The 119,853-nt window shown below is 40.0% G+C and overlaps 5 protein-coding genes across 11 annotated transcripts; 3 read left to right on the top strand and 2 right to left on the bottom strand.

The window, feature by feature from the left end:
• Positions 1–4,331: 4,331 nt before the first annotated feature.
• ZNF45 (zinc finger protein 45) lies at positions 4,332–22,496 on the bottom strand. Of its 4 annotated transcripts, none has more exons than XM_079907630.1 (8): positions 22,141–22,496; positions 18,767–18,848; positions 14,660–14,822; positions 14,501–14,573; positions 13,033–13,079; positions 10,289–10,460; positions 9,649–9,744; positions 4,332–7,518 (listed from the first exon to the last, which is right to left on the bottom strand). In XM_079907630.1, exons 5-8 carry the CDS (start codon positions 13,045–13,047, stop codon positions 5,690–5,692), a joined length of 2,112 nt encoding a protein of 703 aa, XP_079763756.1. In that variant the 5' UTR covers positions 13,048–13,079; positions 14,501–14,573; positions 14,660–14,822; positions 18,767–18,848; positions 22,141–22,496; the 3' UTR covers positions 4,332–5,689. The 4 variants fall into 4 exon arrangements, with proteins under 4 accessions (XP_079763756.1, XP_079763759.1, XP_079763757.1 ...); XM_079907633.1 differs by having other exon boundaries at positions 10,334–10,460; XM_079907631.1 differs by having other exon boundaries at positions 14,672–14,822.
• An 11,649-nt stretch (positions 22,497–34,145) lies between these two features.
• On the top strand, positions 34,146–58,132 carry ZNF404 (zinc finger protein 404). Of its 4 annotated transcripts, XM_079906321.1 has the most exons (6): positions 34,146–34,561; positions 35,431–35,501; positions 48,812–48,871; positions 49,814–49,940; positions 53,259–53,344; positions 54,088–58,132. In XM_079906321.1, the coding sequence occupies exon 6, from the start codon at positions 54,168–54,170 to the stop codon at positions 55,608–55,610; it is 1,443 nt and encodes a 480-aa protein (XP_079762447.1). In that variant the 5' UTR covers positions 34,146–34,561; positions 35,431–35,501; positions 48,812–48,871; positions 49,814–49,940; positions 53,259–53,344; positions 54,088–54,167; the 3' UTR covers positions 55,611–58,132. The 4 variants fall into 4 exon arrangements, with proteins under 4 accessions (XP_079762447.1, XP_079762444.1, XP_079762446.1 ...); XM_079906318.1 differs by lacking the exon at positions 53,259–53,344; XM_079906320.1 differs by lacking the exon at positions 53,259–53,344 and having other exon boundaries at positions 34,519–34,561; positions 35,426–35,501.
• Positions 58,133–76,321: 18,189 nt separating this feature from the next.
• On the bottom strand, positions 76,322–95,755 carry ZNF283 (zinc finger protein 283). The gene is made up of 5 exons (XM_079906317.1): positions 95,510–95,755; positions 92,369–92,435; positions 91,972–92,059; positions 89,700–89,826; positions 76,322–79,316 (listed from the first exon to the last, which is right to left on the bottom strand). The coding sequence occupies exons 2-5, from the start codon at positions 92,398–92,400 to the stop codon at positions 77,614–77,616; spliced, it is 1,950 nt and encodes a 649-aa protein (XP_079762443.1). The 5' UTR covers positions 92,401–92,435; positions 95,510–95,755; the 3' UTR covers positions 76,322–77,613.
• A 2,139-nt stretch (positions 95,756–97,894) lies between these two features.
• Positions 97,895–98,570, top strand: LOC307178779 (proteasome maturation protein-like; the record flags this gene model as incomplete). The annotated part of the gene is made up of 2 exons (XM_079907301.1): positions 97,895–98,273; positions 98,491–98,570. Exons 1-2 carry the CDS (start codon positions 97,928–97,930, stop codon positions 98,568–98,570), a joined length of 426 nt encoding a protein of 141 aa, XP_079763427.1. The 5' UTR covers positions 97,895–97,927.
• Positions 98,571–115,479: 16,909 nt separating this feature from the next.
• Positions 115,480–119,211, top strand: LYPD5 (LY6/PLAUR domain containing 5; the record flags this gene model as incomplete). The annotated part of the gene is given in 7 exon segments (XM_079907300.1): positions 115,480–115,561; positions 117,256–117,384; positions 117,928–118,040; positions 118,044–118,104; positions 118,333–118,373; positions 118,377–118,479; positions 118,727–119,211. Coding segments are annotated over 7 exon segments (723 nt in total). The 3' UTR covers positions 118,921–119,211.
• Positions 119,212–119,853: the final 642 nt, after the last annotated feature.

The raw sequence follows: 119,853 nt of genomic DNA, 5'->3' as shown, positions 1-119,853 counted from the left end.
TGGCACCTCATGGTTCCCCAAGGTGGGTGTAATCTCTCACCGCAATGAATAAACCCGATTTATCAAACCACTGCTGTGTTCCTGGATGAATTAAATAAGCATTTTGGCACAATCCCTGATGAGTACTAGATTTGCCATTATATAGGAAGCTGCAATGAACACGGTTTTATGTTGTTCTGGGAAAGATACTCAGGTAGAGGAGAGATGCAGGAAGATGCCACAGGAAGGGAGTTATTTATCCTTATCTTTGAGATGGATAGTCTTTACCTCAATGGTTAAAGCAGATGTGCTGTGTGTGTTTGACAGGCCATGAGTCAGGCTGCTTTGGCTCACACAAAGTTCAGGCCGAACCATGTATAAGCTAAAATGACTGCCCCATACCTCGATATGTGAACATTTTCTCCATCAAGACTTTTATTCATACCATCCCATTTAATTCTCAAACCACCGTATTAGGAAGGTAGTGTTAAAAAAGAAAGAACAGGCCCGGTACTTCCCTGGTGGTCCAGTGATTAAGACTCCGTGCTTCCAGTGCAGGGGGCAAGGGTTTGATGTCTGGTGGGGGGAACTAAGATCCCGCATGCCCGGAGGCGGCTAAAAAAAAAAAAAAAGGCCCAAAATGGAGTCATTTGCTACACCCCGCCCCATGACAGCAAACCAAGACTTAACTGCAGTTTCCACCTTACATAGAAATATAATGTTAATCAACCAGGCTGGTATTTTCTGGCCAGCACTAACGAGGTAATCTATTACAAAGCCCATTTCCATCCCCCAGAGAAGAGGCAATCTTCACGATAAAGCCCTTGCCATTCCATTCCCCACAAAAAGAGATCTTGACCTAAAAATAATCCTTTCTTTTCTTTTACTAATAATTCCTTTGCCCTACTTTTCTGCCTAAAACAAAACAAAAAAAACTTTCCATTTTGTACAACCTTCTATTTACTAGATGGGATGCTGCTCAATTCACCAACTGTTGCATAAAGCCAATTAGATCTTCAAATTTATACAGCTGAATTTTGTTTGATTTTGCCTTTTTTGTTTTGTTTTTGGCCCCGCCATGTGGCTTGTGGGATCTTACCTCGCCCACCAGGGATTGAACCCGGCCCTCGGCAGTGAAAGCTCGGAGTCCTAACCACTGGACCTTCGGAATATTCCCTGAATTTTGTTTTTTAAGAGTAGTAATGTCATCCCAATTTTACAAGAAACCATCAGAGACAGAAATTTAAGTAATTCATCCAATGTTCTACTGCGGGAAATGACAGAGCAGGGTATTAGGTGCACGGCCTAGGGGATGGGTCCTCAAGGCGAGAGCCCTAGTGCTCCTCCAACCAGGCCAGGAACGATCCCATCGGCCGCACCAAACGCAGAGGACTCCGCCCAAAGGAACAACCGCCCACGCCCCAGCCCTCAAACCATTGCTCTCTGAAGCTGCTCTTTCCCGCAAATTGATGGCTGGGTTGGACAGGTTCCCAGGGAAATTCCCACGGGTCGCAAAACGAGGAAGCAACTCACCAGCGCGAGGGAAGAGAGGGAGACTACCTGACCGCCCAGAGCGGCAGGGCCTGAAACCCCGCCCCCAGGCTGCGCTGGGGATACACTTCCCACAATTCCCCTGTCCCAGCGGCGCCTGTGCGGAAGCGTCTGAGTCTCTACGGAACTTGTAAACTACACTTCCCAGAAAGCCAGAGGAGAACACAGCCCGAGTTCCCACCCTCTTCCGCCAGAAGTACTTGAGCCACTTCGGAGCTGTTGGACTACAGTTCACACAAATCCCTTGGGGACAAAGTTCATATTGCCGACTTCCTGGGCAGTAAGGTGGTTTCCTACTGGGGCTAGTGTTACCTTAACCTGAATCCGTGAGCGAAAACTATCGTATATTGTTTAAACTGCTGTTCGTTTTGTCTCTGTTAGAACAGCAAACCTAGATAATATCATTGGAAAGTTTAGTTCAAACTCCATTGGTGAACTTCAGATCCTCTGAAGAATGCACAAGATGAAGGCTCAAAAAGCTGCGCATTTGGAGATCTACATAGCAGAACTGTTGATAAAATATTTTAATTTAAAACTGTATTACAAGGAGTTCCTTGGTGGGCTAGTGGTTAGAATTCTGTCCTTTCACTGCTGTGGCTGGGGTTCAATCCCTGGTCGAGGAACAGAGATCCCGCAAGCCATGCGGCGTGGCAAAAACAAAACAAAACAGAAAAACTGTATTACAACCTTCACGGGCCCAAGAGAGGTAGAGTAATTTGATTGATTCTTTATTGTGTCTCCTACATGAGTCTGAGTCACCCAAAATCAGTGAGCTCCATTCTGGCAGTGCACTGTCAGGGCATGGCCTGCAACATTTGGTTGCAACAATTCATTTACAATAGTCTTTTTCAAATCTATTGACAAAAGTCACGGAAAAAATCATTTCAATTTGAATGGGGGCCACCCCAACAGCAGGCCCATGTAAAAAGACCATCCAACAAGCGATGCCACATCTGCCTGGTGACCCCTTGGTGGGATGGTGGAAGTCCTAGCAACTGTCTTGTGCCCCTTGGAGTCTTTGGACCACACATGATAGCCAACAACTCCCCATGTGTTTCGGATACAAACTACCCTCAGCGGCTGAGGTAGATTTCTCTTAAAAGACAAATCTTAGTGCTGATTGGGCCCTACTTGAGAAAAAAGCCATCATAGGCCCTGAGCCCATGACCCTTAAGTGCAACTGCCTATTTTACCATAGGTTATGGAAACAACACCCCACAGACTTGGAACAGGCAGTGAAGCCTCCTTATTAAAAGGAAATGGTATCTACAGGATACGGCTTGAACCCTCAGGCATATCCAAACTACAGGCGAATGAGGCTTTTCCCACCCTCTGTCCTTTGCCCAAGTCCACAAATCCAGGAGGGATTGGCCCCTCCTGGCCCCATTGGCCATCCGTGGGGCCTCTTGGGATAAACCAAGTCCCAGTGGAAAGGGAGTCCATTTATTTCAGTCAGCAGCACCACATCGTTCGTGATGGAGCCCAATGGAGAGATACCACTTTCCATCCCACGACTGGGACATCCCGAATAAAGGATGAGAAAATTCACAGAGCTAATTGTAGTCACTTTGACACTGGAGGACACCATCAAAAAATTATGTCATTTTTTTCATATTTTTACAGACTCCTAGACTGATTCAGTTGATGGGCTCGAAATAGATTTCACATTCAGGCTTATCCCCTATGACAGGGCCTTCCACATTGGCAATATATTACCTCTCAGACCTCATGTATTACAATGAAAATTTCCCATCTCAGCTCCTACCCTGACTCCCAGAGGTGGCTCATTTAAATGTCGTATCTGTCCCATTTACTCCCATATCTCAAATAAGCTCAAGTATTACCCTCATCTTGGGCCCCAGATGCTTATATTTGGGGCCAAAATTCATGGCATCTCCATGTCACTGGCCCTAACCCAAACCCTACCCTCCCAACATGATTATTGGTGGCACAGCCCATGAAGGTCTATACCAAAGGGTGAATGACCCTTCTCTCACCATCAAATTGATTTTATTGGGCCATTGTGCCAATGTGCTGACACAAACCATTTTGTCCTCACAATGACTGATACATAAACAGGACTACTCTTGGCTTATCCTTTCCAGGGTGCTAACCTCACCACTATAGCCCTCATTAGAACTTGGTTTCCTCTGGGCCCCCAGATATCATGGACTCTGATCAGGATACACACTTTAGTGCTCATTCAGTTCAGGCACAGACCTTACAAGAAAGCAACACTTGCAACTTTCATTTGTCTTATCATCTACAGATAAACAATGATCTACTGAAGGATGCCCTATTAAAATTACAAAATGGATAGTGGCTTCCAAATGGCTCTTTTACACACTGCCTTATTTACCCTGAACTTTCAACCTGTAGGTCCCAAGACAGTCTGTCAAAATGCAATTAAGGGACCCATCCCCTCCTCTTTCTAGTCTCTCTAAAATACCCAGACAGAACTCCCTTTCCCAATTAATGACACCTCTCCACTCACCTAATCTAAGAGGAGAACTGAAAAGATTCTGGCACAGTGTGTGCCAGATTGACACTCAGTTCTAAGGCAGGTAATAGAATAAGACCCATTGAGAAGTGAGGACCCATGACCCCCACAAAAGGCTATTCTATAGGCTACAATAAAGCTCTCTGCCAAACCTTCTATCCTTCCCCAACAGAGTTTTTTAAAATTATTTATTTATTTATTTGGTTGTGTCGGGTCTTAGTTGCAGCTCGCAGGCTCCTTAGTGGCAGCTCGCTGGCTTCATAGTTGTGGCATGTGGGCTCCTTAGTTGCTGCTTGAGTGCTCCTTAGTTGTAGCTCGCCAGCTCCTTAGTTGTGGCATGCGAACTCTTAGAGCCTACGAGCCACAACTAGTGAGCCCGCAAGCCACAGCTACCGAAGCCCACGCCACTAGAACCTATGCTCCGCAACAAGAGACACCACTGCAATGAGAAGCCCGTGCAACGCAATGAAGACCCAATACAATGAAAAATAAATAAATAAAATAAAGTTATGAAAAAAAAAAAGAGTAGAAAGCTGGGGCTGGTGGAACTGTTAAATGTCTTGATTGTGATGATATAATATGATAGTAAGCATTTGCCAAAACACAGAATGATCCACCAGTCGATTTTACTGTATATAAATTATTCCTTAATAATAAAAGAACATGAGCATATAGGATCTTCATAGATGCCTTTTACCTCACTGAAGAATTTTTATCATGGATACTGAGTTCTGTCAATTGCCTTCTGTGAACCTAGGATGATCATATACTTGATGAAAAGAATCCAGACATAAAGGGTACATACCAAACACACAGGAAGCTCAGGAACAGACAGGCCTAATTAATACATGGTATAAAAATCATAATACTTGTTGCCCCTGGAGGTGGGAATGACAAGAATAGTACACAAGGCAACACTCTGATTTAATAGAAATATGGTATATATTGATCTTGGTGATGATTACACAAATAGATACATTTGTCAAAATTCATGAAGATGTAAACTTATTTATGCATGTGGCTGCATGCGAATCACATCTCCAAAAAGAACTGTTAGCATAGAAAAGTGCTGGCCACAACCTGGTGAACTGACTTCTGGACCCACTAATGGGTTACAACCTTGAGCTTGATAAGCACTAGTTCACAGGACCTGCAGGGTTGGGGAAATGAGCCCAAGTGTCTTATTTAATCCTCCAAGCCTTGGAGAATTCCTCCTTCTACAATTTTATAGAAATTTTTAGAGAGAACTGAAAGAAAATTTCAAAAGTGATTATTCTCCCTTTTACTCATTTAACATTACTGGACACCTGCAGTGTGTTCGGCGCTGAAGAGGCAGAGTGGACTTGGCCGTCAACAAAGTCCCAGCCCTCCGAGAGCTTCTATTCTGGTGGAAGAGATTTGGGCATTTCCATCTTAGTACTTTTGGTTACCTTCAGCTCAGACTCATCCCTCTTAAGCTTCTCTTCTCTGTCATATCTGCTAAATGTCAAGGCTCTGAAGTTCTTATGTCTCCACGCTTATGAGGCTTCTCTGCCGTGTGGTCGCCCAACCACACAGACATGTCGAGCTCTGGCAGAAATACTCTTTTATCAAACAGATGTTTTGTCTTCTACGGCAGGACTATTTCAGCACCCATTTGAGGTATTAAACTATGTAATTTTATAGAGCTTCTTTGCTGTACGTATTCTCTGATGAGGGACAGTCCTTGTCACCCTCATCCCCAGCATGGACTCGCTGATGAATTATAAGACTTGAGCTCCAACTGAAGCCTTTCCCACACTCCTCACATTTGTATGGTTTTTCCCCTGTGTGGACTCTCTGATGGGCTTGAAGGTATGAGCTCCAACTGAAGACCTTACCACATTCCTCACACTTATATGGTTTCTCTCCAGTGTGGACCCTCTGGTGGGCTTGAAGGTATGATCTCTGTCTGAAGCGCTTACTGCACACATCGCATCGGTATGGTTTCTCTCCTGTGTGGACTCCACGGTGAGCCAGAAAATTTGAGGCCCGACAGAAGCCCTTCCCACACTCCTCACACTGGTAGGGTTTCTCTCCAGTGTGACACCTCTGATGGGCCTGAAGCTGTGAGCCCACACTGAAGCCTTTCCCACACTCTGCACACTGGTATGGTTTCTCTCCGGTATGGACTCTTTGATGCACTTGAAGGCTTGAGAACTGACTGAAGGCCTTCCCGCACTTCTCACATTTATAGGGTTTCTCTCCCGTGTGGATTCGACGATGAACGTTAAGATCTGAACTCCGGCTGAAGCCCTTCCCACATGTACCACATTTGTATGGTTTTTCTCCAGTGTGGCCTCTTTGATGGGCCAGAAGATTTGAGGCCTGACTGAAACCTTTCCCACACTCCTCGCACTTATAGGGTTTTTCTCCTGTATGGACTCTAAAATGAATGTTAAAATCTGAGCTACGACTAAAGCCCTTTCCACATGCATCGCACTGATATGGTTTCTCACCACTATGGCCTCTCTGATGGTCCAGAAGGTTTGAGGCCCGACAGAAGCCCTTGCCACACTCCTCACATTTGTATGGTTTCTCTCCCGTGTGGCTTATCTGATGGGCTTGGAGGTGGGAACCCACACTGAAGCCTTTCCCACACTCCTCACACTTAAAGGGTTTCTCGCCTGTGTGGATTCTACAGTGGATGTTCAGGTGTGAGCTGTAACTAAAGCCCTTGCCACATGCCTCACATTTGTAGGGTTTCTCCCCAGTGTGGATTCGCTGATGAGCCTGTAGGCGTGAACGCCAACTGAAGCCCTTCCCACACTCTTCACATTTATAAGGTTTCTTTCCTGTGTGGGCTCTCTGATGGATGTGAAGATAGGAGCGCTGACTGAAGCCCAGTCCACACTCCTCACATTTATAGGGTTTCTCCAATGTGTGGGCTATGGGAGGAGCTTGACAATGTGAGCTTTTCCCGACGTTCCTCCCACACTCCTCAAATCTGTGTGGATCCTCTCCAGTGGGGACCCTCTGATGATGATGAAGATATGACCTCTGACTGAAACTCTTACACGACATATCATATTTGTTCAATCTTGTTCTACTGTGGACTCTCTGATGGGCTTGAAGACTTGAAAGCCGACGGAAGGTGTTTTCACATTTTTCACACTTGTAGGGCTTCTCTCCTACGTGGGCTGTCTGGTTCATTTGAAGGTGAGAGTCCCGTATGAAACCTTTCTCACACTCCACCCCTTTGTAGGGTTTTTCTCCAGCGTGGTCTCTGTGGTGAACTTGAAGATGTGAAGTCTGATTGAAGTCTTTACCAAACTCCTCATCTTTACTGAGTGTGCCACCTTGTTTTTCCATCTGAGAGCCAGTTCCTTGAATATTTCCCATGGAATCTTGACACCTGGTTAATTCCTTTGTAACCTGTTGCCATATTTGTGAGCAGAAAAGCTCTTCATGTGGCAGATACCTTAATCCAACTTCCCGAACAGTCTCCATGCCATTTAGATTCTTGTCTCCTAAATGGATAAACAGAATTTAGAGATGGGGCATGTGAATGCTTTGCTCAGAGATGTCAAGGTTATAAACTTAGGCCCACACCATAAGGCTTTACTGAACCTCGAAAAGCTTCTGCTTTTCTTTAACATCATGTATCATGTTCTCTGATTTACATGCCTCCAGACACCAAGAGGTGGCCCACCAGGCTGTCATTCACTACACATTAGTGGAATCCATTTAGAATCATAGTAAGTTTCATAGGTGAGATATAAATTAGAAATGTGATGGCTACAGAGCAAGAAAAATACCTCCTAGGGAATGTTTACAAAGACAAAGCTGTACCTTACTCAAAGCTTTATCTTCTTTGCTGTAGCAGGTGGCTAATAACAGCTTCCACATAATTCTGCCTACTGCATGCACATCTGACCAAAATGCTCAAAATGTCTAGTAAGACCCTTAGACAGATTATCAGAGGATGTCCCCAGGCAATGTTGAAAAACCTCTGCTTTATTTTAATGGAAGTTTACTCCAATGGAAGGAGACTTTGAGGCAATAAATAAGTTGGAAAGATACATGTCTGGGAGAAATACCTTATCACCTAAGGCCCTAAAGTTCAGAGTATAAGCAGAGAGTGGTTCTTTGCCTCCTCCTGGGAAATATCCTTACAAATGGGCTGTAAACTTTACTTTCCCTGGCCACAGAGCCAGTTCTTCACAACACTGAAAGGGTTAGCTGGAAAAAAAATCAAAGCCAAGTTTTGGAATTAGTATGTTACTGTAATAACATACATTATTCTAAAACCTCATAACAGTAAAGTTCCTACAACCACCAGGGGTAAAAAAAAAAGTGAAAAATTAGAAGTTTATCTTTTACAATAGAGCAAGAACTTGCGAGGAGGAAATAAATAGGGCATAATACAGAGTCTCGAAATCAACATTGGACCAGAAGAGTTACGTTCTCCTTGGAACTCTATTCCACCGATCAGCCATATAGCTTGCTACTAATTTCTTTTCAGGTGTCTTTTCAAATAACACCTTATCTGCGAGGCCTCTTTTTTTTTTTTTTTTTTTTTTTGTGATACGCAGGCCTCTCACTGTTGTGGCCTCTCCCGTCGTGGAGCACAGGCTCCGGATGCGCAGGCTCAGCGGCCGTGGCTCACGGGCCCAGCTGCTCTGCGGCATGTGGGATCTTCCCGGACCAGGGCACGAACCTGTGTCCCCTGCATCGGCAGGCGGACTCTCAACCACTGTGCCACCAGGGAAGCCCCTGTGAGGCATCTTTTACCATACAATATCATATAGTAAATTCTCCCTATCCATTCTACGCACCTGGCAATCTCCATTTGCCTTACCCTGTTTTGTTTTTACACAGCACATATTCCTATCTGACATACTACATACATCCTTGATCTTTTTCATTTATGTCATCTCCCACTTCAATGCAATACCCATGAGGACAAGCATTTTGTATTATTCACTGGTTTATCACCACTCCCAGAACCCTGTCTGATAGAGTCAGTGTTCAATAAGTACATGTTGAATGGATAAATAAATCCCAGTTTGACACCTCTGTGAGAGTTAGAGCCATGTTACAAAAGTAAAAGAGGTTTTTCAAGTAAGTTACCCATAACAGGAAAGAAAGTGGAAACAGCCATGTTGTTGGGAAGCTGAAAGTCTTCACTAGATGCAGGGCTAACCTATGTGGATGTTGCTGATGAGAAATCGTGATGATCAAAAGATCAAGGAATTCCCTGGCGGTCCAGTGGTTATGACACCACACTCTCACTGCCAAGGGCCCAGGCTCGAGCCCTGATCAGGGAACTAAGATCTCACAAGCCACATGGTTTGGCCAAAAAAAAAAAAATCATGGCAAAAACTGGTGGGCATATGGGATATCATAAGCCACTTTCAATGATGGGATTTTATTCTGAATCAGTAAGAAGCTACAAGAGGTTCTGAGCAGAGAAATGACAAGATTTGAATTTAAAAGAGTCACTCTGAGTGGAGAATTAACTGTGAATGAGCAAAGCAGAAGAGAGAGCATTACAAAGACTGAGGCAGTAATCCACAGTCTAGGTGCTGACTTGGACCAGAGTCACAGCTGTGGAGGCAACAAGAAGCAGGACAGACTCAGGGTTACACGGCTCTCACCCAAGGAGTGACGGCTCTGGGTTGCTATCTTTATCATCCAAAGCTTTTCTTCTCTCTTTAACTGGGATATTACATCTGGTGTGAATGATTGATGCCCTGCAAAAAAGGCAAGGAAAAACATTTAAAATCAATATGTTAGATGCCCAAATTAAGAGAAATTGTGGCTCCCACTGCACTGTCTTCAGGACATCAAAATCAGTGTTTTCCAAACTTTTAATTATGACCCATGGGAGGAAATACATTTTATGAAAAAACCGAGGATAGGTAGACATAAGCATAAATTATGGGAAAACATTATTTTCATCGCACCCTTTTCACCATTTCTCACACTATTCTTGGCAATGGGCCACAGTTTTTACTGCAACATGCAGTTATTGCCAAGGGCTCTGGTATCTTCTATCCTATTTTATTTCGATTCCCTAAAGAGTGTCATGACCTACTAATTGGAGACGACCACAATTTGAAAAGCCAGAAAACATACAGCAGTCACGTGGTCAATTAACAGTTCATTTACAAACACACTTTGGCCTGGGGAGAAAGACTAGAAAACGCCATCTCTGAGTCTCATGCTGATTAGAAAACCGGAAACCAGTTCAAGAGCTCCAAAGCCCTGCCCATTCAAGGACACGTAAATAAATACCACAGGGGCTGATGCGATGTTCAGTCCCAGAGTGCCCTTCCTCACCCACTGAGACCAGGTTCTGGAAGTTCTCCAGCATCACTTCCTGGTACAGCTTCTTCTGGGCAGAGTCCAGCAGCCCCAGCTCCTCCTCCGTGAAGACCACGGCCACGTCCTTGAAGGTCACCGCCTCCTAAGACATCAAACACACTCCATCTGAACCTTGCAATGCAGGTCCCCTGGTGAAAGGTCAGCACTGAGGAAAGTGGGGACGATGTGTACAAAGTGGTTCCAGATTCTGAGAGACCAGAGTCAATTTTGCCATAACATAAACATTCCCCATAACTCATTTATGTTTTAGATTTTCTTCCTTTCACAATAAATGTGGAGAAGAATAAATTTTTACATAGATTTTTGCTTCCCATCCAATTATTTTCTTAGGATAAGTTCCAAAGAGTGAAAACTGCAATGTCAAAGAATAGGCAGCTTCAAAATAATTATGTACAACAGCAGATTTTCTTTTCAACTTTTCCCCTATTTTATCCTCCTCCAAGAGTATTTAAGTATCCCTGATTCTCTAAACCATATACATTGAATATAACCATATTTTTAAATCCTAGGCAATTTTATCAGTAAAAAACAACTTATTTGGATTATCTGTACTTATTTCATAATTAATAAGCTCATCATATTTTCACATATTTACTAGCTATCTTCATTTTTTTCTTCAGAACCTTGCCTGTTAATGTTCTTTGCTCATACTCCAATTGGGGTTTTATCTTAGGATTCTGTAAAATCCCTATTAGAGATTTTAAGCTTTTTTTTTTTAGGGTGTGTATTATAAATATTTTTACCCACATTCTTCTATTGTCCTTGTACAGCTTTGGGTACAGCATGCTTTCTCATCCTTGGCACTCCTGACATTTGAGGACAGATGACTCTTTGTTGGGGGTGGGGCAGGGGGCTGCTGAGTTCACTGTAGGATGTTTAGCAGCATCCCTGGCTTCTACACACTAGATATCAGCAGCACTCCAAAGCTGTGACACTAAAAATGTTTCCAGATGTTACCTGAGGGTAATTAAGAATCACTCGTATACAGCATTGTTTTAATTTTTCATACAAAGACTGTGTTCAGTGCCAGAGCCCTGCACATCCGGTGCCTTATATGAGCAACAGAGGTCATGGAGAAGAAGGGGCCACCAAGAATGATCTATGGTAGGGACAGTATCATCTATGGAGTCTTCCACCCACCAGGACAACTAGGCACCCCACAGAATAGGCTAAGTCCCAGGTGGAGAATTCTTTTCCCTTGTCTCACTCTCTTTATCCAAGTAAAAATCCTAGGAGTCTTTTTTGAATCAGTTGGATCTTTGGTTTCCTATGTGAACTTGAGCAGTTTTCTGAAATTCTACAATCCTGTTTCTTTGTCATTAAAATGCAGAGGAGACCAAGTTCGGCCTCATAAGGCTGGTCTGAGACTAAATGCAGTTAAGAAATGAAAAGTCTCTGTACAGGTCTTTCTGTACTTTTAAAATTAAGTACATTAGTACTTTGAAAAAATTCATTAATATGTGAATAAAAAGTATAAATCAATAAATAAAACATGCACATGATATGATTCAGACATGGGTAAGAAACAATCTAGCTTTCTTACATGAAAATATCTAATAATATTTTCTCTGTGTGAAGCGTTAGTTAGATCCTGGTGCACTCTGCCATTCTGGAATATTCTACATACAAAATACCCGAGGTACTGCATAGCAAACGTACTTTGTCAATTTAGAGTACCTAGAACATTAAGACCAAAGAATAGCAAATTCTTCCAAATTCCCTTTCGAGGAAATTGGTTGTATTAGGAAAACTGTTATTACAGTGTTTTGTTTTTAAAATTTATTTTTATTTATTTATTTTTGGCTGTGTTGGGTCTTCTTTGCTGCGTGCAGGCTTTCTCTAGTTGCGGCGAGCAGGGACTACTCTTTGTTGCGGTGCACGGACTTCTCACTGCGATGGCTTCTTACTGCGGAGCACAGACTCTAGGCACACGGGGTTCAGTAGTTGTGGTATGCAGGCTCAGCAGTTGAGGCTTGCGGGTTCTAGAGCACAGGCTCAGTAGTTGTGGTGCATGGGCTTAGTTGCTCCATGGCATGTGGGATCTTCCCAGACCAGGGATCGAACCTGTGTCCCCTACACTGGCAGGTGGATTCTTTACCACCGTGCCAACAGGGAAGCCCCTTCAGTGTTCTTTAAAATGGTAAAAATTCTAAACTACCTAAATGTCCATGAATGGGGAAAAGTTATGAGACACACACACCCCACCACACACACACAATGCACACAAATTCAAGGGAATATGATGTTGCTATTAAAGATGTGGGATATATAATATCAATTAGAAAAGGTATAATTTGAGAGGTTTATGCTACAGGAATTACAAATATACAGTTATGAACGCATATGAGGAAAAGAACATGGGAAAATGAAGACAGTTGTTTTGTAAGGGAAACAGTAATAACGTGAGAGATTTTTTTAGTTGCAACTGACTTTTTCTGTTCTACTCTTATCTGTGAAATTATAAAAGGTGATAAAACAACAAAAATAAATCAAACAAAAATAAAAAGTAGGGATCATTCGGCCCTCTTCTTGGGAAGAGTTTTCCAAATGCCTACTGTTCTCTTTAATCTTTCCCAAGAAAGAGAAATAGGATGCGTCTTATCACCGAGAAATGAGGTGACAAGTTAACACCTAGAAGGGCAAGCCCAACTCACCTTGAGCTTGGTCATTTTGTCCTCCTCCTTCTGGGGAAGCGCTGAGTCTTGGGCAGGCACAATGGGGGAAGGAGAAAAAAGCCGTCAGAGTCTGGCCAAGGGTGTCACTGACCCATATGGCTGCTTACTGTGAAGCAGCAACAGTGCCGCTTCCTCAGGGTGGCCTGATGAGCAAAGCCTGGGCTGGACTCCAGATGCTACTCACCCCTTCAGCCAAGAGCCCCTGGGCAGTGAACGAGCCACCCAACCACACACAGGCCCTCATACAAGTTCCTGTAGCTCTCAGGGTATGATTCTGATTCTGGGGAGGGCGGAAATTGAGAGTAAAGCACCCAGGTTAAGAGAGTAATTTCTGGGGCCAAATGTCTAGGTTCATGAAACTGTGACATATTAGCTGTGAAATCTTAGACAAATTATTAGTATCTCTGTGCTTCAACTCTTCCATCTGTAAAAATAGAGGGATTATCAACGGCTATCTCATAGGATTGTTGTAAGAATTAAATAAGTAGGCAGAAAGTTCAAAGAACACTTTCAGGGCACCTTATTTCTCAGTAGCAGCAGAAAGCAGGTAATATTCAGTAACACAAAACCTGTCCTCACCAATAGCTTTAATGGAGCCTTAAAAGGCTGTTGCTTTGTTGTATGAAAATCACATTTAACCTCTGCAATATCTGTTATTCTCTCTTGGTTTTTCATATTTAATTTGATGCCTTTGCAGTAATATTTAAGATTACATTGATTTTTTTTTCCCGTGTAAAATACACATCATATAAAATTTTCCATTTCAACCATTTTTTAGGTGTAGAGTTCGTTAGGTGCGTTCATATTGTTGTGAATCATCACCACTAACCATCTCCACATCTTTTTCACCATCCCAAACTGAAACTCTGTACCTATTAAACACTAACTCTCCATTCCCCTTCCTCTCGGTCCCGAGTAACCACTATTCTACTTTCTCTATGAAACTGATATTGTGGATGACAGCTTTTTCAAAGATGTAAGACCTTGACAATTTTTTTTTTTTTTTTTGCGGTACGCGGGTCTCTCACTGTTGTGGCCTCTCCCGTTGCGGAGCACAGGCTCCGTACGCGCAGGCTCAGCGGCCATGGCTCACGGGCCCAGCCGCGGATGGGATCTTCCTGGACCGGGGCACGAACCCGTGTCTCCTGCATTGGCAGGTGGACTCTCAACCACTGTGCCACCAGGGTAGCCCCAGACCTTGACAATTTGACTTTGTTAACAGTAGGGCCTTAAAAACACTATTATCATGGAGATGAAGAAAAATGAATAGAATCCTGTGATTTAACAGTAAGTTAGTGAACATGCCACTTAAATGAACAAGCTAATCATAGTAATGATGAAAACAACAAAAACGGCAATGTTTAACATTACGTAAGCACTAAGTACGTGTTAGGGACCTTGAGAAGCACTTGGCACGCATTGTTCCACTAAGGTACCTCCCACATACCTGTGAAGAAGCTAGGGGTGTACTAGCCGTGTGACTCCAGTCTGATCACCTCCACCTCCGTGCCTCTCCTCAACTATAACAAGGAGAGAAAAAAAAAAAGAATGTCAGTCCTAGGGTTACTGTGGTGGATGAACGAGCTAAATGCCCTTGGCATTGTACCTGGCATTTTACCAAGTTCTCAATAAATGATGATGATGATGACTGTTGTTCCCACGTAACAGATGAGGAAGCCGAGGCTTGGTGAGGTCAAGGGGCAGGGGCGGAACCTGAATCCAGCTCTCACAAAGAAGCCAGTCTTCTAGATCTTGTCTCTCTGCTGCTTCTAAAGAAAAAAATAAACAGATGGGAGTCTGAGGTCTCATGCAAAGAGAAATGAGAGCTTGAGAGCTAGGGATAAAAGACTGACATAGAAACAGGGAGAGAACTCTGAAGCCAGATGATCTGCTTGAAGGAGATGAGAACAGGGTTGGGAAGGGTGTAGGCTCTGGAATCAGACCCCCAGTATTTGAATCCTGGCACCTCCAACTTGTTACTACTTAGACCCAAGGTCTGATCTATAAATTAGGGATGGTTATAATAATAACAATAATTATTATAATTATAATACAATATATTATAATTATATATTATATAGATATATAGATAATATATTCATATAATATAATTATGTCTAATACAGTAATATAATTATAATAATACATAGGAAGGTTAGTCAGTCTAAGTGACTCTCCATAAAACATGTGGAACAGTATCTGGCAGCTTAAACATTCACTAGGGCTGCTTTACATGAAATAGTCAAGGAAGCTCTTCCTTGGGGTGGCTGCAACCGCACACGGCTTGATGAGCAGACGTGGGCAGGATTCCAGACGCCACTTACGCCTTCAATCGAGAGCCCTGGTGCAGTGAACGACCTGCCCAACCACACGCAGTGGCCCTAATACAAGTTCTCGTAGCTGTCAGAGTATGATTCTGATTCTGGGGAGTGTGCAAACTGAGAGTAAGATATCCAGCTTAAGAGATCAGTATTAGTTAATTATTGGTTCATTAATTACTTATTAGTTTATTATTATTAGCTAGTCCTACTCCAGATAGAAGAACCCTGTATGGAAAGGGGCAGTGTAAAACTTTCCAATCTTAGAAGAGATATCCTTTCAGGATTTGTAATTCACCTTGTTCTGACTCTATATTTGTCCAGTGACTTCTGCTCAGTAAGAAGTGCTTTACAGGGAGATCTTTCCACCACCTCTGTGGAAAGGGGATAATCAGTAAATCACTGTCTGTTTTGGGATTAATAGTAACTCAGCTTTACATCCCAAGCACCTAAAGCAGTGCCTGTAACAGTGATCACTTAGCAGTCAGTGTCAATGTCAGTGTCCTGACACATGAGCCCCCCCATACAGGTTCATTCCAGCAGAGGCACATAAAAAGACTAGACTAGTTGGTCAAAGGTCTCTTTGAGAGGAAAAATTCTGAGGCTGCTCCCACTTGGGAAGATTGGGAGAGTGGGGGTTTTATTTCCAAGTTTTTCTTCTAGGTCTTCCACAATATTTGCAAGATCAAGGTCATCTTTGGAAGGAAAAGGGCCTCTGGATTTTTAATACTATCTTAGGAAGGTGCTTCTCACCCTTCAAAGTCAATGTCTAAAGAGACTCCTGTTACAAAATCCACAGAGTGTGTCCATCAAAACACTGAGAATGACAACTATTTAATTGCCTGCATGATTAGCACTAGACAGGATAACTTGTTAACTCTTCATTAAAAAATGAGTGTATTAATTCAATGAACACTTATGGAAATCAGACTAAAAGATACGACTACTCAAGTTCACAGTCTAGTGATTAGGAAACCAGCAATCACCCTGCACATTGCTAAGTACCAGAGTAGTGAACTGGGTACTTTAGAAGCACAAGTTATGGGCCTTGGGGTCCACACTTGTTTGGAGCAGGTTCTACGTCAATGTGGCTTGATCTGAGTCCTGGAGGATGACTGAGTTCTATTAGCCAGAGAGAAGCAGAATCTCTGAAAAACCTCAAGAGAACAAATGTTACGACTGTAAGTGAACACAAACAAGAGGCAGAAAAAGCTGGCAGGAAGGCAGGATTCAAACCATAGTGACGGGCGTCCCAGTTTATCGGCAAGTCAGCAGGAAAGCAGCAAAGGAAGGGAGAGTCAGAAGATTCCTTTGGTGTTGGAAACAGATCACTCTCCCAGCAAATGGGAGATCTGAGGGGGAAGGGGCTGGGGCCAGAGAGACTGTTACCAGGGCCACACCAAGAATCACGTCCTTCTTTATTTGAATGTCACCTCCTCAGACAGTTCCTCCCTACAGAGAATTTCAATCTCCTAATGACATCCCAACACTTCTGACCCCCCCCATCCCTGCTTAATTCTTTTCTCTTTAGCACGTATCCCTCTTTAACATCCTACTAGGTATTTTGCTCATTTATATTCATCACATCTGTCCCGCAGGGAGTTTTGTTTCTTGCTGTGTCCCCAACTGTTAGGACACTGCTGCAGGCGCTTGCCAGGAACTCAACAAAGATTCACAGAATGACTGCTGGAACGAAGAACTGAAAGACACACCATGTAGATCAGGGCCTCGTGATTTATCTCCCGAATCATTCATTCAAAACATAATTACTGAGAGCCTGCTCTGTGCCAGCCAAGGAGCCTAGATGTGAGAGATACAGCAGTGAACAAAGCAGGCAAAGACCTTGATCTCATGGAGCTGATAGCATAATGGGGTACCAGGGCAGTAACACACTGATAGTGAGAGATGCTTTTAAGAAGAATAAGGCAGGGTAAAGGTGTAGGAAGAGATGGAAGGAGGGGCTGGTACAGAATAAGTTTTTGTCATGGAAGGCTTCTCTCACCTTTGAGCAGAGACCTGAACTAAGGCAGACAGAACCATGCAGGTATCTGATATCTGAAGGACGAGTAATTTAGCCGGAGGGAAACAGAAAATATTTTTGTTAAAAAGTCCTGAGTCAGTTCTCACTACCAGTGTGTCTCAAATTTTAATGTTCCATGAATCAACCGGGCGGGGACCCTGCCAAGATAGAGGGTCCTCTGTCTCACCCCCAGAAATTCTAAATCAGGAGATCAAGGATGGGGACGAAGAATCTACATTTCTACTAAGATGCCAGGTGATGATACTGTTGGTCCCTGGATCAAAATTTGAGTAGCATCAGTCAAAAACAGCCCTCTTGGGACTTCCCTGGTGGAGCAGAGGTTAAGAATCTGCCTGCCAATACAGGGTACACGGGTTCGAGCCCTGTACCCCGGTCCAGGAAGATCCCACATGCTGAGGAGCAACTAAGCCCGTGTGCCACAACTACTAAGCCTGCACTCTAGAGCCCGTGAGCCACAACTACTGAGCCTGCATGCCTAGAGCTCGTGCTGCACAACACGAGAAGCCACCGCAATGAGAAGCCCACGCACTGCAATGAAGAGTAGCCCCCGCTTGCCAGAACTAGAGAAAGCCCACGCGCAGCAACGAAGACCCAACACAGCCAAAAATAAATAAATTAATTAATAAATAAATAAATTTATTTTTTTAAAAAAGCTCAGACCTTATCTAAAACTAATTAAATCAGAATCTGTGGAGGTGGCTTGCTGATTCCCTGCATATTAAACAAAAAAATTGAACATAAACATCGATTGGAAAACAAACTTATGGTTACCAAAGGGGAAGGGGGGGGAAATTAGGAGTTTGGGATAAATATATTCATGCTACTATGTATAAAATATGTCACCAACAAGGACCTACTGTACAGCTCAGGGGACTATACTCAGTTTCTAGTAATAACCTATAATGGAAAAGAATATGAAAAAGAATATATACATATATGTATAACTGATTAACCTTGCTGTACACCAGAAACTAACACAACATTGTATATCAACTATACTTCAATTAAAAAAAGAAAAAATAAAAGGATGGATTCTTTTTAAATGTATATATACACACATGTATAACTGAATCACTGTGCTGTACACCTGAAACTAACATGACACTGTAAATGGACTATAGTTCAATTTTTTAAAAGAATTCATTTTTTTTCTAGGAAATTTGTTTTAGTGCATGACGATACTAGGCATGATCATACATTAACTTTTGAACGCTCCGAAAAAGTTGGTGGAGTCTACATCTCCCCAGAAGTAAGTGAGGTATCACACAAGCATGTGGTTATACACTGTCGTTCTATTTTTGTTCTCTAATCACAGGCTGTAGCCCTTTTGGGCAGCTGCATGAATCACACTTACTGAACAACTCCTCTCTGCCGACCCCGCGCTGGGCACTCCGAGAAGAATATGACCAGATCCATGAATCAGAGGACCCTGTAGCCTAACAAGAGAGAGAGATGAAACTGAGAGTTACATGCTCTGTGGCAAGTGCAACTCCAAAGGAGCAAAGGAAATTCATCATTTTCCTTCCATAACTGCAACTCTTTCTAACTTTCTCATATAAATATAACATTCTTCTAGTTGCCATGTGTGAAAATCTTAGAGTTGCTGTTAATACCTGTTATGGGCTGAATTGTGACCCACCCCCCCAGCCCCAAACTCATACATTAAACTCCTAATCTCCAGGACCTCAGAATGTAATTGTATTTGGAGATGGGCATTTAAAGAGGTGACTAAGTTAAAATGAGGTCATTAGGGTGGGCCCTAAATCAATCTGACTGGTGTCCTTCTAAGAGGAAATTTGGACACAAACAGGGACAGCAGGGGCACGCACACACACACAAAGGAAAGACCGGGAGAACACAGCAAGAAGGCGACCATCTACAAGCCAAGGAGAGAGGCCTCAGAAGAAACGAAACCTGCTGATACCTTGATCTTGGACTCCCAGCTCCAGAACTGTAAGAAAATTAATTTCTATTGTTTAAGCCACTCAGGCTGTAATATTTTATTCCAGCAGCCTTAGCAAACTAATACAATCTCCCCTCCCTTGGTCTTCGTATATAAACAACTTATAATAATTAATTTTTAAGTCCTACTAACTCAGCATCTGGGTTTGCTTTAAAATACTCAATGGGAAAAATGTGTGCATGGGGAGAGGGAGATGCAGCAAGATTAGTAAGGACTGAAGCAGGGTGACTGTTACACAGGAATTCATTATATTGATATTATACTTTGGGTTGTCTGGAAATTTCCAGAATTAAGAGTTAAGGATATGGGGCTTCCCTGGTGGCACAGTGGTTAAGAATCTGCCTGCCAATGCAGGGGACACGGGTTCAAGCCCTGGTCTGCGAAGATCACACATGTCGCAGAGAAACTAAGCCCATGAGCCACAACTACTGAGTCTGCGCTCTAGAGCCCAAAAGCCACAACTACTGAGCCCGTGCGCCACAACTACTGAAGCCCGTGCACCTAGAGCCCATGCTCCACAATAAGAGAAACCACCACAATGGGAAGCCCGCGAACCACAACTAGAGAAAGCCTGCGCACAGCAAGGAAGACCCAACACAGCCAAAAATAAATAAATAAAATAAATTTACAAAAAAAAAGAGTTAAGGATATGAATAATCTGATAACAATTTTGTATAACATAAATACACACTGAAAAACTGACAAACAGAAATGCACTGAAATGTTAATAATCATCAATATCCTATACGTCTATGTCCTATATATGTCATACATATCCTAAACGTTATAACGTATACATCTATATTGGTAATTCTTTTTTTTTTTTTTTTTTTTTTGGCTGTATGCGGGCCTCTCACTGCTGTGGCCTCTCCCGTTGCGGAGCACAGGCTCCGGACGCGCAGGCTCAGCGGCCATGGCTCACAGGCCCAGCCGCTCCGCGGCATGTGGGATCTTCCCAGACCGGGGCACGAACCCGTGTCCCCTGCGTCGGCAGGCGGACTTTCAACCACTGCGCCACCAGGGAAGCCCTATATTGGTAATTCTTAATGTTTTTCATTACATCATATCTCTACATTTTCTGAATTCTCTACAATGAATGTGCACTTCTTCTATAATTGGAATATAAACTATGAATATTTAAAATAAGATTAAATGAGAATGCTTTCAATTTTTTTTAATGTATTTACTTTTATTATTTATTTTATTTTCGGCTGCGTTGGGTCTTTGTTGCTGCGCGTGGGCTTTCTCTAGTTGCAGCGAGCTGGGGTTACTCTTCATTGCGGTGTGCGGGCTTCTCATTGTGGTGGCTTCTCCTGTTGCACAGCATGGGCTCTAGGCACGTGGGCTCAGTAGTTGTGGCTCGCGGGCTCCAGAGCGCAGGCTCAGTAGTCGTGGCGCATGGGCTTAGTTGCTCCACAGCATGTGGGATCCTCCCGGACCAGGGCTCAAACCCGTGTCCTCTGCATTGGTAGGCGGATTCGTAACCATTGCACCACCAGGGAAGCCCTCAAATTCTTATAAAGACACCCAAACTCACTAACCCTGCTTTCAAATCCTCTACAATAAAATTCCAACCTACCTCCACAACTTGATGCCAAATGCCTCCTCTGCAGCCAGTTTCCTATGGTTGAATATTTCGATAGACTGTTTTTCTATTTTGTTTCCTAATTCCAATTTTGGGATTTTAAACTAGGGGACCAAGGATATCCAAAGATATAAGGAACGCAAGCCCTAGACTCAAATCCCACTGCTCTTAAGTAACTTATGCTCTCTCTATCTCCATTTCCTCATCTGTAAAATAGAGGTAATAAAAGTATTCACTTCATAGGGCCTTGTGAAGGTTAAATGCACTAAGTTTTATAAAGCCCTTAGGATGACACTTAGGACTCAATGTTTAACAATTTTGATTACCACTCATGCCCTGTACACGATCTACATATTTTCATAATTATTTAACAGTAACTGAACGCTTTTGTAGCAGAAATATTTACTAATGAATAAAATACCTTCTACCACTGGAACAGAAAAGGAAGATGCTATAAGTCCTGCCACGGTGGGGCTCTGCTACCAGAAGCCCTGGGCTCACTCCTCTCTTTTCTACAGCCTCCCTTTTCAGATACCAGGGCAGGAGAAGGAAAGGAGGCTGGGAGACACAACGATTTTGTGGTCCTGGGAAAACTACAGCGGGTATCTGTGGGTGACCCACTTTTCCTTTAAAAACGGGTCAGAAGTCGTCCAGGCACAGCCTCCTTTCCGGCAGGGATCAGAAAGAATTGCCAGTGGCACTTCGAGGAGCTTCCACCGAAAGCGATGCTTTTCTGATTATCATATCATTAACAGCCGACACCTTGCCACACGCCTGATCTGTCCCAAACATTTATCTTGTATAAGGCAGGTACTCGTAATATCCCTTTTTACAGAAAAGGAAACCAAGGCACAGAAAGATTAAATTCTCATCCAACCTTATGTCGCTAGGAAGTAACAGAGCGTGTGGAAGGAAGGTACTGGGGGGAGGCGGGTTGGACGGCAAGGAGCCCGGGAGACAAACTGCCGATTTCCGTCCGCCTACAATCCGAGGACTCGCGAACCGCCGCAAACGCAGAGAATCGGGCGAGGGGAAGGCAAGCGGCCGCCCCCGCCCCTCCACCCCGCCCTCTGCCGCAGGTCAAGGCTTTTCTGCCCTGTGACCGAGGACCGAGCCCGGCTGATCCCAGGACCAGATCAGAAAAGTTAAAAGAAATCGCAGGCTCCCAAAGATCACTCACCTCCCAGAGAGAACCGAAGGCCGCAATCGCAACCTCCTGAAGCGGAAATACCTCCGACTACGCGGAGCTCCTGGACTACATTTCCCAGCATCCCCGAGAGGAACAAGAGCCGCTGCCCCGCCCCCCGGGGCGAAAGTGCCGACTCCAACATCGACGGCCTGAATCCAGTTTCCCAGAATCCACGAAAGGGGCGGCTTCGTATTCTCGCCCTCCGGTATCCGAAATGCCTCCAAACATGCACAGCACTGGATTGTACTCTTCTATTTCCCCAGCGGCGCGATTAACACATCCGCGCTTTCCTGGGGCGGAAGTGCCCCAATCGCAGGAAGCGTCGAGACTACACGTCCCAGAATCCTCTGTAGGGCTGAGCTTCCCGCCTGTCTGCAATTTTATTTTGAATCAGCAGGTGGAGTCTTGGGGCGCTTGTAGAACTTGGCTTGCGTTTTCTTTTTCTCATTGTTCCCCGACAGAAATTGGAAATATAAATGGAAAAGTAAATGGAAAATAATTATAAAGGCGTGCTATGCGTGAGGTAAAAATAGAGATCGTAAAAGGGACGGGCTGAGCTATAATGAACAATCTTCTTTACTACCTGGACCTGGAGTCACCTTTGACCAAGAACCCATAAAAAGAGGTGCAACCAATGGGACATGAGAAGCAGCAAAATTCTCCGCTTTTCCTTTGCTTTGGTTTCTTGCATGGTTAGGTAATTGGAGAAAATATTACAGTATTTAATACCACCCTACATAATATTTCGAAAAAGTTATTCTTTGAGTTCCAATTAAGAAATCACACCAAGTAATTCATATTCCTTTTTAACGGAAATATAATTGATATATAACATTGTATAAGTTTAAGGTATACAACATGTTGATTTGATACATTTATTTATTGCAATATGATTACCATCTTAGTGTTAGCTAACACGTCTATCGCCTCACCTAATTTTCATGTCTTTTTTGCGGCCAGAACAGTTAGGGTCTAGTCCCTTAGCAACTTTGAAGTTTATAATACAATAGTATTGACTATAATCACTATGCTGTCCACTAGCTCTCCAGGACTTATCTCCTAGTTCCAAATTTGTACCGTTACACAACGTATCCCATTTCCCCAACCCCTAACGTTTAATATCCATCATTCTACTCTCCGTATTTATGAGTTCGCCTTAAGATTCCACATATAAATGATATCATACAGTATCTCTCTTTGTCTGAGTTAATCTCACTTAGCATAATCCCCTCAAAGTCCACCTACGTTGTTGCAAATATCAGCGTTTCTTTCTTTCTCATGGCTGAATAAATTCCATTGTATATATGCTACAACTTCCTTATCCAGTCATTTGTTGACAAACACTCAGGTTGTTTCCATACTGTGAATAATGCTGAAATAAACATGGGAGTGCATATACCTCTTCAAATTCCTATTTTCATTTACTTTGAATATATACCCAGAAGTAGAACTGTTGTATCATATGGTAATTCTATTTTTAATTTTTCGAGGAAACTCTATATTGTTTTCCATAATGGATACACCAATTTACATTCCCACCAACGGTGTACAAGTGTTCCCTTATCTCCACATCTTCACCAACACTTGTTATCTCTTGCCTTCTTGATGATAGTCATTCTAACAGGTGTGAGGTCATATCTTATTGAGATTTTGATTTGTATTTCCATGCTCATTAGTGATGTTGAGCATCTTTTATGTACCTGTTAGCCATTTGTATTTCTTCTCTGGAAAAATGTCTATTTAATTCTTATGCCCTTTAAAAAAAAATGGACTGTTTGGGTTTTTTGGCTATTGAGTTGTATGAGTTCTTTACATATTCTGGATGTTAACCCCTTATCTGATATATGCTTTGAAAATATTTTCTCCCATTCTTGATGATAGTCATTCTAACAGGTGTGAGGTCATATCTTATTGAGATTTTGATTTGTATTTCCATGCTCATTAGTGATGTTGAGCATCTTTCATGTACCTGTTAGCCATTTGTATTTCTTCTCTGGAAAAATGTCTATTTAATTCTTATGCCCTTTAAAAAAAAATGGACTGTTTGGGTTTTTTGGCTATTGAGTTGTATGAGTTCTTTACGTATTCTGGATGTTAACCCCTTATCTGATATATGCTTTGAAAATATTTTCTCCCATTCCATAAGTTGCCTTTTCATTTTTAAAATTATTTCTTTTCCTGTACAAAAGCTTTTCAGTTTGATGTAGTCCCACTTGTTGATTTTTGCTTTTGTTGCTTGTGCTTTTTGTGTCATATCCAAAAAATAATTGCTTGGTCCAATGTCAAATAATTTTTCCCTGTGTTTTCTTTCAGAAGTTTTATGGCATCAGGTCTTACATTTAAGTCTTTAATCCATTTCAAGATAACTTTTGTGAGCGGTTTAAGATAGAGGTCAAATTTCATTTTTCTGCATGTGGTTATCCATTTTTTGAAGAGGCTATACTTTTCCTACTGAGTGTTCTTGACTCCCTTGTCAAGTATTAGTGGACTATATATGCAGGGTCTTATTTCTGGGCTCTTGATTCTGTTCCATTGGTCTATGTGTCTAATTTTATGTCAGGACCACACTGTTTTACTTACTATATCTTTGTAGTATAGTTTGAAATTAGGAAGTGTGATGATTCTCGCTTTGCTCTTTTTTTCCTCTGATAGCTTTGGCTATTAGGGGTCTTTTGTGGTTCCACAGAAAGTTTTAGAATTCTTTTTTCTATTTCTGTGAAATATACCATGGGAATTTTGATAGGGATTGCACTGAATCTATAGATGGCTTTGGGTAGTAGGAACATTCTAACGATATTAATTCTTCTGGCCCAAGTACACAGGATATTTTTCTGTTTATCTGTGTCTTCAATTTCTTCCATCAAAGTCTTATCATTTTCAGTATACAAGTCTTTCATCTCCTTATTTAAATTTATTCCTAAGTATTTTATTGTTTTGATGATATTGTGAATGTAATTATTTTATTTCTTTTTTAGACACTTTGTTGTTACTGTATAAAAAAGCAACTGATTTTTGCACATTAATTTTGTATTGTTCAACTTTACAGAATTCGTTGATCAGTTCTAACAGTTTTGGGGTGTAGTCTTTAGGATTTTCTATATATAGAAAAGCATATCATCTGCAAACAAAGGCAATTCTATTTCTTCCTCTCTGATTTGGATGCCTTTTAATTTCTTTATATTTTCTGATTGTTCTGCTGAGACTTCCAGTACTATATTGAGTAGGAGTGGTGAGAGAGGGCACCCTTGTTTTGTTCCTGTTCTTAGAGGAAAAGCTTTCAACCTTTCACCATTGAGTATGATGTTAGCTCTGGGAATGATGTATATGGCTTCTATTATGTTGAGATATGTTCCATCTATGCCAATTTGTTGAGAGTTTTTATCATGAAAGGATGTTGTATTGTCAAATGCTTTTTCTGCATCTCTTTAGATGGTCCTATGATTTTTATCTTTCATACTGTTAATGTGATGTAATGTGGTACACATTGCATTTTTTTTAATCCTTAATTTTTTAATAAATTTATTTATTTTATTTATTTTGGGCTGTGTTGGGTCTTTGTTGCTGGGCACGGGCTTTCTCTAGTTGCGGCGAGCAAGGGCTACTCTCCGTTGCGGTGCACAGGTTTCTCATTGCAATGGCTTCTCTTGTTGTGGAGCACAGGCTCTAGGCATGCGGGCTTCAGTAGTTGTGGCACGCAGGCTCTAGAGCGCAGGCTCAGTAGTTGTGGTGCATGGGCTTAGTTGCTCCACGGCATGTGGGATCTTCCCAGACCAGGGCTCAAACCCGTGTCCCCTGCATTGGCAGGCAGGTTCTTAACCACTGCACCACCAAGGAAGCCCCACATTGCATATTTTTAAAATATATTTATTTATTTTGGCTGTGCCGGGTGTTAGTTGTGGCACACGGGATCTTCGTTGTGGTATGCAGACTTCTTACTTGCAGCATGCATGTGGGATCTAGTTCCCTGACCAGAGACTGAACTCAGGCCCCCTGCATTGGGAGCACTACCCACTGGACCACCAGGGAAGTCCCCACATTGTGTATGTTCAACCATCTTTGTATCCCAGGGATAAATCCCACTTGGTCATAGTGTATGATCCTTTTACTATGACATTGAATTCAGTTTGCTGATATTTTGTTGAGAATTTTTGCATCTATGTTCATCAAGGATATTGGCCTGTAGTTTTCTTTTCTTGTAGTGTCCTTATCTGGCTTTGGTATCAGGGCATTTCTAGGCTTGTAAAATGAGTTTGGGAGTGATCCTTCCTTTTTAAGTTTTGGAAGAGTTTGAGAAATACTGGTGTTCATTCTTCATTAATGTTTGGTAGAATTCACTAGTGAAACCATCTTGTCCTGGACTTTTCTGTGTTGGGAGGTTTTTGACTACTGATTCAACCTCCTTACTTGTTAGCAGTCTAATTAGATCTTCTATTCCTTTCTGACTTGGTCTTTGTAGGTTGTATGTTTCTAGAAATCTATCCTTTTCTTCTGGGTTATCCAATTTGTTTGCATGTAATTATTCATACTAGTCATTTATGATTCTATATATTTCTGTGGTATCAGTTGTAAGGTCTCCTCTTTCATTTCTGATTTTATTTGAGTACTTCTTTTTTCTTCATCTAGCAAAAGTTAATCAATTTTATTTATCTTTTAAAAACAGCTCTTAGCTCCATTGATCTTTTCTATTGTTTTTTTTCTAGTCTCTATTTCATTTATTTCTGCTCTATCTTTGTTTTTTCCTTCCTTTTGCTAATTTTGGGCTTAATTTGTTCTTCTTTTTCTAGTTTATCCTGGTGTAAAGTTCAGTTATTTACTTGAGATCTTTTTATTTTCTTAATATAGGTGTTTATTACTAATAACTTCCCTCATAGAATTGCGTTTGCAGCATCCCTTTAGGTTTTGGCATATTGTGTTTCCATTTTCATTCATTTCAAGATATTTTTTGATCTCCTTTTTAATTTCTTCTTTGATCCAGCAGTTGTTCGAAAGTGTGCTGTATTTCTCCTTCATTTCTGAAAGATAACATTGTCAGAGTATCCTTGGTTTGCAGCTTTTTTCTCTCAGCCTTTCACAGAGGTAAAGTGCCTCTTTATCACGTCATATCAAGGATGTACAATCAACAGGATGTATCACTGTTGACGTTGACCTTGACCATCTAGATGAGGTAGGGTTTGTCAGGTTTCTCTAACATAAAATTTCTCTTTTTCCCCCTTTCCATATTGTGCTTTTTGGGAAAAAGTTACTACACATAGCCCACACTGAGGAAATGGGGAGTTATGGTCCACCTCCTTGAGCACAGAGTAGCTACATAAATTATTTAGGAATATTTCATAATTTTAGTACTAGTATAAACAGTGTTTTTTACTTTCAATTTCTGATTGTGTGTTTATTTCTCCTTTCAATTTTTGCTTCATGTATCTTGGAGCTCTGTTGCTAGGTGCATACACATTTAGGACTGATATGTCTTCTAAGTGAATAAGTCCTCTCTAATTGTGTAATATCTCACTTTATCCCTAGTGATTTTCCTTGTTCTAAAGTCTAAGATTGTCTGATATTAATGTAACCACATCAGTTATATTTTTCTTTTAATTGTGATAAAATTTACGTAATATAAAATTTACTATTTTTAAGTGTACCATTCAGTAGTGTTAAGTATATTCACACTGTTGTGTAACCACAACGACTACCCATCTCCAACTTTTTCATCATCCCATACTGAAACTGTACCCATTAAACAATAACTTTCCATTTTCCCTCCCCTAACCTCTGGTAACTGCTGTTCTACTTCTGTATCAATGTATTTGACTATTCTGAGTATGTCGTGTATGTCCACATTCATATTATTAACCAGAATTCAATATTTACTTATAATAATTTTCTTTTGAGGTAAAACTTACATACAACGAAATGCACAAATCTAAAGTAAACATTTACTAATTTCTGACTAATGCATTCATTGGTATAAGCCAAATCTCTATCAGGATATAGAACATTACTACCAGCCCACAAAGTTCCCTTATGCCCTTCTAATCAATCCTCACTCCAACTCCACAGGAAGCAACTACTGCTCTCATTTTCCACCACAGATTACTTCTGCCTGTTTTAGAACATCATAGAAATTGAACCAAAGCACATATACTCTTGATTAATGTATCTTTCACTCAACATATCTTAGATTCATCCATGTTGTTGTATATATACTCGGAGTTCATTCCTTTTTACTGATGAATAGCAGCCCATTGAATGAATAAACCAGTTTGTTTATCCATTCTCTTAGGATGGACAGCTGTGCTGTTTCCAGGTTTGGGCTATTAGAAATAAACCAGTGATTGAGTGATCTTGTAGATCTTTGGGAGAACATATGTTTACTTTTCACTTAAATAAATATTTGACTTGAATTGCTTGGTAAGGGTATGTCTGCATGGTAAATGTTAACAGGGTTAGTTTCATAAGAACATGCCAGACCCTTTTCCAAAATAATTGCAACATTTGACACTCCACCAAAAACATATGAGATTTATAAGTGCTCCAGACAACATTTGGTGTTGTCAGTCTTTATAACTTTAGCCATTCTGGTGGGTGTGTAAGGGTATCTCATTGCAATTTTAATTTGTATTTTTCTGGTGGTTAATGACAACCTTTTATGTGTCTATTAGCCATTTGCATATTATTTGGTGAACTCTCTATTGTAATAACTCCATTTTAAAAATATATTCATTTATTTTATTTATTTTTGGCTGCATCAGGTCTTTGTTGCTGTGTGCAGGCTTTCTCTATTTGAGGCAAGCAGGGCTAATCTTCATCGTGGTGCGTGGGCTTCTCATTGCAGTGGCTTCTCTTATTGTGGAGCACAGGCTCTAGGCGTGCGGGCTTCAGTAGTTGTGGTGCACCAGCTCAGTAGTTGTGACTCACGGGCTCTACAGCACAGGCTCAGTAGTTGTGGCGCACAGGCTTAGTTGCTCCTCGGCATGTGGGATCTTCCCAGACCAGGGCTCGAACCTGTGTCCTCTGCACTGGCAGGCGGAGTCTTAACCACTGCACCACCAGGGAAGTCCCTATCATTCTTGATACTGGTAATTTGTGTCTTCTCCTATTTTTCCTTTTTAGTCTGATGGTAAGTTTGTCAACTGTATTGATCTTATGAAAGAACCAGGTTTTGGTTTCATTGATTCCCTCTGTTTTTCTATTTAATAAATTTCATTTTAAAACAGCTTGATTGTAATATTATTAACATACCATACAATTCACCCATTTAAGGTGTACAATAGTTTTTAATATATTTACAGAACTGTGCATCCATCACCACAATCTAACTTTAGAACATTTTCATCCCCCTCAAAGTCCCAAACTCATTAGCTATCTTCCCACCCCACCCCCAACCACAATTCCTGGCCCAAGCAACCAGTAACCTATGTACTATCTCTATAGATTTACACATTCTAGAGGTTTCATATAAATGGAATCACATAATATGTGCTTTTTCTGTGATTGGCTTCTTTCAATTAGCATAATTTTTTCAAGGTTTGTCCATGTTATAGCATGTATCAATACTTCATTTCTCTTTTGGTATTGAATAATATTCCATTGTGTGGATATATCACATCAGTTGATGCATATTTGGGTTGTCTCCACTTTGGCTATTATGAATATTGCTGAACATTTGTATCCAGAAGCCTGAATATTATACCTAATGGCAGGCAGTATAGCTACTTTATAATAGAGTATTCCCAATTCCTCCTTCTCATCCCTTATAACAATGCTGTCATTCATTTCACTTATTGGTATGCCATAATTACATTCTTGTTATTACTTTGAATAAATATAATTTTTATATATAAATTAGATCAATAATAAGAAAAAATAAAAGATTTTATTTTGTCTTCATTTATTCCTTTACTAGTGATCTTCTTTTCTTCATGTAGATCTGAATTTCTGACCTATATCATTCTATTTCTCTATAAACAACTTCTTTTAACATTTCTTGAAGGCAGATTTACTGGCAACAAAGTCCCTCAGTTTTTGCTTGTCTGAGGAAGTCTTTATTTCTCTTTAACTTTTGAAGGATAATTTCACTGGATATAGGATTCTAGGTTGGTAGTTTTTTTCCTTCAACACCTTATGTTATTTATTTTGGCCACACCATGTGGCCTGTGAGATCTTAGTTCCCTCACCAGAGATTGAACCCAGGCCCCCTGCATTGGGAGTGCAGAGTCTTAACCACTGGACCACCAGGGAAGTTCCTCCTTCAACACTTTAAATACTTCATTTTCTTCTTGCATGTTTTCTGAAGTCAGATTTAATTTTTATCCTTGTATCTCCATAGGTCAGTTGCTATCCCCACCCTCTAGCTTCTTTTCCAAGATTTTATCCTTGTCTTTGGTTTTCTGAAGCTTGAACATGGTATGCTTATGTGTCATTTTTGGTATTTATCCTAAGCTTTCTGGATCTGTGGTTTTGTGTCTATCATTAATTGTGGAAAATTCCTAGGCACTATTAATTCAATATTTTTTCTCCTTTCTCTGTCTCTTCTCCCTGTGTTCTCATTTACATATGTTACACCTTTTATATTTATCCTCATTTTTTTAAAATATTCTGTTCCACTTACCTGTTTTTCATTCTTTTTCTTTACATTCCAGTTTCGAAAGTTACTACTGACTTATCTTGAAGCTCACTGATTCTTTCCCTGGCCATGTCCAGTCTACTGGTGATCCCATCAAAAGCATTCTTCATTTCTGTCACAGTGTTTTTCATTTCAGGCATTTCTGGTTTTATTATTTTTCTAAGTTGTGGTAAAATACACAAAATTTACCATTTTTATTTTCTATTTATTTTTTAAAATAAATTTATTTATTTATTTTTGGCTGTGTTGGGTCTTCATTGCTGCACACGGGCTTTTCTCTAGTTGCAGTGAGTGGGGGCTACTCTTTGTTGTGGTGCACGGGCTTCTTACTGCGGTGGCTCCTCTTGTTGTGGAGCATGGGCTCTAGGCACGCAGGCTCTAGAGCGCAGGCTCAGTAGTTGTGGCGCACAGGCTTAGTTGCTCCACGGCATGGGGGATCTTCCTGGACCAGGGCTTGAACCCATGTCCCCTGCATTGGCAGGCGGATTCTCAACCACCGTGCCACCAGGAAAGCCCTAATTTTACCATTTTTAAGTGTACAGTTCAGTAGTGTTATGTACATTCACACTGTTATGCAACAATCACCACCATCCATCTCCAGAACCCGTTTTATGTTGCAAAACTGAGAATATGTCCATTAAATAATAACTTCTCATTCCTCCTTCTCACAGACCTGGAAACTACCACTCTACTTTGTGTCTCTATATATGTGACTACTCTAGGTACCTCATATAAGTGGAATCATACAGTATTCATCTTTTTGTGATGGGCTTGTTTCACTTAGTATAATGTCCTATAGATTCATCCAAGTTATAGCATGTGTCAGAAATTCATCTTTTTAAGGCTAAATAATATAATCCATCATATGTATATGTCCCATTTTGTTTTCCTGTTCATCCATCAATGAACACTTGGGTTGCTTCCAGTTTTTGGCTACTGTGAATAATGTGGCCATGAACATGAGTGTCTAGCATTTCCTCTGGAATCTTTCCTAGGGTCTCCATTTCTCTGCTTATATTACTTAACTGTTCTTGCAAAGTTCTCCTGTGGGAGGATTCTAAAAAATGTATATAACCTCTGTCCTGGAATTCCATTAGGAGTTTATTTAGAAGTACATATACCCTTATTTTTAGGAGATGCATACTGAAGTATTTAGTATTTTATTAAAAGTGGAAGGAAATATAATTTAAAAAAATCAATGAGGGGCTCCTCTGGTGGCACAGTGGTTAAGAATCAGCCTGCCAATGCAGGAGACACGGGTTCGAGCCCTGATCCAGGAAGATCCCACATGCCACGGAGCAACTAAGCCTGTGTGCCACAACTACTGAGCCTGCACTCTAGAGCCTCCGAGTCACAACTACTGAGCCTGTGTGCCACAACTACTGAAGCCTGTGCACCTAGACCCTGTGCTCCACAACAAGAGAAGCCACCACAATGAGAAGCCTGCACACTGCAATGAAGAGTAGCCCCCACTCGCCGCAACCAGAGAAAAGCCTGTGCGCAGCAACAAAGACCCAACACAGCTAAAAATAAAATAAAATAAATAAATTTATTTTTAAAATAAATAAATAATCAATGTGAAGAATGGGAACACCAAAGATATAACTATTATCACTGACAATGACCACTCTCCCATTCATAGTTGCCATATTTTAACAGCAATAAGGTCTTACATAGGAAATAGTACTATAATTTTGTATTTCATTAGAATATATATATTGATAAAACAATGTATTAATTACCTATAATTTGAAGTTTGGCAAGTAGCTCTCTGGTGGACAAATTGAATGGTCTTAAGTGTGTCTTCTCTGAGTCACAGTTTTCTCTTCAGAAAACGAAGTAACAATGTTGCTTGACATAGAATTCAGGTCATGACTCCCTGGTCCTTCTTCTCTGACTCTCCAAGTGTAAATAATTCGGTTTTTAGTCCAGGGCTTTCCAAACTTATCCACTAAAAATTCCTTCACAGCACAGAAGAATGAAAGCTTACCCCTGGTAGTCTAACATGGACACAAAAGTGGCAACCGTTTGCATATACAGCATAGGACTCTGAATTCTGTCTTATTTGAAAAGATATATTGATTTGGATTCTTCTTAAAAAATCTGTCTGACCGAACATAAAATATCCAAATGATTTGCCAAATAAATAGCAAATCCTTTTACCCAATTCTTAAAGTTATTGCCGCAAAAAGGTGCAACATTTCTCTTTCATTGTTGAGAAGAGTAAGGCGGCCTAGTCACTCACAAACATATACAGTCATAATATCACAGGGTTCTATATTCATATAATCAAAATCCCACATATCCATCTCGGAGTCATGTAGTTTCTCACTCAGTAAGCCTGTTCACATGATCCACATTCACAATATCCACAGAATGCACACGTAAGAAAAGCAAAAAAGTCAAGTAAATTTTAAGTCATACTCACAGATAAAAACATACAATCTCATAACTAAAGTCATAATCTCACAGGCCTCAAATAGTGCATCATATTATATAATTCCACACATAGTCACAAAAGTACTCAAACTTTTTAATGTTTATTTTAGAAGAGTCTGGGAAATAAAGTTTTATTAGGAGATTAAAATACGTTCAAACTTCCTTTCAAGCTGCCCAGAGAGCTGGGAAAAGAAATGTTCCACTCTCCACTGGGGCCATGGAGGGCTCACATGAGGGAAGGTCAGAGTTCACCGCAGTTTCACCTAAGGTCAGCGGGTACAGTGCTGTTTTCACAAGTCCCACTGGGGAGTTGAGAGAGGAAGAAGGCTGGATTGAAATCTGATTTGATTTGGCTAAGGTGCAGGGCTGCATTATGACCTTTGTTGGCCCCTTCTTCCAAAAAAACAGAAAATAAAAATAATAGTATTTTACGATTGTTTAGGTATAGTAATAATAATAAATGGAGTTTATTTGAATTAAACATTTTCTTTGACCAAAAATTAATGTTTACTTCTGATTTTAAAAGACATTTTTGTAGGCCCCTAAAAGTATTGTGGGCCCTAGGCATTTTGCCTTCTGTGTCTAATGGATGAGTCAGCCCTGCTAGTATGTGTCTTCGGCAAAAGTCAGCCAGACTCGGCCTTTTATGGAAAGAAAGGCAAGTTACTGGGCAGGAGGAATTTCGGGGTGGGGATGGAGGAGCGGGGAGGAAGTGTGCTTAACAAGTTTTATAATATCTCAAAATCTGAAACACAAACCATTTTCACATCCCCACTCTACGAAACAAACCAAACAGAAACAATCCCATACATGGTTACAGACACACAATGGGTCCCACAACATCGTACAGCATGAAAACGCGAACACACCTACACACGCCCAGGCGTTCTTTCTTTAAAACAAATGCATACTTAATGCCAGCTGTGCTCCTGGCGCTACTCCAGGTGATGATGCTACCTGGGCGTAAGGTAAAAGACTAAAGTCCTGTCCTCACAACTCACACGTAGGTAACCACCGTACCCAAGAGCCCACCACCGACTCCTCCTCCTCCTGCTGCACGCAGGTTTGAGGCTCTTAAGTCCCCAAGCGCCTGCTCGGACTGCTACAGTCTGGGCTCATATTCCACTCGCCTTTTCCACGTACGCAGGTCTACCTGAAGGCACAGTCCTCCCGAGGTCGGGTCAACCTCCGCCGCGTGCCGCCACACGCCTGCGCCTGCGCACTCGGAACACCGCGCACTCCCGGCGCCAGGACAGTTCCGGGTGGACTGCATTTCCCAGAAGCCACCGGGCTCGCATCAGCCTCGGTCCCTGCGTCCTCTTCCGGTGGCCGAGCAGCTGTGGTCCCTACGTGGTGAGTAGATCGTATCCAAAGATAAGAATGGGCGGAAGCTTCTATAGTCTCTCACTGCAGCTGGACTGGGACCCGCGGTGGGGGTGACAGGCGCTCAAGGCAAGGACGCTCTGGGCGCGGACGCATCTTCTCGGGCCTCGAGTCTCAGGCTCGTGTCTGCGTGAGCAGCAGAGAAAATTTGTATGCCTGTTGAGATATTTTTGTGTGTGTGTGTGTGTGTAGGTGTAGACGTGTCTCCGTGACAATGTGTGCGTTTGTGTGTCATTATTTAACTGGGCGATTGTGCTTATTTAACTGCGTGGCTTATGGATGAGCGAGAGTTGTGTGGCCATGTGGGTTGTCACTGGAACTCTTGGCTCTAGACTTCGCTGATTCCTCAGCCCTCTCCTCTCACAGCCACTTGGGGTCTGGCGCAGATAAAGGAGGGAAGCCAGATTCTGAGCTTTAGAATGGAAGAATGGAGGATCCCAGCAATTGATCATGAGATGAGATTTTCTGAAGCTGGATGCGGCCCCAAGACAGGCTTCTGGGAAGACCTGATAAGGTCCCAGGAGTAGGATACCCTTCTGGGAGGGTCCCCTTAGAAAGTTCCGAGGGGCCAGCTATGTTTCACAACCACAGCATTTCCAAAACTCTGGCCCCAGGAACCTGCTGTGAATTAGACAGATTCCACCCTAGACATCAGTGACGGGGCCTCTCTCACACTGGGAAAGGTCAACGCTGTCCCAGTCTCCTTCCTACTCCCATTTGGTTGTTTGTGGTGGACTGGGTAAAGGGGTATGGTCATGGAGGGAGGGTATTTTGTAAGTGAATGTGCTCTCCAAGAAAATCCTGATGTCTCATGATTGCCTTCTCTGTTCCCAGTGCAGCCTGTCTCGGAAAAAAAAGGATCCTGAGAGAGGAAAGAATTTTTGTTACACAACTAGAAGTTTAAGTTCAGGTGAGTTGGTGTTTCCTCATTATTCATAAAACACACTTTAACTTTAAAGGCATGTAATCCTTCTTTTCCTTCAGCTGAAATGTCCTGCCTGGTACTGACATATCTGTAAATCATATGGCCATGCAGAGGAATCACCCCGTCAGGGTCCCCAAGCCCTTCTCTCCATAATTTATTTAACCTGTGGCCTACTGTTAGCTATTATATTTCTATTTTTGACTAAAAATTAAATTAGTCTATAATGAACATCATTATGCATAGATCTTTATGTTCTATTATAGTCATACCTAAGGATAAATTTCTGGTTTTGAAATTTGAGTCAAATACCAGATATTTATGCTTGTATTCATTGGAACACAATGACAAGAAGATATAGTTGCTATCCTCAAATGACTTGTTATCCAGTAAAAAAATGAAATCAGTGGACCTAGAGACTGTCATACAGAGTGAAGTAAGTCAGAAAGAGGAAAAACAAGTATCATATGTTAATGCATATATGTGGAATCAAGAAAAATGGTACAGATGAACCGGTTTGCAAGGCAGAAATGGAGACACAGATGTAGAGAACAAATGTATGGACATCAAGGGGGGAAAGGGGGGTGGGATGAATTGAGAGATTGGGATTGACATATATACACTAATATGTATAAAACAGATAACTAATAAGAACCTGCTGTATAAAAAATAAATAAAATTAAAAAAAAAAGAAATCAGGATAGGAATAAGTAAGATAGAGGATCTGAAATGCCACTGGAGAAATTCAGGTGACCTGCCTCAGGAGTTGATAGGAAGAGACATCATTTTGTTTATAGCAGCACTGCCAGAACATGATCAAATTATGAGAACTCTGTGAAGAAAAATGGATTTTACACCTTAGCGTTTTTATTCTAGTGATGTTAAATGCATAGTGACAGTAAATGCGACAACTGTATGCAGGACATCTTAGCTAGGAGGACAGGTTCAGAAGCAAAATAAATCTATCAATCAGGAATATATAATAGGAAGCAGCATTGAGACTACCATTAATGTATACAAAACATCATAGCCTCCAGTTTACACAGACATACATTTCTATAGACAAACAAATTAGGGTTGGTTCAAGTACTGGGAACTGATGGAAATGAAGTAAAAATTTTCAGTAAAAACACAGGAACTGTTTTTAGAACAGCATTGGTTCTCAAATGTAAGCTGCATCAGAATCACCTGCAGGGCTTGTTCAAATACAGTTTGCTGGGCCCCAGCCTCAGAATTTCTAATTCAGTGGGTCTGGGATGGAGTTGAGAATCTGCATTTCTGATAAGTTCCCAGAGATAAAATTTTGAGAACCTTTGTTATAGAGGGTACTAGGCTTTATCTTCAGGTTCAGGGATATTAAAGGGGGGAGGAAGAGGTGAGATTTTTTTCCACCTCTCTGGAGAAGAGGTTGCTCCTTTAAAAGATAAAAAACATATCTGTGTGTGTGTGTGTGTGTGTGTGTGTGTGTGTGTGTGTGTGTGTGTGTGAAATTAAGGAATGGCTATTGTTTAAAATTTTCTGAAATATACATTTAGGAAAAGGAAGAAAACCAAGGCTATGACACACAAATAAGCAATGTTAATAAATAGGTACATACATTTATATATTTTTTCTATTTATTGATTTCTGTCACTTTTTCTATATATATTGATAAGTACATATATTTTTATAAATATAATCGTATTTTCTATTTGTATGATTTTGTGCATTCGTAACCTGATTTTTTAACAATGTTATTGAGATGCAATTCACATACCACACCATTCAGCTACTTGAAGTGTACAATTTTATACATTTAATATATTCACAGGCTTGTGAAACCATCACCACAGTCAACTTCAGAACATTTTCATCACCCTAAAGAGAAACCCTATTCCCATCAGCAGTCACTCCCCATTTCCTGCAACTGCCCCAGCCATGGTGAACCACTTACCTACCTTCTGTCTCTATTAATTTGCCCCTCTGGACATTTTGTAGAAATAGAATCACACAATATGTGGTCTTCTGTGACCAGCTTCTTTGAATTACCATAATGTTTTCACTGTGATTCACATAGATTCATCCATGTTGTAGCATGTGTCGGAAGTTTCTTCTTTTTTTTTTTTTTTTTTTTGTGGTACGCTGGCCTCTCACTGTTGTGGCCTCTCCTGTTGCGGGATGCGCCGGCTCAGCAGCCATGGCTCAGGGGCCCAGCCGCTCCGCGGTATGTGGGATCTTCCCGGACCGGGGCACGAACCTGTGTCCCCTGCATCGGCAGGCGAACTCTCAACCACTGCGCCACCAGGGAAGCCCTCTTCTTTTTTAAGGCTGAATAACATTCCATTGTATGGATATACCATGTTTTATTTATCCATTCATCAGTTGATGGACATTTGAGTTGTTTCTGCTTCTTAGCTATTATGAATAATGCTGACAGGAGCATTTGTGTACAGGTTTTTGGGTAGACATATATTTTTGTTTCTCTTAGGTATACATTTAGGAGTGGAATTGCCAGGTCATATGGTAACTCGTTTGAGGAACTGTCAGATTGTTTACCAAAATGTCTGTACCATTTTACATTCCCAACAGCCACATGTGAGGGTTCCAATTTCTCCACATTTTCACCAATGCCTGTTATTATCTTTCCTTTTTATTATAGCCATCCTAGTGGGTATGAAGTGGGTCTTGTGGTTTTGATTTGCATTTCCCTGTTGACTTATGATATTGAGGGTCTTTTCACATACTTACTGGCCATTTGTATGTCTTCTTTGGAGAAACATCAGTTCAGATTCTTTGCCCACTTTTTAATTGAGCTTTTGGTCTTTGTAACCTAATTTTTATACTGACATGATATTTTGAATATTTTCATTCCCTTAACAGTTTCTCAAACTTAGATTTAATGACTTTAATATTTCATTACATGGACACATCAGCTGTTGCTGAGTTTAGAATGCTGAGCACGCCTGCTCTCCATGCTGTACCAATTCTATATCTTGATCAACTTCACTTCTTCCAATTTCTCAGGCCATATGGGAACTTAGGGCTTTGTAACTTCAGGGGTAGTGACGTTTGGGAATGTGGCAACAGTCTCTACTGATAACTGTACTGTCTCAGAAGAACTTGTATAAGGATGTGATACTGAAAAATCATAGAAGCAGAGTCTTTATGATCAAATCTTTAAATTCAAAATGTGATCTCTGGGGCTTTTTTCTTCCCTTAATGTGACCCTCTAGGGAGGTTGAAGTGTTTGAATTTCTGAGGAATTTGAGATTTAAGTGACTGTTCTACTCTATTTTCCTTGAGGCCTCATCACCCTGGTTCCGTGAATGGCTTTCCTTTGGCCTTTCTTATGTGGGACTTCCCTGCCCCTACACCACAGGACTGTGTCTGGATTTGTTGAGAGCTGCAGCATGCCTAAGTTCTATTTCTTTTATGTGCAGGTTTTTCTGTTTCCAAGCCAGGTATAATTCCTGAATTGGAACAAGGAGTCCAGGCCTAGTAGGTGGAGAGTGTAGTGACAAGAGGATTTGTCCAGGTGAGTCAGGGGAATCCAGAAAAGGGAAAACTATGGAATATCAAAGTTCATGACTGATGACACAGAACCTTGATATTCCAGTATGAGACAATCAACTCAGAGACTTTAAGCCCTTGGAGAAAAAAAAGGCCTCATCATCATACCCCAAATATCACCATATTCATCTTTTATTTCACCCTCCAATCTCAAAGAGAGTGATTAGCTCTATTATAATTTTTATTATAGAAGTAATACATTCTCATACAGTAATTCAGAAAGTACAGAAAAGCTCAAAACGAAGAGACTACTGTAAACATTTTACTCCAAATTTTTTTATCCATCCCTCAATGCACATGCATATATTCATACATGTTATTTTACTTGTCATAACAGGGTAACATTTTGAAATATAATGGTTTTACCCATTATCATCAAATAAAGGTCTCTATCATTTTTTCATGGAAATATATATAATAAAGTATACATATCTTAGCTGTGCATATAGCTTAATGAATCTTTACATTTGAAAACACCACCCAAATCAAGAAATAGAGCATTTCTATCCCCTCCTGGAAGATGTGCTTATGTCCTGTCCCAGTTAGAACGAACCCTCCCCCACAAGAAGTAAACATTATACTGACTTCTATCACTCAAGATGAGATTTGCCTGTTCTTGAACTTCATATAAATGGAATCTCTTGTCTCTGCTGCTTTTTGTCCAAAACTGAACTTTTGAGATTCATACGTGTTGTTTTGTGAATCAGTAGGTTACCCCAACCCAAGTGTTGTGTAGTATTCCATTGTATGACCTTACCACAATTTGTTTATTCATTCTTATGATGATGAGTTGTTTCCAATATTTGACAATTATGAATAAACCTTCTATGAAAATTCTTGGACAAGTCTTTTTGTGGACACATGTTCTTGTTTTTCCTGGGAATATACCTGGGGGTGGAAGTGGTTAACTTAATTTACACTCCGACTGCAATGTATGCAAGGTCTAGTTACTTCTCAAACTGGCCAATACTTGATATCGTCAATCATTTTAAATTTAACCATTCTGTTGCATGTGTAGGAGTATCTCATTGTGATTTTAATTTGTATTTTTTTGATAAATAATGTGAGCATCTTTTCATATGATACTGCCCATTTTGACATACTCTGATGAACTGTCTATTCAAATCTTTTGTCCATTTTTTAGCCTGGCTTTTGTTCCTTTTCCTATTGAGTTGTAGGAATTTTAGATATATTTTGAATACAAGTCCTTTGTGTGTGTATATAAACCTGTGTGTATGTGTGTGTGTGTGTGTGTGTGTGTGTGTGTGTATGTGTGTGTGTGTGTAGAGAGAGAGAGAGACAGACAGACAGAGAAAGGGAATATCTCCTATTAGCCTGTAACTTCTTATTCACTTTCTTAATGATATCTTATAATGAAGAGATATTCTTAATTTTAACTGAGCTCATTTAACAATCTTTTTCTTTTATGGCTATCGCATTTTTGTTCTGTTTAAAACATCTTTTCCTGGGGAAGAAGGGACAGATCTTCCTTATGGTAGAATTCCAGTTGTTAAGTGTAGAAGGAAAGAGGGACATGGAAAATGGCCATTAGGCAAACACCACAGTAATCGTTGTTTCAGACGAGATCCACTGGTAGATGCTAAAACTAGAGGGTGAAAGTTTGAAGAGAAAAAGGGTTTGCATAGTGTCAGAGGATTCCCCATCACCCACGATATTTATTAACAACAGAGGGAAAGGTAGTACTTTTCTAGTGGGGAAACCCATCAGAAAGCAGTTTCACCAAGTGATCAAGGTTAACATCATCAGTGATAAAGTACTGACATCATGAGCCCTCTCATGTCATACAGTGAGAAGGACAGAGCATCACTGTGGTACTGCCAAAAATGCAGAGCCTCATTCCAATTGTGAAACATCAGACAAACCAAATGGAGGGACGTTTGATAACTTAAATGATTTGTACTCCTCCGAAGTGAAGAGGTCATGAATTAGGTGTGATAGACAGACTTTAGGGTGACCGCCATGATTCCTGCCTGCTGGTGTCTATGCCATTGTATAATCCCCCTCCATTGGAGTGCAAGCAGGACCTGTGACTTGTTTCTAACCAATAGAAAATTGATGAGGGGATGTCAGTCCTGTGATTAGGTTACTTTATACGGCAAAAGTAAAGGAGTGTCGCTACTATGGTTACATTATGTCACATAAGACTCCATCATAGGGACTTTCCTGGTGGTCCAGTGGTTAAGACTCTGCACTTACACTGCAGGGGACGTGGGTTTGATCCCTGGTCATGGAACTAAGATCCCACGTGCTGCGAGGCACGGCCAAAAAAAACCAAAAACAAAACAAAAAAAGACTCCATCATAGCATACTGGAGCTAGAGACTCTGCTCGTGGGCTTGATGAAGTAAGGCAGTGTTGGACAAGCCCTTGCAAGAAACTGCAGGCAGCCTCTAGGACCTGAGGTCATTCTCCAGCTGACAGCCAGCAAAAAGTTGAGGCCCTCAGTCATCCAGCCGCAAGCGTATGAATTCTGCCAACAATCTGAATGAAATTGAAAGTGGATTCTTCCCCACTTGAGCCTCTGAATGAGAACACAGCCCAGCTGATACCTTGTTTGCAGCTTATAAGACCAGCATGAGGAGACCATCTATCGAAACTGTCCAGACTCCAAGTTCACAGAAACTGTGAGATAATAAATGTGTGTTGTTTTAAGCTAAATTTGTGGTAATTTGTTATGGTAGTAGTTGAAAGCTATTACCATAAGAAAGACTGTGGAGATTGGAAGAGACTGAGGAGAAATAACAGCTCAATGCAGTGTGGGATCATGTATAGAATCCTGGAAAAGAAAAATGACATTAGTGGGAAAAACTGGTGATATTTGAATAAGATATGCCATTTGTAGTACTGTACCAATGTTAATGTCCTGGTTTTGACCATTGTCCTATGTAAGATGTTCAAATTAGTTTGAGCGGTATATAGGAAACTGTACTACTCTTGCAACTTTTCTCTAAGTCTAAAGTAAGTGGAAATAAAAATTAAACCAAAAAAAAGAGAAAATTTTGCCTACCCCAAGATCATGAAGATATTTTCCTGTTTCTTCTTACAGAAAATTTATTGCTTTAGCTTTCACATTTAGGCCTATGATCCATCTTGAATTTACATCTGCATATGTGGTGGGATCAGGGTCAAAACCATTCTTTCCACACAGATTGCCAATTGCTCAGGCATCATTTGTTGAAAAGACTATCTTTTCTGCTCTAAGTCAGACTTTTATTGTTAAAAAAATGTGACTATATATGTACAGGGCTCTTTCTGGACTGTCTATTCTGTTGGTCTGTTTGTCAATCCTGTGTCAGTCCTGCTGTTTTAATTACAGTAGCTTTATATTATGTCTTGATATCTGGTAATGTACATTCGACAACTTTGTTCTTCAAAATTGCCCTGACTGTTCTGGATTCTTAGCATTTCCATATAATTTTAGAATGATTTTCTTAATGTTCTAAAAAAAAGCTGCTGATATTGTTTAGAGATGCATTGAATCAGTAGATCAATTTAGAGAGAAGTGGTCATCTTAAAATAGATTCCTCCAATTCATGAACATGAAATATGTTTCCATTTATTTAATTCTTCTTTAACTTCTTTCCTTAATGTTTTGTTGTTTTCAGTCTAAAAGTCTTGCACCTCTTTTGTTAGATTCATTCCAAAGTGTTTTATATTTTTCATGTTTTTTATGAACTGTTGGGATTTTTAAAATCTCATTTTTCAATAGCTTCGCTTTACTATAATTGTTTGTTTTATACTGTGACCTTTTATTCAACAAACTTTCTAATAAATTCATGTATTCTAATAGTCTGTAGGATTGAAAATTTTTTTCTATGTACAAAATCATGTTATCTGCAAATAAATATGGATTTACCTCCTTCCTTCCAATCTTCATACCTTTCATTTCACTTTTTTCTCTTATGGTATTGGATAGGTCTTCAAATACAAAGTTAAATGGAAGTGGTAAAAGTGGAGATCCTTGCCTTATTCCTGAACTCAAGACATTAGTCCATATTTTACCTCTCAGTTTTATTCTGTAGATCCCCTTTATCAAATTAAAGAAGTTCTATTCCTAGTTGGCTGAGAATTTTTATCATGAACTGATGTTGAATATTATCAAATGGTTTTTCTGCATGTAATGAAATGATTGAATGGTTTTTCTCCTTTATTATTTAAAGTTTGAAGATTATATTGATTGCTTCTTAAAAATAAAGTGACTTTGCATTTTGAGAATAAATCTCTTGGACATATATATCACTGGCCTCTCCTTGCTAATATTTTATTTAATATACTTGCATCTGTGTTCATGATAGAGATATATTGTAGTTTTCTTTTCTTGTAATGTCATTGTCAGGTTTTGATATCACAATTATGAGGGCCTCAAGACATGGTCCATTTTTATTTGTTTTCTAGAAGATATTGAGTTTGACTGGCATTTTTTTTTTTTTTTTTTTTTTGCGGTATGTGGGCCTCTCACTGTTGTGGCCTCTCCCATTGCGGAGCACAGGCTCCGGACGCGCAGGCTCAGCGGCCACGGCTCACTGGCCCAGCCGCTCCGCGGCATGTGGGATCTTCCCGGACCGGGGCACGAACCCGTGTCCCCTGCATCGGCAGGCAAACTCTCAACCACTGCGCCACCAGGGAAGCCCCTGACTGGCATTTTTAATTCCTTAACTGTTTGGAGAATTTGCCACTGAAGCCTCTGGGCCTGACATTTTATGGGAAGGTCCTTAATTAATATAGATTTAATTTCTTTAATAAATATAACAATATTCAGATTTTCCATTTTTTATATCAGTTTCATTGAATTGTTTTCAAGAAATTTTAAAATTTCTTCTACATTTTCAAGTTTATTGTCGTAGAGTTGTTCATAAAATTCTGTTATCAATTTAATAATGTCTATAATATATGTAGTGATATCTCCTTTTATAGTCCTGATATTGGCAATTTTTTCCTTGAACAGTATAGCTAGAGGTTTATTAATCTTATCTCTTCAATGAAATAACTTTTGGCTTTATTGGTTTTTCTCTGTTATAGATCTGGGTTTTTTATGCCACTCATTTTAGTATGTTTTACTTTCTGTAGGCTTAATTTACTTTCCCTTTTCTAGCTTCCAAAGGTAGATCATTGATTTTTAACCATACTACTTTTATAAAACATAAATTTATGTTTGGGTGAAGGGGATCAAAGAGTAATAAGAAAGGAAAATAATAAGTGGGCAATCATTATAAATGCTCATGCTATCTACTGGGAGAAAATAAATTATGGGTTTATTTGGCATTGTAGTAATTTGACAAAGGATTTTCATAATAATTTCACTACTAATTGATTTACTATGTCAATGTCTTTAGTACACCTAGTATTTACCAGTGGTGATTAGATAATGAATGGCATTTATCTGCAGCATTTGTAAAAACAAAACAAAAACAAAAAATATATATTTAAAACTAAAAATATCATTGTAAACATTGGTTTGACTGCATCTCACAAGCTCTGTTATGCCATACTTTTATTATCATTTAGCTCCAAATATGTTCTAGTTTCCATTATGATTTATTCTTTGACCTGTACTTATTTCAAGTGAATTTTTATATTTGGAAACATTTGAGAAATACCTGTTTTTGAGTTCCAAAATATACATTCTTTGATATTAATCCTTTGAAGTTTATAGATACTTATTTTATGGCCCAGGATATTCTGAAAAATATGCAAAGAATGTGTAGTCTGTATTTTGGGAGTATAATGTTCAATTGGGTCATTTTGGTTATTCCTGTTCAACCCGCTATGGCCTTGTTGATTTTTTTTTCTCTTCCTGTTATCAGTTACCAATGGAGGGTATAAAAAATCTCTAAAGTTAATTATAAACTTGTCCTTTAATTCTGTTGACTTTTGCTTTTGAAGCTATCTTATTAGGAGTATAAGGAATGTAGGATAACTGTTATATTCTTGTTGAATTGTAGGAAATATCTCTTTATTACTTATAATACTTCTTGCATTTAAGTCTATTTATCTGTTGTTAATATATCAGTGTGCTTCTAATTACTGTCTAATATACTTTTCCACTCTTACTTTTAACATATCTGTGTCTTTAAAGTATGTTTCTTATAAGCAGTGTAATTGATCCTGTTTTTAATTTAATCTGAAAATCTTAGTTTTTAATTGCAATGTTTAGTCCATTCACATTTTATTACAGTTACTGATATAGTTTGGTTTAAATATGCCATCTTGCTATATGTTTTCTGTTTATCCCATTTATTCTTCATTTCTTTATTCCTCCTTTCCTGCCTTCTTTTGAATTAATCAGGTAGTTTTCATTATTCCATTTAATCTCTATTAGCAATTTTAGTTGTGCATCTCTGTATAATTCTTTTAGTAGTTACCTGAGCTATTATAGGATGCATCTTTTTTTTTAACATCTTTATTGGAATGTAATCGCTTTACAATGTTGTGTTAGTTTCTGCTGTATAACAAAGTGAATCAGCTATATGTATACATATTTCCCCATATAGGGTGCATCTTTAATACAGTCTTCTTTAAAATATGGTTTTTAGGGGACTTCCCTGGCGGTCCAGTGGTTAAGACTCTCCACTCGAAATGCAGGGGGCACGGGTTCGATCCCTGATTAGGGAGCTAAGATCCTGCATGCTGCATGGCACAGCTGAGAAAAAAAAAAAAAAGTAGGGTTTTTTAACCACATATCAAATAACATAAGAACATTTCAATAGTTTAAATCCATTTATGCTGATATTGTCATTCCTTCTTCCAGTAATACAATCTTCACAAAGCATTCTAGTTTTGGTTCCTTTAAACAGTCCATTTGTTTAGTCATATCAGTCATATATTTACTTGTCCACAGCTGTTCATTGCTTTTTGGCACATTCATGCTTCCATCTAGGATTATTTTCCTTTAGCCTGACTGCTGTCCTTTACTATGCTTGTATTGTGGGTCTGTTGATCAGAAATTCTCTCAGCTTCTGTTCAAAAAAATCTTTATTTTACCTTCATTTCTGAAAGATATATTCTCCAGGCATAAGATTCAGAGTTGTCAGGGGTTTTTCTTTCAGCACTTTGAAGATACGATTCCATTTTTCAGGCCGCTAAAGTTTCTGTTGAGATAAGAACTATTTTTGTTGTTGTTTATTTATAACTGATGTCTTTTTTAAACTACATACTTTCAAGATATGTTTTTCAATTTTGTTTTTCAACAATTTGGCTATGATATGCCTGGGTAAGAATTTCCTTATTTTATCTGGTTAGGTTTGCTGAGCTTTTTGATTTATGTATCAAGGTATTTCATGAGATTTGGAATGATTTTGTCCATTATTTCTTCAAATCAATTTTCCGTTCTATTTCTTTTAGGTGTTCAATTCCACATTTTGTCTGTTTCTTGTACTTCTCTTACATTCAGCTCTGTTCTTTCTTTTCCTCTCTGCATAAGATTATTGTTAATTTGACTTTATGTTAATTAATACCATTTTCTGCTGTTAAATCCATCCAATACATTTAAAATTTTTGATATTATATTTTTATAACTATAAAATGTTCATGTGGGTCTCTTTTTTATGATTCTACTAAATCTCTATTGATATACTCCGTTTTGCATTCCATTTTGTCCATCTTTTCCTCTATTTTCTTTAGCATGTTAATCATAATATCTTCAAGTCCTTGTCTACTAGCTCCATTGTCTGGATCATCTTTGGGTTTATTTCTATTGAGATTTTTCTCTTGATTATCAGTAACTTTCCTGTTTCTTTGCATTTTTCGTAAGTTTTATCATATACTGGCATTGTTGATAATATAGAGACTCTGGATTACGTTATCTTCCTTTAATAAGTCTATGTCAGGGTTTCTCAACCTTAGCACTGTTGATATTTTTGACCAGATAATTCTTAGCTGTGGTGGGGGGCTTTCCTATGCCTTGTAGGATGGTCAGCACCATCCCTGATCTCCACCCACTAGTTACAGTAGCACCCCTCCACACATTTTGACAAACAAATATGTCTCCAGACATTGCCAAATGTGCCCTGGGGGGCAGGATCACCCCCTATTGAGAACCAGTGATCTGCGCAATCATTTTCAGTATCTATTTCATTTTCCATTATATGAATGAATACACTTTATTGAATTAACTACCCATCTAAGTACATTTAGATTTTTCTCCAGCGTTTTTTTTTTTTCATTTTAACTAGTGTCTATCATCATATTCCTTTATACATCTCTAGGCACATCTTACAGTTATTTCCTTTAGGTGAAGTCTCAGAAACGGCCTTTCATCGTTAAATTCTTCTTATGCACAATTTTTCGTACATGTCTCAATTGCACTAGGTTTTCACAGGTTTATAGGACAGCATGAGAACGCTCTTTTCCCTACAGCCTTACTAATATGTGGTGTATCATCAACTTTTAAAATCTGACAGTTGAATACCTGTAAAATTGTACTATCTTTGTTGCTTTAAAACATCTCTTTAGTATATCTTTTGACAGGTGCTGTCTTAATTATTTATGTTCAGGTTTCATATAATGAAACAAAAAATCTGGGTGTCAGAGACAACAGTTCAAAAAAAAGTTGACTTTATAATTATAGAAATGTGATTGAAAACACCACTTCTACTTATAGTTTGTGATATGGGAAAATACCTTTACTTCTTTGAGCTTTTATTTCCTCATCTGTTGAATTGAGTTAATAAGTACATTTCAGGATTAAATGTTAATGTGTATAGCGCAGCTATCACATAGAAGGTTACAAATATCTATGTATTACTGTATGGCTTTAGTGAGTATGAATTCACATCTCCCTGTGAGTACTGGGTGGCAGTGATTCATGCCAGCAAGCAAAGTGGATCCTGATAGGGAAATCCAGGTTGGTCAGCCCAGAGGACCTTGGAGCCAAGTTCTGGCTTCACGTGGGCAGACAGTTTTATGGTGGTCAAGTTTTCCAAGTTGGTCCCTACTCTTTTCTGCCTTTTTAAAAAATTTATTTCTTTTTATTTTTGGCTGCATTGGGTCTTCTTTGCTGCGTGCAGGCTTTCTCTAGTTGCACCGAGTGGGGGCTACTCTTCATTGCGGTGGCTTCTCTTGTTGTAGAGCACGGGCTTTAGGCACATGGGCTTCAGTAGTCGTGGCACGTGGGCTCAGTAGTTGTGGCTCGAGGGCTCTAGAACACAGGCTCAGTAGTTGTGGCTCACGGGCTTAGTTACTCCACGGCATGTGGGATCTTCCCAAACCAGGGCTCGAATCCATGTCCCCTGCACTGGCAGGTGGATTCTTAACCACTGCGCCACCAGGGAAGTCCCTGTTTTCTGCCTTTTGTCTGGCAGAGTCCAGGTCCACCTTGAGGACATGAAGGTTGTTGAAGTTTGTGTTGTATGGCCTGGTCTCAACCCTGGAAGGTAGGGCTGAATTGGGGAGGATCCGCTTAGTGTGACTGGACAACCCAAGCTGGGTACATCTGGCATGATCAGAATGAGAAATAGGCCAGAGGGGCGTGTCTGGATCTGGCTTTGGTTCAAGAGAGCCTCTGCTCTGTATCCACGCTTGTGAGGCTTGTTTCCCAGACACAGGAAAGGGTTTGAGTTTGTCTGGACTCTGTCTCATATCCCCTGACATGTGTTTATGTGTTTGGGAGGGCAGAGAGTGGGCAAGGATGGCGAGAAACAGGAATAAAGAAGAAAAAAGAGAGGCTCTCTTACCTTAATTTTGGGAGTTCTGAGCTACATTGGGTTTCAAGGCTTCTTTTTCCTCCCTCAGCTCTGGCTTCTCTGGACTCAGCTTCTGAGGATGATTGGCAGTTCTAAAACCATGGGCCAGGTAAGTGGATGTCTCTCCTTCCTGAAATATTACAATTTTAATTCAGATAATATTTCCATTCTTTATCCCAAAACCTCCTTCCTAGGAAAGCTGTATCTCAGCCTGTTTCACAGTTGCTGCCTTTACAGAGAAGGATGGTGTCCTCCCTATTTGCTCCCTTTTTTCAAACTGATTTTTCAGTTTTTCATCAAATGAGTTATTCCTCTTCTATATGTTCAGTCTTCTCTCGAGAGCAGTGTTGGAGCAGTAAAGGGGTGAAGTACCTTGAAGGAAGTATTTTAGCTTCCCTTGTTAGGTTTGTAGTTTCATTGTATAGAAATGGTGGTCCTCTTTGACCAGAAGAGGGAGAACTTTCTCCATAGTTTTCCAGGTAGATAAGGGAGAATTTGGTTTCGAATGGTCTCAGTCTCAGTGTTAGATGAGATCTCAGCTTTGAAAAGCTTTTAGGTTTGGGTTGAAATGGGATTGGTGCCTGCCTACAGAGAGGAGGGGTTCTGGCTAAGGAATCACTGAGAAGTGAATAGGGTTCTGAGGCCCATTTTGTAGGGGAAGAGAGATTGCTTGGCTTGAGTCACTCAGTGTTGTTCTGGATCATTCTACATTAGTGTGTTCTAACTCAAGAACCAGAAGTTCAGTAAGGGATTGTAGAAAGGGAAGATGAGAACCACATCTGGTGGATAATACTGAACTGTGGGGAAGAGGTTAAAGAAAATTTTGAAAATTAAAATTAAATGTTTTGTGCTCCAACAGGATTCTTCAAGATTGGGTAGGGAATCTACTTCAGATATGCTAATTTATTTATTATTTATTCTGATCTACCCATGTCATGATCTTTAACTTCAGCCTACTTGTTTTTATATATCACCCCCTACTGCAACTCAATATTCCATCTTGAAATTCTTTTTCTACTTTTACAAATAATACATGAATTTATCATTTCAGGTGCCACTGACATTCAGTGATGTTGCCATAGACTTCTCTCAGGAAGAGTGGGAATGCCTAAACTCAAATCAGAGGAACTTGTACAGAGATGTGATGTTGGAGAATTATACTAACTTGATATCACTGGGTAAGGACATCTGCCTGAAGTAATGTAGAATCTGCTATCTGGAATATCCACTTTTTCTACTGTGTATTTTATGCTCTGTGCTAAGAAACTAGCGAAATTTCCATATTCTCAAAGGACTATTTTGGGCTTTGTTAGATTGAAATAAGCACCTTCATTCAGCACCTAAATCTTTTTTAAAATTTTATTTATTTATTTATGGCTGCATTGGGTCTTCGTTGCTGCATGTGGGCTTTTTCTAGTTGTGGCGAGCAGGGGCTACTCTTCGTTGCAGTACGCAGGCTTCTCATTGTGGTGGCTTCTCTTGTGGAGCATGAGCTCTAGGTGCACGGGCTTCAGTAGTTTTGGCACGCGGGCTCAGTAGTTGTGGCTCACAGGCTCTAGAGTGCAGGCTCAGTAGTTGTGGCGCATGGGCTTAGTTGCTTCGCAGCATGACAGCACCTAAATCTTCTCTGTCCTTCATTTACCTTCCTACCTCCTTCTGATCCATCCTGCAGTTGCTTTTTCTAAATGACCAAAGGATTGAATTCTGGGAATTTTCTGCATAACTACTGGCAAAGAAAACAAATGTCAAATTGTGTGTATTTTCATAATGTCAATAAATATTCTATTTTAATTGCCAATCCACCTACATGGAGAACAGGTAACATAGAGTCCTGGTTTTCTCTTTATTACAGATGAGACTTTGTAATTTTTACAGTGGTAGAATGAGTCAAGATCATTATCTTTTTGAGTATTTTCTGTTATAGCAGTGAGAATGTTGGCTTTCAGTAATTTGATAGATTCTACTCAGAAGTGTCTTTGTTCAGTTTTTGGACAATACTTGACCGTTCTCTCCAGTTATACCTACGTTAGATCTTTTGAGAACTTCTCTCTCTAGAAATTCACTTTGATTGTCTTTTATAACTTCCAGTTTCCTGTTGCAATTCTTTTATTTACTGTTTTTTTATTACTATTTTTTATGTTTTAATTATTTATTCTTATTTATTTATTTTTGCCTGTGTCAGGTCTTAGTTTCAGCATGTGGGATCTTTCATTGCAGCATGCGGGCTCTTCATTGAGGCGAGCAGGCTTCACCCTAGTTGTGGTGTGTGGGCTCCAGAGAGAGCAGGCTCAGTAGTTGCAGCATGTGGGCTTAGTTGCCCCTCGGCATGTGGGATCTTAGATCCCTGACCAGGGATCAAACCCATGTCCTCTGCATTGGAAGGCAGATTCTTAACCACTGGACCACCAGAGAAGTCCCTGTTTTTTTTTAAATTTAATTTATTTTATTTTTCTTATGTTGGCTGCATCGGGTCTTAGTTGCGTGCAGGCTCTTCGTTGTGGCGTGCGGGCTTCTCTCTAGTTGTGGTGTGCAAGTTTTCTCTTCTCTAGTTGTGTCACATGGGCTCCAGGGCGCATGGGCTCTGTAGTTTGCGGCACCTGGGCTCTCTCTTTGAGGCATGTGAGCTCAGTAGTTGTGGTGTGCAGGATTAGTTGCCCCGCGGCATGTGGGGTCTTAGTTCCGCAACCAGGTATCGAATCCACATCCTCTGCATTGGAAGGTGGATTCTTTACCATTGGACCATCAGGGAAGTCTCTCATCTGTTTTTTAAACTCTTCCATCAGTAGTTATTTTGGAATTCTTGTATGCCTTCATTGTTTGGTATCATCTGTGGGTCTACTTCTATTGTTTCTGTTTTTTCCTCTTGTTATTTGTCATATGGTAATGCCTCTCCAAGTTACTAGTAATAGTGATCGTGTGCTGGACATTGTGTACAAAAGAACTGAAGAGATTCTAGATAGTGGTATCTTCCGCCAGAGAGAACTTAACATTTTCCTCTCTGGGTCTGATAGAATAGCAGATATTAAGCTGGGTCAGTGCTGGTTTTCAGTTTGGTAATACTCAACTACCTCTTTTTTATCACTGTGCTCAGATTCAGTGAGTTTCTCTAGGGGAAAAGCGGTGGTAGATCTTCAGGGCTAATTCACCACTCCTTTAATGGCTCTTATCTGTTTGGATTTTAAATTTACTCTCCCAATGGATCTTTTATTTCCAGAAGAAATGCTGACAATTAATAAGCTAACCATCCATTTGGTAAGTTAGGAAGAGCACAACAGACTTAAAGAAAGTGGAAGAAAGGAAATAATAAAGGAAAGAACAGAAATTAATGAAATAAAAACTGAACATATAAAAGAGCAAGTCAAAACTATAAATTTGGTTATTTCAAAGAATTAATAAAATTGGTGCAACTCTCTCAACGTGAATCTATGTAAGAAAAAAGGGGGCCTCATTACAAATCCTGAAACCTTGAAAATATGATGCTAATTTTGATAAACATTATGCCAAAAACTGAAAAATCGAATGAAATAAATTATTAGAAAATTTTAATCTACAAAACAAACACTCAAGAAAAAAATTGAAAATATGAAAACTCTCACAGGCACTAAAGAAACTGCATCAGTCATCAAGAGCCTTTCCACAAATTGGAAGATTCAGGCCTGGATGGTTTGTCATTAAAGTGCAAAAGTTTGAACATGTAAGAATTTGGGGGAAATTTTCCCCATGACCTCTTATATGTGGATTCTGACAAAGGATAAAGCTACAGAAAAGTAAGAGATGACTAGAAAATAGCTACTTGAAAATACAGAGTATATTTATAATAGCTCTCTAAATATCCTTGTCTACTAATTCTATTATCTGTGTCACTCCTTGCTCTGTTTCTTTTTCTTGATTTTTCTCCTAGGAAGGGTTATATTTTCCTACTATTTTGCATGCCTGATAATTTTTGTATTAGGTGCCAGACATTGCAACGTTTACTGTGTTGGAATGCTGGATTGGGGGACTTTGTTCTGGGATTCAGTAAATGGGACTTGTTGATCCTTTCATGGTTTGCTTTTAAGCTCTATTAAGCTGGGTCCAGAACAGCTTTTAGTCTAGGGCTAATTTGGCCCCGCTACTGAGGCAATAAAGTGTGAGAGATTAGAGTCAGAGAGAGATAGTTGGTAACTGTTGCATAATTTTCAGAAACTAGATCATTATTTTACTCAGTTGCCTTCTCCACTGACCTTGATTTTTATCCTTACTTACCTTGATTTTCATCCAAGTTACCTTTTTTAATTCACTATTTTATTCTACAGTTCATTATTTAATACTTACCTTGTGGTAGAACTTGTTTTTCAGTGGTAGTTGAAAGAAGTTTTGAATTCATACTTGAGCTTTAGAATAAGAAAATAAATAGTAAGACAAATGAGACAATAAATATGTACGAGAGAAAAGCATCATGAAGACAAAGAATTAGATGTTGGAATATAGAATAAAGGATATGAATTTACTTACAGTTAGCAGAGCCAGCCTTTCTGAGGAAGTGATTTGTAACACCTGAAGACAATCATTTAGAGAAGCCACCTAAGAGGATTCCTGCAAGGTAAAGCATCCGTGTGAAGCCACAGGCAATGGGAAAAGTTGCAGTATGTTCTAGTAGCTGAAAAGATGCAGTGTGGTCAGATATAGGGGAAAAGATGTCAAGGGCTTGAAATGAATTTGTAGAAGTAAGACAGAGTCTTCTTATTTATGGTTATGTGCTTGGGTTTCACTCTAAGATAAAGACAGACCATTGAAAAAATTACATAGAGAGCCATCTGGTAGAGAATATTAAAAATGTAGATGACCAGGACCTACTCACAGATTCTGATTCACTCAGTCTCAGTGGATATCTAAAGGGTAGTATATACATACATCACGCCCTCTTTGAACCATTATTATAAAACTTCTCACTACACCCCTCCAGGTTGGCACACACAGTTTTGAGGACATTAGCCTGCTGTTGCCCCCTGTGCCTGGCAAAGCAAATAAAGCTATTCTTTTCTGCTTCAACTCTCTCAAAAGAGAAGGGTTGTATATGTAAGAAATTCCTGTGGAAATACTGATCCACAACTAAATATGAGAACTACTGATTTTTCTCTTTGCCTATTCACAAACTTTACATTCTCATGTTAGCTTTAATAATTTTCTGAGCCCTTCTTGCCTTTAAAAAATTTCATCACATTTTTTAGAATTTTATGACCCTTTTACTTCTAATGGATATACTTGTCAATTTATTCTTCTTCTTACTATATTTCCCCTTGTACAAGAAAAATAGCATTTGTTTGTTCTCTCATTTTCTTTCAGACATTGATTTCACAAGTGAGAGCAACAAATTATCTTCAGAAAAAAGCAGTTATGAAGTAAATTCATACCATCAGGAGACAATGAATAGAAGTAAAACCTTCAACGTTATGGCGTTTATTTTCAGAAATGACTCACAGAACAGAACTAAATTTGAAAGACAACAGAAACCTAAAATGGGATATTTTAATCACATGATATTCAGGAAACATATATCCCTTCCTCTACATCAAAGACTTCACACTAAAGAGAAGTCATATGAATGTAAGGAATGTAGAAAGGGCTTTAGGAAATATTCACACCTTATTGAACATCTGAGAGACCATAGTGGTGTAAGACCCTATGAATGTAAGGAATGTGGAAAGGTCTTTATAGTTCTCCAGCATTTTATTAGACATAAAAAAAGTCACACTGATTTGAAACCCTTTGAATGTAATGGATGTGAGAAGGCCTTTAGGTTTTATTCCCAGCTTATTCAACATCAAATAATTCACACTGGTGTGAAACCCTATGAATGTAAGCAATGTGGGAAGGCCTTTAGACGTCATTCTCACCTTACTGAACATCAGAAAATTCATATTGGTTTGAAACCCTACAAATGTAAGGAATGTGGGGAAACTTTTAGGTTGTACCGACATATGTGTCTCCATCAGAAAATTCATCATGGTGTGAAACCCTATATTTGTAAGGAATGTGGAAGGGCCTTTGGTCATCGTTCAAGTCTCTATCAGCATAAGAAAATTCATTCTGGTGAGAAACCATATAAATGTAAACAATGTGGAAAGGCCTTTGTTCGCAGTTATCTACTTATTGAACATCAGAGAAGTCATACTGGTGAGAAGCCTCATGAATGTAAGGAATGTGGAAAAGCCTTTAGTAGGGGCTCAAGCCTTCTTAAACATAAGAGAATTCATAGTAGCGAGAAACTCTATGATTGTAAGGAATGTGGAAAGGCCTTCTGTAGAGGCTCTCAACTTACACAGCATCAGAGAATTCATACTGGCGAGAAGCCCCATGAATGCAAAGAATGTGGGAAGACTTTTAAGCTCCACTCTTACCTTATTCAACATCAGATCATTCACAGTGATTTGAAACCATATGAATGTAAACAATGTGGGAAAGCCTTCAGTCGTGTTGGAGACCTTAAAACACATCAGTCAATTCATGCCGGGGAGAAACCTTATGAATGTAAGGAATGTGGAAAAACCTTTAGACTTAATTCTCAACTAATTTATCATCAGACAATCCATACTGGTTTGAAACCATATATATGTAAAGAATGTAAGAAGGCCTTCCGTTCTATCTCAGGTCTTTCTCAACATAAGAGAATTCATACTGGTGAAAAACCTTATGAATGTAAAGAATGTGGTAAGGCCTTTAATCGCAGCGATCGACTTGCTCAACATCAGAGAATTCATACTGGTGTGAAGCCACATAAATGTAAGGAATGTGGGAAAGCCTTTACTCGTTGCTATCAACTAACTCAACATCAAAGATTTCACATTGGCGAGAAAGTCTTAATGTAATGAGAGTCAGAAAGCCTTTAGCCATGACACATCCTTTAACATTTATCACTATTCTACCACCTAACGATATGGTAAAGATTAAATTATTTAACATAAAATATGATTGTTTGGAAGGGCATCTGGCACAGAGTATTTGCTTACTAAATCTTGTATCATTCTTTAATGATAATTACTAGTATTACTATAAATAAATTCATGTGGAAGGAAGACCCTGTGAGCATATTTTAAAAATCTATCACCACTCATCCATATTTCATTTCAGATAATTAATTCTGGACAAAATCCCATAGAATGTTTTAAACAAGAAACTTTTTTATTCAAAGCTCATCCCCCTGAAGATTAATAATGGTAAGAAACCCTATGCTTTTGAATATTCAGAATATAGCTGTTGAAAAATTGGAAAGTGGTTTGAAGAAATTTTTTTATAATAATTTCTATAATACAGATAACATACAATCCACATTCCCTACAACTCATGGAAATTAGAGATTAACAATGGGTAGCCAAAAGACAGATGTTGACTTGGAGAAGGTTTCCTCAAGTATTTGAAAAATGTTAAATTTACATAAAAGGTACAACAATGGTACAATGAAGGTTTATTTACCCTCCACCTATATTTAGTATCTCTCTCTCATGAAAATGTATATATACAGATTCACATATATTATAGATTTTATATATATATAATTTTGCTGTGCCTTCTGAGTGAATGTTTTAGGTATCACTTCACCTCTAAAAAAAATCAACATACAACTCAAAAATACAACTGCTAGATTTAAAGATTATCTTCTACATGACCACTAAGCCACTGTCACCTAAAAAACAACAGTAGACCTATAATATTCTGTAATATTCATCCCCTTTACAGAATTCTCCAATTTTTTAAAGAATGTCTTTTGAAAGTGCTGGCTTTTTTTTTTTTTAAGCCTAAAACCAAACTAAGGTCACATATTTTATATGATTATGGCTATTGAGTCTCTTTTGGTCAAACACTTATCCTCTACCTGTTTTGTGACAAACTTTTTGAAGACTCAGGAGAAGTAACCATATAATGTTGCACATTCTGTATTTGTACTAATTTTTCTCTGAGTGGGCTTAAGTTGTTTCTCTATCCCTCGCATTTATTCTGAACTGGATGTTATGTCTAGAGGCTTGATTAGGTTTCAGATTAAACATTTTTGACATGATAACTTCATAGATAATATTGTGTACTCAATATTGTAAAATAACAGGTGGCACATAGTGAAGCTATGTTTGATCTCTTGATTCATGTATTGACCACCAGCTCTCTCCATTGTATCAGTACTAGTTTTTTGGGGATTTTTTTGTTTTTTGCAATTAAGAAGTAGCCCACAGAAAGTCACATCACCATTCCACTTGGAAATTTAAACAGTCTTGAGTATTTTTAAAGAAATTAAGACCAAAAAAAACACCATCATCTTTCATATTTACCCACATATTTACCTTTTCACATGATCTTCATTCCTTCCCAATGATCTAAATTTCTATCTGGTATCATTTCCCTTCAGCTTGAAGAACTTAATTTAGCACTTCTTGGAGTATATGTCTGCTGGTGGTGAATTTTCATTGTTTCTTTTACTGAAATGCTTTGTTCCTGAAGGATTTTTTTTTCTTGCTATAGAATCCTGGGTTTTGTTTTATATATTTTTTAAAAAGATATTATATCACTGACTGCTGGCCTCTATAGGTTATGAGAAGTCATTTGAATTATTTTTCCTCTGTGTGTAATGTGTCATTTCCCTCTTTGTGCTTTCAAGATTTTCTTATTACCTTTAGTTTTCAGCTGTTTGAGCATGATGTCCCTTGGTATAGTTTTCTTTGTGTTAATCCTTTTTGGGGTTCTCTGAGCCTCTGAAATCTGTACACTCATGCCTTTCACTAAATTTCAGAAAACTTTGGCCATTATATCTTCAGATATTTTTTCTGCCCTTACTTCTCCTTCTGGGGTTCCAAGTAGTCATATGTTAAATCTTTTAATATTGTCCTACAGGTCACTGGCTCTGTTATTTATCTTCAGCCTTTTTTTTTTTTCAGTTTTTCAGATTGGATAATTTCTATTGCTCACTTACTCTTTTTTCTGTCCTCTCAATTCTGCTGTTAAGCTTATCTATCAAATGTTTATTTTCAGATATTGCATTTTTCAATTCTAGAATTTTTCTTTAGTACTTTTTTATAGTTTCTGTTTCTTTACTAAGATTTCCTACTTCTTCATTGCAAGCATATTTTTACTTTTGATTACAGTGAATTTTTTCTATGTTGATTCATCTAGAAAATATGTAAAATTATTTTCATTAACTTATTAAAAGTTTCAGTTTCAACAAATGTTCCTACCCTTTTAGCTAGGTCACAAGAAACGCTTTTCCTTTCCTTGGAGTTTCAGGTTTTGTTTGTTCATATGCAGCATGATATGGTAAGAAAACATAAATCACATTGTCATTTGGGGAGATTTTGATTATGAAATACTTGGCAAGTATTTCTCTTAAGTCTCAAAGTTCAAAGTATGGTAAATCTTTGTAAAACTCTGTCATCATTCAACCAATGCGCATTGGCAAAAAACATAAATAAATTCATTGTTTCCTCTTTCAACAGTTCCATAAAGTAATAATGATTCATAATATTTATGTGTATATTCTAAACCATTACTTTTCATACTGTGAAGAAAGCAATTAGGAAGACATTAGTCTCTTGCCTTAAAATTCCAAGGAATCCACATTTTTAGTGTAACATTGTCGGAGCACTATCCATTGTGATAGAAATTATTTTTTTTCATACCTAGTGGGAACTGTTTTTTGACATATATAAAAAATTCAAAAATATCTGTGCTATGAATCTGATTTTTTAGGCTGCAAATTCACAAAATTTCCTTTTGATTTGGAAGCCTTTTGTGATACAATGTACCCAGAGTATTAAATGGGCAGTATCTCATATTGTACAACTCATCTGAAACTAAAGAAGAATATGTGTAGCTTTACAAATTTTAAGTTAATTGATTTTTGATATTGTTAGAAAGAACTTGTATTCTAAGGGCAGTTGTTGGGTGGCTTAATTGAAGATTCTTTTCACTTTTTATAAAATATAATTTTTAGTCTTTGCTCATAAAATCATAATAAAATTTCCACAATTAAACTAATCATGTATCTTGCTATCTCTCCATCTAAAAGTTGATTCCTTTTTTTGGGCAAGACCCAAAGCCATTTTATAGCTAGACAGAGTTATAAGCTCAGATTATGTTTAAAATTTATTTAAAGTTTTCATTGCACACTTAATTCAGATTTTAGGCAACTAATTTCATCTATTCCTATTTGCTTATCAAGAGGAAATTTCTCATCAAATTTACTAGTATTTGCTGAAAATGTCTCACAATATTTTCCACTTCATTAACTTAAATGTTCTTTTTTTCCATAATCAAACAGCTTTTTTGATTTGCTCTGTCACAGCAAATTGCAATTGTCATTCATCATGAAATTCACAGTATATCTTCTTCCAGTCTCTTATTTTTAACTGTTCTGGCCATAGTACTTAATCCACTTGATTCTGCATCAGTAGTATGCTTTCATTTAAAATTTTTTAAATGTACACACTTATTTTTTAAAACTAGAATGCTAATTTAAATTAAAGTAAGTTACCAATTATTTCCTTCATATCAGTGTAACTCATGTTGTCTTCATAAAATATTCAAATAAATACATCAATTTCTTGACACCAACTAGATCAGTGATGTGTTTATGTGTGATGTTAGACACAACATATACATACAACATGCACAGTATAATACAAAAATCTATGCAGTGCAGTGACTAAAGTGAAATGCAGTCTTACCAAAACAAAGTTGTCAGTGATGGGAAAATATCTGGCACTGCTTCCGTTTTTAAATTTAGATAAAATTTAAAGGTCAGTTCTTCAGTCACACTAACCTTGTGTCTTACAAAGTTCAATCTGGTGGTAATACAGAATATATTAGACATAGTGTGGGAACGAGAGAAAAATACTGAATGCAAGGTGTCTGCAGTATTATTAGTTATTGCAATAATCCAGATTGGACATAAGGAAGATCCACTACAGCTGTGATGGTAGGAAAATGTCAAATATTTTTCATATGTTAAGTAGAATCAGCAGGACATAGTGATCAATAGGATGGGAGAGACCAAAAATTCCAGAAAGATCTTAAACACTGTAAGGTATACCTGTAAGCCCACATTTCAGTTATCTAATTCCAGCCTGCTAGATATTTTGTACCAGTACTGGTGTCCAGGAAGTTGGGTTCCATCATTGGTATTTTAATTAGGGGCCAAGTCTGCTAATTATTCCCAATATTCATCTCCCTTTCTTCCAATAATAATAGAACCATCTCTTTTTTATTTGCTCATTTGGAGCCACTTAGGATCATGATTGTTTTTCTCCAATTTATTGGTCCATGGATTTTCAATTATGGCCAATTGGAGATAACTGGAATTGTGTGGCAGTTTGGGGAACTTTCCTTAAATGTGCCTGGTTCATCCCCTTTGCTTTCTTCCTCCATGCCTCCATCCTGCTTGAATAAGATGCACTGGAGGGCTTTGGAGCAGACCCATAAAGCCAGGGTTAAACTTCCAACCTCCAGAATTTTATGTGACATAGAAAATTTTTCCTGGTTGAACCACTGTCCTTCTGGGTCTATCTGTCTTACTCACAGCCAAACATAATCTTTGCTTATACACCCAGGTTGCTATACACTAAAATAGTCATCAAATCCCCCTATCTCATCTCAATCAAAAGCAGAGCAAAGATTTCCCGTGAATGTACCCTAAGTACTCATCCCCACCTCATCAAAAATTCAGAGTACCTGCAAGAGGGAGATACTTATATTTTCCTTCTAGGACATGTTTTTCTGGTAGGATGAGAAAAATGCTAAATGACATTTTGAAAGGTAGCATGAACTTTAGAAAAAAAGGTATTGGGGATGCTATTTGAGATTATCCCTGGGGGAAGAAGAGCAGCCAAGTTAATTTACAGAACATTGTAAGATAAGAGCCTTAGTAAGATAAACGCTCCTAAGCTTGAGAAACATAAACAATGAGCATTGGCAGAAGTCGAATTATCAAACCACACTATCCTTGGCTTTTAAAACTGAAGTGACTGATTGTTTCCCCATGCCTGTCTTTGGGAAACTGAAATAGAGCAGTGCTTTAAGGCAGGTAGAGAAAGGGGAGTTACATCCATCAGTGAACAGTCTTGTTTTGTATCTCCTAACTGACCAATTTACAATAATTCCATTCTGAAATTTGGACTTATTAAGTTTGGACTCCTACCTCCAATCTTGGGAACTCTAGGTTCTTTCAAAAATGAAGATAGAACTCTAGCCTATTAGATGCCATATTCTGATCCATTCAGTTCACAGCTTTTCTTACAAAAGGTAGAATTGAAACTAGACTGACAGAGAAGTCTGAGGATTGAGGTCTAGCCTAAGATGTCCACCCTTGACCTGTTTTGAGCTGAATTCCTGACATAAAAACCAGATATAAGACTTATATCCCTGGCACTGTAAGGATGAAGGCTTCTGCTCTAAGGCCTGGGATAAATACTCCTGTGAACTTCCAGACCCAAATTAACCCCTGTAGACATATGATTGGCCCTTCTTCCACCCAGCCCAGAAATAAATACTTCAATTCCTTCCTCCACCAGCCTACCATCTACTAAATTTGCACAAGTTCCAATCACACCCTCTGACACTGTGATTTCACTTCCTATCAGCATGTGGGGACCAAGGACCTTCTTTTATCCTACAGATAGCCCTTCTCTGGGGTCACACAGACAAATCTGAAATGTATTTACCTTCAAAGATCTGCCTGTTGGTTCAGAAATGTAGACCAATAAAAAGATACTCATAACATATTGCAACTAAGAGCTAATGAAAGGGGGCCGAGGCAGGTAGGCACCAAAACAGAGTCTAGCAGGACTTCATGAAATAATATGGAGGCTTCTATTTGGGGCAAACTAGGTAACCTGAAAAATCTTACAAAATACTTAGAAATGCTCACTCAGTAAAATAGAGAAATTATTATTTCAAATGCTGATAGTCTATCAAATGCTTAGATAGCTGAGTATCTAAGAATATTAAAGAAATGTGCACTGGGGAAAACTGAAAAAGGAAACTGAAAAGTCAGCTCTGATGAGATGTTACAAAATGAATGGCCCTGGAGAGGAAAATGAGGCCAGAAGCACAAGGAGAGACAAATTTATACACATAGTGGACGATTTAACATATCTCTCAGTAAGTGATAACCCAGGCAGACAAAAATTGCAAGCTAAACATATTGATCTAATGAGCATATTGTAAAAGCCATGCACTTAACACGCACTGAATACAAGCTGAAACTCATGTGGGTTTTTTTTTTTTAATGGACAAAGTTTGAAACATCCTGACTTCAAAACTTATACTGCAAAGGTATCGTAATCAAAACTGTGTTACTGACATAAAGACAGACATACAGGTCAATGGAATAGAATTGAGAGCCCGTAAATAAACTCATACATTTATTGTCAATTGATTTTGACAAGGGGCTAAGACCATTCAATGGGGAAAGAAGAGTCTCTTCAACTAATAGTGCTGGGAAAACTGGTTATCTATATGCAAAAGAATGAAGTTGGACCCTTACCTCAGACCATATTCAAAAATTAACTCAAAATGGATCAAAGACCTAAAAGTAAGAGTTAATACTGTAACACTCTTAGAAGAAAACACAAGGGGAAAGCTTCATGACATTGGATTAGGCAATGATTTCTTGGACATGACACCAAAAGCATAGGAAACAAAAGACAAAAATAGATCAACTGGACTTCAAAATTAAATACCTTTGTGCATCAAAGCTAACTATAAGTATAGTAAAAAGGCAACCCTCAAAAAGGGAGAAAATTTTCAAATTATTTATCAGGCAAGAGATTAACATCCAAAATATAAAAACAATTTCTACACTTCAACAATGACAAAAAACCTAATTTTAAAATGATCAAATGAATAGACATTTCTTCCACGAAGATACACAAGTGGCCAATAAGAACATGAAAAGATGATCAACATCATTAATCACTGGGGAAATGCAAATCAAAATCACAATTAGATACCACTTCACGCCCATTATGATGACTATAATTAAAAAATAAATGAGAAAATAACAAGCACTGGTGAGGATGTGGAGAAATTAGAACTCTTGTGCATTGCTGATAGGAATGTAAAATGGTGCAGCTGCTGTGGAAAACAATATGGTGATTCCTCAAAACTTTAAATTACCAGGTAATCCAACAATTACACTTTTAGGTATATACCCAAAACAACTGAAAGCAGGGACTTGAACAGATGTTTGTACTCCAATGTTCATAGCAACATTATATCACAATAGCCAAAGGTGGAAAAAACCCAAATGTATACAATAGATGAGTGCATAAACAAACTGTGGTTTATACATATTATGAAATATTATTTAGCCCTAAAAAAGAAGTAACATTTTGATACATGCTAAAACATGGAAACCTTGAAAGCATTAGGCTAAGTGAAATAAACCAGACACAAAATGTCAAATATTGTATGATTCCACTTACATGAGGTACATAGACCAGTCAAATTCAGAGACAGAAAGTAGAATAGTGGTTACCAGAGGTTTGGGGGAACAGAAGCTGGAGTGATGGGGAGTTATAGTTTAATAGGTACAGAGTTTCCGTTTGGGATGATGCAAAAGTTCTGGGGGTGGATAGTGGTAGTGTGAATGTGCTTAGTGCTACTGAGTTGTACACTTAAAAATGGTTAAAATGGTAAACATTATGATACATATTTTACCACAATGAGAAAACAATGAAAGAAACATAGACTACCAATATATTTATAAAATATAAATGAAAGCTTTCAGAATCCTGGGTGTGGCTGCATAACATCCAAGTAGAAAACATAAAGTAAATAATAAACAAACTTATCTACAAAAATAGTAAAGCTCCTGTTTTAATATCCCCTTGAGCAAAGTTAAAGCAAATTAAGTGGAAAATTTTTGTTCCAAATATGAGAAACAAACTATTGGACTGAATAATGTTTTTATATAACAATATACAGATGAATACACCAATGTGAAGAAGAATGAGCCAAGGATAGAAATGGAGATTTAATAAAAGAGGAATTAAAAATGTACATGAAAACATATGTAACTTATGAAAACTAAATACAAACGTTATAAGATATGCCATATTGGCCTTAAAACTAGCAAGTTTTTATAAAAATAATGTTCACTGTACCTTAATTTTGATGTACTATTAGTTCCTAATTCATTTTGGTGGTAAATAATTCATATACAACTTTTCTAGAGAGTACTTTATATCCTTATTTAAAATAAGCATGTTTTTTGAATTTTATTTATTTTTTATACAGCAAATTCTTATTAGTTATCTATTTTATACATATAAGTGTATATATGTCAATCCCAATCTCCCAATTCATCACACCACCACCACCACCCCTGCCACTTTTCCCCCTTGGTGTCTGTACGTTTGTTCTCTACGTCTGTGTCTCTATTTCTGCCCTGCAAACCGGTTCATCTCTACCATTTTTCTAGGTTCCACATATATGCGTTATATATATATGATATTTGTTTTTCTCTTTCTGACTTACTGCACTCTGTATGACAGTCTCTAGATCCATCCACGTCTCTACAAATGACCCAATTTTGTTCCTTTTTATGGCTGAGTAATATTCCATTGTATATATGTACCACATCTTCTTTATCCATTTGTCTGTCGATGGGCATTTAGGTTGCTTCAATATCCTGGCTATTGTAAATAGTGCTGCAATGAACATTGGGGTGCATATGTCTTTTCGAATTATGGTTTTCTCTGGGTATACGCCGAGTGGTGGGATTTCTGGGTCATATGGTAATTCTATTTTTAGTTTAAGGAACCTCCATACTGTTCTCCATAGTGGCTGCATCAATTTACATTCCCACCAACAGTGCAAGAGGGTTCCCTTTTCTCCACACCCTCTCCAGTATTTGCTGTTTGTAGATTTTCTGATGATGCCCATTCTAACTGGTGTGAGGTGATACCTCATTGTAGTTTTGATTTGCATTTCTCTAATAATTAGTGATGTTGAGCAGCTTTTCATGTGCTTCTTGGCCACCTGTATGTCTTCTTTGGAGAAATGTCTATTTAGGTCTTCTGCCCATTTTTTTCATTAGGTTGTTTTTTTAATATTGAGCTGCATGAGCTGTTTATATATTTTGGAGATTAATCCTTTGTCCGTTGATTCGTTTGCAGAAATTTTCTCCCATTCTGAGGGTTATTTTTTCTTCTTGATTGTACTTTGCTTTGCAAAAGCTTTTAAGTTTCATTAGATCCCATTTGTTTGTTTTTATTTCCATTACTCTAGGAGGTGGATCAAAAAAGATCTTGCTGTGATTTATATAAAAGAGTGTTCTTCCTATGTTTTCCTCTCAGAGTTTTATAGTGTCCGATCTTACATTTAGGTCTCTAATCCATTTTGAGTTTATTTTTGTGTATGGTGTTAGGGAGTGTTCTAATTTCATTCTTTTACATGTAGCTGTCCAGTTTTCACAGCACCACTTATTGAAGAGACTGTCTTTTCTCCATTGTATATCCTTGCCTTTGTCATAGATTAGTTGACCATAGGTGTGTGGGTTTATCTCTGGGGTTTCTATACTGTTCCATTGATCTATATTTCTGTTTTTGTGCCAGTACCACATTGTCTTTTTTTTTTGCAGTACGCGGGCCTCTCACTGTTGTGGCCTCTCCCGTTGCGGAGCACAGGCTCCGGACGCGCAGGCTCAGAGGCCATGGCTCACGGGCCTAGCCACTCTGTGGCATGTGGGATCTTCCCGGACCGGGGCACGAACCCGTGTCCCCTGCATTGGCAGGCGGACTCTCAACCACTGCACCACCAGGGAAGCCCTTCACATTGTCTTGAAACTGTAGCTTTGTAGTATAGTCTGAAGTCAGGGAGTCTAATTCCTCCAGCTCCATTCTTTTCCCTCAAGACTGCTTTGGCTATTTGGGGTCTTTTGTGTCTCCATACAAATTTTAAGATTTTTTGTTCTAGTTCTGTCAAAAATACCACTGGTAATTTGATAGGGATTGCAATGAATCTGTAGATTGCTTTGGGCAGTTTAGTCATTTTCACAATATTGATTCTTCCAATCCAAGAACATGGTATATCTCTCCATCTGTTTGTGTCATCTTTGCTTTCTTTCATCAGTGTCTCATAGTTTTCTGCGTACAGGTCTTTTACCTCCTTAGGTAGGTTTATTCCTGGGTATTTTATTCTTTTTGTTAAAAGTAAGCATGTTTTTAAATCCAGCAATCCATCTATAGGAATGTATCTCATGGTAATCGTTAAACTTAAGAGAGAAAATAGTATATTTCTATGGGATTATTTATATTAACAAAGTTTGGAAATGATCAACAATCACAATTATGTATAGGCAGATAAAGTATTGTGTTTCAAAAAATGGAAAACTTGGTAGGCATTAATAATTATGTACAGATATAATGACTGATAGTCACAAGATTTTTTTAATTGATTTTTTATTGAATGGTTCTTTAAATTCTATAGTGCTTTACAATTTTCAAAAGTTTCACAGACATAATTTCATGCAATCCCATAATAACCCTTTTTTCCCCTACCCCTATATTGCCCCTCCCCCCTTCCCTCTCCTCACTTATAACCACTAGTTTGTTCTCCTTTTCTGTGAGTCTGCTTCATTTTTGTTTTGCTCACTAGTTTGCTGTATTTTTTAGATTCCCCATATAAGTGACATCATACAGTATTTGCTTTCTCTGTATGACTATTTCACTTAGCATAATGCCCTCCAAGTCCATCCATATTGCTGCAAATGGCAAAATTTCATTCTTTTCTATGGCTGAGTCATATTCCATTATATATGTGTGTGTGTGTGTGTGTGTGTGTGTGTATATATATGTGTATATATATATATATATATATATATCACATCTTCTTTAACAATTCATCTGTTTATGGACACTTAGGTTGCTTCCATACCTTGGCAATTGTAAATAACGCTGCTACGAACTTTGAGGTGCATGTATCTTTCCGAATTAGTGTTTTTGTTGTTTTTTGTTTTGGATATATACCCAGGAATGAAATTGCTGGGTCATATGGTAGTCCTATTTTTAGATTTTTGAGAAATTTCCATACTGTTTTCCACAGTGGCTGCACCAATTTATATTTCCACCAACAGTGTATGAGGGTTCCCTTTTCTCCACATCCTCACCATCATGTGGTTTTTTTTGATGATAGCCATTCTGACCAGTGTGAGGTAGTATATCATTGTGGTTTTCATTTGCATTTTCCCAATGATTAGTGATGATGAGCGTCTTCTCATGTGCCAGCTTGCCATCTATATTTTCTGTTTGGAAAAAATGTCTATTCACTTCTTCTGCCTAGTTTTTAATCATTTTTTTAATGATGAGTTATATGAGCTGTTACATATATGTTACATATTAACCCTTTATTGGTCATATCATTTGCAAATATGACCCATTCAGTAGGTTGTCTTTTCTTTTTATCAATGGTTTCCTTTGCTGTGCAAAAGCTTTTAAGTTTAATTAGGTCCCATTTGTTTATTTTTGCTTCCATTTCCTTTGCTTTAGGAGACGGATCCAAAAAAAGATTATGCAGCAATTTATGTCAAAGAGTGTTCTGCCTCTGTTTTCCTCTAGGAGTTTTATAGTACCCAGTCTTGCATTTTGGTCTTTAATCCATTTTGAGTTAGTTTTTGTAGCTGGTGTTAGATAATGTTTTGATTTCATTCTTTTACATGTAGCTGTCCAATTTTCCCAGCACCAATATTGAAGAGACTGTCTTTTCTCCTGATATTCACAAGATTTTGAGAAAATAAACAGATTACATACAAAAATGCAATGTCTCTGCAATTTTGTAAAAATTATAGATATGCCCTAAAATACCAATGTCTAATATAAACACAGTATTTGTAAAGGTACATTTGATATTAGACACTAATTCTGACTGGTTTATAAAACCTTTGAAATTCAGGCATCTTTGCTCTTAAGTAGATAATAATTTCTTCTTCAATATTTATATAATACAGAGTAATTAAGCCCTGAAGGCACTGAAACACAACCTTCTCAGACCAAATCCATGTCATCCTACTTAGAAGGTGGGGAATCTTGGACAAGTTGTTTCACTTGCATAAGCTTTAGTTTTCTTTATTGGTATAGTGGCAATATTACTTACTACCACACACATAGGGTTTTGTTTCTAGATTTAAATTAGATAATTTTACGAATCTTTTAGTTCTGTGCCTCACACATGAAAAGCATAAACATAATATTTTCAGTCGCCCTCCTTGGCATGTTTTCGCTGGAGTAAAACAGGCAGGGATTGTTGGGTGGGACACCAACAGAAGGTTCTGCTCTAGCTCCTATTATATGAAAGCTGTGATGGGTAATTTTATGGGTCAACTTGACTGGGCCATGGGTGCCCAGATATTTGGTTAAACTCTATCTCGTATGTCTCTGAGGGTGTTTTGGATGAGATTAACATTTGAAATCAGTGGACTGAGTAAAGCAGATTGTCCTCCCTGATGTGGGTTTCACCCAATCCGTTGAAGGCCTGAAGAGAATAAAAAGACTGAGCGAAGAGAATTCTTCCTCTCTGTCTTTGAGCTGCAACATCAGTCTTCTGCTGCTTTCACACTCACACTCCAACTGGAACATACACCATCGGCTCTCCTGGTCTTCAGGCCTTCAAACTTAGACTGGGACTATGCTATCCTGGGTCTCCAGTTTGTCAGCTGCAGAACTTGGGACTTTTTGGCCTCCATAACTTATAACATTGGGTTGGCCACAATGTTCATTCAGGTGTAAGGAAAAAGTGAACAAACTTTTTGGACAACCCAATAACTATCTATCTATATATCTATCTATATGGTTATATATGGTCTATATATAGGTAGATATATGTATGTATATATTATCTATATCACCTATTGGTTCTGTTTCTCTGCAGAACCCAGCCTAATGAAGAGCAAAAGAAAGAAATCTCAGCTATGCTGGGGCTCAGACATCCACTGTATGTGACCTACAGAAGTTGTCTGAGGGAACTCTTAAGGGAGGGGACCCAGGCAAATGACATTTAAATCAGAACTAAGCTTTAAGGGAAGGGGAGATGAAGTGCACAACCAGGAATGATGCTTCTGCACCTCTGACCCTCTTCCAGTTCCTCTTAAAGTCTCCAAGCACTTTCCCTTCTTGGTGTTGGTTTGAAAACTCAGAGAAGTCCCCAGGTTAAATTCAAAACTGGCCCCCATACATGGAGGGCAAGGAGAGACCAATAGAAGAAGCAGAACACTCCGGATTGGTAGGTGGCAGTGTTAATAAGCAAGGGCACTTACATAGGAGGCTTGTCTTGAGCTGCTTTAAGTGAGTAAATCTCTACACCCACCTGCCAGAATCTTAGAAGTTTATATAGTGGCTGTATCTGGGTTCAGTCACATATACTGTCCAGATGGTCTCAACAACACATTAGCACCTCAAGGATGCATGCTTGGAATGACTCCTAGTGTGAGAACATTGGGCAGAATGTACATTCCAAGGAAGGGAGTAGGGAGGAGTCTCCAATTGCCAGGATCCAGTTTGCAGGTCAACCAGCGGTCACTTCCTCCTGATGACCTCTTCCAACAGCCTCCATCTTTTAAAAGGTTGTTGGTGGGATTCTGTACGGCCTTTTGTTAGAGCATCTCCCCGTCCAGCATTGTGGTCCAGATAATAGTCATTCAAAGGTGTTCCCTGTTTCGAGACAACCCCACGAAGTAAGAATACCCATTTGCCTGCCCATACCTTTTATTTCTTTGTCAAATTGTGCTCACATGGTGGGGGTCACATATTCAGGAAGTCTGTATGAAGAAGAAATCTCCTTAACTTGGGATATTAAAAAGCATCTTAATGTAGAGTTCTGTCACATTTTCTCCTTTTTCTCCTGTAATTTTCTCCACAATTATTCATAAACTGACATACTGTTGACTTTAATCATTCTGCCACGTCATCATAAGACTCACTTTAAACCATAGTAATATAGAATAATTTGCTGAATTTTTCACTATTTTTAAAAGAAATAAATATAAATTTATAAATTCGTATAGCAACTATAAGCATGGTTATAGGAAAGGTTTATATTTTTCTATTGACTGATGTCATGGAGGTAAATTATCATCTTTGAAATTATTAACTACTGCTCAGTTACCCTGTAATGGTTGTGCTGATGCACAGGGATGCCAGCTATGTTGTTAAGAGTCTGGTAGCTTATAGCGGTTTTCCACAATTCTTCCTTTACTAGGTGCCCTTGTCATGGCTCACCCCTGCTGTTAATATTGGACTCGTCCATTTGACTTGTCTAATCAACAGAATGTGGGCTGATCAGGATGGGTGTATAGACTTTAAAGATGCTTTGGCTCAGCCTTTTGTGCTTCTGCCGTGCACCATGAAAAGAACATACCTAAGAACCTGCTGGCCAAAATGAGACATCAGAAACAGAAGGGGAGAATAACCTTTTTAACCGCATGAGTTATTTCAAAAAGCACCCCTTCTAAGAAAGCAACTGGAAGTTTTCCACCAGGTGAAAGAGTAGAAAACTAGAAATTCAATATAGGAGAGAAGTGAAAAGAATCTCTGTAGTGATGGTGGTGGAGGAGATTACAGTATCTCTTGTGCACCAGGCACAGAGGGCAACCAGCCCAGAGTGGATCATATTTTAAAATTGTGGCCAAAGACGATGCAGACCTTTTCCTCCACAGGAAACACTCAGGTATACCGAAAGTAAATTGAATTAAAAATCTGACTGGTGAAATCCGTAGTAATGGTATATGACTGACACTGAATTATGAGGTATTAAAGAAATATTTTCAAATCTTGAATGTCTACTCTGAGGCAATATAGTCTGCTATTTATATAGAATATCTCCCCAAGAATACAGAAGCTGAAAAATGAGGTTGTCTCTAAAGAGCATCATTGTGTAGCTTGGGGAAAGGGGAAAGAATAAGACTTTTGTTTCTTTTGAATTTAGCACTGTGTGTGTGTTATAAAAATGAACTGGGTAAATATATCCCCCAAATTCCAGTTACACCTTTGTTTTATTTCCACATTATAAAATTTGGCCTTCTTTAGTTTTGAAGCTAACAGAATTCCAGGAGTTAAATTTGAAAGAGTAGCCTCCTCTGACTCTGGGAGAAAAAATACCTTACAAAGATGGACCAATAATATTTCCCCTGTCCCCAACAGCTACAAAAAATCAGATAATAAAAAGCTCCTAGTAAATGTTCTCACTAATAAAATAGACTTTAATACTTCAGATTTTTTGTTGTCTTTTTGAAATAAACATTAACCTCTCAAGAGTCTGTAATTATGTTTGGTGGTCTTAATCATACATACATTTAATTTAAATTGTCATGTTTTATGAAATGTACACATGTGTAAAATTTTTGTTAAAATAAAGGATCTGGTTTATTCTGGTGTTTCTTTCATTATATATACATGCATGAAAAGTTAATGAAATGCATGGGTCTGCTAGATTTCTTATTTAAATAAAACATTCAAGAGTCTGTGACCAATTTAAAGTAACATTAGTGATTATGTCAGAAACTACCCATGACCCATTTTAGCAATTAAGAGCAGACGTACACTGTTGGCTAATGGGAAATGTTTCCTTGCTCCTAAGAGAGAGAACAGAAAATGATCTCTCCTATTTTTACCTCTGGATGTTGTCATGGCTGTGTAGAATGTCCCCAAACCTGTCAGCCGTCATGGTAGCAGCCAACACTGGGGAATACAAAGTGGAAAACGAAAGAGAATCTGAGTCTCTGAATATTTCATTTTCCTAATGAATCAAAAATCTCTGGAGCTGGTTCTCCCTTTTAAAGCCTGTTATATGACTCAACATACTTTCTCATTTCTTCAGCCAGGTTGGTATTTTAATTTCTGATTAGTATATCCTAACTGTAACAAACAACTAAAGGACATGGTTCATACTGGGAGCTGGAGATGCAGAGACAAAGCTGATTCCATCACAGCCATCAACCAGCTGTCTGGTGGGGGATGAACACACACACAGAATGGCCTAGGTTTAAATGCTGTCCTACAAATTGTACAGATACTTTGTGAAACTAGACAAACCTAATGCATCCAATGATGTATGAGCAAGGAGAGATACTGCAAAAATATTCAAATAGCCAATAAACAATAAGAAAATTGGAAATGTGAACCACAATCGTCACAATCAGATGCCACTATATACCTACCAGAGTAGCAGAAAATATATATATATCTTAAACTGACGATGCCAAGTATTGTCAAGGATACAAACACACACTGCTGGTGGGAGTGCCAGTTGGTTTATCTGTTTGGAAATCTATTTAGGAGAACTAAACTTACTAAAGCTGAACACAGGCATACTCATAACCAAACCGAAGCAATTTCACTTCCAGTATATAGAGAAAGAAATGTGTACATGTATGCTCTGAAAGACATGGAGAAGTTTGGTCATAACAGTCCTATAAGGAGCTCTGACTTCCCAACACAGCATACCCAAGAACATATAATGAAGGATTTTCAATGAGAGGCAGTGTTGGAATGATGCTTTTATGTGGATCTCGGCTATGAAGGTTCTTTAGAGGAACTGTGCTGGGCACTCAGAGAAATTGTTGTGTCCTAAGTAGAAATTTGAAAACAAGCAAATCAACAGATGAAACTAGAAGAGCGATTAAGGGTTTCCAATTCAAAACAAAACAAGCCAATACAGTCCCGCAATTTTAAAGAACAGGTAATCACAATACAAAACATACAAAAATACATTTTAAAAGACAATTAGCAGTCTCACTCATGAGATGTAAAAATTCTAAATAAAATAGTAGCAAATGAAATCAAGCAGTGCATATAAAAGAGACACGCGCGCGCACACATACACACATCAGTGGCTAACCTGGGTATATCCAGGGATGGGAAGAAGTCAAAAGGTCTGTCAGTATAAATTATCACATTAACATATTAAATACTACACCACTGCAGAAAGGGATAATGAAATGGCATTTGATAAAACTCAGGAGCCATGCCTACTTAGGTACAAAAGGATTTTTACTCACAAATTAAGAGAAAACGTTAGAAGGCAACTAACTGAGAGCATGATGCTGTCATCCTGTCAGCTAACAATCAGACTTGGTGACTGAAATTTCCAACTTTACAAACTCTCTTTTAGTTATGGCAGCATTTCCCAATGCAGTTTCACATCCCTAAGATGTTAATAAGTCGTGAGAATTGGTATTTCCATAGTACAGTTTGAGATATACCAATTTAAACAAAGTTGAACAATTTTCTTCACTTGTCTTTTGATAAACTGATAAGGTGCTTTTGGTCATTCCCTAAGGGGGATTTAGAAGATGCTGCTTCATAAGCTTCTTTAACCAGAGAATTCCCCTTGTTTTTCAAGTATTTTTAAGTACTGGTGATCTTTGAGACAATTTCAGAAATGCTTGGTGGGACGAGGCACAATCTCCACATCTCCTAGTTAACATGCAACTATGGCACCCAGGAGGAGTAAAATACTGACTGGTAATGCTTTACTCTATTAAAACACTCAGAAGTATTCTCCTTTGTGTTACATTGGATGATTAAAATTGCAATTATGTGGAATAATGCTGTCAACCACTAGCCAGTAAACGACTGTACAGTGATATCGCGGATGGCCTACCTGCACAAAATGGACATAGAGGTAGGGTGCAGATTAAAACAATGACCAAGATGAACCACAGACATTTCTCAATGCAGTTTTGATGTAACTGATATTTGGAAATAAGTAATTTTTAAAGGGTTGAATTCTGTGAGTATATAAACACACTTCTATTTCATCATAACTAATATGCTTTGATGCTAGCACCAAATCATGACAGCCACCCAGATGAAAGTGAATGTGAGAAGCCACCAACTTTGAGATGCCTTCTGATTTCTAAATATTAAAATTCATCTTAGAATTAAGTCGCTGTGTGTGATTTCCTGCTCTAAGAGTCATACAGGTCTAAGAAACTATCAGAAGGAATTACAGTTGTGCTGATTCCATTTTTTGTCAGTTAGCTTATATTTCCATTTAAACCAGAAACTTTTGGGTCTGGATATCCCATATATTTTCTATTGCACAATCTTACATCTTACATGTGGATTCTGCTTGCTGATATTTTATTTTTTTTTTATTTTTTATTTTTTTCGGTACGCGGGGCTCTCACTGCTGTGGCCTCTCCCGTTGCGGAGCATAGGCTCCGGACGCGCAGGCTCAGCGGCCACGGCTCACGGGCCCAGGCGCTCCGCAGCATGTGGGATCCTCCCGGACCGGGGCACGAACCCATATCCCTTGCATCGATAGGCGGACTCTCAACCACCGCGCCACCAGGGAAGCCCTGCTTGCTGATATTTTAATTAGAATTTTTACATTTACCTAAATTCAGTTAATCTAGCTTTTGCTTTTTAGAGGGTATCTCCATTTAGTTTTGTTACTGGATTTATGTTGTCCAGGTAAGATGAGTTAGTAAAATTTTTAGCTATTTTCATCTTGAAATTTTTACCTAAGGAGATGACAATTTCCAAGTGTTTTTTTTCTAAAAGGGAGATCCTGGACCAATTTTTTCAGCCTTTTCCTTTGTTTATTCGTCCAAATAGGTTTAAATATATTGTACTGCCTTAAATTAAAAAAAAACTCCATATCTATAATTATATCTCCTTTCTTATTCATGATTTTACAATGTTGCCAATTTTCTTGATTTTTCCTTGTTCAGATTTATCAAAGTCTAGTTGAGGTTAGTGGATTTTTCACAGAGGAATAATGATCAAGGACTACTGCTTTAATTCCTAATCATTAATCTCAAATTTTAGCTATATTGATTGCTTCTGTATTTTGGTTTAGGATTTGTTATTTTTCTAGCTTCTTAGTTCAGTGTGACAGGAACCATGTAGATACTGGGGGAAACAAGGTATAGTTCTGGCCCTCCATCTGGGCCAGATGCATCTTGGTTCCTCCAAGACATATTAACAATGGTATTACTTTTCCACTGAGTAGAGCTTCAGGGACATCCTGCAAGCTCCAATATACAATCATTTCATTATCATTGTTTTCTGCAAAAACTCTAATTGTTTCAATTTTCTCTTTGATTCAGAACTTATACATACATATGATTATACATTCCCAAAAGTAGCTGACCAAGGTTCACTAATCCTACTAGTTGTATAATGGATCTTTATAATGGAGAACTCTAGCAGTCACCATCTTTTTTTAAAAAATTATTTTTTATTTTATTTTATTTTTGGCTGTGTTGGGTCTTCGTTGCTGCATGCGGGCTTTCTTTAGTTGCAGGGAACAAGGGCTACTCTTCGTTGCAGTGTGCAGGCTTCTCATTGCGATGGCTTCTCTTGTTGCGAAGCATGGGCTCTAGGCACATGGACTTCAGTAGTTGCAGCGCATGGACTCAGTAGTTGTGGCTTGCGGGCTCTAGAGCGCAGGCTCAGTAGTTGTGGCGCATGGGCTTAGTTGCTCTGTGGCATGTGGGATCTTCCTGGACCAGGGATCGAACCCATGTCCCCTGCATTGGCAGACAGATTCTTAACCACTGCGCCACTGGGGAAGTCCAGCAATCACCATCTTAATGATCAAACGTAGCATTGATGATAGTGAGGAAAATGGATATTAATTGCTTATGATGTCTTTCAATAAAATTACATGTCACCTCCTATGAACTGTTCTGGTGGAAAATGTTTAATCCTGTAACTCTAACTTGATTTTATGAGAGATATGAAGGATAGAGGTACAAATTAAATTTCACTATGAGAGAACAAACAAAATCTAGAATGTATGGCATTCTATAAAATAGCTTTCCTGAAATCTTCAAAAAGTCTGTTCAAGACTAAAATCTAGAGACATGACAACCAAATGCCATGCGTGAATATATATTCAGAAAGCAAAAATGGCCAAATGTTTAGAATTCTTGATTCCATGTAGAGAGTAGATGGATGTTCATTATACTGTCCTTTACATTTTTCTGAATGTCTAAAAAATGATCATAATAAACTTTTGGTAAAGAATTCCAAAATGGACAGTTTTCTTTTTGTTCTCTTTAATTTCTAATTTACCTCGAAAAGTGAGTGGAGAATTTTAATTACTACTTGTCTGTTGGGATTCATTACAGCAAACTGCTTCACATTTCTCTCTGATTCTTCTCCAGGTATAATCCCAACATCTTAACACTTACTAAATCCAAAATGTTTCTTTTTAGTCTTAATTTTTGATGCAGCTTAAGGGATAAATTATGAGTAAAAATTCTCTCAAATTCTTTACATTTTACTAGGTCTTTTATCCAGAATGCACTATCTGAAATTCAAATGGATGAGTGGTTATGGGTACTTTTCTTAATTAATTATACGAAATGGGCATTCCTCTCCTAAGACTTCGCCAGTAATAATATTTATGATGATGATAATAAGAATAGTATGTATTGAGCACAGGCTACATACTAGATACTCTTCCAAGGATTTGACCCATACTACATCCATCCAATCTCTACAACAGCACTATTACAGAGCTACCATCACGAGCATTTTAAACATGATGCCCAGAGGGGATAAGCAGTTTGCCCAACATCCCACAAGTAATAAGGAGGTAGAATGGTGATAAAAATAAGCATGGTTGGGCTTCCCTGGTGGCGCAGTGGTTGAGAGTCCGCCTGCCGATGCAGGGGACACGGGTTCATGCCCCGGTCCAGGAAGATCCCACATGCCGCGGAGCGGCTAGGTCCGTGAACCATGGCCGCTGAGCCTGCGCATCCGGAGCCTGTGCTCTGCGACGGGGTGGGGGTGGGGGCGCGACAGTGAGAGGCCCGTGTACTGAAAAATTAAAAAAAGTATGGCTTCTGCCATAGATACGGTGTTTCCTACATGTGTGATATTAACAGGGTTATTCTCTAGGAAGAGTTTGCTGAAGTTTAACAAAGACTGAATAGTGTTGGAAAGCTTCTATACATTCACTAAATCAACATATCTGGTATAAATTCTCTATACTCTTATGCGCAGAAGGAAATTGTGATTCCCACATTAGCCAAATCTTCCTATGGAATGAATATTCTGCTACTTTAACCAGGGAGGTAACAAGGGAGGGATTTCTTGTTCTAATTAAGTCACATTGCGACTTGTCTCATGTTTTAAAAAGTGTGAAGGCTGTCTCTCAAATTATCTAGGAAAGGACAAACTTTTTGTTTTTAATTTCCAATCATTCATCGACTGATACTTTTGTAAAATATAATGATGTTATGGCAATATCAAATTGCTATAAAAGTTTCCAGACACTTACTCTCACTTTCTGCATTTATCTCATGATTGACAGGTAACAATTCTGTGGACTGGCAAAAAGTCTCTGGCCAATAGTTTGAGTAGCACTTGTCTAAAAGACTTCCTACAATTTTAATTCAAAGGATTTCTCATTTGGATGAATTCCCTGATGTATTCTAAGATGTTTACCATGTCTACAAGTCTTCCCACATTCCTTAAATTCACAGGATTTCACAGCAGTATGAATTCTCTGATATGCAGGGCAAGAACCAAATTAAATTTAGATCCTTCCCTTAAAGAGTAATGAGCATAATTTTCCAACGTTTATGAGACATTGCACCATGAATTAAAGATCTTTACACATTCCCTACATTTAAATGGCTTCACATCAGTATAGATGTTCAATAAGATCATACAGAAGTCTAAAGGACTTTTCATATTCCTCATGTTCAAAATATTTCTCACTAGTATGAATTTTCTGGTATCAAGTGAATTGTCCATACACAGGTAAGGCTTTTGCACATTCCCTACATTAATAAGGTTTCTCAAGAGTAAGACTTCTCCTCATGTTAAGTAAGTTGTCTGTACACACACAAAAATATGTTCTTTCACATCTCTTCAATCATAAAGTTTCACCAGTATCAACTGTCTTATTTGAGTAAGCTGTCCATATAAAGACTTCCCCACATTCTTTATATTTGTAGGGTTTATCATTATTATTAGTTCTTTCATGTTGAACATAGCTTGAGCCACGAGTAAATGTCTTTCCAAATTCCTTACATTGATAAGGTTTCTTGCCAGTATGAAATCTCTGATGAACATGAAGTTGATAGCCACTACCAAAGGCCTTCCCACAGTTTTTACATTCATAGGATTTCTCACCAGTATGAACCCGCTCATGTTTAACAAGGCTTGAACCCCAACTAAAGGCCTTCCCACATTCCTTACATTTAAAAGGTTTCTCACCAGTATGGATTTTCTGATGTTGAGTAAGGTGATAGCCACGACTAAAGGCCTTTCCACATTCTTTACATTCATAGGGTTTCTCACCAGTATGGATTCTCTCATGTTGAACCAGACTTGAGCCACAATTAAAAGTCTTCCCACATTCCTTACATTCATAGGGTTTCTTGCCAGTATGAAATATCTGATGTCGAGTAAGTTGATAGCCACTACCAAAGGCCTTTCCACATTCTTTACATTCATAGGATTTCTCACCAGTATGGATTCTCTCATGTTTAACAAGGCTTGAACCCCAACTAAAGGCCCTCCCACAATCTTTACATTCAAAGGGTTTCTCACCAGTATGGATTTTCTGATGTTGAGTAAGGTGATAGCCTCGACTAAAGGCCTTTCCACATTCTTTACATTCATAGGGTTTCTCACCAGTATGGATTCTCTCATGTTGAACCAGACTTGAGCCACAATTAAAAGACTTCCCACATTCCTTACATTCATAGGGTTTCTTGCCAGTATGAAATATCTGATGTCGAGTAAGTTGATAGCCCCAACAAAAAGCCTTTCCACATATTTTACATACATAAGGTTTCTTACCAGTGTGGATTTTATGATGCTGAGTAAGTTGATAGCCACGACTGAAGGCCTTCCCACATTCTTTACATTTATAAGGTTTCTCACCTGTATGAATTATCTCATGTTTAGCAAGGCTTGAGCCCCAAAAAAAGGCCTTTCCACATTCTTTACATTCATAAGATTTCACACCAATATGAATTTTCTGATGTTGAGTAAGGTGATAGCCACGACTGAAGGCCTTCCCACATTCTTTACATTCATAGGGCTTCTCGCCAGTATGAATTCTCTCATGTTTAACAAGGCTTGATCCCCAACTAAAGGTCTTCCCACATTCCTTACATTCATAAGGTTTCTCACCAGTATGAAATCTCTGATGCACAGTGAGTTGATAGGCACTTAAAAAGTCTTTCCCACATTCTTTACATTCAAAATGTTTTTCAGCCATATGAATTCTCTCATGTTGAACAAGTTTTGAGCCATGACTACAAGCCTTCCCACATTCCTTACAAACGTAGGGTTTCTCTTGATTATGAATTTTTTGATGTGCAGTAAGAGATTTATGTTTTCTGTAAGTGGGCACTTTTTCATAGCTGATTATCATTTGATTGAAGTATCCCTCTTGATGTCCCTGGAGGCCCTCAAATCTTCTCTTACACTTCCAATTATTTTTGAAAAGGAATGCCTCAAAGCCAAGGGTTTTACTTCTTTCCTTTATCTCCTGTTGGGGAAAATTTATTTCAAAAATGTCCTTTTTTGCAAATGTATTTTTGGTCTCATATGTTGACTCCAACTCTGAAAGAAAACAAGAAAACCACACATTTTATTGCCTTTACCAGAAAAAAGCCCTTTATAGTAGAAATAAAGACAAATTGAAAAGAATACCCATAAGTGAACTCAATCAGGAGACTTACTGAATTCCTAAGCACAAGCCTCTCCCCTGTCCAACAACAAACTCAGCTTTGATTTTTCAGTTCTTGTGATATTAATGTTCTGATATGACAGTTTTCTGGAGGATTCCACAAAGATCACTTTAACAAGTCCCTCATCTTCCTGTGTAAATGATCTCTTAAACCAAAATGTGCCCTTCCACTAGTCAAGTCACTGGGCAAAGGATATTAGGATCTGAGTTCAGGGCTGCTCAGGTGACTGGAATTTGTGGTTCAAGATTTATCAGAGAAAGAAGTCATGCAAAGAAGTTCCGGGAATCTATACAGGGATTCTCCCTTGGATCTGTAACCGAATGTCGTTATGCATCCACAAGATGCCTCTCCACAATGTGACTGGGGTACTCTCAGAGATTCTAGAGGTTGTACACTGGAGTGCCAACCCAACCTGAATGGAAAGACCTCAGTGAACACCCTCAAGCATTTATCTGATGCCTCTCAAAGGCCATATACTGAAAGTAAGAACCACACCCTGGAGAAGTAGTTCTCAAATTTTTTGGTCTCAGTATCTCTTATACTCTTAAATATTGGTAAATCCCTTGCTTGCACATGCATAAGTATATTTGAAATACAAAATATACAAATCTAGTATTTTTGCCTATTGGTGATTGTATAATATTTTGGTTGAGCTATTAAATGGTGGATGAGTACTGTGGATGTGATTGTGGGAAGTAATTTTAATCATGAATTAAACTGCACTAACTATTGCTTTTTTATTTAACAATGTCTTATTGCTTTGTATACATTTACATTTGGGTGTAAAGACTGTGTGTATATCCAAAAGGAAGCCACAGTATTTAAATTGACCAACCTAATATTACAACTACTTTGAGATGACCAAACGTCAACTAAAAGGAGTACAGTTTTGTACAACTTAGCATCAACAAATAGGTCAACAAATTTGAATTGGGGGCTTCCCTGGTGGCGCAGTGGTTGAGAGTCCGCCTGCCGATGCAGGGGACACGGGTTCGTGCCCCGGTCTGGGAGGATCCCACATGCCGCGGAGCGGCTGGGCCCGTGAGCCATGGTCACTAAGCCTGCGCGTCCAGAGCCTGTGCTCCGCAACGGGATAGGCCACAACAGTGAGAGGCCCGCATACAGGAAAAAAAAAAAAAATTGAATTGGGCTTGTATTATAATTACCTGGACTTGAATGTTAAGTGTTATGCTTAACAGTGTTAGTAAATGAATACAGGTTTAACTTCTTTTTAGATGTTTAAGAAAAAAGCACTGAGAACCCAAAAGAGGTTTTGTTTATGTGGGTTATATCTTTTGATATTTACCACATTAGAAATTAAAATAGAAATTTAAAGATTTATTAATTATTTTAAAGTGACAATAAATCATTAAATGTTAACAAATAATATTAAATAATTAAATTTTCCCAAACAAAAAAATTAATGAATTATTGTTTTAATCTTCTGCAAATCTCTTTAATATCTGGTATAACAGACGACAACTGGATTCTCACATCTGCTTTTGCATTCAATCTGTAACAATGCTATTTTGGTTGAAGGATATGAAGAAAATCCAGCCTCTCACAGATGTGTAATTGTAAAATGGCAGAATAGTCTATGAACCTGTTCAGGTAATTTTGGGTGTTATTCTTTGATACTACAGTAAAAATTGAGACGTGGTGGTTTCTTAAAGATTAGTTCCAATGTGGAATATGCAACCATACCGGTGAACTTTTCATACTACATTACATTAAAATCCATTGCACTTTGGATGATTTTTTATCCATGCATAATTTTGTACTATGTACTGGTTATCTGAAAAACAGTGGTTCACTGAGTTATGTAGATCTTTGAAATGTTGACATATTTCATTACATGATATCAAAAAATCACGTTAATAATATCACCTCACCAGAAATTTTTTTATTTATTGGGAAGCTGTAAATCTCAAAATAATAGATATAAGCTTCATACAATTCTAATTTTTACTTAAAATTTTGAATTTTATCATTGGCAACAAATACTTTCAGTTGTTCTTAAAGTGACAGGCTCATTTACAAGAAAATGTTTTCCAAATACCCAAGCCTAAAGAACCATAGTTTGTCTCATTCTTCCAAGGGAAAAAAAAACAAAACCAAAACCAAAACTGTGTTCCATGAAAAAAGCAGCTAGTTTAACTCACAATTCAAACATCGGCACAGGTGGTTTCCCTCAAGGCAACCACTGCACCTTAGTATACAGCAAAAGAGCTTAATGGAGACTTCCCATTTCATCATACAGAATATTCTAAAAATGTATCCTCAAGGATCAAGATTTAATAAAATGAAGCCCCAGAGCAGGGTACTAAAGGTCAACCAGCATGAGGAGGGTTTCAGTATAAAAGGGTTGTCCTATGTCAGGAGTCAGAATGCAAGCAGAGTAAGGACAAGTGTCTGTGTGTGAGTGACCTGGTATGGGTTGTCACAGCCCAAGTGGGATGAGACAGGCAATCACATGATCAAGGTGGTGGTGGTGGTGTTGATAATAGAAGACTGGTTACACATAGAGAGTTTGATCAGATAAGTACAGTTGTCCCTTGGGATCCTTGGGGGATTGGTTCCAGAACCCACCTCAGAACCCATACCTGAGGATGCTAAGTCCCATAATCGGCCCTCCTTTTCCACAGATGCAGAACACATAGAAATGAAGGGTCAACTGTATATTTATTGAAAAATAATCTGCATATAAGTGGACCTGCATAGTTCAAACCCATGTAGTTCAAGGGCTGACAATAAATACATTAAGGATAACAGAACCCAGGTTTTTCACTGTCAGAAAAAGGAGTTAGAAATATGGAAAGTGAATAAGCTGAAATGAAACCTGTAGTGTTGAAATGGAATTGGAGATATCTGTATGAACTCATGGTTTCAATCTATAGATGTAAATGTGTGTGCATGTATACGTATGTATGCATATAAACATATTCCCTACTCTGTCCACTGAGAGGGCCTAGGGACAGCCATCCCCCAGCAGCAATGAGCAAATCTAGTACCCAGATTCTGGCTTCTAAATAGCATTCTCAACTAAAAGGAACCAGGACACCTTGAAGAAATGGCTGACTTTAGGGCTGGAGCAGGGAAAGTGCAAGATGAGCCTGGAACATGGTGTGGGGAAGAAAATAAGGAGGTGCTCTAAGTGTGATGGAGACATGCCAAAGGACACAGAAACCACTGCTGAGAGAATTCCCACTGGTCAAATCCAGGACCAGCTTCAAAATAAAAAATGGGAAGAACAGATTACAACCCACTGACTAGAAATCCAACATATGAGTAAGTTTAAAGTTTGAAGAGGAATACAATACTTAATAGTCTCAAAGTTCCTCTTCACAAAAGGCTCATTAACTTCACAGGGAGGAGGCCCGTGGACACTACCATAATCACCTGCTCAAAGTAAGCATCATCAATAATGACAAATCATTTGCTCCACCTGACAGAATGCAAGGAGAACACACCATCAGTTCTGTGATACTCCTGCCAAAGATGCATAATCCAAATCTAATCATGAGGAAAGAGCAGACAAACCCAAACTGAAGAACACTGTACAAAATAACAGGGCTGGAATCTTCAGAAGTAACAAGAAATGGGTATTTTGATAGGGAATGCATTAAATCTGTAGATTGCTTTGGGTAGTATGGTCATGTTAACGATATTAATTCTTGTAATCCAAGAGCATGGGATATCTTTCCATTTCTTTGAATCATTTTTAATTTCCTTTATCAATGTTTTATAGTTTTCAGCATATAGGTCTTTCACCTCCTTGGTTAAGTTTATTCCTAGGTACTTTATTTTGGACATGAGTTTAAATGGAATTTTTTTTTTTTTTTTTTTTTACTTTCTGGTATTTCACTGTTAGTATAAAGAAATGCAACATTTTCTGTATACTAATCTTGCATCCTGCTACCTTGCTGAATTTATTTTTTAGTTCTGATAGTTTTTGTGTGAAGTCTTTATGGTTCTTTATATGGAGTATCGTGTCATTTGCAAATAGTGACAATTTTACCCATTCCCTTCCAATTGGATACCTTTTATTTCTTTTTCTTGTCTGAATTCTGTGGCTAGGACTTCCAATACTTTGTTGAATAGAAGTGGTGGGAGTGGGCATCCTTGTCTGGTTCCTGAAGTTAGTGAGAAGGCTTTCAGCTTTTCACCACTGAATACTATTGATATGTTGGCTGTGGGTCTGTTGTAAATGGCTTTTATTATGTTGAGATATGTTCCCTCTATACCCACTTTAGTGAGAGTTTTTATCAAGAACGGATGTTGAATTTTATCAAATGCTTTTTCTGTGTCTATTGAGATGATCATGTGGTTTTTCTCTTTTCTTTTGTTAATGTGGTGTATGTATCACAGTGATTGATTTGCATATGTTGAACCAGCCTTGTGACCCTGGAACGAATCCAACTGACCATGGAGTATGATCCTTTTTATGTATTGTTGGATTCAGTTTGCTAATATTTTGTTGAGAATTTTTGCATCTATATTCATCAATGATATTGGCCTGTAATCTTTTTTTGTAGTGTCTTTGTCCGGTTTTGGTATCAAGGTGATGATGGCTTTATAGAATGAATTTGGAAGCATTCCCTCTTCAATCTTTTGGAGTAGTTTGAGAAGGATAGGTAGAAGTTCTTCTTTGTATGTTTGGTATAATCCCCCAGAGAAGCCATCCAGTCCTGGACTTTTTGTTTGTGTGGAGTTTTTTTAAATTACAGATCCTATTTCATTTCTAGTGATCAGTCTCTTCAAGTTATCTCCTTCTTCTTGATTCAGTTTTGGCAGGCTGTATGTTTCTAGAAATTTGTCCATTTCTTCTAGGTTGTCCAATTTGTTGGCATATAACTGTTCATAGTATTCTCTTATGATTTTTTGTATTTTCATGGTATTGGTTGTTGTTTCTCCTCTTTCATTTCTTATTTCGTTTATTTGGGTTGTATCTCTTTTCTTCTTGGTGAGCCTGGCTAGAGGTTTGTTGATTTTGTTTATCTTTTCAAAAAACCAGCTCCTGGTTTTATTGACCTTTTCTATTGTTGTTTTGATCTCTTTTTTATTTATTTCCTCTCTGATCTTTATTGTGTCCTTCCTCCTGCTGACTTTGGGTTTTGTTTGTTCTTTTTCTAATTCTTTTAGGTGGTGGGTTAGGTTGTTTATTTGAAATTTTTCTTATATCTTGAGGAAGGCCTGTATCACTGTGAACTTCTTAGAACTGCTTTGGTGCATCCCATTCATTTGTAAGTTATGTTTTCATCGTTGTTTGTCTCAGTTTTCACAGAACTAGAACAAATAAACCTAAAATTTATACAGAACCACAAAAGACCCAGAATTGAAAAGGTAATCCTGAGAGGAAAAACAGCTGGAGGCATAACTCTTCCAGACTTAAGACAATATTACAAAGCTACAATAATCAAAACAGCATGGTATTAGCACAAAAACAGACATATTGATCAATGCAACAGAATAGAGAGCCCAGAAATAAACCCATACATCTACGGTCAATTAATCTATGACAAAGTAGACAAGACATACAATAAAAAAAGACAGTCTCTTCAACAGTGGTGTTGGGAAAGCTGAACAGCTACATGTAAATCAATGAAATCAGAACACTCCCTCACACCATATACAAAATGATTTAAAGACGTAAATATTAAGACATGACACCATAAAACTCCTAGAAGAGAAACAGGCAAAACATTCCTGGACATAAATCGTAGAAATATTTTCTTAGACCAGTCTCCCAAGGCAAGAGAAATAAAAGCAAAAATAAACAAATGGGACCTAATCAAACTTAAAAGCTTTTGCATAACAAAAGAAATCATCAACAAAATGAAAAGACAACATACAGAGTGGGAGAAAGTATTTGCAAATGATGCGACCGGGTTAATTTCCAAACTATACAAACAGCTCAAACAAACCAGTATTAAAAAAACAAACAACCCAATCAAAAAATAGGCAGAAGACCTAAATAGACATTTTTCCAAAGAAGACATACAGATGGCCAAGAGGCACATGAAAGGATGCTCAACATCAGTAAGTACTAGAGAAATGCAAATCAAAACTGCAATGAGGTATCACCTCACACCGGTCAGAATGGCCACCATCAAAAAGTCTACAAATAATAAATGCTGGAGAGGGTGTGGAGAAAAGGGAACCCTCATACAGTGTTGGTAGGAATATAAATTGGTGCACTCACTATGGAAAACAGTATGGAGGTTTCTTAAAAAACTAAAAATAGAGCTACCATATGATCCAGTAATCCCATTCCTGGGCATATATTCCAAAAAGATGAAAACTCCAATTCAGAAAGACACATGCACCCCGATGTTTATAGTGGCACTATTTACAATAGCCAAGGCATGGAAACAACCCAAGTGCCCATCAATAGACAATTCGTTTTAAAAGATGTGGTGTATATACACAATGGAATATTACTCAGCCATAAAAAAGAAAGAAATATTGCCATTTGCAGCAACATGGATGGACCTAGAGAATATCATACTAAGTGAAGTAAGTCAGAGAAAGACAAATATTATATGATATCACTTATATGTGGAATCTAAGAAATAGTACAAATGCATCTATATACAAAACAGAAGCAGACTCACAGACATTGAAAACTTATGGTTACCAAAGGGGAAAGTGGGGGGGGGGGGGATAAATTAGGAATATAGGATTAACAGATACAAACTACTATACACAGAATAAACAACAAGGATTCACTGTACAGCATAAGGAACTATATTCAATACCTTGTAATAACCTATAATGGAATATAATCTAAAAATATATATATTCTTAAGACAAAACCCCCAAAAGTGTATACTGTCTAGCCCTTGCCTATCTCCGTGACCCAAATTCTTAGCACACGCTCCTTTACTAACTCTACCCTGGCCTTCTTAGAGTTCCTCCAGTAAAGTTCCTTACCAACCTTAGGGCCTTTGCCATTCACTGTGATTGATATATTCCGCCCCCAGGTATTCATATAACTTGATCCCAGGCTTCATGTCTCTATTCAAGAAAGCTTTCCCTGACCATCTTATCTGAATTGGCCCTTTCAATTTTCATCATTTTCTATTCTCTTACGCTGTTTGCCTCTCCTGAACAACATGTTTCATTACATGATACTATTTATCTACTTGTTTACTTATTTTATGTTTCTCCTCAACTACATAAAGTGCATGAGAATAAGCAACTTATCAATCTTGTTCCTGATTGTATTAATAGTGCCCAGTACAATGCCTGGCTAGGAGTAGGCACTCCAAATGTTTGAAGAATTTATGAATGAATATGTATATTCATTCACATACACACACAAATGCAAAAGAGCTGGAAAGCACCTGCAACCAACATGTAAGTAAAATGGTTCCATTGGGAACAAAAAAGAACACTTTCCTCACTGAAATGGGAGGGAATTATAAGAAGAAAAACAAGGAGCCTGGGAAATGAGATGAAGATGAAGTTCCTTTTGTAGCTCAAACTGAGATCTCTATCTCCTCCCAGGCCTTGGTCCTTCATAAGGAGTTTCCAAATACCATCCCAGCTGTTCCCCCTTCTCCTCCTCTGTGACCTGTGAGGTTGTTCCTGCACTGATGGTTCCCTCCTGCCTTTGCCTTCCTGTAATGCGACTTCTTGTACCCCACCCACCCCTCAACTACCCAGGGCTCTTCTCCTTGCTCCAATAATGTCATCATATCTGGCTTAGAAATGGAGTGTGTGCTTGCAAGAAAAGAAATGCCAAATGGTGTAAGGGTTTTGTTGTGTGTTTTTTTTTAATTTTAAGGGCAAAACATTTGGTTAAATTTGCAATAAAGTAAAGGTAAAAATAATATTGATGAAGACTTCAGAGAAGAGAAGGATGGTGGGAATGAAGAACATGAGATCATATAAGTAGGAAAATGATCTTGGTTTAGACTCATTCAGGTTCTATCTCTTTAGAGCAAACAGAACACAATGGTTAAGAACACAGATTCTGGAGCCAGACTTCCTAGGTTCAGTTGTTGCCACTGCATCCCCACCAGCTGTGTGACCTTGGGAGGGCACTTAAACTGTATGTGCCTCAGTAATCTCATCTATAAAAAGGGTTAAAAATAGTACCTACCTCATGGGGATCCTGTAAAAGTTAAATAACTTCATGTATTTGCTCTGCTTAGAACAGGGCCTGGTTTATAGTAAGCACAATGTTAACTATTATCATTATTATTGTTACTGTTGTTATTTTGCTTAAGTGGAAACAAGTTTTGTGAGACATTTCTAGGATTTAACTTAGTGTAGGATTTAACTTTGTAAAGTGCAAAGTTCACAGATTGTAACTTTCAACTTCAAATATGTTGGAAGTAAAGGAATGTATTCACTTAGTATGAATTTCTGTTCATTCAATCCACTGCTACATAAATTGGAGAGGCTCTTTTGAAAGCCAGAGTATGTCAGGATCCTGTTTCTAGCTGTACTCCCCATACATGGGTCAGAATATAACAAAGAGCAGCGATTCTTTAGTATGCATAAAAATCACCTGGGGATCTTGTGTAAATGTAGATTCTGTTCTGCAGCTCTGGGGTAGGACTCGACGAGCTGCATTTCTAACAAGCCCCGGGGACTTCCCTGCTGGTGCAGTGGTTAAGAATCCACCTGCCGAATAAAGATGCAGACTTAGAGAACAGACTTGAGGACATGGGGCCAGGGTGGGAGTAGGGGGCTGGGGGCTGGGATGAAGTGAGAGAGTAGCACTGACATATACACACTTCTAAATGTAAAATGGATGGCTAGTGGGAAGCTGCTGCACAGCACAGGGAGATCAGCTCCATGCTTTGTGACGACCTAGAGGGGTGGGACAGGGAGGATGGGAGGGAGGTTCAAGAGGGAGGGGATATGTATACTTATAGCTGATTCACTTTGCTGTACAACAGAAACTAACGCAACATTGTAAGGCAATCATAGTCCAATAAAGATATGAAAAAAAAAAGAATCCGCCTGCCAGTGCAGGGGCACGGGTTCGATCTCTGGTCCAGGAAGATCCCACAGGCTGCGGAGCAACTAAGCCCGTGTGCCACAACTACTGAGCCTGTGCTCTAGAGCCCACAAGCCACAACTACCGAGCCCGCATGCCACAACTACTGAAGCCTATGCGCCTAGAGCCCGTGCTCCACAACAAGAGAAGCCACTGCAAGGAGAAGCCCAAGCACCACAATGAAGAGTAGCCCCCTCTTGACGCAACTAGAGAAAGCCCGCACGCAGCAACGAAGACCTAATGCAGTCAAAAATAAATAAATAAATAAATAATTTTTTTTTAAAAAGTTACTCTAACAAGCCCCGGAAGAAGCTGATGATAGATATTTGTGTAATACTTAACAATAAAAAAATTTAAACCCCACATAAAGCAAATCATGGCTTCTAACCACTAAGAGAACAATCCACATTCTTCCCCAAAACCAACAATGCTGACTGTCACCTGGATCCTGCCTGTCTCCCTGACTCACTTCTTGGTACCCTCTCCTTCACTAACGCTGCTCTGGCCTTTCTATTGTTCCTAATACAAAAGAACCATACTTTTGGGACTTCCCTGGTGACTCAGTGGCTAAGAATCCGCCTGCCAATGCAGGGGACACGGGTTCAATCCCTGGTCCAGGAAGACCCCACATGCCGCAGAGCGACTAAGCCTGCAAGCCACAACTACTGAGCCCACGTGCCACAACTACTGAAGTCCACATGCCTAGGGCCCCTGCTCCACAACAAGAGAAGCCACCGCAATAAGAAGCCCCTGCACCTCAATGAAGAGTAACCCTCCCTGGCCGCAGGCAGCTAGAGAAAGCCCACGTGCAGCAATGAAGACCCAACGTGGCCAAAAGATAAGTAAATAGAAAATAAATTTATTTTTAAAAAAAGAACCACACTTTGAGTAGCAAGGACACAGATCATCTATAGAAATGGTGAAGCTAAACACAGTATGAAATCTGATTTCTTTGACAGTGGTTATGAAATAAACACCCCATAATGCAAATTCAGCTCTTTGGTCATTAAAGAAGAGAGGCCATTACAGAAAGGGCCAGAGGAAGGTTGAAGCTCACTGAGGGATGGGACGATCGAGGTGCTCAATGAACCCATTTCTAAGCCAACAAATACCAAGACATTCCTTTGAGAACACGGAGGAGAAATTCACCTGGTTTCTTCAAAGACAGCCCTGTAATTCCTAGTGCAGAAAGCTGATGTTCCAGAAAGGAGATTCTAAACTATTTCAGGCAGATGAACTTACCCAGTGAGACTAAGTTGCTATAGTTCTCCAACATCACATCCACGTACAAGTCTCTCTGAGCAGGGTCCAGGAATTCCCACTCCTCCTGAGAGAAGTCAATGGCCACATCCCTGAATGTCACCAAGCCCTAAAACCAAAAACCCACACATTACTTGTGAAATTAAAGAAATTTAGAAACTATTTCCAAGAGGAAAAAAGAAGAGTATGAAGCATAAACTATAAGAAGAGGAAAATGTAACGATCCAGTCAGCTGGAAGCCTGTGAGACGTATGGGTAGGGAAAAGTAAAGAAATTAGTATGACTAAAGCAGAGTGTCTACATGTTCTAGAAGAAACCTATTACAGCAGAACTTCCTGGATACTGTGAGGTAACTCAGCTATCCAGACCTGTCTGATAATGCATAAAATAATGTTTCTCTTCTATTAAATAAAAATAGTATTGGGGGAAGGGGATGGGGGCGTTTATGGGTGTGTATACATACATACAACCTGCTAAGTGCCTGCTTCATAAATTCTTATTTATTTATTTATGGCTGCGTTGGGTCTTCGTTGTTGTGCGGGCTTTCTCTAGTTGCGGCGAGCGGGGGCTACTCTTCGTTGTGGTGCACGGGCTCTAGGCGCGCGGGCTTCAGCAGCTGTGGCTCGTGGACTCTAGAGTGCAGGCTCAGTAGTTGTGGCGCACGGGCTTAGTTGCTCCGCGGCATGTGGGATCTTCCTGGACCAGGGCTCGAACCCATGTCCCCTGCATTGGCAGGTGGATTCTTAACCAGTGCGTCACCAGGGAAGTCTCATAAATTCTTTATAAATGTGAACTGCTACACCATCTTTTCCCTTTAAGAAATACCAAAAACACATAAAAACTTTTTTTCCAAATGTCCTACAAAATCTCTTATTTTAGGAAAATGATTTCAATTAAGGATTATCATTAAGCCTCAAGTGAACCATGCTGTGAGATTATATCATCAGCATTTTTTCTTATTATGATGAATCGAATATGTAAAATGTTTTTATTACCTGCAATTCAGTTCATCATGTGGATATATGAGATTAATGACTATTATACATTCAGGTTGAACAAAACTTCCAAGATTTTCTTAATTCTAGGAGTCTATTATCAGCCAGTACTTAAGAATCTGGATCATCTTTTTACATGGTAACATCAACCACCTGTTGCTTAACACATTCCTTGTTCCCGAGTTGGAGGATATTGATAGAGTATATCAGACACAACACAGGTGTCACATCCTGGTCAATAACTAAACAGACTTTGACACTGGTGTTTACTGATAAGGGAGTCCCTGGAAAGAACCACTCACTCCCCGCTCTAATCCTAAAAGCTTGCAAAGCATGTGATCTCATACAAACTGAGGCTATGACGAAGAAATCCCATATTCCATCTTGTCTTTCTGGAAAACTCAGGTCTGTGAAGAAGTTCCACGTTTTCCTGTGTGGTCCAAAGGGACCCTCATCACTAACTCATCACACCGCAGACCTGTCCTGGGAATGAGAAATTCTGATGAGGGAAATGGGGCAGCCCTGGCCGAACAAAGATGGAAGTGATAACAAAAGGCAAGACCCAAGACAGCCTGCCATGGATACGTCCCAGTCAAACACCAAAGCTCTTCCAGATAATACACAGACTACTGAAACTGTTCTCGTGGGTGGCCATCCAGCTGGCTAAGGGCAGAGTATCCTGACCGACTTCTTTGCTAGCTGTATCTTAGCCTGAAAAAGAAAAACAATTGGGGGAACTTCAGCCATTTTTTTCTAGATAGGACATGAACTAATCAGCATCTTAGCTTGAAAAAGAGAAACTGTTGCTTTCCAAATGTCTGCAGTCTTTCATTCTCTCCTCTTTCCTTCTTCTATGAAATCCTCTTTGTGCCTTTGGAAGATGATCTCAATCTACTGTTGGTTTTCCTTGTATACAAATAAAAGCGAGCTGATTGTTCTCTATATTTCTTTACATTATTCTGTGACAGACACTCAAATATTTCCCTTAAAGGACTCCATTCCTTCACTGCTCTTGATGGAAGACTGAACCGCAGGAGATGTTGAGTAATGTGCTCAATGAATATGATGGCACTGATTGGAAAAGGCACAGAGGGAGGACGCTGGGCTCTTTGGCATCATCCTCTAATGGAACAGAAGGAACCGAGAAGCAGGTTCAGGCATGGGGTTCTGTTAAGTAGAAAGCTTTAGGGTTAATTCAGGAAAAGAGTCACATGACCTAAAAATCACAACACTTCAAGGAGAGAGAAATACCAACTTACGTCAGTCATGGTTCTAGAATTGCAGGAACTAATTAATGCTCCATAGGGTTCCTCTACTGGTGAAGCACAGAGTCCAGAAAAGCCAGACCTGCAGAAGGAAAAAGAAGCTTTAGATCAGGTGTGCTTAAGTGATCCTGTCCTGCCTTAAGCAACTGAATAAAAATACATCAAAATATTAGAGATGATTAACTCTACAGGATATAATTTTAAATTCCTTCTCTATACATTCCCTGGATTGCTGAATTTTTTGCAACACACCCGCATTAACTCCATAATCGGAAAAATAAAGATATTTCCAAACGTAGAAAACTGAGTGACAGGGAATTCAGTCATTAGGAAAACTGAACAAACAGGCCCAACACTGAAAATCGGTGGGTCTGAAACAAATGACACCCACCAGCTCTTCAACATCTTGTAGCTGTAGCTCATCACTACAGTGAGACACTTTCACTGTCAAGATTCTCCTGTGAATGAACACAAATTATGTAAGGCCCCTTCAAAGTCACAGCAAGGAAATATATGCATATAAACAGAACAATATTTGGTACAGAGTAGATACTTAACAAGTGTGGCTACACCTCTCTAATTCTTCACTGAATGGTCAATTTAAAACATTTAGATACAATCCTTGAAAAATGTCTTTCAAAACTCTCTCTTATTGGATGGGATCCATATATAACTCATAATATTCTTAAGTACTTTTGTTCATAACTATAACTACTGCTTGATATTTTATCATTTACATTTTCCCTTCTTTTGATTCTTTATAAACATAATGTTTATTAGGTGCATATTATTCCATCAAACGGTATACTGCATTTACTTAACTGTTTCCATGTCATTGGATTCTAAATTTGTAAAAGCTCCTTCCAAGCTATTATAATTTTATTCCAGACAAATGGAACTAGATCTTTTTGGGGTCACGCATACTCGGTAATCTCATGAAATTAGGGACACTCTGCTCACTTAGAAAATTAATTTACAAGTATTTACAAAAATTCTGTCTCTATTTCAAGGGATCTGTGATCACCTGGATGCTTATAAATGGAATAAGAAGACCTCAGGTTAAGATTTCCTGTTCTAGACCATTTGAGCCCCTGGTAACTTTTTCAAACTTGCAAGCACCCACCACAATCATTTTATTTCTCTTCATATTTTGATCTATAAAAAGTTGATGTGGAATGATCCAGAATCACCACATAACAGCAAATCTTAATATTTACTAAGCCTGTATCATGGGGCAGGCCCTGTTCTATGGAGCTTTACACATATGAACTCGACTTACATCATTATAACTCCATTAGGTAGGTATTACTTTGTTCCAATTTTGTAGACATGGCACAGAGAGCCTGAGTCGTTTATTTACACTCACACAGCAAGTAACAGGTAGAGCTGGATCCAGATGCTCTAGATCCAGAGGCTTACTCTTAACCACAGCACAGTACTACCTCTCAGAACCCGCACAGAATTGGACCTGAAATAACTCATGTTTGGCAATGCTACAGATTTCTACCTAAAAATTATCTGAAAGTCTCTGCCCTTGTGGGTACAAACTGCAAACCACTACTGTAATAGGGAAGAACCTTTATGTTCTATTACAAGTTAATCACTAAAGATATGTTGCCTATAAGCTTAAATTATACATAATCGCCCATCTCTGGGAACCCTGCCTAAACCCCACAGGTAATGAGCATTAAGCTAAAATACCTTTGTTTAGCTCACAGGAAACATCCTGACCAGATTCACCTACGAATGCCTACAGGGAGGAAAAAATGAACACATCCCCTCCAGAGGCTGACAGGAACCAGGAAATGTTTGACTTCACTCCCTCCCCTTTCAGTATAAAAGAAGCCTGAATTCTAATTCAGGCCAGATGCTTCTTTGGGACATGAGCCCACCGTCTTCTCAGTCTGCTGGCTTTCTGAATAAAGTCGCTATTTCTTGCCCCAACAACTCGTCTCTCGATTTATCGGCCTGTCCTGGGGCAAGTAGTTTGAGCTTGGACTTGGCAACACCATGCTCAAACCTCAATCACATTCCCACTCCTGAAATCCTCACAACATTGTAATTTACTACCTGAAATAACCAATCCCCTCCTACCTTGCCTTGCTTTGAAAACCATGACTGTGGAACAGATAAAACATAATTTGTATTCGATACCACCTAAATGCTAATCTCCTCAAGTAATCATAGTCTAAAATAAAGCCCTAACAGACCACCTCCAGCCCACCTTCTGGAGGTGGTGTGCTTCTATACCATCAGAATGCTTAGGGACTTCCCTGGCAGTCCAGTGTTAAGACTCCGCCCTTCCACTGCACGGGGGAGGGGCAGGTTCCAACCCTGGTCGGCAAACTAGGATCCCGCGTGCCACGCGGTAGGGCCAAAAAAAAAAAAAAAATTGCTTAGAAAGGGAAAATGTACTGGAGGATTTGAACAATTTGCCATATGAACGGATGGCTACTGACTGAGGAAAAGGACAATAGGGGGCCTCTGGGAAGAGGGAGGTACCAGCATGATGGGTCATTCACCAGAAGAAAGACCCAAGATAGACACTACTAGTCAAGTGTCTTGAAAAATAGTCAAGATATTTCTGGTCAAGGAAAGCAAATAGCGTCATGATCTAAAAACAAAAGTAACTATGAATAAAAAAGAAACACAAATTCACCTGAACCTTAATTTCTAAATATGCAACAATTCTGTCCTTCTCAGGGTCCTTCTCAGAAACCCAGCAGCAACTAGGGTTGGGGGGGGGGGTGGGCGTTAGGGACAGCAGGAGCGGGTGGGGAGAAATCACGAGACACCAGTATTTCTTGGAACACAGACAAACCTAACTAAAACCAAAACAAAATAAAACACTCCCCAGGGCCACATCTGCCTTCATCCACACATACACAAACGGAATTCAAAGGGAAACTGGAATTGAGTTGACAGCAGTTCTTGGGGACAGAGGTCTGTTGGTAGTGGAGCTGAAACAGGTAGCCGGTCCCCCAAGGAGGTGATTTTTCTAGGAATCCTACCTGTGGGACCTCCCCAATCATGTCTTTCCAGGAGCCTGTCACGAGGACACGTCCAGATGTCAAATTTTCATCCCAAGACTAGATCTGTACTTTCTTACTGGAAACGTACATTCTAGGGCTTAGTCCTGGAATTCTTTTCCTTCGGTCACTTAACTCTGGCAGCCCCTAAGAGAGTCTAGAAGGAACCTAGAGCATCCCGCCCAAGCAAACCACACCTACAAACAAGGTCACGCACTTCATGACCCCGTCACACATTCCCAATAGCACACACCGTTAGGGAGACACACCCCGGCCCTGTCACGCCGTCTGTCACACACCATCCTTCTCAGCCTCTCGTTCGCACACAGGCTTGAGGCTCCGGACACGACTCGCCCTGTCCGCTGCCCGGGCCTTCTCACCTCGAGTACCTCCCAGTGTCACCCCCACACGCACTGCTGGTTCCGACAAGGCTCTGGCGAAGTCCGCTGAGCCCTCCCACCCTCACCCGGCGCTGATCACTTCCTCGGACGCGACCAACTCACCGCGCAGAGTCCAAAAATCTCGAAGACACCGTAAAGGGACCCAGAAACGGAGGTTAGTTTGGGCCCAGAGGCTCATGGGAAATAAGAGCAGGAACATCCTCTGAGGCTCGGAGCCCGACGCTTCCAGGCGCTCTCCGCAGGCAATCTCGCCCTGCCCCGAGAGGTCCTGTGCCCTGAGACTTCTGGGAAATGTAGTCCGCGGCAGACGAATCCCCAGAAGCTGGGAACCTGGACCTTCAGAATGCTCCCAGCATGCAACTCGGCTCCGCCTATCAGAGACGCCTTTTCCAAAGCGCACCCGAATCTCTGGTCTTAGGTGGAAGGAATAGTTCGAGTCTTGGTCGAGCCTAGTGGCTCAGTAGTCTTTAGCATGGCTCTGGGCGAATTAAGAGGTTCCCAGCGAAGGCTGAGGAACGCATTCTGGAGTCCAGAGCGGGGGCGGGGGGGGGGGGGTGGGGAGAGGGAGGGGGAGCGTGACCAGGGACTTAGGCCTCAGTGAGCGGGGGCATCCTGGGTAAAGTCCGTGAGAATGACCCTGAGCGGGGTCACGAGCTTACCTGGGCACGAGAGACTGGAGCAGGGTCTGGCAGTTGAAAAGATGAATGTGCCTTGCTTTGGGTGCGCTTGTGGGTCCAATTCGGTGTCTGGAACCCTGTGTAGACTTGTTTATTTTCATGGGATAGTCTCTGCAAATGTGAATCTTTGTTTCCTTAGGTGTAAGGCGGTTTGTATCAGAGGTTATATGCTACTGTTGGAAAGCAACAATGAGTGGTCGTGAATGGATATTGTGACCATGGAGACTTGTGAGAAGGTCTCTGTAGGACTGAGAGACTTGAGGAGGTCTGTGTCTTTATGTATTTGTGTTAATGTCAGTAACCGAAGATGACAATATTTGTAAGATGTTTTTTCTGATAGGCTTTTCTTTTGTGTGCATACCATGGTAATTGTGAAAGTGGAACACTGTCCAGCTGGGATTGAAAAACAGTACAGTGTTATCTAGCTTGGCATGTTAGTTTGATTATCTGACTACCAACCACTATATGTGCCTGGAAATTGTGACTGTGTGTTTTGATAGTGAGTGACAATAAACCAGTTTTGTTACGTATAAAGTAGAATAGTGTTATTACATCTTCTTGGAGAATCAAATTTAATATGCAGAAAAAGACTTGGAATTTATCTGCCAAAAGATTTGGACGTTTTATGATGAATCAAAGATGTTTTGGGAAAGACTGCAAATCAGCATAACTTTCAAAAAGAAAGAAGAAATCAAAGTAACAGCCAGTCTTGGAGTGGCTGAGGTAGGCTTCCAATCTTCATGATGTTAAGAGAACTTGAGCAAATAACTTTGAAAACCCTGGATTAAAGAAATAACTTCCCACGGGTAGAGGCAGATAGATTAGAGCAGAGCCCAGAATTAGGTAATCAGATGTCCTAGCTTATAGGTCAGACAATGCAAGGAACCTGTTTGCGACTACATAATTATAGTCAATCAGAAAACTACTTGTTTTATTTTTAAGAGTGATCATTGCATTTTAAAATATTCTAAATATACAAAACCAGGTTTCCATTTCCTAGGCAGGGCCTGTTGCAGTTGGCAGTTTTGTAGCTTCCTCTGGCAGACTTTTTTTCTGATCTGAAATGGTAGGTAAAAACAGTTAATGGATATAGTATTAGGGAAGAAGGTAAAATTCCGTTCCTATTACAAGTTCAGAATAAAGTCCCAAGTGTTCCTGAAAAAAAAGCATTTTTTAATATCTTTATTGGAGTATAATTGCTTTACAATGTTGTGTTAGTTTCTGTTGTACAACAAAGTGAATCAGCTATAAGGATACATATATCCCCATATCCCCTCCCTCTCGAGCCTCCCTCCCATCCTCCCTATCCCACCCCTCTAGGTCGTCACAAAGCACCGAGCTGATCTCCCTGTGCTATGCAGCTGCTTCCCACTAGCCATCCATTTTACATTTGGTAGTGTATATATGTCAATGCTACTGTCTCACTTCATCCCAGCTTCCCCTTCCCCCGACTGTGTCCTCAAGTCCATTCTCTACGTCTGTGTCTTTATCCCTGCCCTGCCACTAGATTCATCAGTACCGCTTTTTTAGATTCCATATATGTGCATTAGCATACGGTATTTGTTTTTCTCTTTCTGACTTACTTCGCTCTGTATGACAAACCCTAGGTCCATCCACCTCACTACAAATAACTCAATCTCGTTTCTTTTTATGGCTGAGTAATATTCCATTGTATATATGTGCCAAAAAAGGATTTTCTTTTCTAACCTTTTTTCCAAGTCTCTCTTTTGCTTCACCCTAATTGGCTTCATCACAGCTAAAAATCCTTAAACCAATTTCTCTGTCGTCAAAATCAATAGCATTGGGTAACAGGCTGAGAGGCTGTTTGCAGAGCTAGTTGAAGATGAATGTCAGAGGACTTGGATCTCAGCAAAAGGACAGTATTCCAGTTACTGAACTTTCAGCAAGTGGACCTTTTGAAAGTCATGATCTTCTTCAAAAAGGTTTTTCTTGTGTGAAAAATGAACTTTTGCCCAGTCATCCTCTTGAATTATCAGGAAAAAAATTCCAGATCGACCAAGATAAAATGAACTTTTCCACACTGAGAAACATCCACGGTCTATTTGCTCCACTAAAACTACAAACGGAATTCAAGGCAGTGCAGCAGGTTCAGCATCTTCCATTTCTTCCAAGCTCAAACCTTTCATTGGATATTTTGAGGGGTAATGATGAAACTACTGGATTTGAAGGTATTCTTTTTTTTTTTTTGCGGTACGCGGGCCTCTCACTGTTGTGGCCTCTCCCGTTGTGGAGCACAGGCTCCGGACACGCAGGCTTAGCGGCCATGGCTCACGGGCCCAGCCGCTCCGTGGCATGTGGGATCCTCCCGGACCGGGGCACGAACCCGTGTCCCCTGCATCGGCAGGTGGACCCTCAACCACTGCGCCACCAGGGAAGCCCCTGAAGGTATTCTTAATGACCCATCAAAAAGTGAATTAATGGGAGAACCGCATTTGATGGTTGAATATAAACTCGGTTTACTGTAATACAGTGTGCTGTTCATGGAAATAGATGGGTTGCATCTTGTTTAGAGTTGTCTTTTTACTATAATTTGACATGCACAACATTAGAAGTACTGACACATGAGAAAAATCAATAGCATTGCTTTCACTAATATCATTGCAGTAACAAATCTGGAAATGAAACATGCCCATCAGAAGTAGGATGTTTAATTAGGTGTGGAGTACCTATACAGTGGGATAGTGCACAGCAGTGAAAATGACTGAATTTAACAAATACGATAAACAGAGTTATAGATATATACATACAGTATAATTCCATTCATAAAACTTTAAAAAGAGGCGAAACAAATGATATTTTCTGTGTAAGTGGTACATAATAAAAAACAAGAGGACTTCCCTGGTGGTTCAGTGGTTAAGAATCCGCCTGCCAATGCAGGGGACACAGGTTCAAGCCCTGGCCCAGGAAGATCCTACATGCTGCGGAGCAACTAAGCCTGTGCACCACAACTACTGAGCCTGCACTCTAGAGCCCACGAGCCACAACTACTGAAGCCTGTGTGCCCAGAGCCCATGCTCTGCAACAAGAGAAGCCACCACAATGAGAAGCCTGCGCACTGCAACAAGAGTAGCCCCCACTCGCTGCAACTAGAGAAAGCCCAAGTGCAGCAACGAAGACCCAATGCAGCCAAAAATAAATTAATTAATTTTTAAAAAAAGGATATGATAAAATTCAGGAATGTGGTAGCTACAGGAAGGCAGGATGATGAAGAGATAAGTTGGCAAAAGGATTCAAAGTTATTTTGTGTATTCTGTTTCTTAACTGGATTGTATTTACACACTTGTATACTTTTAAAATATATTTATTTTTATAAAGAATTTATCTGTGATGAAATTTTAAAGTTTTTTATATAGAAATTGAAGGCAACCATGTGTATTTGGATATGTATGACTGTATGAAGATGAAGAAAGTTATGAGATATGTATGCCAGATTTTAAACAATGCTCTACACAAGGGGAGTGTGGAAGCTTGTGAAGGTATGTGCAGAGGAGAAACTTACAGGTAAGTGATGTGAAAAAAAATGCCTGTTAAAAGTGTAAAATACATACATCTCTGTTATTTACATGTATATGTGTTAGAAGATACTAAGAAATACTAAGAATCATTATAACAAGGTAGTAAACTTTCAGGTGTTTTCACTTGGTATTTTTGTGCCTTGCTTGAACTTTTGACAAAGTCTATTTTGTATAATATAAGTATGGCCACCCTTGTTTTCATTTACAATTTGCATGGTATGTCTATTTCCACACTTTCACTTTCAGGCTCTGTGTGTCTTTAAATCTGAAGTGAGTCTCTTGTAGACAAAATATAGCTGGATTTTGTTTCTTTTTTCATTCATTCAGCCATTCTTTCTTTTGATGGAGAAGTTTAATCCATTTACATCTAAAGTAATAATTAACAGGCAAGGACTTACTATTGTCATTTGTTAATTGTTTTCTGTTTGTCTTATAGCTTTTTTGTCACTCTTTTCCCTTGCTGTCTTCCTTTCTGTTTCATTGATTATTTTTTTCTGTGTGTGTGTGTGGTGATGTGCTTTGATTCCTTTCTCATTTTCTTTTGTGTACCTTCTATAGGCATTTTCTTTGTGGTTAACATGGGACTTAAACAAAACATCTTAAAACAAGCTGTATTGACTGATAACAACATCATATACAAATGCTCAGCACTTTTATTTCTCCCCTCACACATATTTTATGTTATTGATGTCACAAATTATGTCTTCATATTGTGTATCTACTAACATATTTTTGTAGTTATTATTTTTACTTCTGTATTTTAATCTCTATTCCAGAATTAAATGTGATTTATGTACCACCATTATAATATCACAGAATTCTGTATTTGTCTATACATTTACCTTTTCCAGTGAGCCTTTTCCTTTCATATTCTTTCATGTTGCTGTTTGGCATCATTTCCACTTGAAGAACTTCCTTTAGCATTTCTTGTAAGGCAGGTCTAGTGGTGATGAACTCCCTCAGCGTATTATCCCACTCCCTCTGGCCCGCAAGACACCTGCTGAGAAATCTGCTGAGAGTCTTATAGGGGTCCCCTTGTACATGACGAATTGCTTTTCTCTTGTTGCTTTCAAAATTCTTTGTCTTTGACTTTTGACAATTTGATTACAATGTGTCTCACTGTGGATTACTTTGGATTCATCCTATTTTGTCTCTATACGGCTTCACTTTTTAACATAAATTTATTTCTTTATTTTTGGCTGTGTTGGGTCTTCATTGCGGTGTGCAGACTTCTCATTGCAGTGGTTTCTCTTGTTGTGGAGCAGGGCTCTAGGCATGCGGGCTTCAGTAGTTGTGGCGCAGGGGCTCAGTTGCTCTGCAGCATGTGGGATCCTCCCAGACCAGGGCTCAAACCCATGTCCCCTGCATTGGCAGGCAGATTCTTAACCACTGCCCCACCAGGGAAGCCCCTATATGGCTTCTTGAATCTGGATGGCATACATTTTCCCAGATTTGGGAAGTTTGGGGCCATTATTTCCTTTCTTTCTTTCTTTCTTTTTTAAATCAAGGTAACATTGGTTTATAACATTATATGTTTCATGTGTACAACATTATATTTCTACTTCTGTATACACTAAGGCATGCCTACCACCAAAAATGTAGCTTCCATCCCTGACTCTACAGTTGACCCCCTCTTGGGAAGCCAAGATATCGAGTAATATCCTCTGAACTGAGAAGGAACTTTGAGGCTGAAATATGAAGCAGGCCACTCCATAAAGTGCAATTATGAAGATTATTATGGGTAACTTACATACAGGCGGGAAAGATCTGCTGGATGGATGATCCAGAAGCATTCGCAGCTGCACTCCATGTCATCGAAAAGGGCACAGGGGAGTTCAAAGGGGCCGAAGCTAAAAATAGAATCTGACTACCAAGTAAGAAGCATACCCACACTGACAAGAACTGGGGATTTTTCCTATCTCTGGGGGTCTCGTGACCATTGACCATCTGCACCAGCAAAGGCATTCTTCCAGTTTTCGTATCAGATGAAGGCAAGGGCAAAAATTGATAGGGAACTTATCTGGCTTGGGTGCATTCCTTGTGAGTAGGCTAAAGTTCAGTCACTCAGAAAACGGAGAGGGTAGGACTGTGGGCCTGAGATGGAGTTGACAAAATGGAGTCAGTGTGGTGAAGCCACACACTCCCTTTAACCATTTCACCTTCCCGCACCCACCCCCTATTCCTTCCGCTCTGGCAACCACCACTCTATTCTCTATATCTAAACATTTGGTTTGATTTGGTTTGTTCATTTGTTTTTTGTTTCTTTTTCTATATCTCACATATGAGCGAAACCATATATTATTTGGTTTTCTCTGATTTATTTCATTTAGCATAACACCCTCAAGGTCCATCCATGTTGTTGCAAATGGCAGGATTTCACCTTTTATGGCTGAATAATATTCCTGTGTGTTTGTGTGTGTATCTCCCACATGTTCTTTATCCATTCATCTGTTGATGGGCACTTAGGTTGTTTCCATATCCTGGCTATTAATAATAATACTAAGATGAACATAGGGGTGCATATATCATCTTCAATTAGTGTTTTTATGTTCTTTGGACAAATACCCAGAAGTGGAATAGCTGGATCATATGGTTGCTCTATTCTTAATTTTTTGAGGAATCTCCCATCCTTTTTTCCAAAGTGGCTGCACCAATTTACATTCCCACCAACAGTGTAGGAGGGTTCCCTTTTCTCCAACACTTGTTATTTCTTGTCTTTTTGATAGTAGCCTTTCTAACACGTGTGAGATGATGTCTCATTATGGTTTTCATTTGCATTTCCCTAATAATTAGTGATGTTGAACATCTTTTCATGTGCCTGTTGGCCATCTGTATGTCTTCTTTGGAAAAATGTCTCTTCAGCTCCTCTGCCCATTTTTAAGTTGGATTGTTTAGGGTTTTTTTTGTTGTTGTTGTTGTTGAGTTGTATTAGCTTTAATTATTGGCCATGTGATTGAATTTGATCTGTAGCCTCCCCACCCCCGCCAAGGTAGAACCGATATCACATGGTTCAAATCCCCAACCCTGTAATCACACAGTTGGTCTTTCCAGCATGACTAGCCCCTATTCTGAAGCTATTGAGGGGTTCCCTGTGAATCACCTTATTAGCATAAACTCCAGTGTGATCTAAGGGACTTATGAATAACAAAGACATTCTTATTACTCAGGAAATTCCAAGGATTTGGAGTCTCCCTCCCAGGAACCAGGCACAAAGGCCAGTCTACTTCTTTATCATTCAACACTGCTGCAAAGAAGACACAAATAGGTTGAAATTAAGAGGACAGAAAAAGATATACCATACAAAAAGCAACCAAAATAGAGCTGAAGAGGTTAACAAATTAATAGATCTATCAAAGGATCAAAATAAACCGTTAAGTGAAAGGCCCAAATATAATGGAAAACTAATATCTGGGAAGTACATTATTTAATATAGTAGGAGAAAGATGGTTTATTCAATAAACAGAGTTAAGTAAATGGACTAACAGTATGTGTGTGGGAGTAATTATATACCAATTTTATTTTATATATATATACACACGTGTGCACACACACATTTACAATGCATGGAATAATTAAATGACTCAGTGAAAATCAGGTAAATATATACTTAAATTCTGATATAGGCATGGATTTTCTAAGCATAACACCAAAGATAAAAACACTAAAATACTGAGAGGTTTGACTTGATAATTATTTGTAAATATCCAAAAAAAATGCCTGAATGGCAATAGTTATATTTTTAAAAATTGAATTGGGACAGAAAGTTTAATGTATATGATTGACAAACAGATGATAATTTTAACACAATGTGCCTGCTTCACTCAGTATTGTTTTTGTGTGTGTGTGTGTGTATTTTTTTTTGTTTTTTTTTGTTTTTTAAAATAAATTTATTTATTTATTCTTGGCTGCGTTGGGTCTTCGTTGCTGCACACGGGCTTTCTCTAGTTGCGGCGAGCGGGGGCTACTCTTCATTGCGGTGTGCAGGCTTCTCATTGTGGTGGATTCTCTTGTTGCGGAGCACAGGCTCTAGGCGCACAGACTTCAGTAGTTGTGGTACACGGGCTCAGTAGTTGTGGCTCGCGGGCTCTAGAGTGCAGGCTCAGTAGTTGTGGCGCACGTGCTTAGTTGCTCTATGGCATGTGGGATCTTCCCAGACCAGGGCTTGAACCCGTGTCCCCTGTATTGGCAACCGGTTTCTTAACCACTGTTCCACCAGGGAAGCCCCAAGATCATCTATTTTGTAAAGAAATGGGATCATGCTATACATATTGTTCTGCTATTTCCCCTTTTCACTTGAACACAATTCCTCTACTTCATTTTATGTCAGGTATAGAGATTTAACTCCTTCTTTTTAATGTTGAATTATTATCTAACTGTCCACTAGTCACACTGGCTAACAAGCATTTGAAATGTGACTAGTTTGACTAAGGAACTACATATTAAAATTTTATTTAATTGTAATGATTTTAAATAGCCACAAATAGCTACCATGTTGTTCAGCATAGACTAACAATTCCTCAAAGGATAAACATTGAGGTTAATTTCAGTTCTTCAGTATTACAGACACGGCTTCAGTAAGCATTACTGTATCCGCATCTTTTTCTTTCAAGTCAGCATTTTTGTAAGCTAGAATCTTATATGTAAAAATGCTGGTTGATTAAGGGTTTGCTTTCAGACATTGTGATAGATACTACCCAACTCAACTGTAAAAAGACTGTAGTCATTACCAACAGCTACCTATGAGCGTTCTCATTCCCCCACATTCTCAACAATACTGTATACTATCAACATTTGTTTTTGATATTTGTTAAGTGAAAACATGGTAAGTCATAAGTTTCCATTATCAATTAATTGCCTCAGCTCACAATGATAAGCTTAACCAAAAGACGGTGCTGGAGGGACATTGCAGGACGAGGAGGTAGGACTTTGGGAAGCTTCCCCATCCCCAGATCAACAAAACAATAAATCAGGCCCTCATTTGTAGTAACTGCCAATTCCCATGGTGTAAACAGTCCTGTCACCGCCAGTTTCTAGCTGCCAATGTGGTATCACTGAAGGTGGAGTTGGGAAGAGATGTACAGTGATACACCACGATATAATTATTTCCGCCCTACAGACACAATTGACATAATCTCAATAGCATAGATAATAGTTAGGAAGTGATGTGTTGGGTATTTATTACCTTAGTTTTCTAAATGCATTTATCGTAAGTCTACATAACTTTTAAATACAATCAGCCCTCCATATCATGGGTTCAGCATCCGTGGATTCAACCGTTAATCAAAAATATTTAAAAAATCCCAAAAAGTTCCAAAAAGCAAAACTTGAATTTGCTTCATGACAGCAACTATTTACATAGTATTAGGTATTAGGTACGTAATACCTAATACAAGTAATCTACAGATGACTTAATATATAGAGAAGGATATGCACAGGTCACATGCAAGTACTATGGCATTTTATAAAAGGGACTCCGGCATCCTCAGCACTATCCACAGTGAGTCCTGGAAGCAAACACCAGCAGATACTGGGGGACTACTGTAATGGTTGTGTTAACACGTCTCAATTTTTCTGAGAATCTAACCGTAGGGACCGGCTCCGGAACACTGCTACATCCATCTACAGCCATTCAGTCTGTCCCACGACTGTCACAGTAACACAGAGTCACACACACACACACACACACACCCCCCACCTGCTGTGTCCCCAGTGCGGGTCCAGGAGCTGGCGCACCTCAGGGACCATCAGCCTACACTGGGCCTTCCGGAGCGCAAAGATGTTCAGGCACAAACGTGGTCAGGTAAGTACTACCGCTGCGGACTCACCCTAGACTCCCACGCCCAAGACGTCACTCACACACGGCAGGCGCGAGCCGGCGCTTGCGCACTGCGAGCACCGACTACAACTCCCAGAAACCTCCGGGGCGGAGACGCCCTCCGGCCCTTGGGTTTCCGATGTCTCCTGCTTTTCCGGCTCTGGACTACATTTCCCACAGGCCACTGGGCCCCAATGACCGTCGGTCTCGGAAGTCCACCTAGAGCTTCCTCGTGGTTCTTGGGCTGCGCGTGTGAGCAGGTTCAGTGTAAAGAGAAATCATTGCGGGGCGTGGAGGGGAGGGCTATGAGAACTCCGACCCTAGCCGGCGGTGGGAATGGACGGAGGGAAACGCTCCAGGTAAACGCGAGCTGTGACGGAGGTGATAGTGTGACAGACAAGAGGGGAGGGGTCGTCAAAACAGGTGAGGGTGTCTCCAGGCTGCGTGTGATGGAGAGTCAAGTATGCGACAGCGCTGGAGTGTGCTTCAGTGACGGTGAGGGACAGACGTGGTGTAGGGGTTGTGTGTGAACACTGCGCGTGGTAGAGCCAAGGATACGTCACGCTGTGTGAAAGGTGATATTGCATTTGCATGATTGTTCACGTGACGGGGCTGAGATATCCTGTGACAGATGGAATGGTGTGTGTGTGTGTGTGTGTGTGTGTGTGTAAGTGGGCATCTGTGCACACGAAATGGCCAGTGTATGTCTCTGTGACTGCATGTAAAATACGTTGTATACGTTTATCTGGTGACCATGAAGGAGCTGGAGTGTTTCTCCGCGGCCGTGTGACAGACTATACGTGTGTGTGCACCAGAGAGAAGAGAGATTGCAGTTTGTGTATGACAGGATCAGGATGAATGTGTGGCTGTGGTGGAAGTGTGTTTTTGTGTCTATCATGACAGGGCGAGGGTATGAATGTGTTGTGTGGTTGTGACAGGTCTGGGGTGTATCAGTGATTGTGTGATACGTGTGTATGTATGACCATCTATGCATGTGCGTCAGCATATATTTCTGTCACTATGTGTTACAGGCATTGTGTATGTTTGTTGGGTGGGTTGTTTTTTTGAGTGGGTTTTTTTTTTTTTGCGGTACGCGGGCCTCTCACTGCTGTGGCCTCTCCCGGTGCGGAGCACAGGCTCCGGGCGCGCAGGCTCAGCGGCCATGGCTCACGGGCCCAGCCGCTCCGCGGCATGTGGGATCTTCCCGGACCGGGGCACGAACCCGTGTCCCCTGCATCGGCAGGCGGACTCTCAACCACTGCGCCACCAGGGAAGCCCGAGTGGGTTCTTTAGTATGATGTTTTCTTCTTCTTTTTAAAAAAACACACACTCAATCCAAAGAAATAAGTTCATTTCTATTATTAGTTTTCTATGAGTTTTCATTATTATTATGAATTTCTGTTGATTATTTATCAAATGTCTTTTCTGTGTCTACAAATATGACCGTAAAATTTTTCCTCTTTATTTTGATAACACGGTAGAATACATGTTTTTGGTACATGGTAGAATACATAGATTTTTAAAATGTTAAACCAACCTTACATTTTTGGAAGAAACCAACTAGGGCATGACATAAGATTTTTTTTCTAAGTTGCTGTCTACCTCTTTTAATATTTTGTTAGTACCTTGATTTATACTGCCAGCATGTTCTGGGAAACTCAGGCTGAGAAATGAGTGTAAAATTGATCCTGGGCTTGGAATACCAGGGTGCTTGGAGAAATCATCAAGGAAATTCTCTGGAGGATTGTAACTTCCATTCATGCATTGAAGAGTTTTTACAGATAAACCCAAAGTTAACATAAGGAAACAAGCCACCATGTATTACAGTAGCAAAAACAGCAAACAACATAAATAGAATGCCAAGAAATTAAGGTATGAATTTTATTGGGTACAGATAAAGGTATGAACTCTGTTGGGTACTTATGACATAAGTTCAAAGGAAGAGGAAACTAAAAAGGATGAAAATTATAGGCTTTGTCTATCTTGGGAAGTTAGAAAACAAAGAATAAAAGAATGGATAAGAGAAAATGGGTCAAAGCAAATTATAAGCATAAATTAATGAAGTAGAAAACACTGATGCAACAGAGAGGCTAAACGCCAACCACTGCTTATTTAAAGTGAGTATTTGAAGTGATGCACTTCTGAGGTGATTAATTAATAAAACAGAGAAAAGGCACAAATAAATAATATTAAGAAGGGAAAAGACTACACAAAAATAGAAGACTTTTTAATTAGAATAAATTTGAAAACAGATGGGAATTCCCTGGTGGTCCAATGGTTAGGACTCAGCACTCTCACTGCTAAGAGTCAGGGTTCCATCCCTGATCGGGAACTAAGATCCCTCAAGCTGCACAGCATGGCCAACAACAACAACAACAAAATAGATGACATAACCAATTTCCTAGAAAGATACAACTTAAAGAATTGACAAGAAGAAATAGAGGGATTTCCCTGGTGGTCCAGTGGCTAAGACTCCGCGCTCCCAATGCAGGGGGCCAGGTTCGATCCCTGGTCAAGGAACTAGATCCCTCATGCATGCCACAACTAAAACCTGGTGCAGCCAAATAAATAAATAAATAAAGATTTTTAAAAAGAAGAAGAAGAAATAGAAACTTTTAATAGGCAATTAACCATTAATGATATAGTATCAGTAGTTTAGGCTCTAAACTCTAATCATAACTAGACTCAGATAATTGTGTAGAAGAATTTAATTAGGGAAGGGTTCAGACACATCTTATGTGCTATTTCATTCATATCCTCTCAGCCTCACCTGTGCCTGGGGCCTTGGGAAAATTGTTTCTCTTGATTCACTGATTCTCTTGATTCACTGATTCATCCCTGCATGAACTCTGGCCAATTTCACATGGGCACAACCCAGTGCCTGACCTCATGCCGGCACTGGGCACCTCTTGCCTCAAGCCACCTAGGCCCATCTGGTTGTGCTTTTATCTTGATCACACAAATAAAATAGATTCTCCAAAGGGTTTTAATAGATGTTGTGGCTCAAACCTGTAACTTCTTTGTGGGTAAAAGTTCATGTTTGTAAATATTTCTCTTAGTTGGCCCTGTGGGTCTTCCCGTGTTCTTCACTATTGTTGCAGTTATTGTGTGAATGGGAGATGAATGACCAAGTTTCAAATCATTTAGCCCTTTAAAAATAGCCTGAAGAACCTAAGTGTCCATCAACAGATAAGATGGATAAAGAAGATGTGGTATATATACAAGGGAATATTACTCAGTCATAAAAAAGAATGAAATAATGCCATTTGTAGCAATATGGATGGACCTAGAGATTATCATACTAAATGAAATGTCAGAGGAAGACAAATATCATATGGCATCACTTATATGTGGAATCTAAAAAATGATGCAAATGAACTTCTTTACAAAACAGAAATACACTCACATAGAACACAAACTTATGGTTACCAAAGGGGAAAAGGCAGGGGGAGGGAGGGATAAATTAGGAGATTGGGATTAACAGATATACACTACTATGCATAAAATAGCTAGACAGCAAGGACTTACTGTATAGCATGGGGAACTATATTCAGTATCTTGTAATAACCTATAGTGGAAAAGAATCCGTAAAAGAATATATATATTTGAATCACTTTAATGTATACCTGAAACTAACACAACATTGTAAATCAACTCTACTTCAATTTTTTAAAAAAATAGCCTGCCGAGAGGGAAGAGGAGAGTCACATCAGGGAAAGATCCTTTGCTTACTACATGATTTATATTTATAAGTGAAGCAAAATGATATCTTCCATTTGCTTTTATTGGTTCAACAGTGATAGTTAAATAGAACAAAAGTAACACAAGTTATTCCCCTCCTTCTATCCACACGGTTAATGCCCTTCCACACTGATTCTGGGCAAGCCTTGTGACTTGCTGGCCAGTGACATTAGCAAATATAACTTGAGCAGAGGCATGAAAAGCACTTCCTTATTGGAGGTTGCCCTTTCTCTCTGCCCTTTGGAAACATGTCATTTCCATGTGAAAAGTGTCCAGTCTAGCCTGCTGGAAGATGAGAGGCCATATGGAGGAGAACTAAGGCCTGACTGATAGCCAGCCGACTACCAGTCTTGTGAGTGAGACCATCCTAGATCATCCAGCCCATCAGCTGACCATAGAAACATAAGAGAGCCCAACAGAGACTGGTCAAGTCAGCCCATACCAGAAGAACAACCCAGGAGAAACAGAGGATCAGGAGATAAATAAAGGGCTTGTTGTTAACCCTTTTTGTTTGTTGTTTGTTATGCAGCAGAAGCTAACTGATGCAGAAACGTAGATAGAATAAGCAAATGTTAATATAGTTGACCCTTGAACGATGCAGGGGTTGGGATGCCAACCCCACACACAGTCGAAAATCCATGTATAACTTTTGACTCCCGCCAAACTTAACTACTAATAACCTACTGTTGACCAGATGCCTTACCAATAACAAACATTCAGTTAACAGGTAATTTGTATGTTATATGTATTATACTGTATTCTTACAATAAAGTATGCTGGAGAAAAGAAAATGTTATTAAGAAAATCATAAGGAAGAGAAAATACATTACAGTATTGTACTATATTTATCGGTACCATAAGTTTACTTGTCAGTTTACAAGATGAATGGTCTGTCAGTACCTACATCAATATTGTCTTATATGATACAAAGCACTGTAGATGTTATATGTATTACTAACACTAGACATCAAAAATAAAAAGATAATGTGAAAAAGCAATTCATATTTATTTACAGGTATAACATTATCATGCATTGATCACAAAGAAGCAGCAATATTGCTTTATGGTAGCCTAGAGTAATTGATACAATTGTTTTATGGTAGCCTAGCCTATATACTAATGAATGAATCATTATAAAATTTTTATGGCATACAGTATTACAGTCATATTCATAATACAGTATTGAGAACATTGTTACTTTAAAAAAAAAACACCTATGATGATAGGCTGATACACAGTTTCCCCAGTTATAAGAGAGAGAGGCATACTGTACAATACTGTAATTCTTTGAAAGCAAAGTTATAAAACAGTGAGAAAACTAACACATTATTGATTTTATAATATCACTCACCTTATGCCTATGTAAGGATAGACTAGTATCTACATATATTTGTGCATCCATGGCATACCTAACTTTAATTTTTTTCAATATTTCTAGGCTACATGGTTCATCGGTTAGTTTTTTCAAACTGTTGCAAATCTCCAAACTTTTTTTCCAATAAATTTTGAAAAAAATCCAAGTATAAGTGGACCTGCACAGTTCAAATCCATGTTGTTCAAGGGTCAACTGTACTTTAGATCTAGATGATAGGTATATGCATCATATCTGAACTAATTTTCAACACTTTTGCACCTGAAATTTCTCACAATAAAATTTAGGAAAATACTCTTTATTTTCATGATATTATGATTCTCTACCATTTCATATCATCTTTTTATTTCAAAGCTAATCAACTAAGCATTGCTTATATTAAGTTGATTCAAAATATTTACCTCTTGCCTCTAATTTAGATCTTTGTTCCTCAAAAAAGAGAATATTTAATAGTTCGTTATGAACATATTTTAGAAACTACACAGGGACTTCCCTGGTGGCGCAGTGGTTTAAAATCCACCTGCCAGTGCAGGGGACACAGGTTCTATCCCTGGTCCGGGAGGATCCCACATGCCACAAAGCAACTAAGCCCATGTGCCACAACTACCGAGCCTGCGCTCTCGAGCCCACGAGCCACAACTACTGAAGCTCTCATGCCTAGAGCCTGCACTCCGCAACAAGAGAAGCCACCACAGTGAGAAGCCCGTGCACCACGATGAATAGTAGCCCCCGCTCACCACAACTAGAGAAAGCCCACATGCAGCAACGAAGACCCAACACAGCCAAAAATAAATAAAATTTAAATTAATTAATTAATTAAAAAGAAAACAATTATTGCTGGATGGACAGAGTCCCAGACTACACTGATCCTTACATGCGAGCACTTTGGGGAATTTTGTCCAGTAGGTGATATATACTAAGACAGGGATGCACACATTTAGTAAACTGCTTAAACCAAATCTGGGGGGAAAGTTATTTAAGAGGCCAGGTCTTTGTAAATGTGCATGGAAATGGAAAAGTGCGTGGAAGCTTACAGAATACAACAAAAGATCCTTGAAAAATTTCCAAGGCATTCTGTAATAGGGAAGAACAAATCTGACTCCATATTGGATGTGTTTCTTTTCCTTTAACCTTTGTATTCTATTGCTTTTGCTTCAAAGTAATCACTAAAGGGATGTCGCCTGTAGCTTAAAGTATACATAATGGCCCATCTCCTGGAACCCTGCCTCCCGTGTCTGAGTGTTAAGCTAAAATACCTTTGTTTAAGCTCACAGGAAACATCCTGACCAGGCCCTGACCTGTGAATGGCTGCAGGAAAGAAGAACCAGGAACTATTTGCAACACCTTATCACCTTTTTCACTTTACCTCCTCACCTCCCCCTCTTTGTTCTATAGAAGAAACTAGCATCCAAACCTGGGCAAGATGGTTCTTTAGGACGCTAGTCCACCACCTACTCAGTATGCTGGCTTTCTGAAAAAAGTCGCTATTCCTGGCCCCAGCAACTTGTCTCTCCATTTATTGGTCTGTCCTGCAGCAAGCAGTATGAGCTTGGACTTGGTAACCATTGGACTGACCCATGTAGACGCTCAAACACCGGGCAGTTGAGGACATCCACACGGATGCTCCTGTAGGTGGTTGGGGCTGGGCAGAGACTCTAGGTAACACCCCCGATCTGCCTCCTTTCTCTCTTCTTGAAGGAGCAAATCCTTGTGCTGCCCATCCTTTAAACTGGATAGTGAATAATGCAGCAAAAATTTCTATACCACTGAATTTTAAAATATCATTCAAGCACTCTACAGCTACTCTTCAGCTTCTAATAAATGTTGGAATATATTGAAAATACATGTATCGCAAATAAATTTGAAACTATTCAATATGCAAATATGTTGATTTGGTGACATCATATGACTAAGAATTCAACTCGAGGTAGTGGTTAAACACCCTTTTAGAAATTGTACGTTACGTTCCTGAAGATTGCATCTTAGAACATAAGCCAAAGTTACACTTTGAAAATCACCAACTTTTAAATGTTGTTTTAAGGAAAATTAGTATTTTGAGAAAATAATGAAGGCATCCAATTCAATGCCCTTAAGAGCACCAAAGGGGGTAAGAATAACATAGGATTAGTAGATATGTTAAAAATTGTTGAGTCTGGGTGGTGGGTATGCTATTCTCTGTATGCTTGTGTGTGTTTGAAAATTTCTACAGTAAAAAGTTTTAAAAATAGCTCTTTAATGGCTACCACAGAGCATCCTCCATTTTCTCCAATCTCTCAAATAATTAATCACTTAATTGCAAAGCTTAATTACTAAAACGTGATTACAAAAAAAAAAAAAGAATTTCTGGGTTCATAGGGAGCTTGGAGTTCATGCTCTGTGGATGGATGCAAGAGCCCTGCCAAAATCTCTAGACCTAGATCACTGGGTCTCCATTGGATTACCTGGATGAAATAAAATTTATATTTATGGCAAGACAAGAAAAATTTAAACATAAAATTATTTTCTACCAGTTTGGGCCTCTGCCTTTCCCTTTAGTGTGTATTGTACATCTGCATTGAACAGACTTCCTTAGGGGATAATGTTCCTTCTTAATCTTGTAAGGGATCACAGTAACCCACTACTTGCTTTGTACATACAGATCTGGATTGTATAAACTGTCAATACATCATTTGTTGGATAACTCTTTGCCTCAAAAGCTTATATAACTGTGCTTTGACCTCTAATGGGCAGAACAGTCCTCAGAGCTTTCTGAAAGACTGTCTCCCAGGTTATAATCCTCAGGTTGGCTCGAATAAAATTTTCCATTTCTTTCTTAGATTGACCATTGATTTTTTTTTCATCGACAGCCTCCTGCAGTGGGGAGCTTCCCACCTGATACCTCACAGCCTCCAAAGGTACCTGAAGGCTACCAGAGTTCAAATCACACGGGCACAGCCGCACGCTCGCACAGTCACTTACACACACACACACACACACACACACACAGGCTCACACCCTAAATGGGCTGGTCAGCCAACTCTTCAAGCCTCAGTCTCTGAAACTGTGAATACCTCCAATGCCCCCACCTTCCACAGGGGCCTCAGAAAACCCAGCCTCCTTTCCTGGCCAGTCTCTACTCTCCAGGGGTCGTTAGCTCCACCCTCTCCCTGAAGGGCCAGACCCTGACAGAGAGGCAGGAACAGGAGAAACAGGAAAAATAATTTGGATACAAAACAGGTTCAGGGAAATGAGGCCTGTTGGGAGGAGCAGGGTTTTGGCAAAACGAGGGTGAGTCCAGAACCCTAGTGAGTGTCCACAGTTCCTGGGTGTTTGCTGTCAAAGAAAAATCGCACCGAACAAAGTTAAACAGGCACAGGAGACTTTATTCAAGACTATGGCAATAAGAGAGAGAGACTGAACTCAACTCCACTGAAACAAAAGGTGGGAGGGGTTTTCAGCTGGATAAGCTAGTGGGAAAATGCCAGAGACAGAGGGGAGGTTGGTGCATGGGATGGTCCAGCACCCTGACTTACTCCTGAGTTTACAAATGTTTTTCTCTGTAATTAGGCATCTGTGTTTGCTAACTGCCACTTATTCAAGTTCGGCTCCTACCCTCCCACAGAGCCTGAGGGTCAGGGGTGCTATCTTCCTTGATGATGACATTTTGGAGGGGTGGCTCCCAGGTCCCCTGAGAAAGACATTCCTGGGCTGTAAAACTGGCAAGAGGCTGGGAGAAAATTTACCTACATTTCAAAGGGACAGAGAAGGAATCGGCAATGACAAGTTTTCTAAAGTAAATGCTCTAAGGAAAGGGAGATTGGGGGCGTGAAGTCAGGAAGAAGTCCGTGTCAAGTTTAGTCAAGCTCAGGAGACCGTTAAGGCTGTCGTGGTCACCGCTATTGTGTCCCCTCTGCCCATTCATCTGGGGGTTCGTGACCCTAGGTCTCTGCACATGCCTGGTACCCACCCCGCATGGCACGGTGAGTAGGTGTGATCCCAGCAGGCAGTGCCTCCAAGCGCAAGAAGCAAGGCAGATCAGGAGATGCCAACTTGGCATCAGCTCCCACGACCCTCGATAGCATCCATCTGGAAGTTCCCATCTGCCTGGTGTCTGAGTGTCCACATGGGTTTGGCTGAATCCTCAGGGGACAGTGTATCCCTCCCGTTGTCTGCCTGTGTCTCTATCTCCTCCGATGTTTTAAAATTCATTCATTTAAAAGTCTAATAAAAAATGTATTAAACACCTTCTGTGGGCATGTCCTGTTCATCAAGTCTGCGTTTGTCTGTGTGTCTACATTTGCGTCTGTCCACCCCGGATGTGTCTGTCTTTTTGCATCCCATGTGTAACTGCCTCTCTGGGAGTCTCTATCTCCCTGTCAGTTTGTTTCTAAGTTACTCATTCCTACAACATCACAAACATCCCCTGAGGCCTCTGAGGAGTTCATAGCCTGATGCAGTGACAGACACTAGCCCAACCCAGGGTGACCAAGGCTGGGAGACGGAGGTATTTGAGGCTGAACGTGGGTGGATGATTGTAGGGGGGCGTGGCAGGTCAGAGAAGTCTTCAAGGAGGAGGTGATGTTTGTGTCTCTGCGTCTGGAGACGTGGGCCCATATAGATGGTATGTGTTGGGATAGAGGAAGAGAATAGAAATCAAGAGGCCGTGAGTGCCAACCTCAGACTAGAACACAGTGTTGGGGAACAGGGTAGAAAGAGAGCCTGCAAAACACGAATCCCCCCAAAGTTAAGGGTTACAGGCCCCTAGCTCCCTCCTCCCTCAGATCCAGGAGTCCAGGCCCCATCATGATTATCTAGGAGGAAACGAGCCCAAGCAAGGGAGGGCGGGGGTGGAGGAATGCCTGCCGGCCTGGGGCTTTGCTGGGAGAACCAGCCACGCAGAAATCAGAGCAGGAGCTGTCCTCGGTGTCTCCACTCAGGTCCACAACCTGGCAATGGGGGGCCCCAGAGCCACCATGCTGTGCCTCTTTGGGGCTGTCCTCTGTCTCACAGGTATTCAGACTTTTGAGTCCAGTGGTAAGAGGGCAGTTGGGTGGGAGATAGCTGGACTCTCCTGGGTCTGAGGGAGCAGAGAGTGGGGGGCGGATTCCAGGGACTCAGGGAGGAGCGAACTAGAGGCCCTGATTCCTGGGTCTGAGGGAGAAGGGGCTGGGGGCCCGGACTCCTGGGTCTTGGTTGGGAGAGGCCTGGAGACTGTGTCCTCTCCAGTTCTCTTCCCCTCCTCTGTTCTTTCCATATCACTCATTTCCTCCAGTGTCTCTGTTCCACTACTCCAGCCTTTCTCATCCTCTTTGCCCATGTCCTCATTCAAAGGTACCTCTGGGGAGCCATGGGGGCTCTTTCCAGAACCGGCAGGAAACCTTGGCCTCATCCTCAGGCAACCCCTTCCCCTAGTTTGGGTAAGGACAGGGACATAGTCATATCAGGACTGAAGTGGCTACAAAGGCAGGGAACTTGAGAGGTGGGAAGGAGGTTATGCCTGCATATAACAACTTTGTGTGTGTGCGCACAGGCACGTGCACACGCTCGTCCACGGAAGAGAGTTCGATTTCTCTGTGTGTCCATGTGTCAGGGTGTCCTGTGGGTCTCTGTGCTTGTGTGTGTTTATCTGTACCAGGTTTTGATGTCTGGGTGTTTGAACAAATGCTTTTATGGGTCTGTTTATCTCTGAGCCTCACTTTGTTTTTAAAAGAGATGTGTGTATAATTTTGCATCTCTGTTTTTCTTTGTGTTTGTGCATCTCTATGACTGGTGGGCCTGTATTTCTCTCTGTGTATGTGTGTTTGGGTATTTTGATGTGTATCTGTCTCTCTGTGTATCTGTTGTGTGTCTCTATGTATCTTGCATCTGAATATGATTTTAAATTGTTTGTTTTTGTAGCCCTCTTTTTTGTCTATCTCTAACTTCGCCTGATTTCAGGGTCTCATTTTATTTGTATGTCTGTGATTCTTGGGTCTGTATTTGTCTCTCCCTGGGTATGACTTCCTGTGTTCCTGGGTCTGTGTGTTGTGATTATTTCTGTATCCACATGGTTTTCTGTCTGTGAGTGTGATTTTGCATGTGTGAGATCCTGTGCCTTGGTTTCCGGGGTTTCTATTGGAGGGTCTGGGTGGTACTCGTTTTGCTTGTAAATGTAGAACTCAGTGTGAATGCATTCAGGATACTCTGTGAATATTTGTGAGATCTGCATGAGCCTGTGTCAATTTTGTTATTTTGTGTTTACGTCAGTGTTTAAGTGTTCTGTGTGTGTGTGTACCTGTATTGCTAGGGGCTGGCTCTGTGTGCATTTGTAGCATGAGATTGTACATCCCAGTGCCTATACTGGAGTGTTTGTTTTCCATCAGTGACCTTTTAGTGCTACTGGATATCATGAGTATAGTTGGGAAAGGGATAGGCAGGACAGGAGTGAATCACTTCCTCCTTTATCAAAATCTTGGAGGGCTTCCTGGAAGAGGATGGAGATTTGGAAGAGCCTGGGGAAAAAAAACCTGGACTGGCAGGTGCAGATGCCATTGCTGTGCCAAGAGGTAGACACAGCCATGACCAGCCACAGCAGCAGCCCCTGCTTCTTTCAAGGCAACAAGGCCTGTCTCCCCTCAGAGCAGAAGAGCCTGGCCCATGTGGCTGTCATATGCAGGGTGGAGCCTGATTCCTTGCACAGGCTCATCCTTGGCCTGTTCCACTCACTCCACCCCTGCTCCTCTCCCCAGGGTCCCAAGTCCTGCAATGCTACAGTTTTCAACACTTCTACTTCGGGCCCTTTGACCTCAGTGGCATGAAATTCCTCAATGTCTCCTGTCTCCTCGGATGCTCCGAGGCTGTCTTATCCCTGAACACTGGTGAGGGGCAGGAAACACACAAAAAAAGGGCGGGAGCGGGGGACAAGGACAAGGATGAAAGATTAGACGGGGTGGGGGGGATGGGGGTGGAGGAGCAGACAAGGGGTTGGGAAGGAACTGGGTAGAAGAGGGGAGGGAAGGTCAGGATAGAGATGCAGAAGTGGAGGCTGGAGAAGGGGTAGGACGAAGGAGGGGATGGGGGGGCAGGAGGTGGGAGGAGGAGACAGTGGGGGGCCAGGAAGAGGAGGTGGGAGAGGGGCAGAAAAGCGGAAGAGGGGAAGGAGAGAAAAGGAAGAGGAGGAAAGGGTTGGTGATGAGAGGAGAGGGGGAGGCGGTGTAGAGGGAAGCAGAGTTTGACAGGGAGCGAGGGACTAAAGAGAAGGGCAGGGCTGGAGGGAGAAGCCAGGTTGAGTGAGAAGCGAGAAGACAGAGGAGCAAGAGACTTGAGACTAGAGGGAGAGAGGTGGAGAGGAGGGGGCGTGGGAGAGGAGGAGAAGGGCTGAGGGGGAGGCAGCGCGCCAGACCCCATCCCCTCGCTCCCAGGGTACCGCGCCTCAATGACCATGGTACAGAAGGGCTGCTGGACAGGCCCGGCTACGGGCCAGATGCAGTGGAATGACAAGGCGCTGCCGCCTATCTACTCGGTGGTGCGCGGCTGAGGGACCGACCTTTGCAACGCGAACTTCCAGACCCACGACTCCCTCGCCAACCTGGGCCGAGGTATGCGAGGGGCGGGGCTGGGTGTGGGGCGGGACTGTACGGGGCTGGGAGGGGCCCCGGCCCGCGCGCGCGCCCGGGGAGGGGTGTGGTCTCCGTTGGGCTCCTCCTCCCGGCGCGCTGGGATTCCAGCGCCCCAGTCGGGCCAGACGGGAGCCCTGGCGCAATGCACAACCCGCACGACCGTACCGAGGACCGTTACCTGAGTGTGCGTCCACGCTCTCTTGCCAGCGCCCAACCCCCCGACGCTCAGCGGCCCCAAGTGCTACTCCTGAGTGGGGATCCACCCGGAGGACTGCACCCCGGAGAAGTTCCGGCAGGTCCAGTGTCACCAGGACCAAAGCATCTGCTTCCAGGGCAATGGCAGCATGACCTTTGGTGAGAGGCTGGGAGGGTGAGAGGGCCTGGGCAAGGGGTGTGGAGGCAGGGCAGGGCTGACAGGGAGACACGGCCCTGGTCTAAAGAAGGAGGCATGGTCCTGGACTGAGGGAGGAGGCATGGCTCTGGTCTATGAAGGGGACTGGAAGTAAGTCTGAGGACCCAGTCATGGCTGTGATCTCTGAGGTGGAGGTTCAGGTGCAGCTGCCTCCCTCGGTTCTGACCCTCCTCACTGCCCGCCTCCCAGGCAATTTCTCAGTCCCTGTGTACATCAGAACCTGCCACCGGCCCTCCTGCACCACCCGGGGCACCACCAGCCCGTGGACAAACATCGACCTCCAGGGCTCCTGCTGTGAGGGGCACCTCTGCAACAAGGACTCCATCAGCCTTCACCAGCGCCTCGGGCACCGTCCCTCCTGGGGCGCCCCCCCACCGTCATAGTCCTTCTCCTCATGGCTACCCTGCTGGCTAGCACTCCGGAAGGACCCCTCGGGCTCTCCTCATAGCCCCTCCAGCCCCTTCCTGAGCAGGATGCTGGGGGCAGGGCACACGCGCCCTCTTCTCACTGCTTCAGTTCCTGGAATGTGGAAAATAAGAGCTGCACTCCCGTGTCTCTCTCTCTCTCTCTCTCTCTCTCTCTCTCTCTCTCTCTCTCTCTCCCCCTCCCTCCCGCTTCCCTACTAACGCCCAGCCCTTACCTGGTCAGCAGGCCTGGGGGAAATTGGGCAAGGTCCCTAGCATCCCAGGGTGGGGAGAAACAGCCACATCCCACCCCGCATGCAGAGCAAACCTGATCATAGATCCTGCTTGCTGAGCACCAACCAGGCCCAGGCTCACCACAACCCCATTTCCTGGTTGTGGGTTTCCTGGTCCTAGGCTCTCCCTCCAGAGCCTGGAGCCAGGCTGCATGGGTTCGAATTCCAGCTTCAGCATTTTGCCTGTGGGTGACCTTGGGCAAGTTACTTAATCTCACTGAGACTATGTTTCCTAACTTGTCAGGCAGAGGTGAAAATAAAACCTACAGTAATGACAAGGTCCTACTTCACAGTGGTTGTGGGCGGGATTTAATGAATTCCCTCTCTTTGTCATCTTGATCTGTGATCATCTGTTTGAATATTTAGTCATTTAAAAATACTCATTCAACACCTACTTATTGCTGTCTGCTAACTGCAGTGCACGAGAAATATCTGGTTTGGGTAAGAGGGAAAAGGCAGTAAAAAAGTAGAATGGGGGCTTCCCTGGTGGCGCAGTGGTTGAGAGTCTGCCTGCCGATGCAGGGGACACGGGTTCGTGCCCCAGTCCGGGAAGATCCCACATGCCGCGGAGCGGCTGGGCCCGTGAGCCATGGCCGCTGAGCCTGCGCGTCCGGAGCCT

Source organism: Stenella coeruleoalba (genome assembly GCF_951394435.1).
Source record: "Stenella coeruleoalba genome assembly, chromosome: 20".
Classification (NCBI taxonomy): Eukaryota; Metazoa; Chordata; class Mammalia; order Artiodactyla; family Delphinidae; genus Stenella; species Stenella coeruleoalba.
Note: the sequence above shows the minus strand (reverse complement) of the source record. Positions and strands in the feature narration are given on the sequence as shown.

Bases quoted from the DNA above. Each gene is read 5' to 3' on its own strand.
- ZNF45 (XM_079907630.1), bottom strand. The intron at 9,745-10,288 runs GTATTTATTTAC...CCTTTTTTGCAG, and splicing joins ACATCGCATCAGCCCCTGTG to GGCATCAATCATTCACACCA. The intron at 7,519-9,648 runs GTGAGAGCCGTG...TTATCCATTTAG, and splicing joins CCAGAGCCGTCACTCCTTGG to GAGACAAGAATCTAAATGGC.
- ZNF404 (XM_079906318.1), top strand. From the start codon at position 48,842: ATGATTGGCAGTTCTAAAACCATGGGCCAG. The intron at 48,872-49,813 runs GTAAGTGGATGT...TTATCATTTCAG, and splicing joins GTTCTAAAACCATGGGCCAG to GTGCCACTGACATTCAGTGA. The intron at 49,941-54,087 runs GTAAGGACATCT...ATTTTCTTTCAG, and splicing joins TACTAACTTGATATCACTGG to ACATTGATTTCACAAGTGAG.
- ZNF283 (XM_079906317.1), bottom strand. From the start codon at position 92,400: ATGAGCTACAGCTACAAGATGTTGAAGAGCTG. The intron at 89,827-91,971 runs GTAAGTTGGTAT...TTTTGGTTTTAG, and splicing joins ATTCTAGAACCATGACTGAC to GGCTTGGTGACATTCAGGGA. The intron at 79,317-89,699 runs GTAAGTTCATCT...GTTTTCTTTCAG, and splicing joins TAGCAACTTAGTCTCACTGG to AGTTGGAGTCAACATATGAG.